Below are 144,179 nucleotides of genomic sequence, written 5' to 3'. Positions count from 1 at the left end.
GTCAAGGTCAGACTTCTGAATCAGATTAGTGTCAACTGAATGACATACATGACCATCACTTGTCATAAAATGAAACAACTGCAAAATTATTGCTTGTACCAAGTGAGTCACCTATCAGTGTATGCATGTTGCCCAAGGACAAGCGCAGTTGGGCTGGGAAGATTTATTGCCAGATTAGGTGCAGGGAGATGACTGTTTCAGCCACAGTCACTCTTAAAGACCATATCTTAAATTATAGATCCATAACAAATTGCACCAGAAATCACTCACACTAATGAAATCATAGTCCTCTGCAATAATGAAGTAAGAGGGAATCTGATCTAAATTTTGTATCTCCCTCAGTGTTTATCGTTGTGCTCTGCAAATAGTAGATAGATAACAAGAGTTTGGTGAGTGAATTCATGAAAGAAAGAAAGAATGAATTTCTGGGCTGGCCTTAAATTCTGCCTTTGGCAGTTATTAGAGCAGGACACCAGGGAAGGACTGAATGGGAACAACAAAAGATAGGAGACTGAAAACAAGTCATTTAAACTCTTTGAGACTTAATTTCCTCATTTGCAAAATGATGCTGATAATATCCACAGTACCTCACTCGTGATGTTTTGTTGGGAGGGGTGTAACAACCCGTTTCAAACTGTGACCCTATACGAATATCTGTTTTAATTTCTTTCCCAGTAGTGTTGTTATTTTTTCCTTTTTATCATTTAATGACTAGTCTATTCTTTCTTTATATTCATAAATTTTAAAAAATAAAAAGAAAGGAACTGTGAATGCAAAGGTCACAATACTTTACGTTAATGATAGTAATTATGATGTGACATTTTAAAAGTTCAAGAGATGTAGTTTCTGGGTAATTAATCATCTTATATATGCTAGCATGTTATTTATAAAAGGGTCAGTGACTCTTGAATGCCAAAGATTCGTCATGGAACCCACTTACTGCTTATATGCCTTTGGAAGTGTGGGTGTTCCTGAGGATGGCAATCAACTCTGACTGGTTAACAAGTAATAAGAGACAATGAATATCATAATGAGAGATGGGTTTATTCCAACGAGGGTCTTGGGGAACATGACACTGAGCACCCAATCTTGGTCAATGAGACTTATCAATATCCATATCAAAGAGGGAATCCACTTCTACCCCAGACCTGGAGTTGAAATCCACCAATTCACTTAACTTTATCTTTTGAACAGATCTGACTTTTTGCTGTCAGTATCAGCCCTGCACTTCAAAGCCTGCCTGAATAACCTAAAGGAGCTGATTTCTGAATGAGGAAATAGAAAAGGGAGAAAAACCTTGGTCTTAATTCGATGATTAGTTATTAATACAAGAGAGAAATAACTATTTCTCTCAATGAAAAAGCAATGAATAGGTGGGGAGTTGGTAAACAGTTTGTAGCCTTTTATTTGGAGTCATTAAACCTGGGCTCAAATCCTCTGTTACTTATATCACTTCATTTTTCTGGGCCTCAGTTTCCTCACCTGTAAAATGACCTAGTGTGAGACATGGGAGACAGGATTACCCAGCATGCTGTGGTTGAATCAAAGGTGGCTCTGTTCACTATAAGCAAAGCAGAATTTCAGTAGCTCAAAAGAAATGTGAAATGTGTGAATTTTAGAGATACCTCCACACCAAATGATCATATGGACTATATGTACTTGACCTATGGTAGAACCTTCTGTAGTCATATTATTGGTCTGATCAGCCATACTCGCACATACTGTACCTTGAAATCGGCATTGTGCCATTTTGGTCCTCTTTGAGCACCACGGACAACAACCAACCATCAATCAAAATGACATGATTGGACCAGTTGTTATTAAGATCCTTTAGGATTATAGGTCATAGATTTAAGGCTAGAAAGCACTCAAGAATTCATATAATCTAACCTTCTCATTTTACTGATGAAGGAATTTTGTCCCAAAGAAGTGAAGGGACTTGCTCAAGGTCACACAGGTAGTAAGTGGTAGAGTTGACATTTGAACTCAAGTTTCTCTATCTCTCACTCCAACACTTATTCCACATTACTACAGTGTTTCTAGTTTTCAAAAGTTGTCCTAGAATCCTTGGCATTTTGAGCCAACTGCACTGTAAGAGCAGCATAGAGAGGCAGCCTTTGGGGGTGGGGTGGGGAGGCATTTAAAGAGAAGGAGGGGCTGCTCCTGATCAATTGTAAAATACCAATAAGCAGTACTGGTTTATTCAAATTATTCATTGATTTCTTTCAAAAAGCACTGCTCATTGTTTTGGAAGATTGCCTTTCTGCTACCATCCTTCCCTGCCTTTTTTTTTCAGGTTCCACTATCCTGGATTTGGAGAGTTTAGCTAGGCTTCCTCTCCATCTTCCTTCTTCCTGTTTTGAATCCAGACTTTCATTGCTTCATTCAGTTCAAGAAATATAATTAAATAAGGACCAGTTAAAACATTATGAGCTATTAATCATTAAACCTTGTTATTAAACATTATTGAACTATTATAGGTATCCAAATTAACTATAAAGGACACATGAAGAAAGATGCTATCTGCATCCAGAGAAAGAACTGAAAAATAAAAGTATATATATATATAGAATAATTTTACACACACACACACACACACACACACACACACACACACACACACACACCCCTATTTGTGTCTAATGGTAGCCATCTCTAGGGCAAGAGGGAGGGGAAAGGAAAAAAAAAAGAAATTTACATGATAACTTTATTATATATTTAAATGGAATGGCAAGTTGTATAGGATAGATGTGCAGTTTCATGTGCAATTATCCTTTTTTAAATTATACTATGTTATGGAAATGCTTATTTTATTCCATAAATTGAAAATAAAATAAAATAAAATATTATGTGAAAGGCACTGAGGATTTTATTTAAAAAAAAAAAAGCCAAAACAAAAAACCACAAGCAACACAAATCCAAACCCTGTTCCCACTAGAATCACCACTTTTAGCAGCTGGGGGTATATACAATCGGCATTCAGGGAAAGCTGTGGGACACTGAGCCAGTGGGTGTAGAAGCATGGACACCCCTAGGCCACAGGAGTTGGAGGGTGGGGGGAAGAGGTTTACACAAAGGTTATAGCTGCAAAGGACAAGAGCAAAAAGGAGAAAGGGGAAAATAGAGGGGAGGAAGAGGAGGAGACGGGAAAGGAGGAAGAAGAATAGGTTTTCTTGAACTTTATTGGGCCTTGAAGGAGAAGAAGGATCTCAGTGGGAGAGGGGGCTGAAGGGAAGAAGAAAGGGGCATTCATTTCAGACATAGGAGATTTACTGTGCATTAAATTGTCTAATTTGGCTGGAAAATCAAATATATGAAGGAGAGAAATCTGAAATTTCCTCTTGCTAAGTGGATTAATTGTTATTCCTTTACCCGCAGGATTGGGAGTACTTGCAGCAACCTCTAAATTAGGTGCCCCAATTTAGGGACAGAGGTGTAGTCAACTTGAAATAGTTATAGTTCTGGTTTCTGGAGTCCTTTTTGCTCAAAGGAAGTAAATAAATGCTCTGAGCATTTCCTTTGACTGTCTCCCATGCCTGGCTGGAATGCATTCCATCCTCATCTCTGCCTCCTGGCTTCCTTCAAGCTGCCCCTAAAATCCCACCTTCTACAGGAAACCTTTGCCAACATGTTTTATCTGTAGCACTTTTGCTCCACTGATTATTTCATATTGAGCCTATATAGTTTGTCTATACAAAGTTGTCTGCATGTTGCCTTCTTAGATTGTGAGCACTTGTATCCTTGGCACTTAGCACCATGCCTGGCACAAAGTAGGTGCTTAGTAAATACTTTTCAATTAATTGGTTGAATGGGATAGGGGAAAGGGGAGTACTAGACAATATCTCTAAAAAAAAATTTAAAGAAAGTGAGATCAGTTTTTACTGGGGGATTAGGGGAAAAAAGATGATATCTGAGTTGGGTATTAAAGGATTAGGTGAATTCTTAATCATTTTTTTGTGTGTCATGGACTCGTTTTGCAATCTAAGACCTGTGGATCCTTTCTCATAATATTTCTGTAGATTTGTAGTTTTGTATACAATCATCTTTTTTTTAATGGAAATTCTTGTTTTATTCCATAAACTAAAAATGAAATTTAAAAAAGCAAGTTCTTAGATCTCAAGTTAAGAATTCCTGGATTAGAGAAATTTCAGTTACTTAATCAGGAATAACTTGCTTTTTTACCTCTTGGAACATTCTGACACACCTTTCTTTGATCCTTAGATAATATATTATTTGGGTGTGTGTTTGTAGATTTTAAAAAAAGTGATTCAAACTGTGATTGCCTTGTTTAAATATATGTAATTGACCTTTATTTGATAGGCTCTCCACTGGTGTTTTCCAGTTGGTAGTTAATGTATTATGTCTCCTGTTAAGAAGGACAGAATTAGACTTTGCATCTGAGGAGAAGCTGGTAACATGCTGGGCTAGGAATTCATGCAGAGTTGTGAGACATTTGAGTCAATAATTATAGATCTTGTCTGACTCTATCACTTTCCAATTTCACTGAGAAGCTAAGAGTTTCAATCACTTCCCTTGAAGTAGTTGTTTTGTCATTCATGATATGACAGGTTTCTGATTCTCATTTTAATTTTATTTTCATTATATTAGACTTTTGGGGACAGCATTCTGCCTCAGAAGGAAAATATAAGTTCCCAAGCATAGCTGGCACCCAATATGGGGATGAAATGGATCCAGAGATGAGATGGTATGGCCAATGGGAAGCAGAATTATCAAAGGAAATGCAGGAGGTAAGGGGAAAGAATTAGATTGCAAAAGGTATGAGACATCACAGGAGACACAGGCAAAATCTGTAAAAGCAACAGAATAGAAATTGATTAGAAAAAGGAGCTCAAACTTGGTACTTCAGATGTTTGAACTCTGGGAAGAACACAAAGAGATTAAAAAAGGAACAATAAAGATATAGACCACAAATCAGAGAAAACACAAAAGAAACATGAGTAGAAGGATAGGAAGAGAGTTTTTTTTTTTTCCAATTTGCCATTTAAGGTGAGGGGGGTGGGAAAGGGGAAGGAAGATAAATAACTAAAAGAAAGAAATCAAGAATATGAATAAAGTCTTCAGATTAAGGAAGGTGTTGTAAAATGAAGAAGGAGGTGCTTGTATGGAGAGAGTCTGTGGCAATAGTGTTACATCGAAAGAGTTTAAGCAAAAGTGACTATAGGAATTAACCTAAAAGAAAGAGAAAACATTTTTTAAAGCAATATTAGAGATGTAAATTGAAGAAAACATAAACTTCTCTCTTGTAACATTAAATGAATGGATTAAATAATCTAATAAAATGAGTTAGAAAATAGATAAGAAAACAAAAATTCCAGAATGTGTTGCTTACAGGAAGTATATCTAAAAAGCAAAGACATAATAGAATCAAACAGTAGGCTGGGATAGGTGAGAGCAATACCCCCCTCCCCCAGGAGTTGTAGTTATTGTATCAGAGCAAAAAGTAAAAGTTAACAATATCAATAGCTGCTGATCAATGAAACTGTTATGCTTAAACCAATATTAATATTAAACTCACGCACGAATGGATATAGTATCTAAATTTATAAAGGAAAAAATAGCCGAATCGCAAAAAGACATAGATGGTAACGCAGTAATAATAGGAATCTTTAATATTCCTTCCTTAAAACTTGAAAAATCTTACAAAAATATATGCAAAAAGAAGAAAGCATAGAACTGAACAAAGTATTGGAGAATTTAGCTAAGAATTTTATGTCAGCTTCTGAATAGGACCATTCAGTAATACATATATTTCTCTGCACCATATATGACAGTATCACAAAAATGAAAAATTCCATTAAGGCACAGTAAAATTTCAAATGTGTGAAAAAAGTAGAAATATGAAACATCTCATATATAGGACAATGCAATAAAATTGGTAATTAATTCAGGGATCATAGGCAAACACAGATCTAAATGATAATTTAAAAATAAAATCCCAAAAGATGAGTAAGTCAAAAAACAAATCACATAAACAACATGGGGAATACAGTGGCAATAACAAGACAGCCTACCAAAAATTCTGGGACACAACTAAATAAGTCCTACAAGGAAATTTTTTCCTTAAAAAACATGCATTAACAAAATAGAAAAAGAGAGAATTAGTGGGTAGAATACGTTTTTTAAATTAGAGGAGAATAAATAAAGCACAAAAGAGAAAGTTTTGAAAATTATAGAAAAAAATAGATGAATTGGAAACCACAAGACTATTGAATTGATAAATGAAACTAAAAACTGGGTTTTTGAAGACTAAAGAAATTGATAAAAAAAAAACTTTAGTCAAATTGATAAAAAGATAGTAAAATAAAATCAAAGTAGCAAAATTAAAAAAAATTAATAAGGTAAAATTATAAATCCAGAAAAAATAAAAAGAATGATCATATCCTATTAGATGTAGTATGCCAACAAACCCAAGTACTTAAATGAAATAGACTACCAACAAACATAAAAACACTTAAATAAAGAGAACACCAAATAGGAACCTTAAATAATATAATCAGAAAAAAAGTTGAACTATTTGTAAAGAAATTACCACAGAAAAAATGTCCTGATTTACGACTTTAAACTTTTAATAAATAATTAATTCCTCTGCAACAAAATAATGTACTCCAAAACTGAAAAAAAAAATGCACTCTACCAAGTTTTTTTTTATGGGACAAAAGTAATCCTAATGCCTAAACTAAGGAATATTAAGTCAAAGAAAAAGAATTACAGACCAGTATCATTAAAGAATATTGGTTAATTTTTTAAAATATGGGCAACAAGACTGCAGCAATTGCTACCAAAAAATTATTGACTTTGATCCAGTTGGATTTGTAGCAGATGATTTGACTATTAGGAGACAATTAACATAATTAATTTTAATATCACATTATGATAATTAGTTCTTTTTAAGCCTGAGAAGCTTATGCAACGGTCACTAAGATCCATATTGTTCTCTCCTTTATATTAGATAAAATTTTAGGACTAAATTCACGATAGCTGCCAGCTCTAAATAATGAAAATTACTCATGTTTAGCCTGAGGTTGGACTGTGTACCTAGATTTACATTTGTATTTGTCTCTAGCTAACTCCTGGCCTTCTTGTGGTTGAAGAAAAATTCATTTCACTGGGAATATTCAGGCAACGAAACAGCAGATTATATATTATAATGCCTATGGATAGATAGTCGCTGGAAAAGGGAAATTGGGGGAAAAGCAGACCTTTTCTTTGGACTTCCCTTAGCCCTTGTGTAGGCTGTCACACTGATGACATCAGCCTGGGTATTCTGCTCTAAGATGCTTGCAGAGTCAATGGACCTTTTCAATATCTCCCTTCTACAACATTGCTCAATATTTCCTTCTCTTCATCCTTCTGCTACTTTCCCCAAGGCTTTATGTTCCTAGGTTAGCATTATTTAGTCCCTTATCCTTTTTCTTTGCTTCTAAATGCTCAAAATCTCCAGTTGGCTCTAAGATCACTCCTTCCTTGTACGCAGACTCTTTTTGTCATTGTTAGGTCATTTCAGTCATGACCAACTCTTCATGACCGATTTGGGATTGTCTTGGCAAAGATACTAGAGTGGTTTGTCATTTCCTTCTCCAGCTCATTTTTATAGAGGAGGAATTGAGGTAAAATGTTTAAGTGACTTGCCCAGGGTCACACAGCTAGTAAGTATCTGAGGCCAGATTTGAATTCAGTAAGATGAGCATTCCTGATTCCAGGCCTGGCACTCTTACCCACTGTGCCATCTTGATGCCCTAATAGGGCATCACTAAATCTCTCACAGTACTTTTGATTGATTCAAAGATAGACACTTTTTCTCTCTCTTTCTCTCTCTCTCTCTTTCATATATGTGTTATATGAGATATACAATCTCTCGTGTGTGTGTGTGTGTGTGTGTGTGTGTGTGTGTGTGTGTGTAGTGAGGGAATGGCCCTATTCACACTCAGTTTTGATTTATTGACTCCATCAAGAAATACCATTACCTAACAATAGTAATTACTTTTAAATGGATGAAATAATCACTGGAGCTTCATCCTTACATAACTGCATTAAAAAAAAAAGAAACCTAAGACCATATGATTATATTAATTGATGTAGAAAAAGCCTTTGGAAAAATTTAACATGCATTTATGGTAAAACAAACAAACCACTCTACAAAGTAGAGGGCATAGAAGAAGTCTATTATTCTGATAAAAGGCACATATGTACTCTCTCACACACACAATAACATTATATGCAATAGGGAAATAATGCAGACTTTGCCAGTTAATACAAGGGTAGGACAAGGACGTCATCTTTCCTCACTATTAGTTAATGTAGTTCTAGGAATGCTAGCCATAGCAATATGACAAGAGAAACAACTTAAAGACATGAAGATAGGCAAAGAAGAGACATATCTATCCATTTGCTGATGATAAATTTACTTAGACATGATGAGTTTATTTAGAAAATGACAGGGAAATTAGCAAAGAACTATTTAAAAAGAAATTTATCTTCAGTGAAGTTTAGGACTACAAAATGAACCAACCAAAAAAAAAGACAACTGTATTTCTATATATTGAGAAAATACATGAGACAATAATAGATAGGAAAGTCCCCTCCAAATAATTACAAGATTCATAAAACATCTGGGAATCAATCTACTAAAGCACTCTCAATACCTGTATATACAGAATAATATATCAAGAGCAATTTAAATAGCTGGGAAAATACTCAGTGCTCATTGCACTGAATATGATAAAGTGACAATATTGCCAAAGTTCATTTACAGATTTAATGCCTCACTAATTTTCTAGCCAGTAGATATATTGTATATATACATATATATATTTTACAGAGATTGATAAAATAATAAAACTCATTTGGTAGAACAAGGAATCTCGAACAGTGCTGTCAAATAGCACTAAACAGTACATTAAGATCTCCATGGGCACTTATTGCCTAGACAACCACATAGTAACATTATCTATACTTCATTGTACGTTTATTTATTTTGTTAAATATTTCCCAGTCACATTTTAATTTAATGTGGCCTGGAGTGTTGTAGGCAACATACTCCCTGAGCGTTTGACACTTTTCATGTAGAATACCATGGGAAATAATGAAAAATGTTGGAATGAATGGGAAATAACACTTTCATATCTCAAATTATATCACAAAGGAACAATAATCAAAAACATTAGGTGCCAATTAAATAAAAGAAAATCAATGCAAATACTAGACTCAATGTTCGATAAACTCTGAAACATAAATTACAAAGAATAACACTTTCCATTTGATAAGAGATGCTGGGAAAACTGGAATTCATTTGGGCACAAATTAGGTTTAGATCATTATTTTATACCATGTCACACAGCAACAACAAAAAATGAAAATGTGACCTAAATATTAAAGATCATTGCAATAAAAATATTAAAAGAGAAACAGATTAGATATCTTTAAAAGATGTGGGCAGATGAATTCTTTTTCTTTTATTCCAAGCCAAACAATACTGAGCTTTATTAAAGATATTTTTCATAAACATTAATGGTAATTCAGGGAGCATGTGGTTGATCATTAGCAAAAGCATATAAGCAGCTTTCAGACTCTCCACTGTAGACTACCAAAAATGTAAAGTCACTATAAAATCTAATGAAGTATCTTCATTTTATGCTTTAAACAGAGAGTTTAGAGTGAAGGTAGCCACATATTGAATATATGCTTTTAACAATTTTTCATGAGTCTACTCTGACTTATAGAAACTGAAATAAAAACTGCAGAATTCTTAATGAGGAAAAAAATTCCTAATATAAAAGGAACTGCAGCTCTTCTGGGGAGACTATTTCAGAGCTATTATTGAAGTCCAGATTGCCTGAAAGACTGTTATCTAACACAATTGATTGGGGGTTAGGGAAAAGGAAATGAGGGCAGGTTCTGCTAGGCCATTGTGCTTTAGTAAAGTTAATGTTTTCCTTTTGGGAGACAAAGAAGTTCAATTTGAAGTTACCCACTCCTACTCCCACCAAGGTAAGTTAAGGGTATCAGTGTTCACACATCTGATGTGTGTATGAGAGTATTAGAGAACCTCCTTTTGTTATTCAAGAGGAGTCCTCTCAAAAACTAGGAGGGGAAGAAATCCTTACCCATTTCAACCCAGCTTCTGAGATATCTACTCTGTGACATATGTCCCATCTCCTCTCAAAACAAAAAAGCATTTTCTGTGCTAATAGTACAGTTTAAAAAAAACTATTTCCTTTTAAATTTATGGGATATAACAAACAATTCCATAGCATAGTATAATTTTTAAATAGATAATTCCACATGAAACCACAAATCTTTTATGTATAATACCCAAATTAACTAACAATATAATTTTTAAAAAGTAAAGCAAAATTATGAATTTTTACAAAACTTTATAAAAATAGTGTTTTAAATGGTAAAGTCACCACAAGTACATGCTTATCAGAAATTCACACAATTCACTTGGCAGCTTCAGCACTTTCATCTGGCCTATTTGACATCTCTATTTTTTGTAGGATTATTCTTATCCTTTCCAAAATAAGTCTTTCCCTTTTTCCTTGGTTGTAACCTTGCTTTCCTTTTCAGTTGCCTTTTTGAGTTTGATTTTTGGCTTCGGAGGAAAGGGTTTAGCAGGTCATTGTTTTACTCTTCTTTGCTCATTCTTAACCTGGGTCCTAACTCCTCTATCATCTCCTTCAGCCTTTCTCTTGGGCATGGTAGTGATGACCAGTGGCATCAGAATCTGGGGGCAGCGTATAGTGGCCTGTCCAGGAAAAACTCCCATGTCCTCTTCCCAGGAGATGAATTAAACTAAACTAGATGAACTAAGCAAGCAGTAGTTGTAGTTACAAAAGATAAAATAGATCATTTTGATTATTCAAGATTTTAGAAATGTATAAATACAATTAATGCAAGCTGTTGTGTTCATCCTTTGTTGCCGAAGAAGACCATGCCACCAGAGAAATGATGACATGACTTGCACTTGACTTTGTTTCGAGGGAGAGAAGGCTGTTCAGGTCACCAGCCTCACTTCTCCTCCAGAGCCATCTGAGTCCAGTGACCAGATATTCATCAGGATGACTGGAGATGACCCAGGATGCACTGGGAGACCTTGGCCCCTTTAGGGTTGAGGTAGCACCCATTCATTGAATAGGCCTGTTTAAGAAGTATCCAGGGCATGGCATTTCTCTGATGGCATGGTCTTCTTTGGCAATGAAGGACAAACACAACCCTGTGAGTGGACTCAGTTCCTCCTCTCCTGTCTGTCTCCCCCTCCCCTTCCTTCTCCTCTCCAAAGGAAGGTAAATTTGGATGGTTAAAAGATGCCCAGCTGACTTGGGTTTTAGTGGCTAGTTTCCCTTCCCTTCCCCGCCATCTCCTCCCCTTCCCTTAACCTTAAACCTACTGCACTGTGAAGCTCAGACACCATGGGGCCCCTGCCCCCTGCCTAAAGGTCTCTTCTGGACCCTTCTAGCCTAAGAGTAATTATCAATATTAACTGTCACTGTTTCCCTCCCAGCCTGAAGTCTTTCTTTTCATGTATGCAAGTATGATAGAAAGGAAGCATTTGCTGGGGAGGAAATCTTTATACGAATTATCTCAAATAAGAATTTGGTATCCAAGGATATAGATAACTAATAAAAATATTTAAGACCCAAAGCCATTCCTCCCAAAGATATGATCAAAGGATATAAGGAAACATTTCTCAAAAGAAGAAATGTAAATTTTTAACAATCATTTGAAAGAATGCACCAAATCACTAAGAATTAGAAAACTGCAAGTCAAATCAACCCTGAGGGTTTCATCTCAATCTCAACAAAATTGGCAAAGATGACAAAAGATAGAGAAAGCCAATGTTGGAGGGGTTATGGAAAGATGAAAATCCTAAAGTGTTGTTGACAGAGTTGTGAATTTATCTAACTATTCTCAAAAGCAATGTGGAATTAGGTAAAGAAAGTGACTAAAATGTCTTTGTCCTTTGATCCAAAGATTTCACTGTTAAGCATATACTCTAAGAATACCAATGACAAAAACAAAGGCTTTGATGTACACCAAAATATTTATAGCACCACTTTTTGTGGTAGCAAGGACGTGAAAAAAACCAAACAATTAGATGCCAATTGATTGGGCAATGACTAAACAAATGTTGGTACGTGAATACAATAATTCTTTTTGAAATCAGAACTATGAGCATGAAGAATACAAAAAAAGCACATGTTTATAAACTAATGCAAAATGAGAGAAGCAGAACTAAAAAAATGATAGACACAGTGACTACAACAATGTAAATGGAATGCTGGTGTTGAGTTGTGACTGACTTTTCATGACCCCATTTGGGATTTTCTTGGCAAAGATGCTGGAGTGATTTGTCATTTCCTTCTCCAGATCATTTTACAGATGAGGGAACTGAGGCAAACAGGGTCAAGTGACTTGCCCAGGGTCACACAGCTAGTAAGTGCTGAGACCAGATTTGAACTCAGGAATATGAGTGTTCTTGACTCTATACCTGGCAGTTTGTCCACTGTATCTAGCTGCTTTTTCTCCTAGAAGCCCCGTTTATTCTTTATCTCCTTGTTGCTTCATCAGACTGATTGAGAGGAAAGGACTCTCTATATATTTAAATATTTAAGTGCATTCAACAGTTTTTGAAGTGGAGCACTGATTTTTAGCAACCAAGGGTTTATTAGGCAAAGAGAAGAGGAATTATTTCAGTTTGGGGAAACTGTGAGCCAAAATCTGAAAGTAGAGAAGTAGAAGAATGTGCATCATTCAGTTGGTCTAAAGTTTTTGTATTGGCAAGGTTTAGAGTTTAGTGCTTTGATGAATTTATGTACATTCTGTAGTTTTACAGTCCAGAATTCCAACAACCTAAGGTAATTTTTGCCACTGACAGGGATGCTGGACTTTTCCAAGCATTCAGTTTGAATCTATAAAGCCCCTGGGCTGGTTCTAGGTGTTGAGCAGACTCTACCAAAATGGTAGCTCAGGGATCTCCTAGAGGTTCAAAGGTGGTCCATGAGAATCTTCCAGTTTGTCTAAGGGCTGAAGATAACGGTTTAGAAACATACACATACCTTAGGGGTCTTTTAGATAATCGTGATCAAGTAGCTGCCTCTTAGGACAGCAATTAGCCATGACAATTTCCTAGAGGCTCACTGGTCCTAACCTAAAATCATAATATACTTAAGGGAGTTGGCCCAATGCCTTTAGCAATCTAATAGCTCAGACTTGTTAGCTAGTCTATGACTGGGGAAATTTGTGCACTTGATATTTTATGACTAGCAAATATCTATCCTTTATGAATTTATTCTACAACTTCTTTGGTTGGGTACTCTGCAGGCACAGATTGGTGTATTTTATTACAATAAATTTGATGGTGAAGACATAGATCTTGAAGAAATAAGAAACCTTTGCTATTCCTAGGGGTAAATCAGCAACACTTTCCCCTTCATATCAATCTTAAAGGGAATGTAAGCATCTTCCAGATACTGCTTCACCTCTCCTTTGCTTGTGGAAACTTATGGCATCTAACAAGGATAATGTCTAGAGACCATTATTGCACATAGGTATGGTGGCCTTAGATGGTCTGATCTGGGTGGTAGTAATTTCCTTGTCTGGAGCTAAACAAAGCAGACACTGATCAGGGATGTGACTGAAGGACAAGATCATACTTTGGGCAAGGTGTGAGCTCTAAAATTTCTTCCTTTACTGAGATTTTATGATTTTGTGACAATGATGTGATACCACACACCTAAAATTTTGGGGAACTTGTTGATAGTCATGTGCTGAGTACACAAACCAGGGAAACCCACAAGAAATCTCCCCAAATCTGGACATAGCTTTTTGGATCTCACATTTTTAGTTAGAGCGAGCATGACTCTAAATCTCCAGACAAGGCAGCCCTACCCATCTCCAGTAATCCAATACAAACAGGAAGCACTTAAGAAGGAGAGAGCTGAGCTTTGTCCACTCCTACATTCTGTGCATGGAAGCATTGAGAGTATGGAGAAATAGGGAATAAATTAGAGATGAAAAATTTAATAAGAGCAGCTCACACATCTCTACAGAGGGCCTTTGCCTGTACAAAGGTAGAAGGAAGAAGCAATAATGACTCCATATCAGGAAGATAGATCATCCAGCTTCCCCTAATAGACCTGTGCTGCCCAGCACACAGCCATGGAGAAGGAGCATGAGCTTATTGATTGAATTAAATTAAATGTGATTTTTGTCAGTGTGAGACAGGAAGGAAAGAAGCATTTATTAAGAGCCTACTATGTGCCAAGCAGGCAGTTAGGTGGTGCAGTGGATAGAGTGCTGGACCTAGCCTCAGGAAGAGTCATCTTCCTAAATTCAAATCTGACCTCAGATCCTAACTTTGCTGTGTGACTTTGTGCAAGTCATTTAACTGTTTGCCTCAGTTTCCTCATCTGTAAAATGAGTTGGAGAAGGAAATGGCAAGCCACTCTAATATCTTTGCCAAGAATACTTCGAATGGGGTTAGACACAACTGAAACAACTGAATATCATCTTCCAGGCAGAGCTTTACAAATATTATCTCATTTGAGCCTTTTAACAACCCAAAGAAGTAGGTGCTATTATTTTTCCCATTTTGTGGTTGAGGAAACTGAGACCAACAAAGGTTGTGATTTCTGAGAACTTCTGATGTAAGAACTCTCTCTACCCAACTTGATTAAATTCACCTATGGTTTAAAGATGTCAAATATAGCCTTGCAGGTTGTGTGCAGCCCACAACACTCCGAAAACCATATTAAAAGGTAGTTCTTCTCTCATGTTAATGTTTTTGTTCCCCATTTATTTATTCCTCACTTCTCAAAGCTCCCATGACTTCCATGCAAAGAATGGAGGAGTGGACAAAGCTCAGCTCTCTCCTTCTTATGTGCTTCCTGTATTAATCATATTGGATTACTCGAGATGGGTAGGGCTGCCTTGCCTGGAGATCTAGAGCCATGCTTGCTCTAGCTAAAAAATCTGAGATTCAAAAAGATATGTCTAGACTTGGAGAAATTTCTTGTGGTCCAGAAATTTCTGGTTTGTGTCCTCAGCACAAGAGTGGTAACAAGTTCCTCCAAAATTTTAGGTATGTGGTACCACATCATCCTTATAACATCATAGAATCTCAGAAGAGGAAAGGATTTTAGAGTCCTAACCCTGCTTAAGTATTAATAAAAATTAATAATAAAGGTGGGGTTTTCATAAGCAATATATGGCCTGCAGAGATCCTTGTGTATGGTTTACTGGTCCCCATTTCTATTTGAGTTTGACACCACTGGTTTAGTAAATAAGTCCTAAGATGTTGTTTGAGGCACATGGAAGTTGATAGACATGTACCAGGATCACATATGCCACATCTATGGAAAACCCTATACTTGGGTTTAAAAATGCATAAGTAAAAGTTGGATGCTAGATCAACTAAAATGGTTAACCAGAAATAATGTTTAATTTTCCAATCATTCTGAGTAATATTCATTGTCTTGATTTACTATTTACTCATTTAATAGGCTTGATTTACTATTTACTCATTTAATAGCTTATAGAGCTGGAAAGAGACTTCAGGAATCACCTGTTACCAGCCCGTCTCGTCAAAGAAAAGGAAACTGAGGCTCAAAGAAACAATATGATTTGTCCAAAATCACAAGAGTAGTTGCTGGCAGGACTGGGATTAGAACTGAGGTCTCCTGATTCAATGGTCTCACAACCACACATTTCTTCTTTTTTTTAAAAAAAGTAATAGCATTTTATTTTTTTTCAGCATACATTTTTTGAAAGATTTTTGAGTTCCAAATTTTTCTCTCAGCAAGTAATCTGATATAGATTATACAGGACCACCACACATTTCTTAAGGAATATTTGAGTCTCCTGAAAGGAAAGATAGAGTCAAAGCCTGAAAGCTCAGTAGGTCTTACAACATCTCTTCTTTGGTTATGACTAGTATTCCTCCTATAACTACTCTAACCACTTAAACCAAGATGACCAACATTCTCACACAAGTACTAGTAGTTGTCATAGCTGTAGTAGTCATGGTAGTAACTAGTAGCTGTAATTAGTCATTTCTCCTCTACAAATTGAGGATGCTGGACTGGACTGCCTTCTCTCTTCATCATCTCCTTCTGGCTTTCTTGGCTTCCTTCAAGTCTTATCCCACCATTACAGAAAGTCTTTCCCAAACTCCCTTAATTCCAGTGCTTTCCCTTTATTAATTATATCCAATTTATCCTGCAGATAACTCATTCCCACATGGGTGATGGCATGTTGTCTCCCCATTAGACTGTGAGCTCCCCTTGTGAGCAGAGACTGCCATTTGCCTTTCTTTGGATCTCCAATGCTTAGGTTGGGAATAAGTTATTTGTGGAGCATCTACTCTATGCCAATCACTGTGCTCAGAGCTTACTTCCTCCTATTTTTTAAATAAATATTTTCTTTTTTGATTCTCACAACTACCCTTAGACACAGATGTCATTACCTTAAGCAGTGCCTGTAACAAATGTTTTATTGACTGACTTCTCTAGCACGGGCTTTAAGTAGGAAAAAAATGAAGCATGAAACCCACATGTGGGCATTTCTGACCAGAGAGCCCCTAAAGGTCAGTCCCAAAGGTCATCTCAAAGTTAGGGAAAAGGATGCTTGCGTTGGACTGCCCTGGGACACCAACAATGATGATGTCCCATCCAAGAACTTTTTAATGCATTTTGGAGGGGCTTAGTTTTCTTTTGTAGAGACCAGAGATTTCATGTATGAGGGAATTCTCAGTGAGGAAACTTCTGTCTTTTGTATTTAACCTTTCTTAATTCAGTCTTTATCTATGTATGTGGCATAGCCTCTCCACCCACCAAAAGATCTTAATCTGTTTGAGGATGTGGGCTATGTCATATTTATCTTTCAATCTTCCCTAGTCCTTAGTACACCATGAATAGTTTTGGAATAAGCAAGGAAATGAATAAATTCACCACTCACTCACTTTTAAAGACAAATACAAAGGCTATTTTTTCCTGCAGCTGTGAGACTTGTTAGCTTTCGGTGTTAGTTCATTTGGAAAGAGGTTTCAAAGAGGACAATTCGCTTGGAGGATACACCATTTAAGAAATACAGTTAGGGTTTACAACTAATGCCCCACATGGTGCTAAGCTCTGTCTGATAGGTGAGGACTAATCATTTACAGTGATAAGAGTGTTGTATTTACAAAGTATTCTTTAAAGAAGCAGATATGGAGCCCCAAGTATTAGAAGGGTCAATAAAAAGTAGTTTACTCTAGATAGGTATTGTTTGTGCATTCTGGGAAATCTTCTCTCTCTACAGCTATTTCTTATTTTTTTGTTTTCTATTTTGTTTATGTTATATATTCCATCATATTTTGTATATTTTGTTTTCTATTCTTTGGCCATGTCTCTCCACGCTAACAAACCAGCTATGTTATCGGCAGTCTTTATTTCAGCCATCTTGATCATCAACACAGATGGCTGTTACCTGATCAGTTGGGATGGATTAACTGGTACTGATCATGAAGATGTCTAGGATTGAGAGACTACTTCTGTTGCAGTCTTGCTGGCCTCATAGGCTCAGGCCAAACCATCAACCTACACACACACACACACACACACACACACACACACACACACACACACACACAATTCTTTCATAATTCCAACTTCTTGCTGTTTCAAGGAGTTTATTTTCTAGTCGCCTGGAAATGAACGTGCCAATTTCTAGCATTCTTGAAATGTCCAATAAATTATTTGGTGTTTCAGCAGTTTTTTATTTTTGCAGATGAAAGTCTATATCTAAAATAGCCAGCTAGGCAACAGAAGAGGGAGGCTCAAGGGATTTCAGAGGCATTTCTTTTCCTTTTATTGAAACTTGAAAAAAATGATATCTTTCTGAGTAATAAATGTTTTAAAGTAGAACACGAGTAATCTGGAGGACGTAAGTCATTTCTTCATGCAACATATATTTACCAAGTGCTTACTATGGGCATAGTACTAAGACAAAAAAACAATACAATTCCTGACTTCAATGAACTTTTACTATGAGGGGAGTGGGAACTCAAACATTGATACAAATCATTATGATTCAAGATAGATTGTTGATAATGGCAAAGGAGGTGGTCTAGAAAAAGTGCTATAAGAAACATCGTATGTGGAGAAAATGAGGAAAGATTTATGAAGGAGGTGACACCTAGACCTAAGCTTAAAGGAACATGGGAGTCAAAAGTCAATATTTATTAAGCACCTAGTATATGCCAGGCACTGTGCTAAGTGCTAGGGATACAAAAAGAGGCATAGGATAGTCCCTGCCCTCAAGGAGCTTATAGTCTAACGGGGGAGATAGCATGCAAATGACTATGTACAAGCAAGCTCTATAGAAGATAAACAGGAAATATTTAATCCAGGGAAGACATTAGAATTAAGGAGGGGGAGGTGGGAAGGGTGTTCTGTAGAAGATGTGATTTTTAATCGGGTCTTGAAGGCAGTCATGGAAGTCAGTAGGCAGAGATGAGGAGAGAGAGCATTCCAGGTATGGGGGAGTCAGAGAAAATGCTTGGGACTGAGAGATGGAGAGTGTGTGTGTGTGTGTGTGTGTGTGTGTATGTGTGTAACAGCTAGGAGGTCAATATCACTGGACTGAAGAGTACATGGCAAGAAGTAAGGTGTAAGAAGACTGGAAAGGTAGGAAGGTGCTAGGACATGAAGGGTGGTATCTATTTGATCCTGGAGGAGACAGGGAGCCAGTGGTGTTTATGAAGTTGGAGGGTAACAACAGGTAACAGAATAGTAACTAGCAATTTTGGTGCTCAAAACAATTTATTTGAGGGGGTGTGTGGAGTCATGCAAGACACTGTCTCATGTAGGAGGAGAAAAAGGTCAAGGGATACCAGGAGACCACAGCTGGTAAGCCCAGGGATGGTGCCTAGAGAAACTACCTAGGGTGTGGTGGTAGGGGGAGAAGGAAGGAGAACATTTGGTAGCTTCTTATTTTAACTATTTTTCATGCTAACTAGATGCTAAACTTAATTGTCACTGCAGGAAGACAAATGATGTCAGCACCCTCTAAATTTCAGAGCCCTGGGGAAAAGTTCCAATTGCCACACCCTAGTTACTGCTCTGACAGGAAAAGATGAAGGGAATACATTCCAGGCAAGAAAGATGGCTTTTTTGAATCCTCTGAAGTGGAGGAGAGAAGTGACAGATAGGGAAATAGCTAGTAGTCTAATTTGGCTAGAAAAACCATAGAATTTTGAAGGGGAGAAAAATGAAGTAAGGTTAGAAATATGGGCTGGAGACAGCTTGCAGAAAGCCTTAAATGCTAGGCAATAGGGAGTGACTGAAAGTTTTTGATTAGGAGAAATATATACTGGAGAAGAGAAAGAGAGAAGAAATGAAAGATGTGGAAAGAAATATATAGTAAACCAGAGCCTGGACTAGGAGAAGGTAATGTAGGTAACTGGGTTGGGTACAACATGCAGGAATGGTGGGAGAGGAAAGAAGAAACTTTTAAAACCATTGCTTTAATAAAGGCAGATTTAACAAAAACATTTTTATTAAATATAATATTTTAAAGTCTGTTCCCTGTGGACAATAAGTATTAATTTCGTGTTGTCAAGCTGCATGTGTTATTAGTGAAGATTTAAAACCTTCAGTAACTTACACCTGGATCCAGTCCCCACCCCAATCCCCACCACCCTAGTGTGTATCTCACAGGGCCCACTTTCTCTACCATTCTAGTGATAATTCACTTTACTCTCCGATCATCTCATTAGCCACTTTGCTGTTGCATAAGCACCCTTTGCCCCATTCCCATTTGAAATTCTGTAAATCAGTGCCAGAAAAGGTATATTAATATATTTCCTTATGGCTTCACTCACCATCTCTATAACTTTCCAACCCAAAATACTCCTCCCTGACCACAACTCTTTGATGTATTTTTGTATTTCATACTAGAATATAAGCTCCTTAAGAGCAGGAACCATAGTCGGCACATAGAAAGTACCCAATAAATGTTTTCTCATTCATTCATCCATCCAATGCACACTAACCAAGCACACTTCAAATCTTGTCTAAGGAGCTAAATGCCCTACCTTGTTTTATAGTAAACTGGTAATTATTTGCATTTATAGAGGAGATCAAAAGCATGGATGATCCAAAATTTATTTGAATTTTATAATTCATTCTGTGATTTTTTTTTTCTTTAGGTATTATAGTTCCTTTTCTAATTGTATCTTGCTAGAGTCATGGTAAGGACAGCGAGGTGTGCAATGGACAGAGTTTTGGACTTGGAATCAGAAAGACTCATCTTCTTGATGATCCTGCCTCAGATACTTCCTAGCTATGTGACCCTTGGCTAGTCAGTCACTTTACCCTGTTTGCCTATAAACAATCTGTAAAATGAGCTGGAGAAGGAAATGGCAAACCACTCTAGTATCTTTGCCAAGAAAACCCCAAATAGGTTCATGGAGAGTGTGACATGATTGAAATAACTGAACAACAAAAGGCTCATGGTGGACTGGATACTGAGCCTAGTCCTTATGTGCATGTGCAGAGTGTGGCTGATGTAATTGTGATGTGCAAGAGGCTGGAGCACCTACTTCTAGGAAAGTCAGGATGACTTATAATGGAAATGTCTTGGAGAGTTTTAGGTGGTTCCATTACACTAACCATTTGGTTAATAGAAACCTCTTTGATTGACTCTGGCTATAAAGAGCATTCAAAATCCATTAGTTAGCATCATTTCTTTCTTTGAATTGACTCCTGCTTGTTGAAAGAATTTTATTAAGAAGAGAGAGGTAATGCTGCAAAGGAAGAAACCTTACAACCTCTGGTACCTGAGTAAAGAATGCAGTAGCATTAGAGAAATAAACACTCACTCTGGGAGAATAGGAGCAAAGAGTGGTTGATACATATATATTACTAATAAAAATGATTGAGAATTCTCTGGACAGACACTAAGGTGGTAGAGAAAGGAGTGGAAGAGCAAATGGTCTATTAGGTAGAACTTGGCTTGTGGTTTTTAAATGGCTAGATATGTTTCACAGCATGGATAATCATGAGAAAACACCCTCAATTAGTGTTCATTGGTTTCCTTTTCAGTGAGTCTTGGTGACTGGCCTCACTTTGGGGATTTGTACAATGAAGCTTCTACTTTTAGCTCTCGTTAAAAACACACACACACACACAAACACAGTCCTGTTATCTTACATCAGGAACATGTAAAGTTCTCACACCAGTGTGAGTTTGCTAATCTGAGGGCAACACATAATCTTGCTAGCTGTCAATGCCCGTTGCCTAAGAAGAGAGTTTTGGTGGTATTTAAAGTGGTATTTAAAGGATTGTGCCACTGGGGAGGGGGAATTCCTTCCCAATAATATATTATTTTCAGATTTACAAAAATCAAAAGAAGCCTGGGTAGAAAATAGTAATGACTGATCCATTTTTTCAAATGGGGAAGTGGAGGTACAGACAAGGAAAATCAACTGCACAATGACCCTTGCAAAGCCCAAGCTAGGGTCTGAACTAACACTCAAACTTTCCACACCTTTATCTATTTTCAGACCTCTGCCCCTTTAGCTATCCTTGGTGTTAAAGATCTGCCAGGCTTAATGTCTGGGTAGGTTTGATGTTTAATGTTTTAATCACATCCAGAGTAATCACAAGGAGATGTTTTAACAATGTCTGATCTAGCTTCTTCCCTATTCTTAATAAGTTACTTGCTCCATGATATCCAGTTGCAGTGAAGTTCCAAGGGTTTATTAGAAGCTTTTATAAATCCTATACTGGATTCATCTTTTAAAAATAACACCCTCTACAATTTATATGGCACCTTTTTTTTTTTTTTTGAGATGTTCAAAGGCTTTTATGTTTTCTTGTTAAATCTCACAACATCTCTACAAGGCATATAGAAAGTTAGGCCTCAGGTTATTACATCTATTTGAAAACTGAAGTACGGAGAGGACATATCATGTACTCACCATCTCATAGTGAACCAGGGGAGGAAGGGTGAGCTGGAACTCAATTTTCTGATTAAGAAACTAGCTACTCAGTCCATTGAATCCACTGGTGAAACTGAGTGCAGTATGACATAGTAGACAGAGGGTTGGTCTTAGACCTGGGAACACGTGAGTCTTCCCTCTGACATACTCTGGTGGTGTGACTGGGCAAATCACTTAAATTCTCAGTCTACTAGGCAACTCCCTTGGAAGACAAGTTTCAGAGAAGGTCCTGAACTGCACTAGTGGAGGGAATTTCCTCATCTGGGTGTTCCCTCTATCAGTGAAATCACAGGTCTGGTTCCTGTGGCCATCCTTTTCCTTTCCAAGTACTCCCTCTCAAGTTTCCACATCCTTCTTCGAAAACCAGTGAGGGAAAGCCTTCAGAAAGATTCATTGGTTTTCCAGCTTTCTCTTAAAAACTGCAAGCAGATCACATTCTCCTCTGCATCACAAGCTCCTAGACATACTTTCCTCATCCCCCATTATTCTGCAAGATATTATTGGGTGAACAGAGATTTTACAGACTAGTAAAAGACCCTAGAGGTTCAAGAGTGGGGGGGGAGGGCGGTGAGGGTGGAAAATGCCAAGAAACAAAAGGAAAGAATAAATCTGTCATTTTCTGCAAAGGGATCACCAGGCAATACCATCAATCTGCCATCTCCTTTCCCCTGAAACCTCCTTTAGGGCTGAGAACAGTCTTAAACAATTGACAGGAGCATCCTTTCATCTGTGATGGAGGGGTTGTGAAATGGATTGCGTTGTGTAGGTGAAGACTTCATCTAATTTTTTATGAAAAAATATGGACCATCCAGATAATAACTCACCCACACATGATCACCCCCTCATCCTCATTGAGAGAAAAGCGTTCTTTGCAGTTACTTTCTGTGAACTCACTCAGGCATAGGACCAACAAGTTACCCCTCCCTCTGGTGCTCTTTAGGAAATGCGCCTTTCTCTTACAAACGGAGCAGGTCACTGAAAGAGGAGTGCAAGGAAATGGTTGTTATTTTTAGGTTGCAATCAGGGTAGAAGACTCTACTATAAAGCAAGGTGCAGCTGATTAAAGCATTCCAGGAAAGAGCAAAGTTCCTACCCCAGAGAACTCCCCTCCCAAGTATACGCAACCAGCGCTCAATAATTACCAGAACTTGTGCCCAGTTGCCTCAAGTAGGGAGGTTTCTGTGTTTATACAGCCTATTGTTTAAATCCTGGATAATCCTTTCTTTTTTCTTATGGAACCTTGGTATTTCTCTTGGGGTTCCCTTTTTTCCATTTCGTTTCTTATGAGTCCCTCCCCAGAAAATGAGGGGAAGGCGGTTAAAAAAATTGTTTTTTTAAACTAGTTATTAACAGCTCTGGTAATTGGTTTGGTGAGAAAGGATGAAAGCCTAATTTGAGGACTGTTTCAAGAATTTAGATGACCATGTCATCTTTCCATACTGCTCCACCCCGTCTCTTCATATCTTCCTACCTCAGAGAACTACAAATTGGCTAGATAACGTATGTTGCTGATGCCCCCTGGTTGCTATGCTTTGTGTGTGTGTGTGTGTGTGTGTGTCTGCTTTTCTTATTAGTAACAAGTGGGATTTTGTAAACACATGCTATTTGTGTGACTTGTATTACTCACTTGAAGCAATGTCAGTCTTTTTTCCACTGCGGTCTATGTGTCTGAGTCAGAGGGAGCCCTACAAGAGCTTTCTTTGAATTGATGGTTCCCTCCCAGTCACTCTTGACTTACTGCCAACTTTGCAGGGCGTAGTTACGAACAAATCTTTTTTTTTCCTCTTCTTCTTTAAAGCCAGACTGATTCATAGAAACTCCTTTAAAACTCAGTAAAAAGACACCGCCCCATCACACATCCCAACACACCAGCAGAGGAAACATAACCCTGCGGAGTCAGGTCTTTTCCCTCAGTGCTGTTACACACTCAAGGACAAAAGCCGGCTCTTGTCGCTCAAGGTGCTTGCGGCCGTCGTTCCCTTTCTCAAGGTAAGAAACATTCTGGGAGAGATTCAGAAAAAGTTTCTTTTCTTCCTTTTCCCTCTATTTCCCTTCTCTGGACCTCACCCAGCCTTGCTTTTCGCCTCTGCGTTTGTCTTCACTTTTCGATCTGGAGGCAACTTACGGGGTGATGAAAAAGGAAACTTCTTTTTGCTGTGTGGCTGAGAAATCCGCACACTCTCACACGGATCTACACTGCTTAGAGTAGGAAGGAGAAAAGCACGAGAATCAGGGGACAGTTTGCTTATTATAGTCACTGAGCCTGCACTCCAAGGTGTGAGGAGCTGGGACTCTGGGACAATCTGGGCACGTCTCCATAGAGGAAACGCTGCATACCTTTGAGATGACATATTTAAATTCAGTTTTCAAATGCTCCATTCTGATTTCAAAAACGCTTCAGTGCTGGGTTAGTTGGGTTTGTTGTTGTTGGGGTTTTTTTTTTTTTTTTTTTTGCGTATTTTCTTTTGTTTTAATTTTGTAAAAAATTAAATTAAATTTTAAAAATTTAAATTCTACTTACTTTTTTTTAATGGAGAGGTGGTTTTGTTTGTTACAAAGTCATTTTCTTTTATTTAATGTTATTTCTGTTGTTTGAAAACCTGATTTGAAAAAGGGAAAAAAGTGAAAAACTAAAATGCTGTTCAGGAAAATAAAAGTCTTTCAAATCAAATTCAGGGATGGTATAGGTGATGAAATCAGACTTCCATCTCATCTGAGCTCCAAAGAGTTCTCTATTGGGCAGATGTAGGGTGGAGGGTGGTGTACTCCACTAGTTGCTGAGAAATTTCGTGGATTTCTGTTTCCACTTGAGAAGTAGCTGCATTTCAGGAGTGAATAAGGATATTTTAAATCAGAAAACAAAATGAATTTGTAAAAAAAAAAAAAAAGACTAATTTTTCTGGATAGAGAGTAGTAGACTGCTTTTGTATGATTATTCTATTACTGTTTTAGAAGGCAGAGTGACATAAATAAGAACGCTCCAGCAGATAGTGATAGTAATTTTGAGAAAGAATCTTTTTATCTCTTGAGCTTTTCTATTCTCTGATTAGAGTGCCTTTGCCCAGGTGTGGCCCATTTCAACATCTCTACTATAATTATTTTTTCCCCCTCCATAAACAAAACAAGGGAGAAAAGACAAGATGCAACCTGTTTAGAGAGGTTAAGTTTTCCCTTAAGCAATTCAATGTATTTGGAGATTTTTTAATGTAACCAGTTGGTTTTCTTTTTCCAATCAAAGCTTGCTTTAAAAATGCCTGGGAGGTAGAAAAAAGAAGGGTGAGGCAACCTGTTGTACATACAGGCTATCCCAAAAATTTCAACTGCAGTTCTGAGCTAAATTTAAGGTCAGCTTAAGCTTTAAGCTAAACTCAAAACTGCAGCTAAGACTTTTGGGGCACTGTGTAGACAAGTTGCTAATTTTGCTCAAAGCTTTCACTATCTTGATGCCTCTGCCAGTACATAAAGAGAAACAATTACTTTAATCACTCATTTTCTAATAATGGTTTTGCACCTCCATAGTACTAATCCTTTCTGAGTTTTTTGAATTCTATAATCTAAGTACTATGAGAACAAACAAGTGGTAGGAGGTTGTTCATTTGCTACTGGTGGTGTTTTTTTTTTTTCTCCAAATTTTTCAATTAAAATGTGAGTTGTTTTTCTAGTAGTTGCTGCCTTCCATCTTTAGAAGCTGGTCAACCCCAGACTAACTTCTGAAAAATGGATTGATGAGTGAACTAACTAGAAGGACCCCTAAGAATTAAAATCGGTTTTAGGACTGTACAGTTCGCTTGGATCTATTGCAAAATTTTCTCTTCTGTCTCCTTATCATCTCCCCTGTGCCCTTGACCTACTGCCTATCTGTCCTAGGATGGGTCAGAATTCTGAAAAGAGCCTTGAAACCAAATAAAATTCTCAAAATATTTCTAAACTGGAGATCACCTAAAACTATTATAGTGGATCTGTCATCATGCTAAGAAATTCTGCAAGGTCTAATTCAATTGAACAAAAAAATCAAGTAAATTTAAAAAAAACATTTATTAAACATCTACTTTGTGCTGGGTTGTAGGGATACAAAGATAAGGGTAAAATAGCCCCTCAATGAGTTTATATTCAACTATGGTGGGTGGGGATGGGATGGAACAAACACAATGTACCATATAGTGCTAAGGAAATTGAGGAGGGAGTGATCACTAAAAGTTGGGGGAGGGAGTAGTGGATCAAGAAAGGTTTTCTTGGAAGATAGTGCCTAAGTTGAGCCCTAAAGGATTCTGAAAGTGGGAGAGGAGAGAGTTCATTTCAGATTTGTTTGAATGCGTGAAGTGGGGTAGTGGAGTTCAGAAGTGGGGGAAATGGTTGGTGACCTCTGGAGATTTCTTTCTTTTAAAAAAATAATTTGGGGAGGCAGTGACATTGTCAGACCTGTGCTTTAAGAAGATTACTTTGCTGCCTGTGTAGATGAGAAGTTAGAGTGCGGAGATAGATACTGGAAACAGGAGACAAATTCAGAGGCTAACACAATAGTCCATACACTAAGAGATGAGGACCTAAGCTAAATTCTGTTGCTGGGATGTGAGAGATATCCAGAAGTTAGAATAAACAAGATTTGGTAACTAACTGCACTTGGAAGTGAGGGAGAGTAAAGAGTCAGGGATGGATGCTTCTAAGGTTTTGAATCTAAATGAATGGGTGGATGATGATGCCTGCTGTAGAAATGGGCCAATTCCTTAATTCTTCAGGGTGTAGCCCAGATTGACAGGGCCCCAGAGCAGACATTCAGGCTTAAATGCTCTAACGCAGTCCATTGACCCCAACGGGTCTAGAGCAGTACTAGATGCATCTTGGTGGGAAGGACATTTGTGGAGACCATTTTGGTTCTTTGACCATAGTGAGGGGTTCATACCTCTTCTTGGCTAGGTTTAGTATGGCTCTGGGGGAGTTCAGTCAGTAGTGAGCCTAATAATCCTATTTAGTGGCAGACTAAATTCACAAGGGGAAGAAAAGGAACTTTTCAGACTGGAGACAATACAGAACTGGTATACTTGTTATATCCTTCCCTTCTCTGTCTGTCTCTGTCTCTCAATCTCTGTGTTTCTTTCCATCAGTTTAGGCCAAAGACAAGATTAAAATAATGATAGGCATTTTTTAGACCTTGTAACTGTTCATCCAGCCAAGAACATCTACAGTATTTGAATCAAAACTATTTCACACACTACAAATAATAGCATAATAAACATAAGAACATCGTTCTCTGATTCACCACACACTGATTCATAGTCATATACCTGACTCAATCAAAGGTCTAGATATAGGCACACATTGATGGACAAATATACACTCAGAGATACATGTTGACACACCCAGCTAATGGTCTCCCAGAGGTCACATTCAAGGCATTATGGTGTAACAGAAGGTTGACTTTGGAGTCAGGAAACTCAAAATTCAAGTCCCACCTTTGACATACTGAATGTGTCGCATTGAAGAAGTCGCTAATCCTCTCAGTATTTCAAAGAGAAGCTGCAGACCTTTGGTAGACAGACATTTTCTCAGCAAGTAGTCCTCTATCTCTGTGAAATCACAGGCTGAGTCCCTGTCCCTTGGAAAAACTTAGATTTATGTTGCACTTTAAAGTTTGTTTATAGCACATTTTTATCATGACAACTCTGTCAAGTAAATAATGCAAGGATTATTTTGATTTTACAGCTGAGGAAATTAAGGATCACATAGGTCAATGACTTTTCCAAGCTCCTATCTATACTTAGTAAGTGTCAAGAGCTAGGCCTTGAGTCTTTTTGAGTAAACCTAATACTCTTCTTACTAAAACATGCTAGAAACCCATCTAACTTAACTCTTTGGGTTGTCCCATGAGTTGGTCCACAGTTTGTCTAGTCATGCCTACTAGGTTCACCAAAAGACCACACTTAAGGATCTAGAAGTCCATATGTGGCCTCAAGGCTGCAGGTTCTCCACCCCTAGGAGGCTCTCATCAAAAAGTCTACCAATCACATCATTCCTATCTTTTTCCACACTGCTAGCAGGCGACCCTCTATTAGCAGGAGTCTTATTCTCTTTTCCTGGGGAAAACTGAATGATCCTTGATCCACAAGGAGAATATTGTCTTTCAGTCATCAACTTTCTAGTCTTTTCCCCATTCCTCACCAGTGTGGCAGAGTATCCCAAGTCTCTGGACTTGGACTATGTTGCAAAAGCAGGAGAATAAAAATAAAATCCAAATGGGTTGTTTTCTCCCAAACTGTGACTAATTCTGAACAGTGTTGTAGAGTGGAAAGAATACTGTAGTTCTGGTTCCCAGCTCTGGCACTGTCTTGCTGTGTGATTTTGGGTAAGTTATTTAACCTCTCTGGCAATTAATATGTTGATAAATAAAATGACAGGATTGGGCTTAATCTCTAAATCTTCTTTTAGTTCTAGCCATTTATCAATTTCTACTTTTATCATGTTGGAAGGAAACATGAACCCAGGAGACACACCAAGAGATATTATCCTCACCTTAGTAGATGGAACAGAAATAGGCAATGGTTACTCCCTGGTTCATGTCAACTGTTGGGTTAGCCCTTAGAGATGAGTGGGAAAAGAATAGAAAGAGGTAATAAGTTGCATTTGAAAGGGCGTTCTACAGAGTATCCACCCTTCCCCATAGTGCCCCCAGAGACCGCAATATCCATTCAGAAATTCCTCATGCATCCGGTCTGGTTGGCTTTTCTTAAAAGATTCTCATTTGCTCCATTAATTGAATGCAGATTGTATGCCCCCAAAGGAGGTGGGGAGGGGGCGTTGAAAGAATAATGGATAAGACACCTGGTAGACACTTTGAGTAGTTCGGCATCTGCCAGGAACCAAATGAGACATAGGGAAACTGAACAGGTCCTGGGAAAAAAACTCCACCCGTTTCTCAAGAACAGACCCTGCAGCATGAGGGTGTGGTTGTAAAGGGGTGTGTGTGTGTGTGTGTGTGTGTGTGTGTGTGTGTGTGTGTGTGTGTGTGTGTGTGTGTGTGTGTGTGTGTGTAGTTTCATGGCTTTATGAAAGAGAGACTCAGAGATACAGATAGAAGGATGGAGAGACAGAGACAGAGAGAGACAGAGACACACACACACACACACACAGAAAGACACCTAGTAGACACTTTGAGTAGTTAGGCATCTGCCAGGAACTCAATGAGACATGGGGAAGAGACAGACAGACAGACAGACACACAAAGGGGAGAGAAGAGGGACACAGAGACAGAAAGACAGTGATAGAGAGAAGCAGAGAGGCAGAAAGGAGGAAGGAAAGGCAGAAGAGAATAGAGAAATTTTAGGAGGTGATAGATATATATTGAAAGAAAGAGCCTAGAGGGGGAGGCAGATAATAAATAACACATCTATAGTACAAGACACTGTAAGATAGGTGTAAAATATTATTACCCCTATTCTACAGCTAAGAGAACAAAGGTCCTCAGTAATTAAATCACCCAGGAGGAAGTGACAGAGCTGGGATTCAAACCCGGATCCTTTGACTCCAAGTCTCAGCATTCTTTACCCTACACTTTGCTATTTTCCAAATAAGATTCAGGGATTCAGAAACATAGGAGAAGTGAGAAATAAGGGTCTGGGAAGAAGTAGAAAAGACACTTTTATTATAAAGTGTTACCTGCTGGTAAAAATGCAAGTTTTCATGAATGTTCATGCTTTCTTTTTCTTTTTCTTTTTCTTTTCCCCCTCCTGGCTTGGAGTTCATGTATCAACAAAACAGTTAATGGTTCTCAATATTGCCTATACTTTAAAAGGGTAAGTAGAGCTGAAAAGTGAAAAGTTGAAAGTGAAACATGTTCTTTCATCTTATAGCTTCAAAGTATGTATGTGTGGGGGGAGCAAAGCATCCTGGTATGTTCCTTCAACTCTGAGGAGTTATTCCTTGCCTTCTTACGATTTACTAACTAGGGCTTTACCCCTGGCCACTAACTCCTACAGGGTTCTAAGAAACAAATGACATATGAGGTGCATAACCATGACAGGGAGGGGCATGCTTTCTGCTCCCCAACCTGAGCCCTGGGGACCTTTGGGACTCTGCCTCCACACCTCTGTGACTCATTCACCATGGCCTCCTGTCTCTGTGTCATGACTACCCTTCACCCTCAGGTCCTAGACTGGTACCCTCCTGCAGCCTGACCATTCTCCTGTATCCTAATCACTCATTTGCCAGTTTCATTTTCTCAGTGAATCTCAGGGTCAAGAGAGATGACTTCTGCTGTGCCTCTCTCTACTGCTGTGCCTGCTATTTCCTCCCACAATCACATCCCAGGCAATAGAGGGTTGAGGATCATTGAACAAAGTGTAGAGGTACAGTTTAGTATCTCTAGGATTAGCTATCATTTTCCTGCCATTACTGCCTTCATCAGCGCCTAAGGTTAATTGAGAGTGTTGGCTACTCACCCAAACCACCTTGAAATACAACAAAAAAGTTTATTATGTGCTAGAGCAGAGACTTGTGCAAAAACCACTTGTGCAAAAGCAGAGTGAAGTCAGATTTGGGCCATGTTGGAATCCTGAGGTCTTTCCACTCCCCACGTAAGCTCCACCCTATAGCAGCCTTGACTCGTCCTATAATCTCTGTCTCATTTCCTTGTGGAATGTTGTTCTGGGTTCAGATGTCTCTTTCCAAAGTTATTCTTCCTCAAAAAATTTGTCTTTAAAAGGTGATTTGAGGAAGGCTTTCCTTCTTGCCCTGAGTGTCTTTTTATAGTATTTAACCTGGGGACTAGAGTCATTATGGATTTTTACAGGGTTCTTGAAATTCCTAGGCTCATAGAGTTTAAGGCTAGGAGGGATTTTAGGGACCATCTATTCTAATCCTCCACTGGAGAAAGAAGTGACAAATCAATCTAGTATACTTGGCAAGAAACCCTATGGATAATGTGACTCATGGGATCATGAGTTGGACATAATTGAGCAACAAATTCTAACCCTTCATTTTACTGATAAGAAACCGGAATCCCCAAGGTCTCATATCTAGTTAGTGACGTTCTCAGGATTCAAAGCCAGTTCCCCTGACTTCAAATCCAGGTACGTTCTGTTATATCATTCTGAAACCCTGATCTCCTTATTCTTGGAACATATTCACAAGGGTTATTCTGAAAGGAGGTTCAAGAACCCAGGGTTCTGAGTCAAGCCCATATTTTTCTATGAAGCTAAGTTCTTCTGTACGGATTTGGGAAACCTGAGGCTGGAATTTGAGTATTAAGCTTCAGAAGCAATTGCCTCTGGGGTTTGGAGGAGTGTTCCTTCTGAGAAGAAAGTACCTTGAACACAGACCAGAATGTTTCTTTATTCTGGTATCAGGAGGTTTTCATTAGTTTTAAGAGATTGTAATGACACATGCGTGGACCAGAAAGCAGTAACTGTAATAGGGTGGCATTAATAATAATAACTAATATTTAAAAAAATAACTAACATTTGTATGTGCTTTATGAAACACCTTTGTGTATGGTCCCCATAATAGGTCTATGCATTATGTAGTGCATGCTTACCCATTTAACAGATGTAGAAATGTGACTTGTTCAAGGTCACACAGGATGTTAGTGGTTCTTTCATTACTCCACATTGCCTCAAATGGCTCTATAGTTTTTTCCAAATCTAAAGAAAATACTGAAGATGTGCAAGAAAAAAAGCATAGCATAATGGAAAGATTTTTGGACCGAAAGTCTAACCATCTGGCTTCTAGACAGCTACAAATTTTCTGCATGACCACAGGCAAGTCACTTATATGTTGCCTTCCCATTCATTAGACTGTTAGCTGCTCCTTGAAGGCAATAACTGTCTTTCTTTTTGCTTGTATTTATGTCTCTAGCATGTAGCACAGAGGTTGTCACAGAGTAAGCACCTAATAAATGCTTATGACTTACACCTATTGGGGCTTTAATATCCTCATTTACAAAATGGGAGGATTGGGCTAACATGACCTATAAAATGTCTTCTGGCTCAAAAATTCCTGAACAATAACAAGAATTTTTTTTTTTTTTTGGCCTTAAATGCCTAGAATTAGGGGAGAGATTTAAAAAAAGGAGGGGCTGAATTCCAGGGCAGCCTGCATTAAACTATGGCATATAGTAGCCATCTCCTACCAACCTCACCAGAGTGAGCTAGATTTCTTGGGATCTCAGCTTAGCCACACCTTGATTTTTCTTCCCCCTTCTTTCCCTCTTGGCAGACACCTCCTTGTAAGATCTCTTGGCCGTCGGGATACTTCTGTTGCAGGAAGTACTCTGGAACTTCTCCTTACCTCTTTCAGTTACCTTCCTCTTACCTACTCCAACAGGAGAAATGTTTGCCTTCTATGTCCTGTTGTTCCTCTGGGGTTGATGATCTTGCTTTAGAATTTTATGTGTCCACTAAGATCTTGCTCATACTATTCCAGAGTTTCCACAACCTAATAATGAAATGGATGGGAATGGGAAAGAGATCCAGATGGACGGTGGTGGGTGGACAAACAAGGAAGACCTAAGATTTCCTAAAATGTGCTTCCTCTCTCTGGGAACATTTTCAAAAATAATACACTTGCTACCATTGTTCCTTTTTGTTCCTAGCTAGCATGTTATCCAGCATTATGGGTGTGGACCTCCAGTTTTCATTCACTGGCAACAAAATCATGCAGTATTAGAATATAGAGAAGAAACCCGAGAAATGAGTCTAATCCAGGCACTCTTAAACTAGGGTTCATGAACTTGTTTTGATAGCTGTATTTCAATGTAATTTTTTTCTCTTGTAATATGCATTGTCATTTATGTACTTAAAATCATTGAGAACAAGTCCATAGGATTCACCAAACTTCCTAAATTTAAGAATCTCTGATCCAACAGCCTCATTTTACAAATGATAAAACTAAGACATGGAGAGATGAAAGGGTTGACTTACAGAGCTCACTGACTACTGACCTCTTTGGTTTCCTTTAAGTTCCAATGTTTTAGTGGTTTTCAGTTGTGTCTGTTCATGACCCCATGTAGGATTTTTTTGGCTAAGATACTGGAGTGATTTGCCACTTCCTTCTCCAGTTCATTTTACAGTTGTGAAAGCCAAGGCAAACAAGGTCAAATGACTTGCCCAGGGTCACATCGCTAGTCAGTATCTGAGGCTGAATTTGAACTGAGAAAGAGGAGTCTTCCTAATTCTAGGCTTGGCATCTTATCCACTGCTGACCACCTTGATACCTAGTAGGCACTTTAATGTTATTGATTGATTCAGTTCAACTATCTGGTCATTACCATAGCTAGACCTGTGGCTTAACCTGTTATATGGTGCAAAACAGCCTTGATTTAGAGTCAGAAGCCTTGGCTTCCATCTTCAGTTCTGTGAGTTACTAATCATGTGATCTGGGGCGGGTGACTTCACATCTCTAGGTTTAGCTTCCTCAGCTGTAAAAAGAAGGACTTGGATTGAATTCTTCCAGGGCAAAACCTCATGACTTTCAATCCTATGCTTCTTCCCCATGCATCTTTTCTGTTTTCAATCCAGTCTCATGATAGTTGATGTTGATGCCAGATAAAAGCCACTCTTTCCACAACAATCCTAACATGTAGCCTCTTTTTTGGGGAAGCATTCCCAGAATGATGAAAGAACCAGTTGTTTTCCCAGAAGCCCATAGACCACTCTTTCTTTGGCTGCCTCAAATGCAGGTTTTTTTTTACAGTTCTGTTGTTTAAAAAGTTCAGTCCCAATTGGATAGTAATATCCATACCTTCCATGCCAAACACCAGGCTTTTAGAAGCAGATGGACATTAAGCTTTCTCCCATGGAGAAACAAATGGAGTTTTTTCTTTCTTTTTGGAAATAAGATTTGGAAGGGAAACTATCCTTGATGTGAAGCAATAACGCTTACATTGAAACTTCACTTGAGGACTCATCTAATACACACCCCTTTCCTTCCCCAGTTACCCACTCCCATTATTGAATTTAATTTTCATCTAGAACAGTGAACTATATAATATCTTTCCACTTTAGTGATGGAGCATTTCCTTTGTTGCTTCTGTGTTCAATTACCATCTGATTTTCTGCATGAAATAATTCTTTGATGGAAAAAGCTGACTTAAGACAGAGAAAGCATTGGCTTCTTTTTTCTCCTTGTCAAACAATAATTTTCTTAGAAGGTTAAGAGAGTCTTATAGTTAGATGGTGTCAATCACTAACTGGTTGGGCTGAAAAGGACTTCTGAGATCTATATTCAAGCCCCTCATTTGAGAGATGAGATTGTAGTCTCAGGGATATGTACAAAGTCAATTGGTTTTTGGATGGCAGAGCAAACTCAGCTCTTCTGCTTAAAATCCAGTTCGCTTTCCACTACATATAAGCCAGATAGTGTAGAGAAAACTGGTGGCAGTTGAGGGTAGTGATGAGGTAGCCGATGACATGAAGAAATTCCTCTGTTTTTCCTCTTTTCTTGTCCTTTGGAGAAAGTATCAAGTTTTTCATCAGGGCAGGGGAGGGTTGGAGTGATCTGTGAGAAGTAATGTCATTGCAGGGAGATGAAAGAAGGAAGAACAATGCTAATTAATCCTGAGATTATATAGGATTATAGTATCATTTAGTTGAGAATATGGAAGATGGTTGTGAGGGATCTGATAGAATAGTCTTTAATGGTGTTAAAAGTTTATATCTTCCATAGTTATACATATTGTAAAGTGGAATGTGTAGTAGGATGGATAGAATGATAAATCAATTGATACTTAGAATTCAATATTTTCCATATATCATTTATATGTATGTTTATTATATGTATACACTGACTCTGTACACACACACATTGCTTTGTAATGAAAACAAGTTAGCATATACCTACCAGAGTTAAGTTCCCCCAAACAAATGAATCCATATAGAGATTTACAGAGAGGAGTTACAAACAAGATGAATGATCAATGAAGGGCCCAAACAGAGTACTTGAATATGGTTTGTTTTTTAAAAAACAAATTAAAGAAAGGTGATGCCCCAAAGACCATCTATGGAAACTAAGGACAAACTCTACCTTTTGGATTTCTTTTAATATTTCCCATGAAGGCTTCAGGATCCTCTTAATGCATTTAAGTTATTTTAATTTATTCTAAATCCTGGTGATCAGGAGAGCTCCTGAGTAATTGGAGTCCATCTGCATTGACTCTCAGGTGTCAATCATGTTGGAACAGCATCATTTATGGGACAGTGAAATGCACAGTTTTTTCCACATGGAGCCAGGTAATAACAATAATTATTATTATAACTAACATTTATATAGTGCTTATTATGTGGCAGCTGCTGTGCTAAGCACTGTATGGTTTTTTCATTTGATCCTCTCAACAACCCTGAAAGGCAGATATAATTATTATTGTCCTCATTTTAAAGTTGAGACAACTGAGGCAAACAGAGGTTAAGTGACTTGTCCAGGGTCACACAGCTAGACTGTTTCTGAGATCAGATTTAGACCCCTGACTTTGGGCTCAGTGCTGTATCCATTGTGCTACTCGACTGCCCCCTACAAAGGTCTATGCTTTATAATCTCATCAGTTAGATTGGAGGGGTTACCAAATTGTTGAGGGATTTTTCAGATTTCCACCTTCTTATAAAACATTTGGGACAGAAATTATATTCAACATAAAATACTGCCTTTTCTCCTTTATTATACTACAAATCATTAGATATATATGATAGATACTATGATAACACAAAGCATTTTTGTCACAATAACCTTGTGAGGTAGATATTACATGGATTATCCCCATTTTACAAATGAGAAAACTGAAACTATCAGACCTTAAATGATATGCCGATGTTCACACAACTAATAAATGTTTCAGGAAACATTAGAACTAAGGCTGTGATTTGCTGGAGCCAATCTGTACTAGCTCTTGGGAGCTAATTGTTCAATTTCATTGTGAGCATCCGCACGCACCTTGTCAATTGCCAAAGCTTGCTTGGTTGTTTTGTTGATTGTCTAGACCTGAGAAAAAGATGGAAGAAAAGTTAATGGTGCTGATTAAACTTAAAAGTGTGCCTGGCACAATTTTTTTGGAGAGCCAGTTGTTACACATTTACCAACACGCCCCATAAGGCACTCTCTTGCCTCTTAAGTCTGGAGCACGATTCGTTAGGCTACTGTGATACAAAGAGGGACAGCTAACACTAGGCAAGATGCCTCCCCTTTTGAGGCCTGGGTTTTCTTATTTGGAAATCATCTTAGATGATTTCTAAGGTGAAGTCCTAATATTCTATTATTTTGCATACAGGGAAATTCACAGTCCCTGACCTCAGTGAGTCTGTAAAATCCAAAGAAAATTTGCTTGGGGTTTTGACCAAGCTCTTGATCATTCCTTTATCTTTCCTTTCCTAGTTCCCTTTTTGCTCTTTCTTCACTATGCAATTAAATTGTGCTTACAGCACTGTGAGAACGCAAAGGATTCACATCGGGACCCATTTAAGTGCTAACGTTTAAGTGTGTACAAAGATAAAACAAAACAATCTTTGCCCTCAAATAGATGATATTCCTCTAGGGTAAAACTATAAGTACCCGGGTAAGTAAACATAGATAAGTAAATATGGAGTTTTAGCAACTGGAGGAGGTGGGGCAGTGCAGGGCAGAGGAAGAGAGGCTCTTAGAAGAGATGACACCTGAGCCAAGTGTGGAGGAAGAAAAAGTTTCTGAAAGAGCAAGATGATGAGAGAGTGCATTCCAAGAATGGACAGTAGGTAGTTTGTGTGAATACTGTAGCAGGAATTGGAATGTTGGGTATGGTAATGACCATTAGTCTAATTTGGATGGAACACAGAGTAATGTGGAGTAGGTAGGAGTCAGTTTGTGCAGAGCCCCTGAAGGCTTAGTTAATGGACAATAGGGGACCACTAAAAGTTTTTGAGTAGGGGAGTGACGTGGGCAGACCTGTACCCAAGCAGATTATTTTGGCAACTGGACAGAGAATGGATTAGAGATAGAAGAAGTGGTTTTTAGAATAGTCCAAGTGGGAGAATACTTTGGTAAATGTCCATTTTTTTTTAACCCTGTTTTCTTTAGAGAATAGATTCTTGAGAGAATCCTCAGGTTAGTCTACCATGGTTCCTAATTAAATAGGCAAATTCTTGAAGTAACAAGCCCCAGGGAAAGGGTGGAGCTCTATGGGGGTGTGAGTTCTAGGGATTAATATCGTCCTGATAAATGCCTCTGGATTAGGAATAGATTTGAGGCAGATCTTGGTGGCCGAATAGTCTCCATTCCTGTCTTTCCTTTCCCTCAGAAAAGTCTGTATTTTCTGGGTCACTGGGAAAATGGCCTAATGTTTTATGGTGTAACCAGATCCAGGATGCTTGTCTGAAAGATGTTCTGTGAAAAAGGACTGTGAAGCAATCTTGTGCCATCTTGTACAGGGAAAATTCCAGTTTCTCCACCCTCGCCTTTCATCTTAGAGATTCTCACCCACTTTCACATGAATCATGGAAATTACAGCTAAATTGGAATATCCCTGTGATGTCACATAGTCATTCCATCTTCTCCCTTCTCCTCCCCTCTGCCAATTTCTGACCATTTCTCCCCTCAGGGCTTTGGCCACTCAGGCCACATTTTTTTTTTTAAATTTCTTTGACTTTGGAAGCCACTTTTCTCATTGCTCCACTCTATCCCAGGGCTCCTAATTATCTCTTAAACCACCTACAAATAATTCTTCTACCTGCTTTCCCTACTATTCCCACCATTATTCAATAAATTCAATTCAATTCACTAAGCATTTTAAAGCCCTGTTAGGTCCCCAGGCACTATTCTGGCTTCTGGAGGTGCAAAGACATGACAAAAGAATAAGAAATAATCCCAGATTTTAAGAAGTTTACATTCCACAGTGTTTTGGAAAGTGATCCTCAGATCCTCAATTTAGAAATCATATACAAGTTTTTTAAATGTAATGTGATTATTAATTTTCTATTAAAGATTTTAGGACATCTATGTCCAAAGAGATTTTCATAAGAAAAGAGGAAAGGAGGACCAGTCTTTACAGCAATGATGAATTTACCCCATCTCAAAACAGTTAACCCATTCAGTTCAGTAATAGTTTTTGACTGACTTGTGAACTGAGGACATCAAGGCAAAGAGACAGTCTGACAATGTTTCAATTCTTTTTTGGAGGGAAGTCTTTCCAAGTAAAAAGCAGTGCGGTGTAATAAAAAAAAAAGAGAGACTGAATTTGGGTTGAGAGGACCTGTTTTCAGATCCTGACTTTGCTATTTCTGTGCTACTGTAAGTAAATCACTTGATTTCATTTGGCTTTAGTTTCTTCAAATATAAAATATATATTTCTTTAACTATAAAATGAGGACATTAGATTAGATACACTCTAAAGTTCCTTCTAACTATAAACCATGGTCTATGAAGTTTACAGGCAGATGGAGGTGAAGGATTTTTCTTCTGTCCACACCCAGACTCTCACATAGAGCCAGAACTGAAAGTAACAACTGGTGATACCTGGAATGATTACTGAGTGTTCTAGTCAAATAAATATCCTGGATTAAGAATAAATCCATTAGAATAGAGCAACAAATTGTTTCCTCATTGAGATATAGAATGATAACACATGGTTGTTTGTCTTTCTATTTTTCTCTATGTCTGTTTTTTTCATCTGTCTCCTAGGTTCACAATACAAGTGGAAGGGGACTTGGAATTCACCTAGTCTGAACTCTCTATTTTTGTAGATAAAGTAATGGGGTTAGAGAAGGTAAATGATTTACCTTAGGCCATAAGTTTAGCAATAGAACCAGGAGAATCAAAACACACTGTTATCACTATTCTCCTCCACTTACTTGTTTTCAGTTATCATGCTTTGTCAAGAGTTGGTACATTTCAATAGCAACTGAAGAGACACTTGCAATTTCTAGAGTAAAGACAAAAAACGGTGGTGGTGGTGGTAGTAGGGGGAAGCAAACTCTTATGTGACAAGTCATAATATAAGCCTAATTTATAGTTATAATCATGTTTATCGCCAATAGCTACAACGATCACATTCTAATACACACACAAAAAAAGTTATTGTCTTCAAAATGTCATGATGATTAGCAGCAGTTGCCTGCGCTGGAAATGAGTCTGTCCCCAAAGCCGATGAGCAAATATTGGGCTTTAATTCCTGAGGCTGGAGTTGTCACCATCAATTTCTACTCTGTTTCAGTTATTAGCTCTGAATTGCTGTCTTCCTTTTCAGCTAGTGGTCCTCTAAATGCAGGTTTCTTTCCTCTTTCTGTCATACCACAACACACATGCTGTGGTCCTTGCCGTGCGTGTGTATGTGTGTCTGTGTGTGTTTTAGTAGACTAGGTGACTAGTAATGGGCTAGGGCAGAGACACAGATCATTAAAAATAATGACCACCTCCATATATACTCTAATAAAAGCAACAAACACAATAACAAAAAACAGCCGGGTACACTTTAATTTTACCCACAATTAGATGGAGGAGAAAAGATGGCAAAAAAAAAAAAAAAGTTGTAGGTAACTCAGGTCACTTCTCTAGCCAAGTGATCCCTACCCACTTCTGTCTGTATGTATCAGCCAAAAAACCAAAAACCAAACGCATCTGTTAAACTAAGAGTGGGCTATTCTAAGGAAAGACAGTGCACCATCACAGAAATCTGAGATGAAAGGAAGTTGCTTGTTTTTTCACTACTCCAACCAACTGGAATGAAAAAATGAAAGGGGGTGGGGAGGGTGGGGAGTGGATGTGCTTTTGATCAAAAATGATGTAGGAAGCTGAGAATTTTCATACCCTAAAGATACCATGGATTAGGATAGTCAGTGGGGAGGGAGAAGCTTTGGAAACTTTAGTTCTCAAAAACTGAGAGAAGGGGAAAAGTAAATCAGATATGACTTTAAAGTGTAGAAAAGGCAATTAAAGGAGAAAGAAAGGGATACTGTACTCTGAATAGCCTGTCTATAAGAAGAAATTTATACTTGGCTGTACTTGGAATAGTCTATTCACATTTGAATAGAATAAGCCTTTAGAAAGACTTTCCAACATTTAGAGGGAAAGTATTTTTAAATGAAGGAAGAGGAGGGAAAAAAAATCCTTAAAGGGATTTAGGAGGATTAAGTAAAAGAAGTAATTAAAAATCAATCATCCCTTGGATTGCATCTTCTGTGTAATCAACCATATCTTTGTATAATTTTGTAAATTTGGCCTGTGCTTGCAGGGCAGGACCCCAGATTGCGCTGAAGTCAGGATTTTCTTTCCCATCCCAGAGGTCATGTTGCTTTTTCCCTGCCTTCTGTCCCTGACATGAGGGGGAACACTGGGCAGAAAGCCAATTTCCAAGAGGACCAAAGTGCTTTACTACACACAGTTTCCTTTATACTCACCAAAGTTTTGGGAACTAAGATGTGCCTTGTTATTATTCTAATTTTACTCATGGAGGAAATTGGTAGTTGAATAACTGGTTCAAGGGCTAAATGAGAAGTCAGTGATAGGTATCAGTTACCTTATTTCAAATGGAAATTTAAATATAATTGTTTAAAGAACTTTACACCATAGAAGAAAACCTTAGAGTAATGGAAGGGAGCTGAGTAAAGGAAAAAATTAAGCTGAAAATAAGGAAAGATTTGCTAATGATGGGTCTGGGAGCCACCAAATTCTTTCTCCCTTGGAAGAAGCATTGTCAACTAGCTTGTATCATTCATAATCCAATTGGACAAAGTCCTAGGAAATAATTTGACATTGTGGAGAATGCTACCACTCTGGTCTGGTGATGGTGAGAGATGGTGAGAATGTGAAATCTAGTCACTGCATGCCATCCCTGAACAGTAATAGTATAGGTACCCCTTATCAGTTCTATTCTGAAGGTTTGGAGAATAAAGCAGTGTACCTTAAAAGGATTAGAATTTTATAGCCCTCTAATCCAATAAAACCTTGTACTAAGTGAAAATGTCTAAGGCACTCTCAGAGCTTCAGTCAAATGAGGCAGAATAGGAAAAAAGGGGAACAAGTGCATTCCGTGGTCTCTTACCTTTTTGATGGCATTTGCACATATACCCTATTCAGGCTATGAAGCCATATATCACTCCCTCTACATACAAATGTGTATGATACTTTAACCCCTTTGGGTAGGACAAAACATCTCATTGGCAGCAGGCAATTACCAGAACAGATTCCCTTGCCTACTTCCATTTTAAGTCAATGCAGAATTTACTTATTGCCTTTGCCTTTGATTTGTTCTCACTACCTATTCTCCCATTGACAGATAGACTTTCGTCTCTCTATGCAAGTTTGCTGGGCCAGTTTTTCCTTTCTTCTTTCTTCTTCTGTGACTTCTCCATCTTCCTGTTCTCTATATTGACTTTTGTTTTCTGGATTGGAGTTTATCCTTTTCAAAAGGCATTCACAGTTTCAAAGTTTGTATACTATTGTCACCTATGTCTATAAATACTAGCAAAAATCTCCAGTACAAGTCCTGATGAGCCAGGATTCTTTGCTCAAACATAGTCCTCTGTACCCAAATCAGCAACTGTCATTGAGCTGAGACCTTCACAACCTGAAAGCAGGAGCAAATGATGCTAGAAGAAAGCAGATTGATAAATATATGATCAAACCATTGAGTTGCCAATGTAGAGTTAGAATTATTAAAGACTGGAGTAGTAGAAAAATAGAAGAGGACATATCTTCTTGACTCTCGTATTTTGCTGAAGAATAATATTTACAGGCCACCTAAAGCACTTAGCACAGTGCCCAGCACATAGTAAGTCCTATATGTTTACATAACAACAATTACTAAAGCTACATTATTATTAATTATTATTACCTAGCCCTGAAGCCTGGCCTTGAGCATGCTATAGAAGAAGCAAATATCTTTGCTTCATTTATGTCCAACTAACATATGCAATGTTGGAAAGAAGGCACAGTCCTCATCTTGAATTCTTCCTTCCTACATGACCTGGGGCAAACCACTTAAGTTCCTAAGTCCTCATCTGCACAACCTTAACAGGTTGAACTGGGGCATTCTGTGAGGAGGCTCCTTACAGCTCTGACATTGGGACACCAGAAGAAACGAGACTGGATCTCCATGGAAAATGGAACTTATTGCATGTGGGCCTAGAGATATCCAAAGTACTTTTGAAAATTTTTTTTAAAATGTTTTTTCCATCTCTTCACATATAAACAAAGCATAAATAATCTTTATCAACATAAAATTTTCTGCCCTTTTTCTCCCTCCCCCTTTCAAAATATAGTAGATGCTTAATAAATTAAATATATGTATATATAACAGATACCTAAGAAAACAATTATTTATGTATGTCCATGTGTACATATGTGTATACACATACATGTAGGCATATACATACACATAAATGTCTATATGTGTGTGTGCACATATATATATGCACACACACATATATTTCCATAACTGTAATCTCATTGATGTAGGGAACTTGTAATGTAGAATTCCTTTTATTGATGCAGATTGTCAACTGTTCTAGAATTATTAGTCTAAATGCCTGGGATATTTAGGTTTCTGGGTTTCCAAGGGTTACCTTAGTTATGCCTTTAGCATATGTCAATGTCAGTCAAATCTTCCTGATTTGGAGGCTCACTTTTCTCTATCCATTACATTATGATCCAGATAGACATTCAATATACAACAAGTTAAATAATTAGGTTACTGGAGATGTAAAATAGTGGTTTTCTCAAGGTTTTATTAAAAAAATAATAAACACCACATATATACACACAAATGCATAGTGCTTTAAGGTTTGCAAAGTATATATCTATATTTATCTTGTCTGATTCTCAAAACAACCATGTTGGGTAAATGCCTTCTCACTCTCAGATAATAACTTAATGCCTTCTTATGTCAGATGAGAAAACTGAGGTTGTGAGGTGAAAGAAAGCAACTGATCTAGGGTCATATAATTACTAAGTATTTAAGATAGGATTTGAACTCAATTCTCCAAATTTATTGTTTAATCCACTTATGTCACCTACAAAGAAGAAATGTTTACCCTTTCTGTTTTGGAATTCCATGTGTATAACATATGTTGAAATCATATTCTTAGATCTTACAGTGACTTTTTTTGTGTATATGCTCCCATTTTAGCGTTCTCTTCGTTGACATCCACTCAGACAAGATGTTGGTACTACTGGCTGGGATCTTTGTGGTCCACATTGCCACAGTCATCATGTTGTTTGTCTCGACCATTGCCAATGTGAGTAATGCTCTCCTGCTTAGGCTTTTATTCTATAGCACTTTGTGGGTTCACTGGAAAATCATAATCTAAAGACCAGAAGCCTAAAACTGGGAAAGATGTCTTTCATTAAAGATTACTGAGCCAAGTTGGAAAACAGCAGAAATTCAGTTCATTTCACAACCTTTCAAACCCTTTCATACTCTTCAAATGCTATGGATTTTCTAGGTGAAATTTCTGGTAGTTGGCTACCTTGGTATTTATACCCTAAAACCTGAATTACATGGACATAAATATTCTTCTTAAAGACAATACAGTTTAAAAAATATATAAATTGTCACACTGAAATGGAGCAGTACTAAGCCATTGTTTTCCCTGACTTATAAATGCCCTCTTCACTGATTGTTCAAAATTTGTGGTATTTATTTAGGCTAAAAAAAGGACAAAGAAAACCATACAGTCACATAGCCCAAGGCCCAAACTGTTCACACAACATTAATAATCAAACAACTTTAAAACATTTGCATATCTTAGTCTTCTTAACTAGTTGATTAGTTTTACTGAATTTTCTTCCTCTTTTTAAATTATTTATTAGAAAGAATGTTTTTCTGGGAGAATTTGAGGGAGATACAGTGGGGAAGTGTATGCGATGCAGAGAAAACCCTCAAACTCTTAAACTCCAACATGTCAATAGTATACACATTTTATTGGCCATCATGGGGAAGCACTTTCAGGGACTCAAGAGCCTTTGAGAATGTGTAAATATTATGCTTTCTTGTGAATTTGTCACAGGTCATAAAAGGAGATAAGCTAATATGGAAGTATGAAACAAAGAAAAAATGGAAAATCAAATCCACGTGTGACTAGAATGATTTCTGAATTCATCAAGTGACAGATTTTACTTAATTCTTGCTAATTTTCCAAAAGTGTGTAAACCTGGACAAAGAGTTTCTGCCTTTAAGAAATGTTTTTGAGAATTTCATGGTTTTGTAAAAGTATGTGTTTTCTCTTTGTTAATTTGAATGCACCTAACATTTCTCTCTTTCATTAATTTGGAGACAGTTGCCAAATTCGTACAATATACCTTATGAAATGGACAGTCTGCTACTTTTCTACCCAATAAACACTTTACATTCCCTTCTATGTTGCTTAGTGGGGAAAAAGGAGAAAAGATCATACAACCATAGATTTAAAGCTGGATGTCTATGCAGAGCATCCTGGTAAAGGCAAGGAAATGGAACACTCTTCCTCTCCCCGCTGTTCCCTCCAATTTTACAAATAAAAAACTAAGGCCCATAGAGGTGAAATGATTTGCTTGAAGTCCCACACATGTTTTTATACTATATCAGGAATACTTTTCTGCTTCTGGTTAGAACTCAGATGAGCATTAATTAGGGAGGAGGAAAAACTAAAGAGGCATTATGTTGAATTAAGTAACTATTCTGCAGAACCAGCCCTAGTGGCATATAGTAGGTAACTTCCTCCATGGCTCTCTCCATCAAAAGTTGCCATAATATATGAAAACATTTCATAGAAGTGGGATTTCACAGTAAGAGAACTAGATCTTGAAGAATGTGTAGGATTTTGACAGGCAGAGAAGAGAGGGTGTGGCAAACAGAAGAGAAGGAATGCAAAGTTTAACATAAGCATACTGCATTCAGGTGAGGGTGAGTAGACCAGTTTGGGTGTGCTGAGTTGCTGCTATGATGAAGCAGGACTGGAAGGGATAAGATTTAAAAAAAATAGGTTGAGGCCAGATAATGAAGGAGCTTGAATATGACGCTAAGATGTTTGGTTCTGCAAATTATAGACCAACGAACTTGACTTTGATTCTTGGCAAAAATCAAGTGCACTATTAAAGGAATAGTTTATGAACATTTATAAAGGAAAACAAAAATTATCATCATCTCTAAAAGTTCAACAATAACAGTTCATGCCAGATTAATCTCGTTTCCTTTTCTGATAGGATGAGCGTTGTAGATTGGGAAATACTGTGTAGACAAGAGTAGAGATGTGGTCTATGTGAAGATATAAATACATGGATTCAAAGAGACTTGACTCATAAGACCCTTAAATTAGCCATTAATCAATAGGTGTTGATTTGGAGGATGCCCTCCAATGGAAGTGTTCCATGAATCTTCCCTTGGTCCTGTGTGGCATAGGAAGCATTTCATGCTTCTTAAATTTTCAGGCAGGACAGCTATAATATTTTGAGAGTCAATATTCAAAAAAAAATTTTTCTGGAAGCTAGAAACATGGCCTGAATTGAATAGGGTAAAGGGTAAAGTTTTATACTTGTGCTCACAAATTAATTTCATAAAAACCTGATGATGGATATAAGATTAGACAAGGTTTAGGTAAAAAAGATTGGAAATTTTAGTGGATTGTAAGTTTAGGATGCAGCAATAGTGTGATTATGCATGACAGCCCCCCAAAAAAGATAATGTTATCTTCTTCTATATTGAGAGTGTAGCGTACAGAATGAGAAAAGTGAGTAGTGTGTTGTGTTTAGTTCAGGGTAAAATAGTCTAGGAAGGACATTGGAGAAAAAAATGGAGAAAAGGAGAAAAGGATAACAACCTTACACACACACACACACACACACACACACACACACACACACACACACACACACATGAAAATGGAAAAGGAAGATTGAGGGGAGGGGGCACGATAATAGCATTCAAGCATTTGAAAAGCTGTTGTATTGAAGAAAGGTTAAACTTATCCTGTTGCGCCCCAGAGGGCAGGATTTAAAGCAAGTGGTACAAGTTGCAAAGACTCAGATTAAAATTCAAGTAAAAGAAGAACTTTCTAACATCAGAACTGATAAAATGGGCAACCTTGTGGGCTAGTGGGGGCAGCCCTCGATGAAGTACTTAAACTGGTTGTTGACGTATTGTCCTCATGGTCTCTGAAATACCTTTCAGTTTCGAGATTCTGCGATTTGATTTTGTGGACGATACACTCAAACTTGTCTACCCACTGTCACCTCAATACAGTCCACTCATTTTAAGATTTCATGCCACTGAAACTTTTTGAGCAGGATAGTGATGATGAAACTGGTGTTGGACAAGATTCAACTGGCAGTTGTTAACATATTCACCAATGTAAAGGAATATGAAAATATTTGTCTTAATATTTTCTGGGGAAAAAAGATATCTCCAGGACAGTATTTGCCTTTATCATGGAGTTAGAAAGATTGGGAAATAGTGAGTTCTGCATCTTGGAATATCCTGACCTCTGGTGGCCATTTTAAACATTCAGTTTGTTTAGCATGCATCTTTGTTGGGGCTACTGTTATTGGAGTCACAATGGTCATCATCATCATTATTGTTAAAACTTTGGACATGAGAACCAAATGACTTAAATGTTACACATACAATATCTTTGGAGACTACACCTACATGATGTGACTCAGACTTATGTTACACTATAAATGTAAATAGATCTTAATGAGAAAATAAGAAAGGTTTGTTGCTATCCATGAGTATACAGGGTAAAGAGTGCTGGATTTGAAGTCATTTGACAGCTCTGATCCAATTTCCTCAACTATAAAAGAGGAATAAATGATCTTTGAGATCTCTTCCAGTTCTAAACCTACAACTAAATGATCCTATGAAATACAAATGAATGAGGAAATAAGGAAGACTAGCTTCTAATTTCTCTTGTCCCCTACAGGATCAAAACTTATATTTCTATGTTTTCCAAGGTGAAAAATTGCTAGTATAATAAATGACCTCCAGCTATATGTACTTTGTGCTTTTTGTCCTAAACTGATTTGTCTTGTAATTTTATTTGTAAAGGGGACCTTAAAAAAAAAGATTTATGGGGAGCAGTTGTGTTAAGTATCATGTACCACATGTATCATGTACCTCTATCTTATTCTTCTTTGCATATCTTTCTTGACAATTTTTAAGTTCACAAGAAAAGATTTTGGTGGGGGAAGGTAATCAGGGTTAGGCTACTTGCCCAGGGTCACACAGCTAGTAAGTATCTGAGATCATATGAACTCAGGTCCATCCTAACTCCAGGGCCAGGGCTCTATCCACTGCTCCATCTAGCTATTCCTAAGAAAAAAATTTTTAAAAAAAATCTCATCTTTTTTTTTCCAGCAGAAGGGTATTAGGTAAGCAATAGGCAAAAACTTGCAGAGCTCTAAGCTTCAGCCCTATTCCTTTCATGTGTAATGAGAGCATATTGTTTAACCTTGAAGTGCCACAGGTACCACCTCAAAGTCAGAAAATGTTTATTTTTTAAAATTTGACTAAAGAACTAGCAACTCTTCCGAGAGGTCCACCGTTCTATTCAAATTAGCATATGCCTAGCTTTCTGTAATCCAGTTCAAAAGTTCAATCTTTTTTTTCTGAAATCCTTCTCTGCTGCTTTGTTTTGGCGTGGAATAGGTCCTGGGTTCTAGAAAGCTGTGCCAGTGGACTGCAACCTCTAACCACTTCTACCAAGCTGGAAACCCTTTGAGTATAAGCCAGGGATTGTCTGTTGCCGAATATACATAAAAGCCAGGTCACTTACATTCAGAGAGACTTCTCATTTGGTTGGCCACAAGGTAGTAGATTCAGAAGCATAGAAACTTGCAAAAACCATATACTAAGTTACAGCTGAGTTGAAATTTGTGTTGGTGGAGTGAGTACCCACACATCAACAAAATTACAGATTAGTGAAATATTGAAACATTTATTAAGTACCTCCTTTGTACAAGACATTGTGCTAGATACAATAACGGAAATGAAAAACGGTTCCTGCTGTCAAGGACATTACATTCTGCTTGAAATACAACATCTAAACAGATAATAAGATAATTAAGGAAGGGGAGAGTACTAGCAATTAGGTGACTAGAGGAAAGTTTCCTATATGAGTTGGCATCTAAACTGAGCTTTAAAGGAAGGTAAAGGTTCTGTGAGAGAGGGGTGAGTAGGACATTTTCAGACACGATAGACAGCCTATGAAAAGATTGACTGAGTAGATTTGTGAAGCATCTACATAAAGATTATAATTGCATCCATGAGAACTGATGACTCATGTGGAAGGATATAGAAAAAGAAGAGAAGTATTTCCAGCATGGAGTCTTGGGTAGGTGAGAGAGTCTATGGTTAGCAAACGATACTGAGAAGTCATAGGCAGATGGGAAAAGAGGAGACCTGGGAAATAGTTGAAGAAAGAGAGAGCATCCAAGAAAACAGATTGATCAACAGTGTCAAAAGCTGTAATGGGATATAGAAGGATGTGATCTGAGGAAAAGGCAATCAGATTTAGCAAGTAAGAAGTCAGTCATTGAAAGTTTCAGTTGACTGGTCCAGACAGAATCCATATTGCAAAGGATTCAGGAAAGGGGCCAAGAGTATAGAGGTTTTTTTTTCTCTTCTAAGAGTTTGGCTTTGAAAGGCAAAAGAAGTATAGAACAATGGTTTGAAGGAATGACAGGGACAAGCGAATTTTTTTTAAAGATTGGTGGATATGGGCATATTTGCAGGGAGCAGAAAAGGAGCTAGTAGATAGGGAGAGACTAGAGGTGAAATATAGAGAGATTACCAAGGAGACAATCTCCCAGAGAACAGGAGAAGAAATAAAGAATACAAGTACAGAGTTTGGTTTTGGCAAAAAGGGCTACGTCTTTATCAAAGACTAAGACAAATGAGGAAAGAGGAAGGTAGGGTAAAGCAATTTTGAATTGTAGACTAGAATTCACAGAAGGATAACCTTCATGTTCTCAATAAAGTAAGGGGATGAGGTCCTCTGCAACACCGTGAAAGCTGGAATTGACAGCATGTGGCAACTGAATAGAGGTAGAAAGTAAAGGGTGAAAGAGAAAAATGAAAGATGACATTGTGGTTTGGGTTGATATGATTTCAATTGAACATTCCCCTTCCCAAAACAAATCATTATGATTCAATAACTAATTACATTCAGGGTCCTTTCTGCTTGTTTCAGGAATATACAAGCTCAGTCTTTATGATCCTCCTTTGTAGTTCACTTTCTGGCCTCATAAGGTTCAAGTCCTTTAGGAATAAATATGCAGACTTAGGGAGACTCAAGTCATTTATTGAACTCAGTAAGCATTTATAAAGCTCCTACTGCATGCTAGTTATTGTCCTAGTTTCTGAGAACACAAAGATCAACCAACCAACCAACCAACAAAAAACTGGGTCTCTATCCTCAAGATGCATATTTTCTACCTGGAGGATACAATATTAACACAGATAAGTAAATTCAATTTAATTTAAGAAGAGAAAAATCACCAAAACCTGAGGTCAATGATAGGAAGAGCATTTTGTATGAGGTGATACCCAAAATGATGAGGCTTGCATGAAAATAAGAATTCCAAGGGCCAGAGGTAAAGAGTAAATTAATTTCAGGTTTATCCTTCATTTGCTATGACAGCAGGGAAGTGATGTCATGATATGCAAGTGAGTTGGATTTAAGTAGGGATGGCTGTGCAAAGTCACCAGGCTCACTCTTTCCTCTGGAGCCATCTGGGTTCAGTGGCAAGATACAGATCAGGAGGACTGGAGCTAGTCCCAGATACTGTGGAAGAACTTGGCCTTTTTAAGATAAGGTCTTTAATAGGTCTCAGTTTGACTGAGGCAATGCCATTTAGCGATTAAGGCTAGGTAAAAATGAGGCAAAAAAGGGCATGTTTAATTGCAGTAAAAAAAAAAAAAAATCAAGCTGGGAGGGCAAGACCCTCAGGGTTTCTAGCCAGAACAGAAACAATTCCTATTTACATTCATTCTGAGTCTAACCAGGCTGAAACTATATCCAATTAAGACTTGTCCTGGGACCTGTTGTTGCCCAATCAGTGAGAACCAGAGTGATTTGAGTGGTCCTTAAGAAAGAAATCTAGCCTCTATGCCCCAAGATATCTTTGAAGATTTGGGAAGGGAAAGGAAGGAAGGAAGGAAGAAAGGAAGGAAAGAAGGAAGGAAAGGAAGAAGGGAGGGAGGGAGGGACCTGTATTTCCTCAGTCTCAGAGATCTGTTAAAGACTTTAGCTTAAAAAGACCAAGGTCTTCTGGGACTGCACCTGGGATCATCTCTAGTCATCCTGATGTGTGTCCTGCCACTGGACTCAGATGTCCAAAGGAGAAGGTGAGGCTGGTGACTTTGCACAGCCCTCCCTCACTTTAATCCAATTCACTTTCATGCTATGGCACCACTTCCTTCATGTCATGATCCTCTTTGAAAATGAAGGACAAACAACAACCTCTATGAGTAATAGGAGCTGCCCCACTGGGAACCTAATTGGAGCTGGTTTATCCTAGAGATTCAATATAGAGTCACAGAGATCAGAATTGAAACACTGAGGACAAGGAGGCCAGCTTAAGTATGTCAACAGGCATTCATAACACTGACAGCATTTTGGTGTCAGAGATATATGCTTGAACACAGATTTTATTTATTTTTTTCTTTGGTTTTAGGTCTGGGTTGTTTCCAAGAATGGGACTATCTCAGCTGGTCTTTGGAGCCAATGTGTAAATGGGAACTGTGATGAAACGCTATCATATGCGGGAGAGGGTATGGTTGGTCATTTTTTTTTTTTTGGAGCTTGAGAAAGAATTCGACCGTTTTTGGGGGAGGGGTAGCTAAGTTTAATCTTTTCTCTCTGTTTACAAATATTTGGACAGATGCCTTCAAATCTGTGCAAGCCTTCATGATTCTGGCCATCATCTTCTCTGTCATTTCTCTTATCGTTTTCATAATCCAACTCTTCACCATGGAGAAGGGAAATCGATTCTTCCTCTCAGGTGCCATCATGCTGGTTTGCTGTAAGTATCCTAGAGCTAGCCTCTTTACCTTAAAATATAAATGTTTACAGTAAAGAAAGCATGAATAATCGAGTAGGAGAATTTGGCTACATGAAATGGTCCTTTCTGATTTTCTCTTTTTGAGAACCTTTCATTAAACTAAAGTCTAAGCACTAGCAGCTGCCTCAGTCCTTCATAAGAAGCTGCTACTAAGCAGTTGCTACATGTTGCAACTGAAATAACTGAAAAAGCAACCTATTACCATGCTTAATTAGTGAGTAGTACTCTCATGGGTTGCAAAAAGGGGAAAGTTGTAGCCACAGCGTAAAGCAGATATCATCACCATCGTCATTCTATTAATATTACCCAATTTATGCAGTTGGGGCTGAAGACTGAATAGCTGTTGCTGCACATTCCTGTGCAATGAGGTCCTGCCCTGACATGCTGTGGAGATGGGGAGCACTGGGAGCTAGGGTGGGAATGGTGTTCTTTGGGTTACTTTAGACTTTGGATTGTTTACTGTCCTACCTAGACAATTCCGTTTCTTTGCAGAACTCCATGGTAGTCCTACCTGGAGTCTGAGTTAGTGACCTAAATTTCACTTTTAAATATTTATTATGCAACAGTGAAGAAAGTGTGAACTTAAAATCACAAAAATTCCTTTGTTGACTTGCCTTGTATGATAAGACGAAAACTTCAAAGCAAGGCCTGTGTTTCTGACTTCAGTATTGGTCTCTCTCACTCTCTCTCTTCCCCTACTCCCTCTCCTTTCTCTCCCTCTTCCCTACAGGGCTATGCAATCTGATTGGAGTCTCCATCTACACTGATAAATATGATTCCAAGGACACTTTTGTACATTTTGATCACCATGGATATTCCTTTATTCTGGCCTGGATCTGCTTCTGCTTTAGCTTCGTTATTGGTGTCCTCTATCTTGTCCTTAGAAAGAAATAAGGCTGCTGGAATGTGTCTTTGGGGTTTGGGGGAGGGAACTGGAAGGGGAAAGCTGTTGAAACTGGGAGGGAAGTGGAAGCTGCTCTGCTAGAAGAATCATATTAAGGGTGGGGTGGGAGGATAGGGTGGGTATGGGAGGGGGAAGAACTAGACTCATTGCTGAGATAAATCACTAGCACCACACACCCTACCCTCAAGAGAAAGCAGGCTGTGAGGAGAAGCTGCTCTGATCTTCCCTGGATACCACAGGCCAGAGAGCTTCCCACAAGTCACCAGGGTTGTTCTGCTGTTCTAAAGTCTGTTGGACTTGCCAGACCTCATGCCATTGACTTCCTAGCATGATGGAGAAGCAGTGAAGTTCTCACTCCTGAGGAATCTAGAAAGCGCTCAGACCTTTTTCACCAAGTTAAAATAGCGGTACAAGTTCCTGGCAATCACCATGGTGTTATTTTTGTGCTGAATGTGCTAAATCTGGAAGCAACCTCTCCCTTCCTACTCAGAGCAAAACATTGAAACCTCTGTTACAAAGTGCCCCTAAAGCAAGCTGTTGGCAACCACCTGATAATCTCTGTTATGATTAGCCTGAGTAATCAGAAAAAGTAAGTTAGAGAAAGTGTGTTAGCACCTAGTTCAAAACCTGACACATTGGAAGTGTTAGCAAATGCTTGCTGATTGAGGCAGAGATTGAAGGGAGAGGACAAAGCAAGCAGTGTGACTGGTTAGGACTTTATAGAGAATAAAGGATTTCATACTCAAGAGGGACTTCAAAGATCCTCCAACGATCCATCCCCTTCCCCCAGAGCAGCTGATCAAAAACGCACATTCACCCCACATGGAAGCCTCTCACCACTCAAGTTTGCTGGGCCCCTTGCCTAGACTCTGAGGCTAGGAGCTTTTGTAAAGCCATTAATTAAAGACAAAGTCTACAGTGAATGTAACATGTGAGCTATGGGACCAAGGGATTGTCTTCCAAAGAGTGCCAAGTCTCCTGAACCGTGCTTCTAGGATCATTTTTTGATGCTGAACTCAATTTTTTAGTTGCTTACATATGAGCAGATATTTTTCCTACTCGCATGATGGAAAGGCAGTAAACACAACTGTTTATAATTCCCACATTAGGAGCAACAGAGGAAGTGTGGTCTAATTATCCAGACAAGGTTGGGGTTTTATTTCTCCTTTTTGGCCCAGATTCCTTATATGATATTGGAGTATGTCACTTCACTTCTCTGGGGCTTAGCTTCTCATATTTGGAGCCCAGGATCTTAGATCTCTTCCTGGATTTGTACATCATCTAATCTGGCCTTATTATATAGGAAACTGGGGCTCAAAGAATCTAGGTTTGTCAGATAGTCAATAACCAACCTGATTCACCTTAGAGTCGGGCTTTTTAATCCTATTTTGTGTCATGGATTCCTTTGACAGTGTGGTGAAGCTCTGGGACCCTATTCAGAATAATGCTTGTTTCATAATTGAAGGAAAAGCTAAATTTCATTAAGAGATTAGTGAAAATACTCCCATCCAAGTTCACAGATTCCCTAGAAACAATCCAAATACCTCTTGGGAGGTTAAGAAACTCTACCTTACCGGGTATTAAGGCTTAATTATTAAGACAATTAATTCAATTCGTCAGATTAATGCAACAGAAAGGACCTTGGGTGAAAGATATTACCTAATTGTAAAGTATTATTATGTAATAGCTCAGTTATGAGAACAGATTGCTTGCTTCCTACCAGAAAGCAGAACATTCCCCCAAGACAAGTAAAACTTTGGTTAATAGGTAGTTAAGTTCTTTTTATAAAGTGACTCTTATGGTACCTGATCAGATCATAACCGAACTGCTCTATTGCCATAAGGGCATTAATATACAGGATGGAGTTATTCTGTTCCTACTGGTCAACTAGCCACTGCTTTCCTCCCCTTAGTAGGCAGAGGGGAAAGTGGGGTTCTTAAAGGGACAGCCAGAGCAGCTATTTAAAGCCATCTCATACCCTTGGTTTCTTTTCCCCTCTCCATGTGAAGGGAACAGTCTTGGGAAGGAATTTCAGACATCTTTCTCTTCTAACTTAACTTCTTCTCTCCCAGTATCTCCTGTACTTTTTTTTCCCCCTGAATTGTGTGGGATTGTTCTGCCACGACTGCTGATATTTATGTAAAAGTAGTATTACTAAGCAGTACTGGTGTATATTCTAGTTTTATGTATATGCTGGGGGCAGGGCACCAGATTACCTTAGGGTGGTGGCCAGGTTGGCTTGGAAAATTATGGGCTGATAAATGTTTTAACAGACAAGAAAAGTTTAGGCAAGTAGTAAAGGCTTCTATAACTTCCAAAACACTTATGCCATGAGTTAACCAAGGAGATATTTGTGTCACTTAACAAAAGTCAAAATACGACTTGGAGTGAACATCGTATTCCCCTCTTCTCTTTTTGTGTGACATTTCCTTCTCATGTAATTTGTATTACATTGGTAGGCATGTCCTAGTACTGTACTTGGCTTTTTTTCATGGATTAAGATATTTCATATACAGTAATTGTAAATATTTTGATACAAATGTTTATAACTTTAAGGTTAAAAAATAGATTCTGATTCCCTTCACTGCATGAACTTTGTCTCTTCATTCTTTGAAAATGTTGGAAAATATGAACGATAGAAATATAGAACCCCAGCTATAGGATTGCAATTTACTTGGTGCTTGGTTGAGAAATGAAAGGTAGAGCCTTGGGCCTTAATGTCATCTTGTTGCTTCAAAAAATATCCTTCTGGAGGGTAAGCTTTTCTTTGGTTAACAATTAGGAAATTTTAGAAGGTGCAATAACTTTTAGATGATGGAATGGGATCAAGTTCAGGTGTCTCTTGCTATTAAAAAATCTCATATAAAAACAGAAACCTCCTAAACAGACACATTAGAATTGATTATCTACTTCACAAATAAAACAGCTCTTTACTTGCCCAAATGACTCACCATGAGCTTCCCTCGAAATAACTAGTTCCATTAGTGCATTCCAAGTATGAATTAATTTGCAAGTTTGATTTATACATAATTTTTCAGGAAAACATCTCATGTATAAAATGATGGGGTATTTTTCCCACTGAGGAAAGATGGCATTTATACCATAGACCAATAGTGAAGGGAAAGAATAAGCTGCTGTCATGTTTATGTCAACAAAACCAGCGTGATGAGACTGATTTCAATGCATATGAAACAGTCTTCTATCTCAATACTCTTTGGAGACCTTTCCCCATTGGTATGCTGATAAATATTTAACCAAGGGTTCTCTAAAAAATAGGACATGCTTTGTCCTGCTTTATCCACACTTTTAAGTTTAATCTAATTACTGACATGTGCTTTATAAATTTCTTAATTCTAGACAATAAGCAAAAGGATAAATCAAGTCCCTATGTAGATTTGTAGTGTTGCCAATTTCTGAGCTCACACAGATTTAACAATAGGCTCTCCTAGTTGATTAGAACTGACTTCAGCACACCTCTGCCCTATGTCATTCAGACATGCTCTCTGTCCCTCTCTGTCTCTGTCTCTCTGTCTCCCCTTTCCATCCTCTGCCCTCCCCTCCCTTTCTTGATCCTTCCATGACATTCAAGTCAAGAACTCTTCTCTTCATGATATCCTGGAATATTCCTATTGAGCACCCCCTCACCCATAGTCTATTTTCTTCAGTATTCTCCCCTATATAACATCCTATCTTCTCTCAGATACACAGGAAACAAAAGGTTGAAATAATCAGGCATTACTTAGAAAGGAGAAATCCCAAGAGTTTCTGAGAGATTACAGTTTTTCTTAATATTTTCACATTTGCTTTTTAAAAAAGGATAAATAGTAAAATCTTTAGGTTTATAGTTTCTCCAAGCAGTAAACTCCTCTCCCCCGCTCCACCAAGGATAAATTGCATAAAAGACCACAAAGTTATATAAATGGGTAGAAAGGGAGGCGATAAATGACAGTGTTAGGAAATGGATTTGGAGAAAAATAAACCAAATTATACAGGATGATTTAACAAACAGGATGATTTAACAAAGGTTAAATCAGTTACCACTTGGGAAGAGAATCATGGATGTTCCTTTGGATGACTGATTAAAGAATGTTCCCTGAAGATACTAGTCCAGTGGTTTTGGCAACCTTTAAGACTAAAAACATTCTAGATACCATCAGGAAATTACTAGGAAGTCAATAAAAAATTCTTTCATTCAGTCACTAAATTTATAAATTCTAGAACTTAGGGATATGCTAAGAAATAAGAAAAAAGTAAATCTAGGACAAAAAGAAGGCAATTCTACTTAACACAGCTGGTAGCAGGATCACTGAACTCAATATCACTGCAGGAAATACAGACTGAAGAAAGTAAATATTTCTAAAAAGGTTAAGTTAGAATCCTAATTGTCAGAGATTTAAGGAACAATAAAGATAACTCAGATATTGATAAGAAATTACTGAAGAAAGTAGGATATTTTATGACATTTGTCAGGTTGAATAACAACACTTTTCTGTTGGGGATGGAAGCTCAATTCCATGTGGACAGTCTCGGGCGGGTAAAGGTGGGAACTTCTAAATCTTAGAGTTCTCATGAGGCCCCCCAGAAAACAGCAGGGAATCGAGGAGTGAGACCGAGCTATCTCGTGTATTTCTGCCTCTTCCCGTGAGAAACGTGATGGGAGAGAGCTCTCCCCGCCCTCGAGATTGGCCCGGGTCTGGGCACACCTATTGTTATCTAACAGGCACGGTATTCAGGTGCAAACTACATGGCCTGAGAGCTTAATTAGGGTCAGGAAAGCCCGAAGGCTCTCTTAGCGCGGAGGGGTCCTGACAGGACAGAAGGCTCCGTTTTTCCTCTCTTCGCTGTCCCCTCCCCCTCTCTCCCCACTTACACTTCTACTTCCAATCTCTTACCGTAAGATCTTACCTCCTTGGGAGATTTCTCTCTCCCTCCTAAGGAAGAGCTCCCCCTGAACATGTAACCAGGACCCTGAATAAAGCCTAACCCTTGTTCGACTCCGGAAAGTCTCTTCTCTCATACATTTATCCGGTTTGGCCAACCGAAGACCTGGGACAGGTAAGGTAAGACTCAGGTAGCCCTCAGGCCTCTAGGCCTGGCACTTTTCTATAATAGAGCCCTTGATAATATGTCACAGACAGTTCTGGGCTGGATAGGTCAAAGGTTTGACATAGTATGGCACATTTAATATTCTTAGAATATGCCTACACCTAACTTCCTGGTATTCTAGAGATTTCAACAGATCATAAAAGTCAGATGATGCAAGAGGAACAAAAATCTCTGTATTATAAGCAATTTACACAGAAATTGATAAAGTAGAGGAAAAAAACTAACTCATAGGAATAAGTGGATCTCAATCTATAAACAAGTTGCGTTCCATAAATTCAATGATAAGTTATACATTTACATGAGAAAATTAATTCAAAATTCAAAATTATTTTCTCAATCTAGTACATAATTTTATTTTGTATATAATGTGACTGAAATAATGGTGCATTTCAGTCATTTACAATCATTCCTGCAAAGGATCCCTGGAAGGGAGGATCAACAAACGTCTTCTTCTACCTCTAGTATTCTCCTGGTTGCTGTATCTTTGGCATTCCTCAAATGGCCATCAGTGGAATCAATGGAAAGAGAGGATCTATGAAGGCATCATCTCAATTACACTTGAATTAGAATATTGGTACTGATTCCTGCCCTCCAGTCACTTACTTTTTCTGTGGAATACTCCAGAATATGTTTGTTGATGGGAACCATGGGATTGGTCAAAGAAGGGAGAGGTTGATAAGAGGATTAGGAGAGACTGATAACCATGAGTAGTCAACCATGAGGACAGAGGGCTGTAGGAACCACTTAGGAGGGGGTGAGACCTAGAAAACAAATGTGGGAAATAGGGGACCACAAAGAAGGTGGAATGAGAAAAAAGTTGAGGGTAATCAAGGGATAAAGAAATGAAGAAACATATACTTTAGTTTCCTCATGTGTAAAATAAGGGAATTGGAATAAATTATATCAATGGTCCCTTCTAGATCTTCCATTCAATGTTTTTTGTTCTATTTGACCTGCTTGGTATTCCTTCTTCCCTGTTCCTACAGGGAATAAATGAATGAATGAATGAATGAAAAAATGCAGTAACTATTTGCTGTTGCCTATCATTACGCTAGGTACGGAATACAAAAGTATAGACCATTTCTTCCCTCTTGGCACTTATATTTTAGTAGAGAGTGATAATACACATCTTTGTTTCTGTTTCCAAGTCACTAAGCACTGCTTGAGGAAGTCACATAATCAGAATGACAGAACCCATTGCAAATTCCACTTAAATGGGTCAAAGTTGCTAAATGGAAATTCTTTTACTCATTTTTAATTCTGATTGATTCAGTATGATATTATTCTAAACCTCTTTTGTCAGGCTTCCAATTCTACTATTTACCCACTGAACTTCAGTGGAACATATCAATTCATCAACAAGAATTTATTAAATGCTTTCCATGTGCCAGGCACCATGTAAAGTGCTAGGGACTTTTTTTAAGGAGAAAATAATTCATACTTTTGATGGGCTTACATTCTAACGGGGGAGACAACTTATACATATATATTTGCATATATACATACATACACATATATACACACATGCATGTATATGTAATATACATTTAACGATACATACACAAGATATGTACACAAAGTAGATATGAGATCACTGTAGAGGGGAAAGTACCTTCAGCCAAGGGGCTTGGGAAGACTTCCTTCCAAAAAGCTATTGAGTTGAGTTTTGAAGTAATTCAGGGATCCCAAAAGGGGGAAGTGTGCACCGGAGCATTCAAGGCAAGGGGAAAGAGCTTGAAGATGGGAGATGGCATGTCACATGTCATCCATGAAGAAAAGCAATTAGGTTAGTGTGGCTGGACCATAGCATTTGTAAAGGATAGTAATGTAGAAGAAGACTGGAAAAATAAGAAGGGGAAAGATTGGGAAAGAATTTAAATGTCAAATGAAGGACTTTCTTTTTGGTCTGAAAGAGTCAGTGGGGTTTATTAGGGAGATGACATTCAGAACTGTGCTTTGGAGAAGTCTTTTGACAATCTTTGGCATCCCTTAACTGCTTGGAGAACAGTGACCTTGAAATATTGTATCCCTGAGGTCCAGAAGCCTTGACTGGCAGTAAAACACATTACTGGGTCCCAGGAGAGGCATCAAGATACCCTATCTCAAATGCCCAAGTAAGACATAGGGGTTATGATTCAGGAGAATCCAGAAGCACAGTAGAAATTACTGATTATTGAGAGGATTAAAATCATCCACTGTGAGCTCCATTGTTTTCTATATCCCATCAAATACCTAAACATTTCTTGATGTTCTCACCTATCCTCTTTTGATTGTAGTCAACCTTTTCTCTAAGTCTAAGGTAACCACTCCACCTGTGCTCTCCACCCCACCTCATAACCTCTGGACCCTCAGAGAATAAGATTTAATGTTTTACTTACTGACCATTATTAGACTCTTTGTTATTATCTCTCGTTGCCCCTACCTGGAGTTGTTCAGGAATATCTAGTATTCTCAAAGTGTAACTTCTATCTAGGTTTCCCAAATATGGGCAAAAAGTTGTACCTGTTCAAGGTACAGTACGGGTATCAGATTTGGGATAGCCTTTATTTCATCCCAGTGAAAAGGAAAACATTACAAATGACCCATTGGAATCCATAAAAAAACACAGAAATTACATGTTCCCATCAGGAACTGAACTTGGAGATGTTGTTAGGACAACGCCTTGACATTTCAGTGAAATCATATTCTCTCACAGGGCCACAAATGGTGTCTTCCAGACTCATAGTGCCACCCTGTGGTTTCCTGAAACTTCCTTCATAAAGTAAACATTTCGGGGGTTGCTGAGCAAATGATCTCCTTCCCATAGGACTTGCATTGCTTGAAAACTCACTAGTTTTACTCTCGAAGAATAGGGCTGCACAGGAGCATTGCAAAGAAGCCTTTTTCTTTCTTACAAGTATTGTCAGAAAATCATCTCATCTTTTGAAAATCTGGGGACTCCAGAACTTGAGAACTAATGATTTCAGGACTGAGTGCAGACACATACATCCTATGTCTTCTGTGGTCATCTTCAGGAAGTCTCTTGATGCCCTATTTGCTATCATCTGTTAAGCTCAGAAAACGTCTCCTCAAGATTTCATCTTTCAGGCCATGTGCAAGCACATGACTACAACAAGTTGCCACACTCCCGGAGTCCTAGTGAGGGAAAGGAGAAATGCATTCCTCTCATCTGCAGAAGACTAAAAGGGGAAAGGGAAGAAGGAGTCCTAAAGAGAGTCAAGGATCCTGTTTTTCTAGGTCATGCAGATTTTTAGTCAGACAGTCATTGAGAGCTAGTGCCAGTCTCTGAAACTCAGTGAGGAACAGTAGCTATGCTTATATTCTTTTGGGAGGTGCCCCTCAATTGCCTTCAAACAATCTCCTGAGATTAATTGGAGATCTTCATAAAGTGATCATCAACTCTAATGTATCACTGTTATTTATTTACTTCAAAGACCTGACTAAACTGAATAGTTTGTAAGAGAGAATGTTCATTTGAAAACATTCCAATCAAACCTCAGTCACCTGTGACTCCTTTTTCTCCTGTACTCTCCCTACCAAACTCTAATTAGTTGCCATTAATTCTACCTCCATATTAAAAAAAATCATCTCCTTTCCAGTCTCCTGCAACACCCTTCTACAAGCTCTTATCATCTTTCATTTGGCTACTGACATAGCCTCTTTTTGCTAAGAGCAATAGCTTCATAGGGTTGGATAGATTTCCCCCCACTCAGTGTCAGGGAAGCTGTCCCCAAGACATGATTGATACAGGGAGTTGAGATTTGAGCCATCAGAATAGCTTCGAGCCATAAAAGTTCAGCCCATCAGGAGACAGTGCCCCTCAGACTTGGTAGGATGATCCACATCTGACACATCCTGTTGGTCAGAGGTGTTCCCATATGGAGACCAAAAAGGTCTTTGTTTTCTCAAACCAGAGCTATATCCTTGCTGAGTGTTCTTTTCATACTATAGTCAAGTAAGCCTCCCTTCGTTAACTGTTAAATGGTCTATGAGTGTCTCATTTTGTTTTAATTCAAATCCTAAGCACCAGATCAACCTGAATCAGGTTCAGCTTATGACATCTTCCTAACTAGTACCTCTGCTCCTAGTCCCCTCATGTCCTCCCTTTCTAATCTGTCTTTCACACAGGTGCCATCATCCTGATGATCCTTTCCTGAAGAAGCTTCAGTAGCTCCCTATTGCCTCTAGGATTGAAAAAAATGGCCCATAAGAAATTTAAGGTCTTCCAAAGTTTGGTTCCAACCTATCTTTCCAGTCTTATTTCACATAATTTTCCTTTACATATATTATGTAAAGTTCCAGTGAAACTTGTATTGTTCTTTCTTATTTCCATGCATGCATGCAAGTTATTTCTTATATCTAGCATACACCTCTTCCTTATCTCCATATACTGCAATTTTTCTTAGCTATTTGATATGCATCCTAATAAAAATTATATATGATATTTTATTTAAACAACTGAATCTAATATTACCAATTTTAGGTTTAGTGTTGATTACTTGATAGCAAATTTTTAAAGAAAACAAATTTTAAGTTAAGATTTACTAAACTACCCTCTTCACCGATCCTTAACTGTTCCTAAACTTTACTTACTCAAAATCTACTTTTATCTCCAGAATTCATTAAAGTATTTTTTTCAGATTTACTCTGGACTCTTGTCTTGGAGACACACTTCTGACAAAGATAATCTATTGTTCAATGATTTCAAACCAGTTTGATGTCAAAAGTTATTATTTAGATTCTTCTTTGGTTTAAGCCACTTGAAGTAATTAAGAGGACAAGCTTCTTTTGAACTCAACCACCAAGGTTTTTTCTGACTCCCTTGCATCTTTTCTCTGAATATGTATGAAGTAAGACTAAAGGGAAGGCTTGGACAGTCTCAGTGACACCATGCATACACACTATGCCATTTTATCTTTTAATCACAAACTGGTTTTACCCCCTCCCCCCACCAAATTCTCTGGTTCTTTCATCCCTGGAGCAACTGTTAAGACCCTAGAGTTCCACCACAAGAAATATAGACCTAAGAATTCTGGATCAGCCTGGAATATCCATTGCCTGCTTGATCAAGTACTCAGGATCTTCCAGCAGTGTTCACCATAGGTTAATTTCCTACCTTTCCACCAAAATCAAAGCTGCTCTAGGATAATCCTATGGAGTTCCCATCAAATCCTAAATTCATAGGGTAACCTGGGTTGGAAAAGTCTGAAACTGACAGGAGGTTTTATACTTATCTACTCTATTCAAATTATGTACCAAACCTAGCAAGATGATTTAGGAAAAATCTGAAGATTAAAACAGACATGCTAAGGTAACTCACTTAGGGTAAACCCATTTTACATTTGCTTGAATTTTACTTAAATATTGTTTCATCTTTTTTTCTCCCCAATTTAAGTTTATACTTTTTTCTCCCTTTAGTGAGTTCTAACAGTTACTCTGTAGCTCAACTAGTATTTTTCCTTTCAAAAAAAATGAAAGGTATGACATGTCAAGAAGAAAACAATGCTTTTCTCTAAATTTCCTTTTCAAATGAAGTGTCTTCCTTTACAACTGTGATTTTAAAAAATGCTTTTTGTCCAAATTTCCCCTATTCCACAAACATCCTTTTTTACATAATTTATTCTCTTTCTAATCCTTACATTTTTAATTTTGAATGGTTTTTGGGCAGATATTTTCACTATTAGCATCTGGACGCAGATAATACTGACTTCAAGCTAAATATTTAGCATTGTTATAAAAACAAAACACCCACATGATACTGAGATGCATCAAAGACTAAGATCTACTATATTATTATGTTAATTGTCAGTCACTGTCTTTTAAAAGTCACATGGAGAACTGGAGGTCCCCTAGAGATGGACAACAAGATGATTAAAGAGATGGAAAGGTTAATAGAATTGTGATTGTTAGTCAATGGAAGAAAAGATTGAGAAGTGACCTGATACTCCTTTTAAAGCATATCAAGGTATTTTATGAATGAAATGTTTTCCATGTCTTCAGAGGACTAATCAAGAAGAATGGTTTTGAGTTGCACTAGAAACAGATTATAAAGCTTAGCATCAGAAAGGACTTTAATAATCACTTAGTCTCATGACTTTTTACAAAGGATGATACCAAGGTTTGAGACCTTGACCACGTTCACTTAGGCAGTAAATGACAGAAACAGGATTTGAACTCAGGTCTTCCTCCAAATCTAACACTCTTTACACTATACTAAGAATCACATTCTGAAATGGGAACAATTGGCACTAGTTCAATCTTTCAATTAGTATTCCTGACTAACTGAAAGTGATTGACACCATTCTAAGTTCCAGAGATAATAGATGACTGAGCTCTCCTGTTTTTCATTTTCCACAATTGCTCTAGTTAACACCACAAGAGTTATACTGAGTCATAGTGTATTACAGCTGGAAGGAAATTTATTGTGTGTCTAGTCTACGTCCAAATTTTTATAAGAATTTCATTACTATTAATATACTTCATAAAATCCTAATCTGGTGCCTCATCATGACATGGAAGTTACTGTGGATTTTTTGAATGTGATATCTACTCTGGCAGGTTCCATTAATTCAAGAAAGGTTTGGACGATAGTCCTGGCAACAGTTCACATGTATTGTCAAAGGGCCAAATTAGCAATGGAAAGGCCAATAGATTGACTGCTCGGTGATAAATTTTCTTGTCATGGCAACCAGTGAAGCGAAGAAACCCAGAATAAGTACCTCAGTTATTTCTAGCTCCCTTTTGCTTCCATGTTATCATGGTGAAAAGGTATAGAAAATGCTAAGATCTGACTAGGTAGAAGGTGCATTTTAGAAATGTGGTACAAGGGAAAGGACCTTGGAGTTGGAACTTTGTTAACCACTATTTGTGTAACCTTGGGCCTCATAAAACCCAAGAGGACTCAACCTCTTTGGACCAGAGTTTCCTCATTATAAAAAGGGATTGTATTAGATGACCTTTTAGATTTCTTCCAGCTCTAAATCTCTACCCCTATGAGTATTATCTACCCATAGGTGTTCTATATGTGAGATTGTTGCCTAATGTTCAACTAATCACCACACTACTGGAAAAACTAAACTAAGTCAACATTGATAGTCTCTTTACAAATGAAACCAAAAGACCAAAGTAAATCATAGCTAAAAGAAAACATGCATGATTTGTGGATCCTCTTTGGAGAGAAAAACAAAACAATTAGTGGAGTCAGTTTCATTGTTACCTCCAAATCACAAGAAACATCACTTTATGGGATACTTGGTCATCTCATCTTATTGTGTTCATGATGAATATAAGCAAAAAGCCACTGAGAAGATATTTAAAGCTTATATATCAACATCTGTTTCAAAGGAGGAAGAAGGAGATTAAATTCCATGAAGTACTTGATGAAATCTTCCAAACCAAGTCAACATATTCTTTGATACTTGGTGTGTTTGATGTGGAAACAGTAAAGAACAGCCAAATGAAAACTAACAATAATGTTGGAAAATAAGACTCTGAGTTGAAAAGTCAAAAGTTTGTATACTTTGCAGAAGCTTAGAACTCTTATATTACTAACACTTTCAAATTCTCTCTCTTATACAGACACAGACACACACACAGAAGAAACTGACTTTATCTTAACGAATAAGAAACAACTGCCTGCTGGTATAGATTAAAATCAGCCATCCATGCACAGACTGTCAAACAGAGCCTCCAAAATCAAATTAGAAGAAAGGTTAAGCATGTGATTTTTATGACTATTATTAATAACTAATATCCATATAGCACTTTAAGGTTTGCAAAGAGCTTTCTATTTATATGATCTCATTCGATGCTAACAACAACCCTGCGAGCTAGGTGCTATTATTATTATTATCCCATATTACAGACAAGAAAACTGAGGCTAACAGTGTTTAAGTGGTTTGCCCAGGGTCATATAGCTAGGCAATGTCTTAGGGTTTTTTGAGTTGAAGTCCAGAACCCTATCCGCTAAAGCACCTGAAAAATGACAGCAACTTCAGACTAAGCCATTCAAACGAGCTGTCATTACCCCCAAATCAGAAAAGTAAAAAGGCAAAGACCTTTCCCTTGCTCATCACTACTTTCTTCTAATGTTCAAGCTTCCACAAAAAGGATGTTGAAAGAGCTCAGCATCTATCTTAACAAAAAAATCTCCTTGCAAGTAAGATAGCAGCCAAGGGAAATATTGATTAAGAATAGAAATAATATTAATTCTACTGCAAAATAGGATGGTAGAAGATTATAAGCCACATAAAATAACAAAAAGCAGTGGAATAAACAAGTCTACAGAAAGCTTGGTAGGAGATCCAATTTAGCAAACATCTCAAGAGCTGAAACTGTCAGAAAAATAAAAAATAGAGCAAATTTGTTAGTTTCCAATTACCTTCTTTTTAGACCATAAATGACATGGGAATCACCACATTCATTAAGTAACATTTTATTCCCTAATGTGCTACATATGAAATAGAAATGATATACATAAAAGACAAAGTTGGGAAGAGCCTCTGCATGAAACCAAATACACATGGGACAAATCTGTACTAAAGATAATAAAGTCTTGAAAGTGCTGTGGAAAATGGTGGGATCAAAATGGCAGAGGGAAAGGTAGCAATTTTGCTTACCTCCTTTGCAACTTTTTCTACAATCTGGAAAATATGCCACACTGAATTCTTATTGGGAAAGCCAAGAACAGTCAGAGTGGGTCATTTTTCCAGTCCCTAACATCTTAGGATGATACAGAGGTCAGTTAATGGCAAAGTGGGGGCTGACCTGGAGCATAGCGCAGCAGTGACAACAGAACAACTTCAAGAGTAAGCAACAGCAGCAGGGGGTAGCTGATTGTACAGGAATGGTAAGTGGACTGAACACCTGGGTAGAAAGAGACCTTTAGCACTAGGAACAGGAATGGGGTGTCATTTGGCAACTCTGTCACTCATTGCTCAGATCTGGATTTCAGTTCCAGGGAAGAGAAGTTTCAAAGGAAAAGGGGCCCTACCTGTGTAAGGAATGAGTTCTAGAAACATTGCTGTGTGTCTCTTGCCCAAAGGCAGATGGAAGACTCAAATCTAACTTTTAGTCCTGTACGTAAGCCTACAGTGGAATAATCAGGGCAGAAGCCAAGAGGGATCAACCAATTTAATTGCTCTGGACCTATAGAACTTCTAGAAGGTTAACTGTGACTGAGTCCTGCAGCAGTCTACAGAAATTCAACCATATACAAACCAACTGACCCAAACCGTATCAAAAACTTGCAGGCTGTAGACTAGGGGAGCACTGAACTAGTCTCTTTCTGGATCATGTCCCTTTGGAGGTACTGAAAACCTACAGTCCCCAAGCTGAACTGTGAAACCAGCAGAATGATATAAATGAAAAAAGCTCAAGCCAGTCATCCCCCATAGAGGTAAGCAAAGTTCAACGCTAACATAAAGTCCAAAACTGTGGAAAAATGAGGAAACAAAAAAAAACTGGACATTATAAAAAGTTATTATGGTGACAAGAAATACCCAGATGAAAACACAGAAGAAAATGACTTGAAAACATCGACAGAGCAAAGCCTCAATTCATATTGGGACAAACCCAATAACAAATCCTGGAAGAGTTAAAGAAAGAGATAAGAACAAACAAACATACAAAAAAGATTTTACAAATAAGATACTTACAGTAGAGGATAAATTGGGCAAAGAAATGAGAACTATGCAAGAAAATTATGAAATGAGAATTAATGGCTTGGTAAACGAGGGATAAAAATCCTAAAGGAAATAACGCCTTAAGAATTAGAATTGGCCAATGGAAACTAATGACGCTATAAGAAACAGTCAAAAGACTGAAAAATAGAAGAAAATATGAAACATCTCATAGGAAAAAAACAACTAATATGGAAAACAGAGTAAAGAGAGATAATTTATGAATTATTGGATTACTTGAAAGCCATGATAAAAAAATGATCCTAGATATTTCAAGAAATTATAAAAGAATTTCAAGAATTTATAAAAGAAAATTGTCTGAGTATCTTAGAATCAATTGGGCAAAATAAACAATTGAAACAATCTACCTGTTGAGGCAACTAGGTGGTGCAGAGGATAGAGTACCACACCTAGAGTCAGGAGGACCTGAGTTCAAATTCAGCCTCAGGCACTTGACACTTACTAGCTATGTGAGCCTGAGTTTAACTTAACTTAATTCTGCTTGCCTCACCAAGAAAAAAAATCTACCTGTTACCTCCTGAAAGAAATCCCAAAGTAAAAAGCCTCAGGAGTATTATAGTCAAATTCCAAAGCCCCCAGGTCAAAGAGAAAATACTTCAAGCATCCAGAAAGAAATATTTCAAATACCATGGACCCATAGTCAAGATTTACAACATTTAGTAGCTATTACTATGAAAAATACAGAGCTTAAAATATAATATTCTAGAAGGCAAAGGAGCTAAGATAACAGTCAATAACCTACCCAGAAAAATTGAGTATGATACTGCAGGGGGAAAATGGCTATTTGAAGAAATAGAAGGGGGGGAGGAGCCAAGATGGCGGAGTAGAAAGATTCATATACTCTAGCTCTGAACCCACAGCCCATAAATTACCTGTAAAAAAGAACTTCCAACAAATTCTGGAGCAGCAGAAGCCACAGAACAACAGAGCGAGGAGATCTCTGTTTCAGAGAGCCCTGAAAACAGACACCAAAGGTCCGTCGTGCCCCGGACCCAGAGCAGAGCCCAGCCCTGCCTTGGCCACAAGGCACTGAGAAGAGCAGATCCAAGCAGGCTTCAGGGACAGAATCTCCAGGGGCCGCGTGGGTCCCTCCACCCATGGGCACCAAAGGTCAGTGAGAGAGTCTCTTTGGCTCGCCAGGAGGGGATCGGGGTGTCTCCATGGCTCGGGCCCCTTCGGGAGGGAGCAGTGGAGGCGGCAACACACTGGGGCTCCCAAAGCAGGCAGGAGCTTGGATCCATTGTTGAAGGTCTCCACATAAACCCCCTGAGGGAACTGAGCTCCATGAGGCATTCCTGCCCCCACCCAAGCACCTGAACTTAATTTCACACTGAATAGCAGCCCCGCCCCCACCCAAAGCCCTGAGGCTGGGAAGCAGCATTTGAATCTCAGCCCCCGAGTGCTGGCTGGGTGGATCTGGAGGCGAGGTGGGGGTGGAAAGAAAACTCAGAAGTCAAGTCCCTGGCTAAGAAAATGCCCAGAAAAGGGAAAAAAATAAGACAATAGAAGGTTACTTTCTTGGTGAACAGGTATTTCCTCCCTTCCTTTCTGATGAGGAAGAACAAAGCTTACCATCAGGGAAAGACACAGAAGTCAAGGCTTCTGTATCCCAGCCCACCCAATGGGCTCAGGCCATGGAAGAGCTCAAAAAGGATTTTGAAAATCAAGTTAGAGAGGTGGAGGAAAAACTGGGAAGAGAAATGAGAGAGATGCAAGAAAAGCATGAAAAGCAGGTCAACACCTTGCTAAAGGAGACCCAAAAAAATGCTGAAGAAAATAACACCTTGAAAAATAGGCTAACTCAATTGGCAAAAGAGGGTCAAAAAGCCAATGAGGAGCAGAATGCTTTCAAAAGCAGAATTAGCCAAATGGAAAAGGACATTCAAAAGCTCACTGAAGAAAATAGTTCTTTTAAAATTGGAATGGAACAGATGGAGACTAATGACTTTATGAGAAACCAAGAAATCACAAAACAAAACCAAAAGAATGAAAAAATGGAAGATAATGTGAAATATCTCATTGGAAAAACAACTGACCTGGAAAATAGATCCAGGAGAGACAATTTAAAAATTATGGGACTGCCTGAAAGCCATGATCAAAAAAAGAGCCTAGACATCATCTTTCATGAAATTATCAAGGAAAACTGCCCTGAGATTCTAGAACCAGAGGGCAAAATAAGTATTCAAGGAATCCATAGATCACCGCCTGAAAGAGATCCAAAAAGAGAAATTGCTAGGAACATTGTGGCCAAATTCCAGAGTTCCCTGGTCAAGGAGAAAATATTGCAAGCAGCTAGAAAGAAACAATTCAAGTATTGTGGAAATACAAACAAAATAACACAAGATCTAGCAGCTTCTACACTAAAGGATCGAAGGGAGTGGAATATGATATTCCAGAAGTCAAAAGATCTAGGACTAAAACCAAGAATCACCTACCCAGCAAAACTGAGTATAATACTTCAGGGGAAAACACGGTCTTTCAATGAAATAGGGGACTTTCAAGCATTCTTGATGAAGAGAGCAGAGCTGAAAAGAAAATTTGACTTTCAAACACAAGAATGAAGAGAAGCATGAAAAGGTAAACAGCAAAGAGAAGTCATAAGGGACCTTACTAAAGTTGAACTGTTTACATTCCTACATGGAAAGAAAATATTTGTAACTCTTGAAACTTCAGTATCTGGGTAGTTGGTGGGATTACACACACACATACATGCACACACAGAGACAGAGAGCACAGGGTGAGTGGAATAGGATGGGATCATATCTTTAAAAAAAATGAAATCAAGCAGTGAGAGAGAAATATATTGGGAGGAGAAAGGGAGAAATGGAATGGGGCAAACTATCTCCCATAAAAGAGGCAGGCAAAAGACTTTTTAGTGGAGGGAAAAAGAGGGGAGGTGAGAGAAAAACATGAAGTTTACTCTCATCACACTTGACTCAAGGAAGGAACAAAATACACACTCATTTTGGTATGAAAACCTATCTTACAATACAGGAAAGTGGGGGAGAAGGGGATAAGCAGGATGGGGGGGATGGTGGAAGGGAGGACAATGGGAGGAGGGAGCAATCTGAAGTCAACACTCATGGGGAGGGACAGGATCAAAAGAGAGAACAGAAGTAATGGGGGACAGGATAGGGTGGAGGGACATATAGTTAGTCTTACACAACACGACTATTGTGGAAGTCATTTGCAAAACTACACAGATATGGCCTATATTGAATTGCTTGCCTTCCCAAAGAGAATGGGTGGGGAGGGAGGGATGAAGAGAAGTTGGAACTCAAAGTTTTAGGAACAACTGTTGAGTACTGTTCTTGCTACTAGGAAACAAGAAATACAGGTAAAGGGGTATAGAAATTTATTTGGCCCTACAAGACAAAAGAGAAGATGGGGACAAGGGCAGAATGGGATGATAGGAGAGAGGACAGATTGGTGATAGGGGCAATTAGAATGCTCGATGTTTTGGGGTGGGGGGAGGGGACAAATGGGGAGAAAATTTGGAACCTAAAATTTTTTGAAAAGGAATGTCAAAAGTTAAATAAATTAAAAAAAGAAAAAAGAAAAAGAAGACTTTCAAGTATTCCTGATAAAAAGGCTAGAGCTGAATAGAAAATTTGACATTCAAACAGAAGACTCATGAGAGGCGTAAAAAGGAAAAGGTGAGTGAGAAATCATAAGGGACTATATAAGGTTAAACTGTTTACATTCCTGCATATGAAGATGATATATTTAATCCCTGAGAACCTTATTCTCACAAGAATTATTAGAGGGAGTCTACTTAGAAGGAAGGCATGAATATGATTCTTTTACATGGGGTTGATTTCCAAAGAAGAATGGAAGACCAAAAAAAGAGAGATATCCTGGGTGGGAGGTGAAGGAGAGGAAGAATGGGGAAAATTGTCTCATAAAATAAGAAGTGAAAGGAAGAGTTTATACAATGGAAGAGAAAATGGGGAGGTGAAGTGGTTAATACTTGAATCTCACTTTAATTGGAACTGGCTCTAGGACAGAATATATACACACACACATGCACACACATACTCATACATGCACACACAGAGGTAGATAAAAAAATATAATCTTACGAAACAGGAAAGTGGAGGGAAAGAGGTTAAGAGAAAGAAGTAGGGATAAGACGGAGGGTGGATTAAGGAAAGCAATGGTCAGGAGCAAAACATACTTTTGAGGAGAGAGCAAGATAAAAAGGCAAATAATAAGTAAAAGCAATAGATCAGAGGGAAATATAGAATTAGCAATCACAGCTGTGATCATGAGTAGGATGAATTCATCCATAAAATGGAAGAGGATAGAAAAATGGAGTAGAAACCTCAATTCAACAATACATACACTAAAAAGAGAAAAATATTATAGAGTTAAAATAAAATACTGGAACAGAATCTATAATACTTCAACTGAAGTTAAAGAAGCAAAAAAAAAAAATAGACTTAATTAAAAGAGATCACTGGGAAAACTGTATTTTGCTAAAAGATTTTTATTGTTCATTCATTTCATTTCAGTTCTGTCCAACTCTTCAAGACTTCATTTGGGGTTATCTTGGAAAAGTTACCAGAGTGCTTTGCTATTTCCTTTTTTGATTCATCTTACAGATGAGGAACTGAAGCAAACAGGGTTAAATGATTTGCCCAGGGTCACTCAGCTGGTTAAGTGTCTGAGGATGGATTTGAACTGAGGAAGATGAGTCTTCTTAACTTTAGGCCTGGCATTCTATTCACTATGCCACTTTGGTACCTGAAAGTACCCATGGACCATGAATTAATATGAAAACTGAACCTAAGATGGCATAGTATCCAAATTTTTGAGAGAAATGTTAAATCAGTTACAGAACAAAATAGTAAAACTATACTAGGGGGGAACCTCAATTTGCCCCCTCAGATCTAAATAAATTTAACCATAAAATAAAGAAATTAAGAAGGTAAATAAAATTTTAGAAGAGTTAGACAAGATAGATTTTTGAAGAATATTGAGTGGGAATAGAAGGGAGTATGCCTTCACAAAAATTGATCATACATACAGCATGAAAATCTCACAAACAAATAAAGGCAAAAATGTTAAATGCATCCTTTACTGACCAAAATGCAATAAAAATTATGTTCAATAAAGGACCTTGGAAGCTTAGATTAAAAACAATTAGAAACTAAATAACTCAATCCTAATAAGTGAGCAGGGCAAAGAATAAATAATAGAAATGATAAATAGTATTATTAAAGATAATGACAACAATGAGAAGACACATCAAAGTTCATGGTGTGCATGTAGTTAAAGCAGTATTTAGGGAAAAGTTTATACTTCTAAACAGTTATATTAATAAAAGAGAATAAGATCACATCAAAAAATTATACTGGTACATAAAAAAATAGAAAAACAATAAATTAATCCCCCAAATCAAATATCAAACTAGAAATCCTGACAAAGGAGAGATTAGTAAAATTGATTTTTTTAAAAATGATCTAACAAATAAAAATAGGAGATAGATTTTTTTAAACATTTGAAAACAAACCAAATTTTCTTTGAATCAAGGACCAATAAAAAAATGGAAAATATTTTTATAAATGGTTCATATCCATGAGGACAAAAAATTTTTTCCCTTCATTTAAAAAGTGTTTTACATGTCTTGAAGCCTCACATCAAGTCCTGCTATTTTGTTACTACAATTAAAGATCTAGTGAGAATCACAAGACTTTCTCTTGGAAGGTGTCTGCAAATAAAATGCTTCTCCTTGTCAAAAAGAGAAATATTAACTCAACTCATAGATTTGTGTGAGTCTGTGAGAGGCTCAGGATAGAGGGAAAGAAAGGGATATTCAAACATCTCTATTGAACAACTCCTATCTTAAATGGTGGTGGCATAGCCTATATCAAGAGAATTTGCTTAAAAGCAGATCTTAGACTCTTGTCTCCTTAAGAATCTGCCTCACCAACAGGGTTGTTAAAAAATGAAACCCATATTCATTTAGGCAGACAGTTTCTGCCATAGAAGATGGCTTTTGCTTTTTTTAAACACTTGTAATATCAACTTTATATGTAACAGTTTGTTAATAGGATGTGATCTTGAACTGGAACAATCCTGGAAGGCATAGGGGAAATGTCACATTTTTATTTCTTTCATATATTAAGAAGGAACTAGTGTATAGCTATTGGACTTGAAGTCAGAAACCTAATAGATTAAAGGTTGGTCTGCCATTTTCTTCCTTGCACATAGAATGGTTCCAAAGGTCACATGAGATAGAAACAAGTTCCCTCACCACCAGAAAAGATCACTTCGGAGGAAACAGAGAATAACTCTTGAAACAGGATGAAAACTCATAAAATCAAACACAGTAAGTGAAGAAATGAACCTTTGAGAAACAGTTTTGTGGCTCTATTATAACAATGGGATTAATGCTGTATCTGAACAAGAAGTAATTTCTTGGATTTACTCTTATTAAGAGGGAGAATTACCTACAGAAAGTAGAAAAGTTATCTCACAGAGGCATTCATTAGAAGATTGCAAATTTGACTGTGGACATTCACATTTCTCTCATCATGGGTCACTTAAGTTATTAATATCTCCTTGAGAGACCTAATTATTCTTTGTCTTCCTCTCCTTAATAACTCCAGAATAATAATTCCAGAAATTTAGTTCATAGGAACACAGATCTAGAGTGAGTCTAATCTATCACTAGGATTATATAGTGAGCAGAGAATATGTATGATTATCACCAGATCTAAAGGCAGATTTCCTGAGAAGAATGCAAGGATTTTCAAAAGAAATATGAGCAGGTAGTAAGGTTATTGTTGATGTGATTAAAACTATAAAAGGTCAAAGTGTTAAAGAAACTGGACTTGAACTTGTGAGGACAAATAAGTTGTTTAAGGCAACACAGTGACCTAGCAGTCAAACCAACATGAAAATCCAGATTTTCTGACTCTCAGCTCAGGACTTGCACTATACCTTGCTGATTTTTAATTGCTACAATCAATCCAGTCTTAAGATATGATAAAAAACATGGAATTCATCAAACATGTTATATGCTTATCTATTCTTGAGACCAGAAAAAAAAAATATGTCTAAACTGGGTATCATTCAAAAGTATCATTCTTTATGTTAACATTGTAAATGCTCAGTTATTGACTATAGTTGTTATGTGTGGAGTCATCCATCAAGATCATAGTTGACTCTAAGGATGCCATTTTTAAGAGATTCTCTCACAATGGACTTTGGAGTATCCACTGGAGTTATTTGCATTCCATTTAAAACTCATTAAAGCTGCCCTACCTTGGAGATGACAGTAGGTCCCTTTCTATGCTATTGAATATGTTTTAGGGGAAAGAAGAGCGAGGGAGTGGAAGTTCATGGAAATGAGAAATATAAAGTCTCTTCCAGGTTAGCTAGTTCGTTCTATAGGATCAAGGAAGCATTTTTGAGTATGATAGGATTTCACAGTAATTAAAAGGCCTCTGGGAACATTCAGGTCATCTGCCACCAGGGCCCAATTCAGGACATCATCCTTCAGTAAAAATGGTTGATTTTTTCATGAGGTCTCATGTTTAAACATTTCAAGTAGCAGGGTTTCCATGGGGCTCATGGAGAATTGAATTGGCTCATTCTGTATTTTCATCCCTGCTTTCCCTCCACCCCCCATGGCTTATAAAAGTCTCCCTGAGTCATTTCCTCCTATGGGTAACAGACAAAATATTGAAAATTAAGGGACATGCTTTACTCTTTCTGGTAAAATTGTCACTTCCCCCTCCAAAATCCCAGGGGGAAAGGAGATTGTTCTTTCTGTGACCAAGACTTGGTGCTGTCCCCATAGAGAGACCAGTACCTCTTTGTTTTGTTGATCATTGTGGGAAATGTTAATCAAGTTTAGTGGTTTTAAGGTGCTCTTAAACCTGCTCACTCTCCCAGCAGGCAATAAATAGGGAAGGATTGTTGAGTCTGATTCCTGCCCCCATGTAGTGTTCCTCACAATGAATTCATTGGGAGACACAGCTGGTGATCAGTTCATTTTTTAAGCTACCTTTTGACAGAATACTTCCGTTACAAAGGAAAAGTGATGGAGACAAAATCAGCAGGTAAAATGTTAGTCAAGGCTATAACAAGGAATTTTTTGCAGGGGAAAATGGAGAGAGGGGCAGGGAGCAATAGGGGAAGTCAAAGAAAGGTGGAATAGCTAGCCTCAGGAGTGGTCACTGAGGGGAAGAAGCATATCCCACAACAAGGCCATTATCATTAAGTCAAGGCAGGTGAAGGAGCAGCCCATACAAGAGGAAAAGGAAGAGGAGCAGCTAGTACAAGAGGAAAAGGAAGGGCACTATGAAATGGCAGTTTTGGCACCCTCTAAAGTTTGGTGCCCATGGACCAAACTTTGGTCACCCTGCCTTAGTTATAGTAGTGATGTCTGCCTCCTGTTTGTAATTGGCAGAGAATATTTGAGATTGGAAATATGACCTGGATCACACATATTCCACCAAATGCAATAAAAAACATGTTGAACTCTTTAGTTCAAAATATATAGCTCCCTCAGTATGAAAAATCTCAAGGAATTTCTCCTTATGATGCTCAGTACTCAAGCCATAGACCAAAGGTAATTCTCATGCAGTAGAGACTGCTACTAATATAAATGAACCATCCAGAAGCAACTGGATGAACTCATCTGAGACAGTCAGTAGACAAGGAAAACCAGGAGGATGAAGAGAAATCTTTTGACCATTTCTTAGTTCTTTGGGTGGAAGGTTGGTAGTGATGAGCTATACATCATCCCAAGATCTAGAGAAAAAGGGATGAGACCTACCTGACAAATTTCAGCACTCAAGCCCTGTAGAGAACTAATTTTTCTCCCCTCCTCATGGATTAGCACATGAAAATTGATGAATATGCCCAACCCAGAGGTAAGCAAATATCAGGGCTCAAGTATTCCCTACTGGCTTGCAGAACCAGTGGGCCTTTTGGCATTAACATTGTTGTGTCCCTTTATCCTTTTCTCCCTCTGGGTCACCTACTTTTCCCTTGGCTTGCAGGTACGCTGGTTGAAAATTGTATGTTCACTCTCTGTTCCACCATAGTTTAAGACAGGTGAAAGTTTAGATTAATTACTGTTGGGCAGCATTATAACAACATTACCAGTGCCAAAAGTAGCAGCTGAGCTAGCTGTACCAGTGACTAAGTAGTATTCAATTTTCTCTTTATCTAGGACTCACTGGCAAAGGGGTGGCTAAAAGGTCCTGACTGAAAGTGTATCTGCCAGAATCCAACAATTACCACCCACCCTTCTCCTTGTCACATACTCTCCTCTCAGGTTGAGGCAAAAGTATTGCTCCTGACAAGAACTACTTAAAAGTGGCTCATATTCTTAGTCACTGGGATCAACAAAAAAGGGGAGAAGAGGATCCAGTGTTGATTACATGTGCCTAATCCATTCAAGAATATGGTTTGAGATGTTGGCAGAATAGCCAGCTAAGTCATTCCAAGTGTGAGAGGGCTTCAAGCACTAAGACTAAACTAAGATCAGATCAGTGCCTGAAGAGATTAACCATTAGGATTTTGTACCTCTGCCTTTCAATTTCCCCAGTTTATAATACCAGATAAGTACTAGCTCTTTCTGAAAGACAGTATGATGGTGTTATGGTGACATAAGCATGACTTGGTAATGAAAAAAAATAATAAAATTTCCCAGGGCAATAGAGAAGAAGAGTCTTTGAAGCAAGAGTTTTTGTGGAGAATAAGTTCTTTTGAAGCAGAGATAAGATGGGGTTGAAGGAGTGTTCAAGATTTGCTGAGTTGCTTGGCTACATGAGCATAGCCTTCTCAATTTCACTGTAAGGTGCACAGATGTTGGTGAATTAATCTTATGCATAGGCATTCTTGAGGTATTTCTATACACCTATCATCTCCACAGGGATCTCATAGTTGCAGTATTTCTTGGCTACAATCTTGGCCAAATGGAGTTCGGGAAGCAGATTGCAATCAACAAGGGTCAGCTCCTCTGCATCCAGAAACTTTCACCTGGAGATCTCATCATCTTAACAAAGAGATAGATATCTCCTCAGGCAGGGGTGTATTCAGGTAATCATCCAGTTTTTTCAAAGCCTTGGTCAAGCCCCTTTCAAGAGAGGCATTAGGTACCCCAGTGCATCCTGGGTCATCTCCAGTCATCCTGATGAATATCTGGTCACTGGATTCAGATGGTTCTGGAGAAGTGAGGCTGGTGACCTTGGACAGCCCTCCCTCACTCAAAACAAAGTCAAGTACAAGTCATGTCATCATTTCTCTGATGGCATGGTCTTCTTTGGCAATGAAGGGCAAGCACTATTCTGTGAGTAGATGCATCTGACTGAATAGGGACCCAGCTAACTGGCTAACTCAGCTCCTCCTTTCCTGTCTGCCTTCCTCTCCCTTTCCTTCTCCTCTCCAAAGGTAGGTAAATTTGAATGGCCAAAAGATGCCCAATTGATTTGGGTTTTACTGGCTAGTTTCCTCTCCTCTCCTCTCCTTTCTTCTCTTCTCCTCTCTTCTCATCTCCTCTCATCTCCCCTCCCTTCTTTTCCTTTCCTTTCCTTTCCTGCCCTGTCCCATCTTTTCCTTTCCCAAAACCTTAAACCTACTGTACTCTGAAGCTGGGATTCCAATGGGCCCCTGCCTAAGGGCTCTTCTGAACCCTCCTGGCTTTAGAGTGATTATCAATAGCAACTGTTGCTGTTTACCTCCTAGCCTGATGTCTTTCTTTTTCTTGGCCTCATTAAGGAGGTCATGCCCTGGTTACTTCTTAAACAGACCTATTCAATGAATGGACATTATCTTACCCTAAGTGAGTACCTGCAAAGGCCTTGGCCTAAAGGGCCCAAGGTCTCCTAGAGCATTCTGGATCATATCCAGTCATCCTGATGAATAACTGGTCACTGGATTCAGATGGTTCTGGAGGAGAAGTGAGGCTGGTGACCTTGCACAGCCCTCCCTTACTCAAAACAAAGTCAAGTACAAGTCATGTCATCATTTCCCCAATGGCATGTCTTCTTCAGCAACGAAGGACGAACACAACAATATCTTGTTGCTTAATGTATTCAGAGAACTTGAAGAAGATGTCAGTCCCAGCTATGTTGGATTCCCTATGTTTAGCAGACAGTTTGGAGTACTTTTTCAGTGTCAAATCTCTTCCAAGAACTTATCGGTCCAGATTTTTAAAGAAAAAAATACACCAAAAAAACCCTATAAATCACTGACTGATTTGATTTTTTAAAAAAGAAAAAAAGACCCAAATTATCCATATCAATAATGAAAAGGATGAATTCACACCCAATGAAAAAGAAATAAGAGCAATCCTTAGGAATTATTTTGCCCAACTCAATGACAAAAAAGCTGGCAATTTTAATGAAATGGATGAATATTTACAAAAACATAAATTGCCTTGATTGACAGAAGAGAAAATAGATTATTCAAATAACTTCACCTTAGAAAAAGCAATTGAACAAATCATAAATGGGCTCCCTGAAGGGGAAAAAAACAACAACCCAGGAATAGATGTATTTTCAAGCAAATTTTACCAAACATTTAAAGAACAATTAATTCCAATGCTATATAAACTGAAAAAAGAAATGTAAAGAAGGAATCCTATCAAATTACTTTCATGACACAAATACATGTCTAAATACCTAAACCAGGTAGACCCAAGACAGAGAAAGGAAACTCTAGACCAGTTTCCCTAATTTCAAATAAAACGGTATCATTAAAATTATAACAACATATCACAAAGCTGAAACTAGGACCACACTGTATTTATAACAGGAATGTAGTGCTGGTTCAGTATAAGGAAAATTATAAACCTAGTTGATCACATGAATAACAAAAATATCAGAAATCATCTAATTATTTTAATCTTTTGATTAAATATTTGAAAATCTTTTGACAAAATATAATACTCATTCCCATTTTTAAAAAAAATAGAAAGTTTAGGAATAAACAAGGATGTTGTTAAAATGATAAATAGAATCTTTCTAAAACCAAGAATTGTGGCTAGGTGGGGCAGTGGATAAAGTGCCAGACTTGGAGTCAGGAAGACCTGAGTTCAAATACGACCTCAGACATTTACCAGCAGCTATGTGACACTGAGCAAGTCATTCAGCCTTGCTTTAGTTTGCTTTAGTTCCTCATCTGTAAAAAGAGTTGGAGAAGGAAATGGCAAACCACTCCAGTGTCTTTGCCAAGAAACCCCAAATGGGGTCACAAAGAAATGGACATGGCTGAAATGACTCAAGAATAACAACAACACCAAGGACAAGTACTACATGTAATGGATTAAATTAGAAGTCTTTTCAACAAGATCAAAATTTTACTAGAAATACTAGCCATAGAAAAAAAACAAGAAAAAGAAAACAGAAATAAGCACTGGCAATAAGCATCCAAATGATCATTTTTTTACAGATGGCTTACTTTAGAAAACCCTAAAGAATCAACTAAAAAACTAATCCCTATTCATTAGCATTTTTCTGTATTATGTATAAAACCTAGCAAAAAGAGCTAGAAAGAAAAATTCCATTTAAAATAACTACAGATAGTATTAAATTCTTGGGAGTCAACCTGCCAAGACAAAACCTAGGAACTGTATGAAGACAATTACAAAACATTTTCACACAAATAAAGATAGATCTAAGCAACTGGAGAAATATCAATTACTCATGGGTAGGTTAAAACAATATAAAAAAATGATAATACACTCTCAATTAATTTACTTAGTCAATGTTATACCAATCAACTACTAAAGAATTACTGTACAGAACACAAAAAAATAAAAAATTCATCTGGAGGAACAAAACATATCAAGGTAACTTAGTTTTTTAAAAGTCAATGAAAGAAGACTAGGTCTCAAACTATACTATACACTGTAGTCATCAAAACAATTTGGTCCTAGATAAGAAATGGAATGGTTGATCAATGGAAGAGATTATGTACACAATATACAGGAACAAATGAGTACAGTAAGGAATTTATTGTTTGATAAACACAAAGATCATAGCTATTGGGGTAAGAACTTGCAATTTGACAAAAATTATGGGGAACACTAGAAGTTAGTCTGGCAGAGACTGGTCATCTCTTACTTTGTATGCCAAGATAAACTCAAAATGTGATTTATATATTTAAGTCAAAAAAATCAAATCTGCAAGAAAAACCACTGAAGAAGAGCTCCAAGGCAATGATCATTTATTAAACAGACCTGGTCCCATCTAATGAATAGGACTTTAGATCTTATGATCTGAGACGCCCCCTTCTCTAGGGCCTTAATTTTGTAGAGCTTGATGTCCAATAATACAGGTGAAGCAGAAAAAATTAGTCTTATTGGTGGATAGACATTGCCCTTGTCCCTCTAGGAGGGTGTACACAAAAGGCAGAATCCATTGGTTGATAAATGTGCTAATGAGTAGACCTTGACAAACCTATCTCGACCTTTCATGAAACTGTACCAAAATCAACGAGAAGGCTAATGAGATGGATTGATAGACAGATGTCAAAATATCTATGTGGGCTGTTGGGCTGGTAGAATGGTAGGCCGCAGTCTGGCAACCAGGGTCATTCACTGACCAAATACTCATAGCCTTCTCCCCATGTTGGGAAATAAGGGGGTAATGAAGGGTGGTGGGGCAATGAAATAACTGTGGGACTTTCCATGTCACTGAGTCACCTCTCTCATGTTGGACTCAGCCCCCTGCTCACCAAGAAGAAAGAGTGGAGGTCTTGTGTTAGCTTCCTATGATTAGGCAAATGAACTTCTTAGTGAGTGACCTGATTATGCAATATACAATTTGAGGCCTTTCATGAAATGTTTGAGGTCTTTTATAAAAGGTTGGGGTCTTTTATAACAAAGAACCTTCCTATTTAGTTATTTCTGATGAGTTGATTAGATAAATGTATATTGACAAACTTGTTTATTAATTGACTGACTAAATGAATAAAGAAGAATAATAAGTTAATTGGTCAACTAAATGTATGTTGACAAACAAGTATAATGTATTAATTACTAACAATCATTAACCCTATGAAATCATTAGCTGATTAATACTGATTAGGGTAAAATAGGGGTCCAATTATCTATTTCATTCATAAGGGGTGATATAGTAAGCATTTTGATTAATGGAGCATGGAAGAAATTACTCTTTAGCTCTATGAATAAGGGAAGAGTTAATGATCAAATAAGAATTAGGTCCACAAAATGTGAAACAGATCATTTTGATTCCATAAAGTTAAAGTTTTTGCACAACAAAACCGATGCAGCTAAAATTAGAAGAAAATCAGGAAACTGGAGGAAAATCTTTGCCATAAGTTTGTATGATAAAAACTTCATTTCTTAAATATATGGATAATGGAGGCAAATTTGTAACAATAAGAGCCACTACCAATGAACAAATGGCCAAAGGATTTGATCAACCAGTTTTCAAAGGAAGAAGTCAAAACTATGAAAAGTCATGTGAAAAAAATGCTCTAAATCACTAATAATTAAAGAAATACAAATTTAAGAAATTCTGAGTCACTCCCTCATACCCCTAATATTGGTTAAGATGATATAAAAATAAAATGACAAATATTAGAATGGACTTGGGAAAATAGGTACATAAGTCTTATGATTCTCATTGTCAACTGTTTAGAAAAGGCATTTAATTAAAGAGAATATTAATACATCTCTTACAGCAAGAAGTCTTTTGTGCATATATTAAGATCATATGGGGCAGCTAGGTAATTTAGTGGATAGAGTGCTGGGTCTGGAATCAAGGATACCTGAATTCAAATCCAGTCCCAGACTCTTAGTATCTGTGTGACCCTGGGCAAGTAACTTAATTCTGTTTGCTTCATTTTCCCCGTCTGTAAAATGAACTGGAGAAGGAAATGGAAAACCACTGTAGTATCTTTGCCAAGAAAACCCCAAATGGGATCATAAATAATTGGACAAAAATGAAATGACTGAACAGTAAGATCATAAAATATTCCCTTTTAAATCATTTATTCCTTTATTTTTAGTTTTCAACTAAAGATTTTGAGTTCCAAATTTTCTTCCCAGTGCTCCCCTCCTTCTATGCCAAGATGGCATGTGATGTGGTATAGACTCTACATGTACATTTATATTTAATGTGTTTTCACATTTGTTGTGTTGTAAAGAAGAATTAAAACCAATGGGAGAAACCATAAGAAAGAAGAAACAAAAAAGAAAAAGAAAAAAAAAAAGAGCAAATAATATGCTTCAATCTTTACTCAGACTCTACAGTTCTTTTTCTGGATGAGGAGAGCATTTCCCATCATGAGTCCTTTGGAGTTGCCTTAGATCCTTCCATTACTAAGAATCTATCAAAGTTAGTCAACACACGTAGTAACTGTTACTGTGTACAATAATCTCCTGGTTTTGCTCTCTTCACTTAGCATCAGTTCATTCAAGTCTTTCCAAGTTTTTCTGAAGTCTGCCTTCTCATCATTTCTTATAGCACAATAATATTCCATTGCATTGACCTACTACAACTTGGTCAGTCATTTCCCAACTGATGGGTATCCTCTCAATTTCCAATTCTTGGACACCACAAAAAGAGCTGTTAAAAATATTTTTGTATATGTGGATTTTTCCCCCATTTATATGATTTCTTTGGGATACAGACCTAGAAGTGATGTTGCCAGGTCAAAGGATATGCACATTTTTATAGCCTTTTGGGCATAGTTCCAACTTGCTCTGCAAAATGGTTGGATCAGTTCATAGTAAGTTACATTTCTATGTACAACTGAGTGTATATATTTATAATCTTTCCTCTTTGAATCAACTCCAATAAGAGTGAGATTCAAGCATTTCCCACCATCCTTCCAATTTCCCCTTCCATTGTAAAAGCTTTTCTTTTCACACTTCCTTTATGTGAGAAATTTCTCCCCATTTTATCTTTCCCTTCTTCCTTCTTCCAGTGTATCTCTTTTCCTCATCCCATCATTTTTTAAGATCATTCCAATATAATCAATTCACACTGATGCTATCTATCTATGTAAATTTCTTTTCATTGTACTAATAATGAAAAAGTTTTCAGTCATTTTATACATATATCATCTTCCAATATAGGAATGTAAATAGTTTAACTTTATTGAATCCCTTGTGATTACACTTTCCTGTTAACTTTTTTGTGCTTTTCTTGTGTCTCTACTTTGAATGTAAAATTTTCTATTCCTCTTTGGTCTTTTCATTAAGAATACTTGAAAGTCCTCTATTGCATTGCATATCTATTTTTCCCCTTAAGGAATTATACTCAGTTTTGCTGGGTAGGTGATTATTGATTTTAATCCTAGTTCTTTTGCCTTCCAGAATTTCATATTCCAAGCCCTCTGCTCCTTTGACATGGATGCCACTAAATCTTGTGTGATTCTGCCTGTGATTTCACGATATTTGAATTGCTTCATTCTGGTTTCTTGAAGTATTTTCTCTTTGACCTTGGAGCTCTGAAATTTGGCTATCATATTTCTGGGAATTTTCTTTTTGGGCCCTCCTTCTTGAGGTGATTGGTAGATCCTTTCTATTTTATATTCTGGCTCTAAGATATTGGGGTAATTTTCCTTGACCATTTCTTGAAATATGTTGTCTGGGTTTTTTTTTTTTTTCATCATGGCTTTCAAGTAATCCAATGATTCTTAACTTATCTGTCCTTGACATATTTTCTTTTTTTTATTTTTTCATTATTATTATTGTTATTATTTTATTTGTTTTCAGTGTCCTGCAATCACTTCCATATAATTTAGGTTTTTTTCCCTCCCTTCCTCCTCTCCTCCCTCTCCCCTCGCTCCCCAAGTCAGCATGCAATTTTATATAGGTTCTATACATACATTCCTACTAAATACATTTTCACCTTAGTCATGTTGCAGAGAAGAATTAAAATGAGTGGGAGAAATCATAAAACAAACCAAAACATAATACAAAAGAAAATAATCTGCTACATTCTGTGATCTAATTCCATAGTTTTTTCTCTAGCTGTGGAAGGCATTTTGCCTTAAGGGACCATTGGAAATATTTTAAGTCCTTGCATTGCAATGAAGTTCTAAGTCTACCAGAAAATATCCTTGCACACTGTGGTTGTTGTTGTGTATAAAGTTCTCCTCGTTCTGCTCTTTTCACTCAGCATCAGTTCATATAAGTCTTTCCAGGCCTCTCTGAAGTCTTCCTGTTCATCATTTCTTACAGCACAATAGTATTCAATTACATTCATATACCACAATTTATTCAGCCATTCCCCAATTGATGGGCATCCCCTTGATCTCCAATTTTTGGCCATCATAAAGAGTGTTGCTATAAATATTTTTGTACATATGGGACCCTTTCCCATTTTTATGATCTCTTGGGGAAACAGTCCCAGGAGCTATATTCCTGGGTCAAAGGGTATGGACATTTTTGTAGCCCTTTGTGCATAGTTCCAAATTGCTCTCCAGAATTGTTGGATCAGCTCACAGCTCCACCAACAATGAATTAGTGTTCCAACTCTCCCACATCTTCTCCAACATATATTGTCATCCTGTTTTGTCATGTTAGCCAATCTGATAGGTGTGATGTGATACCTCAGAGTTGTTTTGATTTGCATCTCTCTAATCAACAGTGATTTAGAACATTTTTTCATATGACTATAGATATCTTTAATTTCTTCCTCTGAAAATTGTCTGTTCATATCCTTTGACCATTTATTGATTGAGGAATGACTTGCATTCTTGTACATTTGACTCAGTTCTCTATATATTTTAGAAATGAGGCCTTTATCTCAGACATTAGTTGCAAAAATTCTTTCTCAGTTTTCTGCTTCCCTCCTGATCTTGGTTGCATTGGGTTTGTTTGTGCAAAAACTTTTCAGTTCAATATAATCAAAATTATCCATTTTGCGCTTCATAATGTTTTCTATCTCTTGTTTAGTCAAAAATTCTTCTTTTCTCCATAAATCTGATAAATACACTATTCCTTGCTCTACTAGTTTGTTTATAGTATCAGTCTTTATACCTAGACCATGTACCCATTTGGACTTTATTCTTGTGTACAGTGTGAGGCATTGGTCTCTGCCCAGTCTCTGCCATACTGTTATCCAGTTTTCCCAGCAATTTTTGTCAAACAGTAAATTCTTATCCCAGAAGCTGGGGTCCATGGGTTTATCAAACAGTAGATTGCTATATTCATTGACTACTCTGTCTTGAGTACCTAACTTATTCCAGTGGTCTACCCTTCTGTTTCTTAGCCAGTACCAAGTGGTTTTGATAACTGCTGCTTTATAATACAATTTAAGATGTGGTAGAGCTAGTTCACCTTCCCTAGCATTTCTTTACTTTAGTTCCCTTGATATTCTGGACCTTTTGTTCTTCCAGATGAATTTTGATATTATTTTTTCTAGCTCTACAAAATAATTATTTGATAGTTTCACTGGTATGGCACTGAATAAGCAAATTAACTTAAGTACCTTGACATATTTTCCAGGTGAGTTACTATTTTTTTTTTGGTGAGATATTTCACATTTTCTTTTTTCTTTTCTTCTTTTGATTTTGTTTTAATACTTCTTAATGTCTCATAGAATCATTAGCTTCTACTTGCCCAAGTCCAATTTTTAAGGTATTATTTCCTTCAGTGAAATTTTGTACCTCTTTTTCCATTTGACTTGTGCTTTTTAAGGAGTTCTTTTCTTCAGTGGATTTTTGTTCCTCTTTTACTGTTAGGCCAATTTTTAAAAGTGATTATTCTCTTCAGTACCTTTTGGTGCCTTTTTAAAATCAAGTTGTTAATTTTCTTTTCATATTTTCTTGCATCACTCCTTTTTTTCCCTAATATTTTCTATCACTCATTTCTTTTTTTAACTCTTCTAGGAATTTTTGTAGAATTTGGATCCAATCGACATTTTTCTTTAATGTCCTTTTGTAGCTGTTTTCACATTGTTCTTTTTTTGAGTTTTTGTCTTGGGCTTGCCTGCTACTGTAGTAGTTTTTTTAGGTCAAATTCTGTTTTTGTTGTTATTTGGTCATTTTTCCAGCCTATTTATGGATTTCTAATTTTGTGTGAAGGTTAGGCTCTGCTCACCTTAAAATGAGGAGGCACTTTCTCAAGCTTCAGGCTTTTTCATGCTACTGTTTTTAGAGCTAATTCTGGGAGGACTAAAAGTTTTTGGTGCTTCTAAAATTGTGTCATACTGGGGGAGGTAAGGACATTACTTTCCTAATCTGTACTTTGGTCTTTACCCAGGAAAGGTCTCTGCTCCCTTGCAGCTACAAGCACTCCTCTTTGTTTTGGAGATATGATCAGGGTCCCAGCTCCCTTATGAGGTTAATATTAATAGTATGCATCAGCACTTGAAAGAGTCCATGATCTCATTCAGGTAAATATTCATTCCTTTGGTAGAGATCACAATCTATTTATGCACATCACCAGCCATTCTTGACCATATTCTTCCATGGATCTTCTAGGATCCACTCCTGGATGGAGTCATTCAATTTGCCTTTCATGAGATCTTTTTCCTAATTCCTTGAAATATTTTTGCAATCTTGGGTACTAGTAGGGCAATTACCTAGCTGTTTACCCCATCACTATTACCATAAGAATAGTAGGTTTCTTTTTGTGATCATTTCCTTAATGTTATCCCTTGCACCACTTCTCAATCTGTCATTAATTACTCTTTCCACCTCAAATTTCTCCTCTTTCCAATCCACCCTGCATACAATTGCCAAAATGATTTTCCTGAAACGTATGATTGACCATATCGAACTCATAATCAGTTATTAAAAAGATGAAATGAAATTTCAAATGGTTCCCTATTGTCTCTAAGATCAAGTCCTCTGACATTTAAAACTCTTCATAATCTGGTCCCTACTTACCTTTCCAGACTTACAATATTCTCCTTTCCATCATGTACTCTGTAGTTCAGTCGAACTGGCCCTCTCACAGTTCCTTATACATAGGATCCACTTTTCATCTCTTTGCCTTTATATTTACTATACTGCACCCCTGGAATATATTTTCTTCTTACCTGTGCCTTTTAGAATTCTTAGTTTTGTAGCAGTTAAATAATTAAGGTAGACTGAGGCACAGAGTTCTGACCATGATCAATTTATTAGCAAAGTATGAATTTGTTAATAACTAGAATCTCAGCTTCCCCAGCAAAGCTAAGATTCCAAAGCAAAGGATGGCTGACCTTTTTTTTACAGTTTTTAGGGAAGTGCAAACAAAGAATATTTTGGTGTACAGCTTTAAGCGCTTAAAACTACACTAATACTTTTTGAACATCTTATACTTTTAAAAAGTTTGTTAGATTCCTAAGTGTGGTTTTATTGTGTCCTCAAACTGAAAATATTTTTCATCAAAAAGTATCTCTAGCTTTATAATGAAAGGCAATCAGGAAATATGACTCATTGCTTAACAGCCAGTTCTACTAAAAATACATATTAACAGTAGGAGATAGCTCTCTTGACCTTTCCTTATAAGGATGAATATCAGCATCAGAAAAAGTATCCAGAGCTGTATCTGCAGATAAAACTGTCCAAGATACCAAAGAGGATGAGTGAAATAGATGTCTTCCCTTCCTGTCTGAAACTTATCAACAAGATACTAATGCAGTCAGATGAAGAGTTCAGAACTATGAACTTCAACCGATATTTATTAATCTTTTGCTAGGCACATGCTGTAGTCACTGGAGAACACATGATTACATAAGATTTTTCAGTTGCATATAAAAAATATTGACGTAAAAAGCAATAAAACATTGAATTAAGAAATGAAAAGCTATTATACACCTTCCATCTTTGGATACTTTGAAGCCAACTATCTTGGATAATTCCAGGGGTAGGGAAGCTGTGACCTTGAGGCCACATGTGACTGCCTAGGTCCTGAAGGGTAGCCCTTTCACTAAGTCCAAATTTCATAGAACTAATTCCCTTAATAAAAGGATTTGTTCAGTAAAACCAAAGTCAAAAGACTGCACCCAACGACCTAGAAGGCCACATGTGGCCTCTAGGCCTACACCTGGTTAAACAACCATTTGCTGGGACAGTGGGGTGAACTTATAATTTCTCAAGGTATTTTCAAGTTCTACAATTCTGTTATTCTACTAAATGTTTTGGATAAATTATGGGACTCTTTAAAACTAATTCATTAAAGAAATCATAACAAGTTCCTTTGAGTAAAACATGCAAACCTTAGAAAGTGTTAATAAACTTCTTCCCATAACTATGTTTTATTAACATGTGTTGCAAGAGTCTTATGTGTATAGGGATCGTTTAATTTCATTCACATTGATAAGGTGTTTTAAAGTTTCAAAAATATTTTCTTCATGAAAAATTTGCTCCAACCAGTTTGTAGTCTGTTAGGTAGGTAGTATAAGTATAATTATCCTCCTTTTGCAGATGAGGAAACTGAGGAACTGAAAATACATAGCCTTTTCTTGCTATTACGTAACTGGTAGATATTTGGGATGTGATTCAAGCCCTAGTAACTATAGTAATTCAAGTCCTAAGACTGTAAGTTCAGAAACCTACCCATTATGTCATGTTGCTTCTAGTGTATTGGGAGATTTTGCCCAGCATCTCTTAGGCAGACATTCCTTTATTTGAAAACCAATGTACATACATGTGTATATTGCTTTTATATGTATACAAGCACATAGGTGTATACATATTATGTATGTTATATGTACTATATATACATATACAAGTTTTATTAAGTGCATAGAATTAAAATAAATACTTGGGGGAACATTTTAATTTGAAGAGAAAATATATATGTATACACACATTTGTTTACCCAAAACATGGAAATTTGATTAGCTAAATAAATTCTTTAAAAATGAAGCAAAGCACTTAGTCCCTGCTGCACCTACCTGGACCTCCTGAACAATGCCCCAATTTCAAGGAATGCAATGAGTGTGGTTCAGCATACATTAAAAAGCAAAGCTCATAAGTCCTTCAAATTATGTGTTTATTTTTACTGGACCAACTGTAAAGTAAGGAAAAAAATGAAACGTATTCATAAGCACTACACTAGGCACTTTGAAAATATGATCTCATTTGATCCTCATAATAACCCTAGGAGGTAGGTACTACTATTATCCTCATTTTACAGTTAAGAAAACCAAAACAAATAGAGGTTAAATGACTAAGGACACATTATATTAGAGTAAAAGATACTTAATCAGACCGCACAATAAAATTAAGTGACAGGATAAGAACTCATCCAAACCCCACAGCATGCTATCTTACACAGGTTATCAAAACACCAGTATGGAGTGACTAAATGCAGGAAACATGTGTGTCCAGGGACCCCATGTGAGGGAATACAGACAGGTAATCAACATAGTAAAAGCTCACACGTGACTGGGGCAACTCATTCCTCTGATGTTTCAGAGCACTCAAACCTTCTGTTGTTGCTTCTGGTGATGCATGCTTTCTTCTCTCTGCTACTGTTTGCAGAAAATAATACAAGAAAATTGTCCAGAACTTCTGAATACAAAATGTGATCAAGAGAATTCACAGATTACTGTAGGAAAAAAAAGCAAAAACCTTCACTTTCTGCCCCCTCTTTCTAGTTTTCTTATATTACATGATTCTTTTCTCCCATCATGTACTCTGCCTTCCAGTGACACGACTCTCCTTGCTCTTTCATTTCTCAACTCTGGACATTTTCATTGGTGGTCTTCCATGCCTGGAATGTTCTCTCCCTATTCTCTGCCTCCTGGTTTCTTTTAAGTCTCAGCTAAAATATCACCTTCTACAGAAAGTCTTTCCTGATCTCCATCCTCTAAACTCTAGTACCTTCCTTCTGTTAATTATTTCAAATTTCCTGTATATAATTTGTTTATTCATAGATGTTTACATTTTTCTCCATTATTAGACTGTGAGTTGCCTGAGAGAAGGGACTTTCTTTATATAAGTAGTGCTTAGCACAGTGCTCAACAAACAGTAAGTGTTTAATAAATGTTTATTGGCCATCTGATTGACTTCTAATTCTAAGCATGTGTGGGTTAAATTGAACAACTGTAATAACTACAACAAAATTGCAGACGACCAGGGAAGTCTTTCAAATATGAAGGAAAACTAATTAGCATAAGAAAGGATTATTTTTCATTGGTGAGATATCAAAAGAGAGAATAGAAATTTCCAAAAACCAAAGCAGCTTAAGACACTGCTCCTAATGATACATCCTGTAAATACAAGCACAGTTATTCATACATGAAAAAGATGGTTATTTCAACAAAATAAAAATTTAATCATTCTTGCAAAAAACAAACCCAAAGGTAAAAATATTTGACAGAGCACAAGAAAGGTAAATAAGTATAATTATCAAGAAAAGACTAAGTATTGGAATCAAGTTGCTCATGTTTATAGGTTATTGTTTGAAAATAATGGAATGATCTGTGGAGTAAAATAAGGTAGAAAGAGGTACAAAAGGGGTAAAAAGACCAAAAAGCAAAAGTTTGAGGAAACCTTAATGAATTAGGAAATGTAAAGGTAGGAGAGTTAAGTTAATGCTTAGGAGACTAAATATTTTCTCCCTCTATATGTGAATCTATATCTCATTTTTGGGGCAGGGAAGAAATACAGAGATAAGGAATAAGATATCAGGACAGGAGTGGGAAATTGTACAAATGAGGAGATGACAGGTAAGGAGCATCTAGGATTGAGTTAGTGATGCACCACTACCAAAGACATAGGTGATAAGCAAAGGAATACTCATCATCCCTTTAGTCTCTCAATCACAGGTGAGATTGTGAAAGAATAGCAAAAAAATTTGAGAAGAGAGTCTAGGATGTGGAAGTAAAAAAATGGGTTTCAAAAGAGGAAAGAAAAAGATACTATCAAAGAACATTCCTTTGGGAGAATACACACACACACACACACACACACACACACACACACACACACACGTACACATATTTATATGAACTAGGATCCAGAAACTTAGTAAAACTCTGGATTTCATCTAGGTGGAATTTTCACATTATTACTTTCTCTGAGAAAGGTATGTACCTCCCTAGAGAAATATCATATGAGGAGAGATGACATGTGAATTCCTAAGGCAGGCAGAGCTTAGAGGGTGGGGATTGGGAGAGGGGGACTATAGATAGGTTAACAAATTGTTAGGAATGGAGAATGATAATGGTAAAGACAGAGTAGGACTAATCTTCACAATCTTAGACAAAGCAGGAGTCTTACTATTCGGCTTCCATCTGACATTACTTGCTTTGTGAATTGTTATTTCTAAAACAGAAGAAAGTGTATGGTGATATAAAAAGAGACAATAATATAACTTACATAGAACAAAGAATTCAAATGCCATTTTTAAAAAAATTTATTTATTTATTTTTAGTTTTCAACATTAATTTCCACAAGATTTTGAGTTTCAATTTATCTCCCCATCTCTCCCCTCATGCTATCCCATAATATCTTGCATCCTGACCTCTTCCCTCAATGTATCCTCCCTTCTATCACACCCTGCCCTTCCCTTATCCCCATCTTCTCTCTTTTCTTGTAGGGTAAGATAAATTCCTATACCTGTAATTCTTATTTTCCAGTTTTATACAATAATAATTCTTAACATTCATTTCTAATACTTTGAATTCCAACTTCTATCTCTCCCTCCCTCCCTCCCCATCCCCACTGAGAAGGCAAGCAATTCAATACAGGCTATATATGTGTCATTTTGCAAGAAACTGCCATAATAGTCATGTTGTGTAAGACTAACTATATCGCCCTCCATCCTACCCTGTCCCCCCTTTTTTATTCTCTCATTTGATCTTGCCCCTTCCCCAAAAGGTTTACTTCTAGTTACTCCTTTCTCCCATTTGCCCTCCCTTCTATCATCCCCCTCACCCCACTTGTCCCCTTCTCCCCTACTTTGCTGTAGTGCAAGATAGATTTTCATACCAAATTTGGTGAGCATGTTATTTCCTTCTTAAGCCATATGTGAAGAGAGTAAGCTTCACTTTTCCCTTCTCATCTTCTCCCTTTTCTCCCCCACTGAACAAGATTTTTCTTATGTCTTTTATGAGTGATAGCTCGCCCCATTCCATTTCTCCCTTTCTCCTTCCAATATTTTCCTCTCTCACTTCTTAAGTTTATTTATTTATTTCTTATGGATATCTCTTCTGATTCAACTCAACCTGTACTCTGCGTGTGTGTGTGTGTGTGTCTATGTGTTTGTGTGCGTGCATGATCCCTCCACCTACCCAAATACTGAGAAAAGTCTCAAGAGTTACAAATATGATCTTTCCATGTAGGAAAGTAAACAGTTCAGCTTTAGAAAGTCCTTTATGATTTCTCTTTCTGTTTACCTTTTCATGTTTCTCTTGATTCTTATATTTGAAAGTCAGATTTTCTTTTCAGTTCTGATCTTTTCATCATGCATGCTTGAAAGTCCTCTATTTCACTGAATGACCATTTATTCTGAAGTATTATACTCAGTTTTGCTGGGTAGGTGAATCTTTGTTTTAATCCCAGTTCCTTTGACTTCTGGAATATCCTATTCCAGGATCTTTGATCCCTTAACATAGAAGCTGCCAGATCCTGTGTTATCCTGATTGTATTTCCACAATATTTGAATTGTTTCTTTCTAGCTGCTTGCAATATTTTCTCCTTGACCTGGGAACTCTGAAATTTGGCTACAATGTTCCTAGGAGTTTCTCTTTTCTGGTCTCTTTGAGGAGGTGATTGGTGGATTCTTTCAATATTTATTTTTCCCTCTGGTTCTAGAATGTCAAGGCAGTTTTCCTTGATAATTTCATGAAAGATAATGTCTAGGCTCTTTTTTTGATCATGGCTTTCAGGTAGTCCCATAATTTTTAAATTGTCTCTCCTGGATTTATTTTCCAGGTCAGTTGTTTTTACAGTGAGATGTTTCACATTGTCTTCTATTTTTTCCATCTTTTGATTTTGTTTTTTAACTTCTTGGTTTATCTCACAGTCATTAGCTTCCCTGAACTCCAGTCTGTCTTTTGAAGAACTGTTTTGTTCAGTGAGCTTTTGAAGCTTCTTTTCCATTTGGCTAATTCTGCTTCTTAAAGCCTCCTTCTCCTCATTGGCTTTTTGGACCTCTTTTTCCAATTGAATTAGCCTGTTTTTAAAGGTGTTATTTTCCTCAGCATTTTTTTTGGTTCTGCTTTAGCAAGCTGCTGAATCACTTTTCAAGCTCTTCTGTAGCTTGAACCCATTTCATATTCATTTTGGAGGTACTGGAGTCAGAAGCCTTGACTTCCTCTGGCAGTATGCCTTGTTTTCCTCATCTGAAAGGATGGAAGAAGACACCCATTCACCAAGAAAGTAACCTTCTATTGTCTTATTTTTTCCCCTTTTTTGGGGCATTTCCCCAGCCAGTTCCTTGACTTCTGAATCCTTTGTCAAGAGGAGGGTTCTAGTGCTCCTCCTCTCCTCAGTACCTTGCTCAAGGCTGAGATTCAGATCAGCTGCTCAATTCCCCCAGGGGTCTTGGGTAGGGGCAGGGCTGCCACTGAGTGCTGAGGTTCAGATCAGCTGCTTAATTCCCCCTGAGGCTTTAAGCCAAGCTGCCTGGACAATGGACCCCGGCTGCTTCCTCAGTCACCATAGCCCACCTTCTACCCACTACTGCTGCTGCTGCTGCTGCCTCTCCTGGAAGGACCCTGCTCCCCTCTCATCCAGCTGGGAAAGTCCTCCCACACTGACCTTTGGAGCTTTCCTTGTCCCTTGTGGGTTGAGGGATCTAGGACCCTCCCTGCTGGGAATTCTGCCCTGGACGTCTGTTCAGGTCCTGTTCCTCCCAGTGCAGGGTGGCCAGGGTTGGGCTCTGCTCCACTCAGCATCCCATGAGATGGGCTGTTGGCCTTCCAGGTTACCTTTGACTAGAAATCTTTTTTCACTCGGTTGTTCTGTGGCTTCTGTTGTTCTAGAATTTGTTAAGAGTCATTTTTTACAGGTATTTTATGGGCTGTGGGGCAAGCCCTAAAATATATGCATCTTTCTACTCTGCCATCTTGGCTCCATCCCCCCAAACTTCATTCTTTAGAAGCTTTTCCAATAAGAGGAACACAGAAAATAAAGAAGTAACAAATAAAGGCATAAAGCATTTCTCAAAAAATAAAATTCTTAATAGGATGGAAGGAAAGAGAAATAATGAGGAAAACAATCAAAGGAAGGCTTCTTGTAAATGGTACAATAAAAAGATGTTACTAAATTAAGAGGTTGGAAGAAAAGAGAAGAAACATATTGAAGCTTTTGCTTAATAAGGTTTATAAAAAAAGAAGATAAAGGGAGAGAATTATGTAGGTAAATGGAGAGGTGATAGATTAATAGATTACATACATATATCAAGATAGAAAATTTCAATTTAAGTAAATTCAAAGAATTTTAAAGTAGTACAGACAAATGGCATGGGAGAATGAAGAGCCAATGAAGAGTGACATAAGAGAAGTATAAGCAAAATTAATCACAGTGACAAATATTTACTTAGAAGATTACTTAGAAGATAAAAAAAAGAATGCAAAGAAATAAATGAGCATAAGCCTGACAATCATCAATTTAAATGTTAATGGACCCAATAAGTAGGAGAGTGAAAAGTTAGATAATTAAATAAACTCCAATAATTTAGTGTATAAAATAACCACATCTAAAATTAAAGACATAAGCAGGATGAAATTGAAAGCCTGGAACTTCTGGCTCATGTGAACAACAAGAGGACCAGACCTATTTTCTGATCCCCACAGCTTCCAAAACCTCTCCAAAATAGAAGTTCTACACCAAAGAAAAAGAATTTCAGCTGTCTTCATGATCTAGGACACCCAGAATCCCAAAGAAGGTTAAAAAAAGAAAGCAACATGAACTGATGATTGCTGACCCTGAGCTCACTCAGCAACTTTCTTTTACCTTCTATGCTATGGGCAGAGAGACTGAACTTGTAGACCCAAGAATATGACACAGGCTTTTAATACAACCCACTCCCACACTCCAGTCTCCCCTCTCTCTTTCCAGTGGAGAACTCCACCCCTAGGCTTCAGAAACTTGCCGTGGCTATGACAGTCAGTTAGCTAGCCACAGCCCCATAGCAGCAAAAGCAGGCTGAGTATCACACCATTGTAGTACCACTTCCAATGCCAGGTTACAGAGGTCAGGAATAGAGAAAAAGAAACAGTATATCAGGACAGGAAACTTGGGGGTGGGCATTGCTGTGTAACACTCCACCAACCTTCAAGGAAAGAGCATAGCATCTAGCTGGGGCCAGTTCTGACCCTTTGAAAGTCAGATAGGACAAAGACCTTGCCTGATGAACTGTGTGCCCAGTGAAGGAAGAGGCTGAGATGCTTTGAGATCCAGCTCTCAAGAAAAACACAACCAGAGAGGAGTGAGTCAGAAAGTGATGGAGAAAATAAAGGGGAAGAAGAAGTTGAAATTACTAAAGATTTCAAGGAGAAGAGAACCCAAAGAGCCTGAACTTAAACAAATCAACAGTAACAACAAAAGGAACTTTGCCCTCTAGATCTAGTAAATGAGTCTAGGCAACTCTAAATAAATACTGCAAAACAAAGGAAAATGACCCAATATTTGATAAGATAGAAAACCCTATGGAATTTGAAGAGAGAATGTAATTACAACACATTGTTCCAAAGTGGTTCAAAAGAGAAATGTGAATTATGAGAGCAGAATTTATGTCCTACATAGCAAAAATAATGGGCAGAATAGGAAAACTGAAATCCGCTATGTCAAGCCTCATCAAAGAAGTAAAAAAAGAGAACAGTAGCTTGGGAATGCAAATGCACAGAAGTGAAGGACAGTCTAGAAGAAGAGAAACAAAAGCCAAGAACATTAAAAAGAAAATATATTTATTATGCAAGCAAAACATATTGATCTGGAAGATGGGATGCATAGAGAAAAACTCAAGAATCATAGGTTTCCCAGAAAAATATGACAGGATAAAAGTCTTTAACATAAAAAAAACCCCAAAAAAACCAATAGTAGAGAACTACCTAGGGCAGAAGAATTCATGGATTGCCTCCAAGAGAAAAAAAATATACAAGGCTGCAAATTTTAAGATGTATAGTGGTCAAATTTAATAAGTCAATTCAGAAACAAGTTCTGCAAGCCATTGGGAGAAGGACCTTAAAATATAAAGGAAAGGGCACTGAAATAATGCAAGACTTTTCTGCACCCATTAGAAGATATATCAGGGAAGGGAATAATATGTTCCAAAAAGCAATGAAACTCAGATTGAAGCCCAAGGTGACCTATTCTTCAAATCTGAGCTTAACCATATGTGAAAAAAGGTGGATATTCAATAATAAAGAAGAGTTTGAAACATTTAAAAAAAAAGAATGAATTGCTTCTTGAACATCCCATAAAACAGAAATGTGGAAGGAATGAATAAACGTAGTAGGCAAGAACAGCAGTAATAGCAGGATGATAACAGAAAGACAAATAAGAGATTTCTTTCTAAACGTGCAACAGGAGTCAAGGATGGAGGAGGAAAGCTGATAGTGGGAGCAATGAAGAGGTGTATGGGACTGGGGTATTATGGACAGAACCTGGTGATATTCTGCCTGCAGGTAAACCAATGCTCTTCTTATTTTGTGGGAACACATTCAAACATAGGAGAGTACATGAAAGGGAGGGAAGAGAGCAGAAGAATAGAAAGGAGTGAGTGATTTTAGAGGTAAAATCAAGGGCTACCAATGAAGGGTACCAATGTGGTTTCAGAAAGAGGTGAGTCCATAAGAGAGTGGGTAAAGAGGAGGGAGGAAAGATCAAAGGGGGAAAATGAAGGAAGTCTTACTTTGGAGGTGGGAGGACGTTCTATTGATTAATGATTCTATGGATGGAGGGTCATGATCTGTGAAAGGAAATGAGGACAACACACTGGATGAGAGATGAGGGATTTGGTACTTGAAAAATCTATTTGTCCTAAATTGGAAGGGTGGGTACTTGGAACTCCAGGAGCAACTGGAACCTTAGAGAATGAAAAAGTTTGGACACAGAGGGGATATTTTGAGGCAAATGTGGAAAAAAAGATGCCCAGGAAATGGCATATATCAGTGGTGGGCTGCATAATCAGGAAAAATATGAGGAAAAGGCCCTACCATGCAGCAGCATCTTCTTTGATACTTTCAATAATTGACATTGTTCTGGTGGTAAGGCACAATGGAAAAGGGGGATCCATGGACCAAGTCCTACAGGACAGTTGCAGAAACTGTCTAGAGGTGAGAACCTAGAAAGGATACCTTGGAAGTTTTTATCACATGAGGAAACTAGGGCAAAAGAGACATAGAAGATAATTATAAAGGTCATGAATCAGAGAATGCAGTATGAATAGACAGAGAGGGTAGATAATGAAGGAATGAGAAAAAAATCCTCTTTGGAAAGGGGTACAAAAATGAGATTTTTAAAAAGAAACTAATAAGGAGAACTAGAGAAAGAGAAATCTATTTGATGGAAAGGGAAAAAGAGAGAAGGAATTTATACAGTCAGATAATAATAGCTAAGAAACAAAATCCCAAAGGAGAAACAAATGAGAAGAGTGGATCAGAGCTGAGGGGAAGTAAGCCAGTGTGAATGTGGCCATCTTAAAAAAAAAGCTTAAAGTAACTGAAGGAACATAATACTACGTTTACAGCAGAAGAGGGAAAAATCATAACTTAAAAAACTCAATATTAAAGAAAGAGGAAAATATAAACCTAACTCATACTGATTGTTGTACTTGGTTACCAAAGAAAACCAAAACAACATCACTGTGCTAGAGTCAAGTTTCAGTGTGTCCCACTGCAGCTGATCAGACCAATACGAGCTCAGAAAGTTCTACCACAGGTCAGGTACAAACAGTTCATGTGACAATTTGGGGTGGATTCTCTAAATTTGCACATCTTGCATTCCTTTTGAACTACGATTTTGCTTTGCTCATAGAACACAGCACCTTCTCTCATGTGGGCATACCTTGCTAAGCAGTCCTGTGCAAGTATCTCCCATGTCACACAATCAATTCCAAAGTTCCTAAGACAGACCTTGAGATTGTCTTTGTATCTCATCTTCTGACCACCATGTGGCTCACAACTTCAAGTGTGAATGGATTAAACAATTCAATAAATCAAAAATATTGACAAATTAGATCAAAAAACAAAACCTTAAAATCTTTGGCTTATAAGAAGCAAATTTAAAAACAAAGGCATGCAAAAAACTGAGGGGATGGAAAAATATTTACTATGCATCAAGTTAATTTAAAAAACCAGGAATTGCAGTCATGCTATCCGACAAAAAACACTTAAAATGAAAGGCTGGAACAAAATTTACTATGCGTAAGGTGAATTCTGAAGTAGGAATAACAATCTATTAGACAAAATAAAAATAAAACTTACAAAGTTAAGATATATAAATAGTAAACAACAACGATCACTACTGCATTATGGTTAAAGGATGTACAGGCAATGAGCTTCTACAATAAGTACCTTGTTTCGCAGGAATAATATTTAACCTCATCGGATAGAAATAGGTCAACCTAGGATTTAAAGCAACGACAACAAAAAGCATTTAAGTTAATCTTTTGAAAATGTATTTTAAGTGGTGAACATAATTTCTACTTTGTTATTCAGTTTCCAAATACTAAAAGTGTGTTTTTTGGACTATGTTTCCACTATTACAGCTACGTGAATCAAAGATTCTGACTCTGGTTCTGGATGTTGTCCTTCGTTCTCCAAGAGGACCAAAATGACATCACCATGATAAAGTGAAGTTTCAGTGTGTCTGTCAGTGGCCTGGTTTCACTTAGGGCTGCTATTTGGAAGTGATACCTGCTGAGTTCTCTTGCAACAAGAGCAGTTTGTCTTTCAGGTCTACTGGATTCTGTGTTGTCTATAAGCGTGTGCGTGTTCCATGTGCCGATGGTGAGTGGAATCATCTTTGTAGATGCTTTTGTACATTCTGTACATTTTTTTGTGTGTTTTGACCTCAGAATGGGATCCCCCCGCCTGCCGTGAATCAAAGAAATGTTACAAGGAAGGCACTACTAGACTATGAGGGCATAGATTGTCTTTTGAATCTTTTTTGGATCCTTAGTACTTAGCACCCAATGCCTAACATATTGTTGTTCAGTTGTTTCAGTTGTGTCCAATTCTTCGTGACCTCATTTGGGATTTTTTTTAGCAAAAATACTGAAGTGGTTTGCCATTTCCTTCTCCAGCTCATTTTACAGATGAGAAAACTAAGGTAAGCAGGATTGTGACTTTTCCAGAGTCACACAGCAAACGTCAGAGGCTGGATGTGCACTCAGATCTTCCTGACTCCAGGCCCAGCATTCTACACACTGTGCTACCCATACTAGGTGATTAATAAATTTTTTTTAAATTTATTTTTAACAAAGTTTATAACAGATAAAGCAATTCAGACTTTTGGTCAGGTGATACATCTTTTTAAAGCATTTACAATAGGGACCACAAAAAATTTTTTTTTCTTTAATATAAGCCAACTGAGACACAGATAATACTTACGTTGCTAACTTCACAATCTCTTGATCTAATTGTCTCCACAGTATTACTAAGAATAAAAGGACCCTAACTTAATGTTGTTGGTCTAAAGTCTTATGCCTAATAGCTTAATTTTATCCAGCCTCGGATGTTCCTCTACCCATAATCTATAATTGAATAGATCTGGTATTAAGCTTACCAACCTTTTGACTTTAGGAAATTGCCACCAAGAGTAGGGACATTGCAGGGAAACAATATCTCCCCAACTTCATGTCTATTCCAGGCAGGATTAGATTGTCCACTTGCATTCAGTCAGGCTTAAAGTCTGCCAGGTGTCAGTGGGGAAATTGAGTTTGGAGAAACCCACTCAGCCTATGCTGAACAGCTGCTCTCCCACTCTTCCCTTGAGATCACCTATTCAGTTCATACCAGCATCTCATGAGCATACTGGCATCATGTAATGGAGACTCGAATCACCTTCTTGCTTCCCATACCTGGAGTTAGACTCAGAAGAACAGTCACTTAGTAGTCCCATAGCATATGAAAGTGGCAAGTTCCTATAACCAGGTTTAAAATATGATTATAGTTTCACTTTGGCTAAGGAACATCGTTTAGGCAAGTCTTAAGTGGCTTACATGTCTTTCTATACATGTTCTAGTTCCTGATTAAATGGCAATCATAAAATCAAATTTGCCATTGAAACCTTGACTTTTCCATCAATGCCAAATTTTATCAGAGGTTACCTTCCTCTTGGAAAGTTAGACTGAAATTCTTTTCTTCAAACTAAAGATGTCATTGATGTATTCTCAGTAATCAATTCAGTCTATTGGTTTTTTAAAATTTATTTATTCAACTTTTTAACATTCATTTTCACAAAATTTTGGGTTCTAAATTTTCTCCCCATTTGTCCCCTCCCCCCACCCCAAACCACCAAGCATTCTGATTGCCCCTATCACCAATCTGCCCTCTCTTCTATCACCCCTCTCTGCCCTTGTCCCCATCTTCTCTTTTGTCCTGTAGGGCAAAATAACTTTCTATACCCCTTTACCTGTATTTCTTGTTTCCTAGTAGCAAGAACAGTACTCGACAGTTGTTCCTAAAACTTTGAGTTCCAATTTCTCTTCATCCCTCGCTCCCCATCCATTCCCTTTGGGAAGGCAAGCAATTCAATATAGGTCATATCTGTGTAATTTTGCAAATGACTTCCATGATAGTTGTGTTGTGTAAGACTGACTATATTACCCTCCATCCTATCCTGCCCCACATTGCTTCTATTCTCTCTTTTGATCCTGTCCCTCCCCAAGAGTGTTGACTTCAGATTGCTCCCTCCTCTCATTGCCCTCCCTTGCATCATCCCTCCCACCCCATGCTTATCCCCTTCTCTGCCACTTTCTTGTATTGTAAGATAGGTTTTCATACCAAAATGATTGTGCATTTTATTCCTTCCTTCAATCGAATGTAATGAGATTAAACTTCATGTTTTTCTCTCACCTCCCCTCTTTTTCCCTCCACTTAAAAGTCTTTTGCCTGCCTCTTTTATGAGAGATAGTTTGCCCCATTCCATTTCTCCCTTTCTCCTCCCAATATATTTTTTTCTCACAACTTAATTTCATTTTTTTTAAAGATATGATCCCATCCTATTCCACTCACCCTGTGCTCTCTGTCTCTGTGTGTGCATGTATGTGTGTGTGTAATCCCACCAACTACCCAGATACTGAAGTTTCAAGAGTTACAAATATTTTCTTTCCATGTAGGAATGTAAACAGTTCAACTTTAGTAAAGTCCCTTATGACTTCTCTTTGCTGTTTACCTTTTCATGCTTCTCTTCATTCTTGTATTTGAAAGTCAAATTTTCTTTTCAGCTCTGCTCTTTTCATCAAGAATGCTTGAAAGTCCTCTATTTCACTGAAAGACCATTTTTTCCCCTGAAGTATTATACTCAGTTTTGCTGGGTAGGTGATTCTTGGTTTTAGTCCTAGTTCCTTTGACTTCTGGAATATGATGTTCCATGCCCTTTGATCCCTTGATGTAGAAGCTGCTGGATCTTGTGTTATCCTGTTTGTATTTCCACAATACTTGATTTGTTTCTTTCTAGCTGCTTGCAATATTTTCTCCTTGACCAAGGAACTCTGGAATTTGGCCACAATGTTCCTAGGAGTTTCTCTTTTTGGATCTCTTTCAGGCGGTGATCTGTGGATTACTTGGATACTTATTTTGCCCTCTGGTTCTAGAATCTCAGGGCAGTTTTCCTTGATAATTTCATGAAAGATGATGTCTAGGCTCTTTTTTTGATCATGGCTTTCAGGCAGTCCCATAATTTTTAAATTGTCTCTCCTGGATCTATTTTCCAGGTCAGTTGTTTTTCCAATGAAATATTTCACATTATCTTCCATTTTTTCATTCTTTTGGTTTTGTTTTGTGATTTCTTGGTTTCTCATAAAGTCATTAGCCTCCCTCTGTTCCATTCTAATTTTGAAACAACCATTTTCTTCAGTGAGCTTTTGAACCTCCTTTTCCATTTGGCTAATTCTGCTTTTGAAAGCATTCTGCTCCTCATTGGCTTTTTGACCCTCTTTTGCCAATTGAGTTAGCCTATTTTTCAAGGTGTTATTTTCTTCAGCATTTTTTTTGGGTCTTCTTTAGCAGGGAGCTGACCTGCTTTTCATGCTTTTCTTGCATCTCTCTCATTTCTCTTCCCAGTTTTTCCTCCACCTCTCTAACTTGATTTTCAAAATCCTTTTTGAGCTCTTCCATGGCCTGAGCCCATGGAATATTTCTTTTGGATCTTTGGGATACAGAAGCCTTGATTTCTACAACTTTCCCTGATGGTAAGCATTGTTCTTCCTCATCAGAAAGGAAGGGAGGAGATATCTGTTCATCAAGAAAGTAACTTTCTACGGTCTTATTTTTCTTCCCCCTTTTTCTGGGCATTTTCCCAGCCAGTGACTTGACTTCTGAATTTTCTTTCCACCCCCACCTCACCTCCAGATCCGCCCAGCTAGCACTTGGGGGCTGACATTCAAATGCTGCTTCCCAGCCTTAGGGCTTTGGCAGGGCAGGGCTCCTATTCAGTGTGAGATTAAGTTCAGGTGCTCAGGTGGGGGCAGGGCTACCACACGGGGCTCAGTTCCCTCAGCGGGTTTACGAGGAGACCTTCAACAATGGATCTGAGCTCCTGTCTGCTTTGGGAACCCCTGTCTGCTGTTGCCTCTGCTGCTGCCTCCTGAGAGGGGCCCGAATCATGGAGACACCCTGCTCCCCTCTTGGCGAGCCAAAAAGACCCTCTCACTGACCTTTGGTGTCTGTGGGTGGAGGGACCTGAGCTGCTGCTGGAGATTCTGCCCCTGAAGCCTGCTTGGATCTGCTCCTCTTGGTGCCACGACGACAAGGCAGGGCTGGGCTCCACTCCAGGTCCAGTGTGCGGCAGACCTTTAGTGTTGGTTTTTCAGGTCTCTCTGGAACAGAAATCTCCTCCACTCCGTTGTTGTGTGGCCTCTGCTGCTCCAGAATTTGTTGGGAGTTCTTCTTTACAGGTATTTTATCGGCTGTGGGTTAGGAGCTAGCATATGTGTATCTTTCTACTCCACCATATTGGCTCCTCCCCCGTGATTAATAAATTTTTACAGATTATGATAAACTGTGAATGACTGAGCTATTCTCAGCAATACAATGATCCAAGACAATTTTGAAGGACTTATGATGAAAAATGCTATCCATCTCCAGAGAAAGAACTGATGGAATCTGAATGCAGATTGAAGCATACTTTCTTCTAACTTCATTTTTTCTTGTTTTTTTTGTCTGTATTTTCTTTTACAATGTGAGTAATATGAAAATATATTTTGCATGACTGCACATGTATAGCCTACATATTAAATTACTTGTCTTCTCAAGGAGGGGAGAGAGATGGGAGGGAAATAATCTAGAACTCACAATTTTTAAAAATGAATTTGAAAAATTATTTGTACATATAATTGAAAAAATAAAATATTTTAAAAATGTCCCAGAAAAATAAATCCAAGCTCAATAGGAAGTTTTTAGTGGGATTTGGTGCAGTGTCCTTTTACAAGTGTAGCCTATATAAGTATGTCATTTCTTACTAACAACCTTTTAATACATAAGCTAGGAATAATTTAGTCTATTTAAAGTAATATTAAATAAATTGAGGCAAATTGTAAATTTTGGTAACATGTACTATTGAAGTTATGCATGTACTTTTTATTTAGTAATCTAACATCTTAATACTAATCTTCAGTCTCTTCTTCATCAACCCAACACTGATAGTATTCTTCCGTAAACACACACAATATCCATAAAGAGAGTAGGCAGAAACTTGGAGTTCAATAGTAGTGAGGCATATATTTAGGGAGTATATGTAGTTAAACCAACTCATAGCCATGGATCTTTGATGTTGTTTCCACCTCTTACAGAGTCCTTTTTGCAGCTTGATTCTTGTCTATGAGGGCTAGGTGTCCTTTAAATCTATGGTTGGATTTTTTTCTAATGCCAAGGGTCATGCTACTTGAAGCTTCTATCTTTTAGTGAATACTACTCTGTGTATCTCTGTCTGGAGAGAGTGTACCTTTGTGCTCTCAGTGGTCTTTGAAATCACTCTTACTTGCTAACTCTCAGACTACCAGATAAGGTGTCTCCTAATGGCTAAGTAGCTCTATTGCTGGACAGATCATGACTGATAAGAAAGGCAAGAGAGACAATCCTTTTCTCTTTCTGCTGACCTTTGATACAGGTACAGGGATTTCATTCCACAAAGCTACTCCAGACCTGATCTTACTGTAGATCTGTTGAGTTCCAACTTTAAAGGTCCCTTCAAAAGTATAGCCAATTATTTCTTAGCTAATGGTATTTTGCTTTTCATTTCAATCAAGGAGAAATCCATTCACACTTTTAAAGGGAATATAGGATATAGAGCCCTTACTATCTTTTTCTTGTTTTCTAGTTTACAACTAGTCAAGAAAGGAGGAATAAAGTGGTCAGAGACCAACTATTCCTTCAAAGTAGGAAATCACAGAGCTCCTTTAATGACTCCTCCCTTTACCCAGAAATAAAAGCCCTTAGGTTTTTGAAGGGTTACAAGTTAGGGGAGACAATAATTTCTTAGAAATTATAAATAAATATGACATAAAGGGCAATACACATCTTAGGTAGATGTGTACAAGCTGCAGCATATATCAAAGAGGGAACCATGAAGAATAATAAGAGTAAAAAACTATCGGTTTTTCTGGAGAGCAATTTGGTGCCTTAAATTGTTGGATACTAAGTCTGTATCCCAAAGAGATCATTGAAAAGGGAAAAAAGGAGCCACATGTACAAAAGTATTTATAGCAGCTCTTTTTATGATGGCAAAGAATTGGAAACTGAAGGGAATTCCCATAAATTGGGGAATGATTGAGCAAATTGTGGCATATGAATATAATGGAATCCTACTGTGCTGCAAGAAGTATAAGCAGGCAGATTTCAGAAAAACCTGGAAAGACTTACATGAACAGATCCTGAGTGAAGTGAGCAGGACCAGTAAAACATTGTACACAGTGACAGCAACATTAGGTGATGATCAACTATGAATGACTTAGATCTTCTCAGCAATACCATGATCCAGGACAATTCCAAAAGACTCCTAATGAAAGATGCTATCCACATCCAGAGAAAGAACTATGTTACCTGAACGCGGACCAAAGAATATGATTTTAACTTTTGGGTTTTATTTTTCTTCATTTTAATGATAATGTTGTGTAAATTGTTCTGATGCTATTCACTTCACTCTGCATCACTTCACAGAAGTCTTCCCAGGTTTCTCTGAAATTATTCCTTTCATAATTTCTAATTACATTCATATACTATGACTTAGTTTGCTTTTCCTGAATTGATGTTCACTCTTTAGTTTCCAATTCTTTGCCATCACACAAAGAACTGCTACAGATATTTTTGAATATGTGGATTCTTTCCCTCTTTCTTTTTTCTTTTTGAAGTATAGGCCTATTAGTGACATTGCTGGGTCAAAGAGTATGCATAGCTCAAAGGAGTCAAGGCATGACTCCTATCTGCTTTTCAGAATGGTTGCTTGGGTCAATTCACAGTTTAACCAGCAATGTATTAATGTTCTCTGTTTTCTCTACACTTCTAAATATTTATAATTTTCTTTTTTTTTTGACAATTTTGCCAGTCTGAAGAATGAGAAGTAAAAGTTCATATTTGCTTTAATTAGTATTTTTCTAATAGTGTTATGGAATTTTTTTTTGATATAGTTGTTGATAGCTTGGATTTCTTCCCTTGATAACTGCCTGTTTATATCTTTTGAACATTTATCAATTAAAGGAATGATTCTTATTCATATACTTTTAAATCATTTCCTTTTATAAATCATAGGCAAGATGACAGAGTAGCAGCAAAGACTGAGGGCAAAGCCAAGATGGCAGAGTAACAGCACAGACTTTCTAGAGTACTCCCCACAAGTCCAGCCAAATACTTGTAAAAAAAATGGCTCCAAATAAATTCTGGAGATGCAGAACCCACAAAATAATGGAGTGAAGCAAATCCTCAGCCCAAGACAACCTGAAAGGCTGCTGTGTCACTCTGGGAGCAGAACACATAGACAGGACCTGAGCAGGCCTTGGGGGACTGAATGTCTCATACCTGTAGCAGTTTCCAGACTTCACAACCTCAAAACACTGAGGAAAGATTGGAATGTCAGTGGAAAAAAATTTGTAGGACCAGTGTAAGAGAGTAGAATGGTCTGGCCCCAGCCCCAGGACGGCAGAGAGGGGAGAGGGTGGAGGAACCCCTAGCAACCATACCAGGTCAGGGTCTGCTGCATTCACTGATTCTGGAACTCTAGGCCCACAGATTGTGGGGGGATTGAGTGGCTGACAGTATACCCCTCACCCCCACTGGAAGCAGAGAACTACCTTGACAAAGAGCTCAAAAGTCAAGTAAATGTCTGGGGAAATGAGCAAATTCTGGAAAAAGAATCAGACTATAGAATCTTACTTTGGTGACAAGGAAGACCAAAACATGCAAACAGAAGAAAACAAAGTCAAAGCTCCTCCATCCAAAAATCTTCAAGAAAAATTGTGAATTGATCTCAGAACATGGAAGAACTCAAAAAGAATTTTGAAAACCAAGTAAGAGAAGTAGAACAAAAATAGGCAAGAAAAATGAGAGTGGTGCAAGAAATTCATGAAAAATGAGTCAACTGCTTGCTAAAGGAGACCCAAAAAAGTGCTGAAGAAAATAACACTTTAAAAAATAGTCTAACCCAAATGACAAAAGAGATCCAAAAAGCCAGTGAAGAGAAGAATGCCCTAAAATGCATAATTGGGCAGATGGAAAAGGAAGTCCAAAATCTCACTGAAGAAAATGATTCCTTAAAGATTAGAATGGAGCAGATGGAAGCTAATGACTTTATGAAAAAACAAGAAATTATAAAACAAAACCAAAGGAATGAAAAAATAGCAGACAATATGAAATATCTCATTGGAAAAGAAACTCACTTAAAAAAAGATCAAAGAGAGACAATTTAAAAATTATCTATCTGAAAGCCATGGTCAAAAAAGAGCCTAGAAATCATCTTTTGAGAAATTATTAAGGAAAACTGCCCTGATATTCCAGATCCAGAAGGTAAAATAAATATTGAAAGAATTTACTGATTGCCTCCTGAAAGAGATTCCCAAAGGAAAACTCCTAGGAATATTGTAGTCAAATTCCAGAGCTCCCAGGTTAAGGAGAAATATTGCAAGCAGCCAGAAAGAAACAATTCAAATATTGTGGAAATACAATCAGGATAATACAACCCATCTTTCAAATGCCAATATTCTACTGATGGTGTTGTAAGTTTACAAGATAAGGATCCCAAATTTCCAAAGAAGTGAAATCTAATACCACCCAGAAGATAGAGAGGACATAGGGTAGGTTATTGCAATTGAGACTGAGGAATTTTAAAAACATTAGTAAAAGATGTCATGACACAAAGGACTGAAGGGCTTGGAATAGGATATTCCAGAGGTCAAAGGAGTTAGGATTAAAGGCAAGAATCACTACCCAGTAAAAATGAGTATAATACTTCAGGGGAAAAATGTTCATTCAATGAAATAGAGAACTTTCAAGCATTCTTGATGCAAAGACCAGAGCTGAATAGAAAATTTGTCTTTCAAACACAAGAATGAAGAGAAGCATGAAAAAGTGAACAGGAAAGAGTAATCATAAGGGACTTACTAAAGTTGAACTGTTTACATTCCTACATGGAAAGATAATACTTGTAACTCTTGAGACTTTTCTCAGTATTTTGACAGTTGGGATTATATACATATAGACAGAGGGCACAGGGTGAGTTGAATAGAAAGGGATGATATCTAAAGAAATAAAATCAAGGGGTGAGAGAGGAATATATTGGGAGGAGAAAGGGAGAAATGGAATGGGGCAAATTATCTCTTATATAAAAGTGGCAAGAAAAAGCTTTCTCAATGGAGGGGAGGTGAGAGGGATAAAGTGAAGCTTACTCTCTCACCATATTTGGCTTAAGGAAGGAATAACATACACACTCAATTTGCTTGGAAAATCTATCTTACCCTACAGGAAAGTAGGGGAGAAGGGGATAAGTGGGTTATGAGGGGATGATAGAAGGGGAGAGCAAATGGGAGGGGGCATAATTAGAAGTAAACACTTTTGAGGAGGGACAGAAAAGAGAGAATAGAATAAATGGGGGACAGAATAGGATGAAGGGAAATACAGTTAGTCTTTCACAATATAACTTTTATGGTATAACATATAAAATTGCTTGCCTTCTCAATGAGGATGAGTGGGGAGGGAGGAAGAGAGAGAAGTTAGAACTCAAAGTTTTAAGAACAAATGTTAAAAATTGTTTTTACTTGCAACAGAGAAATAAGATACACAGGTAATGGGGTATAGAAACCTATCTTGCCCTACAAGAAAATAGAGGAGATGGGGATAAGGGAAGGGAGGGGTGTGATAGAAAAAAGGGCAGATTGGGGGAAGGAGGAATCAGAATCCATGGTGTCTTGGGGTCAGAGTAGGGGAGAGATGGGGAGAAAATTTGGAATTCAAAATCTTAAGGAAATGAATGTTGAAAACTAAAAATAAATAAATAAATTTTAAAAAATAAAATAAAATTATTAAAGCTTAAAAGTTAAAAAGAAATAAATAAATCATAGGAATGAGAGCTTTCCCAGAGAAACTTGATGCAAAGACTTTCCCCCTGTTACTTTCCCTGTTTTAATCACAAATACATTGGTTTTGCTTGTTCAGAACCTTCTTAATTTCACATGATCAAAATTGTTCATTTTATCTTCCATGATACTCTTCATCCCTTGTTTGCTCATGAACTCTTCTCTTACCCAGAAATCTAAAAGGTACTTTATTCCTTACTCCTTCAGTTTATTTTTATTTTTATTTTTATGATTTCACCCTTTATGTCAAAGTGATTTATCCATTTGGAGCTGTTAACACGGGCTCTGTAATGACTACACTAACCTGTAAGAGTTAAACAATAACTAGTCAATCAGAAAGACTTCTAAGCCCTCAAACTGCTTGATATACCAGTGATCCTTTGTGAAGAGAACTCTAGATGAACTTGAAGATGTCTGCAGAGTCTGGACCAGCCTCGAACAACTCAAGGGTGCCCTTGAACAGCAGCTGCAGACTCAAGACTTCCCAAACACCTTCCTCCCTGCCTTATAATATCTACAGATATTATAAGTCTCCCCACTTTTCCCCCATGCCTGCCCCGAAGTCTCTAGAAATTACATTATCTCATCTTTTTCTCACTCTTTGGATGAATTTAAAGTTCTCAGCAGCTGAGAACTCTCTCCCCGTCTCTGCTCCCTTGAAAGATCTTCTCTCTCCTGTGAGTCTTTTCTCAGACAATAAATGCTTTGTAATTTGTGATAAGATTTTCATTTAGGCTTTCTCTTTTTGGGCCATGGGGTCTTCCTTTAACAGAACTTATCATATAGTGTGAGATGCTACTCTATACCTAATTCCTGCCAGACTACTTTTCAGTTTTTTTTCAGGAATTTTTGTTAAATAATGAATACTCCTTCCCCTCCTTTCCTCACTTGTCCTCCCCTTCCTCTCCCAAGTAGCTGAACTCTGAGATTATTAAACACAAGATGTTAGGTTCATTTATCTCTTTATATTGTTTACCATTTGATCATCCACTGGTCAATCCCTTTTTTAAAAACTGGTACCAAATTTTTTTGGTGAGCGCTGTTTTGTAGAGTAGTTGAAATCTAATACCATTAGGTCTCTTTCCTTACCACTTTACCCCCCATTCTTTTCCTTGAGATTCTTGATCTTTTGTCCTTCTAGGAAAATTACATTTTTTTCTTATTCTTTAAAGTAATCTTTTGGTAGTTTGATTGGTAAGAGTTAAATAAATTAATTTAGGTAATACTATCATTTTAATTATGTTAGTTTGTCTTGTCTATATGCAAATATTGTTACTCCTATTTAAATTTGCATTTATTTCTCTAAAGAATATTTTATAGTTGTATTCGTATGTTTCCTGTATTTGCCTTAGCAAATAAACTACAAATATTTATATATTCTGTCATTATTTAAAATGCAAATTTTCTTTCTATCCTTTCCTGCTGGGTTTTGTCGGCAATAAACAAAAAAAAATATGATTTATGTGGGTTTTATTTTATTATGTAGCTACTTTAATTGAGCTTAGTAATTTTTAAAATTATGTTTTTGGTGACTTGAGTTCTCAGAGAGAGTAAACCATCAAATGATCATCAAAGTGTTAATTTAATTCATTTGCTCTTAGTCTATTCTTTTCCTTTCTTAATTTATTTTTTCTTATTTTATTGCTAAGTCAAGGGTTTCTAACACAATATCAAATAGTAATGGTGATAATGGACATCCTTGCTTTGCCTTAATCATCCTTAAAAGGTCTTTGTCCCTACTAAATATAATTCTGACTCTTGGTTTCAAGTAGATATCATTTATCAAAATAAGAAAAGGTAAATTATTCCTATATTTTCTAGTGTTTTAAAAAAGGAATTGATATTGTTTTGTCAAAAGCTTTTCCTCTACCTCTTGATGTGACCATATGTCTTTTGTTGTCTTGTTATTAATATGATTCATTATGTTTAAGTTTTCTTAACATTGAACTGATTAAACATTACTAGAATAAATCCAACCTGGTCATATAATCTTTTTTGTTATGTTGCTCTCTAATCTTTTATTGATTTTTGTATGTGTAAATCTTCATTAGTGATATTGTTCTACAGTATTCTTTCTATTTTTACTTCCTTTGGTTTAAGTATAATTGCTGTATTGCATGATAGAAGGAATTTAGTAGAACCCTTGCTTTTACTATTATTGCACACATTGTGTGGAATATTGAAGTATTTTTTGAATGTTTAATAGAATTTGATCCATCTAATCCTGGATTTTTTTTATTTGGGAGTTGATTTATAGCTTTTTTCTTTTCATATTTTTGCAAATCTTCACCCACTTATTTTATCTGTTTTATTGGAACATAAATGGGAAAAATAATTTCTGATTTGTTTTATTTCTTTTTAATTTGTTGTAAATTCTTTTTAACTTTTGATGCTGGAAATTTTGCTTTTTCTATCTTTTAAAATATAAATTAGATAATCGTTCATCTATTTTATTTTTCCCCCCAACTGAACTAGTTTTATTTATTAAGTCTTTTTTCTCCATTTTAAAATATATTATTTGATCTTCAAAATTCCCATTTTAATGTTTAATGGTCTTTTTAAAATATTGTTTTCTAATTTTTAGTTGCATGTCCAGTTCATTGATTTGAGCTCTCACTTTTGTTGATGAATATGTTCCAAGATATACAGTTTCCTTTAAGGACTGCTTTGGCTATATCCAACAAATTTTGCTAATATTTCTTATTGTTTCATGGAACCATTTACTTTTGTTCTAAGAATGAAGGAATCTATTGCTTGATTAAGAATTTGTGACTCTTATATGAAATTGTTAGTCCTCCTTCCAATTCTTTTCTCCCCCATAACTCTCATTTCTTTTCCAATTCTTTCCTCTTGTTTTCTCCTATAATGTATAAAATCATTTTTCAAACTTAAAAAAATATTGCTTTGTTTCTTCCAGGAATTCTAACTGAATTTGCGTCTAAGCTGTATTTTGATTTGAGACAAGAAAAATCTATAAGAAAGATAGATTCTCTTCTGCTCAGACATTCCATAATAGCACTTTTGGTGGGAGTCTTTTTGCTTGTTTGTATACTCATTCTTCTAGCCTTACTTAATATACTGGGACTTTATGTTCAGGCCACATTCTGTGTACTTCTGTAGTGAATTTTGTGGACTTGTATGGTCCTAATCTGTATTAACTGGTGTCTCATTTCTATATTATTCAGGTACCAAGTAATGTGTTTTTCAAGGATTGTGGTGATTACTCAAGTCAGGCAGCTACAAACTCTTAGCAGTCTCTACATTGTTTCATTTAAGGCATGGTCTGAACACTATTTTTCTCCTTCTGTAAGTTCTCCAGACTTGGTTTAGGTTTGGGTAACACACCTGAAGACTTGCCACCATGTAGAACTCTGACACACTGTTGTTGGCTCCAGCACCCATTAGTTAGCTGCAAGGTTCTGTCCAATCAGAATCATAGAGCTATTGGTTTATTTCTGGTGTAAACCTGGAATTTCATCCATAATCCAGCTCTAGGATCAGTATAACAGAGGCTCAGATTCCTGCCCTGGTCCCTTGTCTGTGGGCCAAAGTTTTGATCTGTGCTGGAAAAAAATGATCTTGCTTCCTTTTATTTTCTGATTACTACCCAGTCTGTTTTTCTTCTTAGATCTCTACTGGAGCAGTTGTGTAAAGAAGAGGGCTGTGCTACTTCTTCCTACTGTATCATATTTGCTAGTCCCCTCAATTACTACTTCATAAAACAGTTTATCTACTAATTCTAGCCCTCATAAATTTTTCATTTTTCCCATTATTTCCCTTGAGATCTTTAACCTTTTTGTAGGAAAAATTTTTTTAAAAATATGTTAATTAGTTTTATAAAATGACTCTTTAATAGTTTGATTGATATGGCTCTAAATCTATGCATTAGTTTAGGTCATCATTTTAATTATATTGGTGTGAACTAACCATGAATAATGATTATCTCTAATTATTTCAGTTTTCATTTCTATAAAAAGTATTTTGCAGTTATATTCATATAATTACTGGGTGTACCTTGGAGGGTTAATTACAAATTCATATTTATTTTGAATAGAATTCCCTTTTCTATTTTCCCTTATTTTTCATCAATAATCTGCAGATTTTGTGGTCCTATTTTATAACCTGTTACTTTACTGAAGTTCTTAATTATTTTGATGAAATTTAAAATTAAACTCTGAGATTCTCTAAGCAAACATTATATCACCTGTAATTAGAGAGAACTTGCCCAAGTTTATGTTCTCAATTTATTTTTTCTTATCTTGCTGCTGTAGCTAGGCTTTCTAGAACGATCTCACAGTATTATTATCATCACTTTATGGATAAGCTTTACGGATAAAGTCTTAGACAATTATTGTGGCTCATGCTTCATTCTCAAAGAGGACCAATGGCATCAAAGGGGTGTTGTCTTGGCTTGCACATGAATTGGATTTAAGTGAGGTATATCTGCCCAAGCTCTCTCCTCCAGAGTTGAAGTCTAATGGCAAGACAAAAGAACTAGGAGGTTGCAAAGCTGTTTGACTCTAATTCAAACACTCTTTCTATTATGATATACTGGCTAAGTGACCTATCCAGCCCTGCCCCAGCCCCCAACCTTCAGTCCCATAAGTTGTCATTTTTAGACCCTGTTTTATTGTATTTATTGTTCATGATATACAGGCTACTTTCATTTTCTTGAATGTTACCATTTTTGAGAAAGTATTCTCCTACTTGAGTAGTTATCTCTTGTGCTACACTGGTTTAAGGTCAGTAAGTTGTATTCTGCAAGAAAACGATAGAAATATTCTCCTCTCAGACCTCCACTCCTCTTGTTACCTATCTCTCTCTCTCACTCTGAGTGTATGTGTGTGTGTGTGTGTGTGTATGTGTGTGGGGGTGGGGGGGTGGGTGTGGGTACGTATGCATCTATGTAAAATTGGTGTAATTTCATTAGCACCGCCTTCCTCACAAGGTTGTTATAAAGGCAGCGTCATGTAAACCATGGGAGAGCTTTAAAAATGTAAGCTATTTTCTTGTTGCTGTTCAACTTTCAAGATGGATGGCATCTCACTTCTTTGCGAATTGTGGTTTTCATCATGCTATTTTACATTTTGACACTAGATGTCAGGGAAAGCCCAAGTACTATGGACTGTTATCTTTAAACCACTTACAGCATAAGGCTGAACAACTGCTGAGAGGAAGCTACTATTATGTATTAGAAGGTTGCCATTATGAGCTATTGTGTAACATCTGACATGTCAGCTTAATTCAATTCAATCCCACAAGCATTTATAAGTGACTCCTATGAGCTAGGTGCTTAGGATTCAATGACAAAAATGAAAATAGTTACACATCTCAAGCAGTTTATATTCTCCAGGGGGCAAATGGGTAAATCACACACACTCACACACACACACACACACACACACACACTATATATATATATATGAAGTAATTAAGGGGATATTAAAATAAGGGAGAGGAGTGGTAGCAGGACAGGTCATATGTAAATGATATCCCTTAAATGCAGTTGGAGATTACAAGAGGCAGAGGTCAGAAGGAAGACATGCTAGGTATGGGTGCTGACCTGGTGAGGAGGGGGGGCAACTAACTGAATATTGAGAATGGGGTAAAAAGAAGAGTCATGGATTATTCTAATATTGTGATCCTAGGTGATTAGTAGGATGGTTGTACCCTCAATAGAGATGAGAAGTTTTGGAGGAGGGAGAGTTATAGATTCGAGTTCCATTTTGAATGGATTGATTTTGAAATTGTTACCAGACTTTCAGGAGGAGAGGACCAGCAAGCTGTTGATAATAAGGGAGAGATTCATTTTCTTCTTTGTATTCCCATTGGCTAGCACAATGCCTGACACATTGGTGCTTAATTAATGCCTTTTGATTCACTGATGTGATCTACAGGGGAGAGGGTACATAGAAAGAATAGCAGAAGTCCCAAGAGAATTAAGGGACCGTGGACAATTTTCCAAAAAAGGAGATTAAAAAGGAATGCTCACAAAGGTACATAGTGAACCAAGGGAAAATACCATTACAGAAAACATATGTGGAGAGTTTCAAAGGAGGAAAAGGTGGTCAACTCTGTCAAAACCTGAAAAGAAGTCAAGAGGAATGAAAACTGAGAAAAACCATTTAATTTGGCCATTAACAGATTATTGGCAACTTTAGAGAAAGCAGTTTCAATTGAGTGGTGGTAGGGTTGGATATCACATTGTAAGAAGTGAGTAGGAGATGAAGAAATGAGACCATGAATACAGATAGATGGCTCTTCCTAGGAATTTTGTTGTGAAATAGAGGAAAGATAAAGAATCATAGCCTGAGGGAATGGCCAAGTGAAGGGTCTTTTTTAAGAATGGGGAAATAATTTTAGGTGGTGGGGAAGGAACAAGTAGATACTATAAGATTGAAGATAAGAGGAAGAGGGAATTGTGGAAGAGACAAACTTCTGTAGCAGATAAAAGAGAATGATATTGAAAGCTTAAGTACAGCCATTTGCCTTGGTCAGAAGGACTTGTGTTATCCAGTCATGTCCAACTCTTTGTTTTTTTTTTTTTTTGCAAAGGTAATAGAATGGTTTGTCATTTCTTTCCCACTTTACAATGAAGAAATGAGACAAACAGGGTCAAGTAACTTACCCAGAGTCACACAGCTAGTAAGTATCTGAGGCCAGATTTCAACTCAGGAAAATGAGTGTTCCAGGACTGCAGATCTGGCACTCTACCCACTGTTCCACCTAGCTGTCCTAGAAGAAGAACTACTTTTTCATTAATTAACAAATCAACCAAACATTTTTAAATTGCTTACTATTTGCCAGGCACTGTGGTAAGTGCTGGGGATAAAAAAAAAAAAAAGGGCAAAAGATAGTTCTTGTCCTCAAGGAGCTTACAATTTTATTGGAGAGACAATATGCAAAGAAATAGATACACAACAAGCTGGTTGGTTGTTGTCATTTGTTCTCAAAGGGGATCAAAATGACATTACTATGTTAGAATCAAGTTACAGTGTGTCCAACCGTGGCTAATCAGACCAACGTGAGCTTAGAATGCTTATATTATATATTATGCCTATATATGTTATATATAATGCTTATATTATATATTATATGCCAGCATCTATGTCACCCAATCAATTCCAAAGTTCTTCAAAAAGACCTTGAGAGTGTCCTTGTATCATTTCTTCTGACCGCCATGTGAGGGTGAGTACATTTGGCATTTGAACACAGCAAATTATAAATGAGCAACTAGGAAATAATTGAAGTCCTGGAATTTGGAGGGGTTGGGCATGGTTTCTTGTAGAAATGGGATTTTGGCTGGGAATTAAAAGAAGCTAGAGAGGTCACTTCAGAAAAGGGGAAGAGGGAGAGTATTCCAGGCATGGAGAACAGATGGAGAAAACACCTGAAGCTAAGATGGAGTGTCTTGTTTATGGAACAGCTAGGAGTCCAGTGTGTAAGAAGACAGGAAAGCTAGCAGGGAGCTAGGTTAGGAAGGGCTTTAAATGTCAAGCAGAGCATCTTGTATTTGTTTCTGGAGGGAACAGGAAGCCAATGGAATTTATTGAGTAGAAAGGTGACATGATCAGAACTGTGTTTTAGGAAAATCACTTTAATGGCTGAATGTAAAATAGATTGGAGTAAAATATAGTAAATGGTAAAATGAAAAAATGGAGTAAAATAATAAAATGGAATAGAAGCAGGCCAACACACCAGCAGGTGATTACAATAATCAAGGAGTGAGGTGATTGAGTACTAGAGTGGGTGCAGTATCAGAGGGGAGAAGGGGGGCATATTCAAGATATGCTGCAAAGGTGGAATTGAAAGGTCTGGGCAGCAGCTTGGATATGGGGGTAAATGAGAGATAGTGACTCCTAGGTTGCAAAATTGAGGGATGAGGAGGATAGTGTTGCCTTCTACAGAAATAGGGAAGGTAAGAAGGAATGAGGGTTTAGGAGGAAAGACAATGAGATCTGTTTGGAATATAATGAGTTTAAGATGTCTACTGGACATCCAGTCCAAGATGTCTGAAAGACATTTGGAGATGTGAGAATGGAAGTCAGCAGAGAAACTGGGGCAGGAAAGATTAAGAGTTAAATATCATTAACATAGAGATTGGGACAATTAGGTTACCTAAGAGACAGAAGGCTGAGGCCTGGAGTCAGGAAGACATCTTTCTGAGTTCAAATCTGTCCTCAGATAATTACTGGCTGTGTGACCCCAGGAAACTCACTTAGCCTTGTTTGCCTCATTCTCCCCATTTGTAAAATAACCTGGAAAAGGAAATGGCAAGCCACTCCAGTATCTTTGCCAAGAATACCCCAAATGAAGAGTCAGATGTGACTGAACACAATAACAAAAAACATAGAGATGATAATTAAATTCATGACAGCTGATCAGATCACCAAGTGAAGTAGTATAGAAGGAGAAGACAAAGGGACTCAGGACAGAACCCTGAGAAACATTGTTGGGGGAATGATCTGGAGAAGGAACTCAGCCAAGGAGACAGAGAAGGGGAGAGAAAGAGAAAAATAGGAGAAAAAACCAGGAGAGAGGGATATCCCAAAAACCTAGAGAAGAGAGCATCAAGGAGAGAGAGTAAGCAACAGTGAGTATCAAAGGCTACAAAGAAGTCAAGGAGAATGAAGACTGAGAAAACCACTGCATCTGGCAACTAAGAGATCACTAGTAACTTTGGAGAGAATGTTTTTGGTAGAATGAAAAGGTTGGTTGTGAAAGGTTAAGAAGAAAGTGAGAAGAGATGAAGTGGAAGCACCTATTGTAGATGACCTTTTCAAGGAGTTTACCTACAAAGGGCAGGAGAGATATAGGATATTAGCAGGAATGGAAGGACTAAGTTAAAATTTTTTTCAGAGACATAGGTACATTCATAGGCAGTAAGACATGAGCCGGTAGAGAGGGTAAGATTGAACATAAGTGAAAGAGTGGGGATTGCAGAGGTGGCAAACTGTTGAGGGAGTCAGGATGGAATGGAATTACTTGAATAAGTAGAGGCCTTGGTATGGAGTAAGTTTACTTCATCATGTGAGACAGGTGATAGAGGACAGACTGGCAGATGTGAGTGAATGATAGGAGATGAGGAAGGAGGAGAAGAGGGAGTTCATGGAAAACGGCTTCAATTTTTTTCCTGTAAAATATGAAGCAACGTTCTCAAATGAGACAGTAGGGGAAGGGGAAGCCATAGGAACTTTGAGGATGGATGATAAGGTTTAGAATGAAGAATAAAGAATATGTCTGTTCCTCTTGGTCTTGTGCTTCTCAGAGTGTGAAAGAAAGAGCACCTGGTACTCTTAAGGTTGGTCAGAGAGTGATTTCTGGAGATAGCCAGGTTTCTATTAATACAAGATTAAAATGGTGTGAAGTGAGGAGATAAAGGGAATTTTTGTTAAAAATAGAGTAGGAATTCCAGAGAGTGTAATGGAATGGGAGGTCGGGAGACAGAGTGAACTGTGAAGGTATAGGGTTGAAGTAGATAAGGCTGAGAGAATTGAGAGAGAGAAGATGGAGAGAGGATTTTCATTTCACTGAATATTGGCTGAAGTCATTGTGATGAAAGGAGAGGAGACTAGGAATTTATCTGCCTTAATATGGAGAATAAATACTGTTATCCCTTCCACTTTGCAGGGGTTAGGGACTTGGCGCCCCTGTGATCTGGAAAATCTACATAAGAATTTTTGACCCTACTTTTGTACCAGAGAAGAAGTCTGAATTTTTTCTTTGTCTTTTATGGGGTGTTTACAGTACCTTATTGTAAAATTTGGATAAGTGTTTGGTCATAGGCTCTATGTGGGTCAATTTTAAGTCAAAATATTTTTTTCTGGGTCATCTGCTGACCTTTGCATGTCATCTGCAGATTCTGCAAAACTCCCCCCTCCCGGCAAAAAAGATTCCCATTTAATTTCTTATGCCAACCTACGATATCTCAAAACCACAATGGCAAAAGATGCAATGTGGAAGGGATAACTGAAGTTCATAGGGTTCATCCATCCCTTGAGGTTCAATGACAGCCAAACAAGGAATCAGCATAGGCTCCCTCTACTTGTGACCCCCAGGCATGGGCACGCTGTTGCATGCTTAACAAACCAGCTTTCCCAAATGAAAAGCAAACAAACTTACCAGTATGACACACTTTATACTTCATTATAAACATTTTCTTCATTACTTTTTTCAGTCTAGACAATCAATAAAATAAAAAACAAGGCCTTAATTTGTAGCATTTGCCAATTTCCAAGGTATGAATACTTACATGGAAAACTGATCAATTTGCAGGAGAGCTGGTTAGAGCTGGCTCTAGCACCTTACTGCTCCAAGGGGTTCAAGAATTCTTCTAGTTCTTAGAATTCAGGATCCTGTTTCCTGAGGAGGGAAGAGTAAGGCCTAGGTGTTGGGGGATAGGGCAGAACTCATACTTTAGGTCTCCAGACTATTAGACATTCTTGCTTATATAATAAAACCCATTTTTACATAATTTTAAGAATAAAATAAAAATGGATTTCCTGAAAAAAAGATGCCTTTTAATTTTATTGAATAACATACTATATTGTATTTATAAAAAGGCAAGGAATATAATATACTAATGTTCTTCTCTTATCTCCTTTGTTAGCAAATTACTACACTCATTAAATATATATTAAAAAAAAAAGCTGATGAGATCATTCCAATCCTCTGTGTTGTTCTTGTTCAGTTATGTCTGACTGTGACCCTTGGGGTTTTCTTTGCAAAGATACTGGGAGTGATTTGCCATTTCCTTCTTCATTTTATAGTTGAGTCAGAACCTGAGATAAATAGGATTTAAGTATTTTCCCCAAGGTTGGACCGCTAAGGCAGAATTGGAACTCAGATCTTTCTGACTCCAGGGTCAGTGCTTTATCCACTGCACCATCTATGCTGCTCTCCACCCTTATCCTCTCTTCCAGTCTCTTTTATTTAGTAACAATTCCACCTCTATCTGAGTACCATTAAAAAAAAAACCCTGGCTTTACTGTAGAATATCTCAATCATGATTTGCCTTAGTTATGTTGTCAGATTTCTGAGAATCCCAGATCTTTATCAAATTTTATGACACAAGAAAATAAAAGAATTGCAGAAGCATAGAATCTCAGAGTTCAAACATAGTATGTGTTTCTTCATTTTCATAGATGGCATATTAAGAAATGACCTTTGGTAAGAAGGTAATATGAACTACTCTGGTATCATATACAACTATGATAGAGAATGAAGTAAAAAAAAAATGCATGATTTCTTCAAGATTTATGTTTTCCTTTCCTCTAAGGGTCATCATAAATATGTTTTTAACCATCCTTGGAAATAACCTGCCAGTGCCAGCTTTAAAATATCGCCTCTGTTGCTGGAAGAAGCAAATAGCAGGAGCAAAGTGTTGCAAGGCTACAGTGAACAGCCTCTTCTCTCCAGAGAAAGAGATCGTTTCTCTGTCTTTGTCTGCATCTCTCTCTCTGTCTCTCCGCCACTGTTTCTCTGTCTGTCTCTTTGCCTCTGTCTCTTAGTCTGCCTCTGTCTCTCTCTGTCTCTTTCAGATTTCATGGGTGTAGGGAGCTCTCAGTGAGTAACTTATTCCAGCACTAAAAACTACCTTCACAGTAGTTTACAGTCTTAAAGAGTTGCCTAAGACATTGACAGGTTATAGGACTCTCCCAGGGTGACCATATTACATTAAGTGCAGGACCTACACTGACCTCCCTGACTCCAAATCCAGCCCCCTACTCATTCTCCCACATTGTGTCTCATTGTCTCCCAGTGGTCTGAAAATCCACAGCCAGTGTTCTTAGGGTTGTGCTATCTAACAAGATTCCCCTAGAAGACGATGATTTCCTTCTTCCCTGACCTCAAAACATTTCAATTACTCTTATGCACTTCTCATTATTTATTTTAATATGGAAAACATGTATACAATTCAAATAGATTTGCACATGTAAATATAACAGGAAACATTCCTGGGTCGTGCTCAGCTCTGGGTTCACATCTCCGTTAGATGGTGGTTGTGATTTTGTCTTTCTGGCAGCCAGTCCGGTACTAGCGGGCCCATGGAGAAATTACCCAGTCCTGGAGCAGACACAATTGCAGGTCTTTCACGTTCCTAGACCAGGTTGCCCCTGGTCATTTGAAAAAGTCTCTTATTCACACACACACACACACACACACACACACACACACACACACACACACACACACACACACACACACACACACACTGTCACATCTCCTCAGATTTCCTGTGGAAATGACGTGGATGAGTTTGCTTCCTCCCCTGAAGTTCTTGATACATCAGCCCTGTTTGGCTCTTTTTGCACCCCCACACCCTTGTCTGAGGGCTATGCCTTCCAATTGAGTCAATGTCTCCTGCTAAGTCTTGGGGTTTGGAAGGGGGCTCTCTCTGTTTGGCTTCCAGGAGTTTCCATAAGGACAGCTGGGACATGTGCTGCAAATTTCTCCAGTCTGCTTCTTGAAAGATGAGAGAGAGAGAGAGAGAGAGAGAGAGAGAGAGAGAGAGAGAGAGAGAGAGAGAGAGAGAGAGAGAGAGAGAGAGAGCAGAGCCTGGAGTTCTTGGCAGGTGCTCTCTGTATGGGCACCTGGGACTTAAAGGGAAAAGGCAATTCTGACTTCAGAGCAAAGATTGTGTACCTTGGGAGGATGCCATGAGTTAGGTCCTTACTTACCTGGGGTGTTTGGGTTTTAAGTCCAAGAGCTGCATGTTGGGAAAATAGTTCATTCCTCCCTCCCAACCCCAGAATTTCTGGATGCCTAGAAATTTGGGTTGGCATAGAGTGGGATGAGGAATGGGCTGGAAAAGCCTGGACCTAAAGCTTTCCAATTTACCTGTATGTTCTTTTCTGCTCCTTTCAGCAGTTCTTCCTCTCCCTTTCTTCCCCTCCCCCATTAAGCCTCTGATATCATTGGCTTTCTTTCAGTCCCATAACTGGTCTCTATTCCAGGCTCCATCCTTAGTTTTCCAACTTTGCTCCCTGTCCTAGTCATATTTTCCTCCCCCTTTGTCAGTTCTTTGCTGCTTTCAAACCAAATTGTTTGCTGCTGCCTGCTGCTTTTTTTTTTTCTTACCCTAAGTCTGTTTACTTTTAAGGGCACAGTCTCTAATAGATGCAGATTTGGGAGAGAAGTGCTCCCAAGGTGAATAATTTCCATCTCACAGTTGAGATACCAGCAAGATACCTGGTTCAGGGAATAAGTCAGGTCAAGAAATTGTGGTCCTCATACATCATTAAGCTTTTTGTCTATGGAGTTCATCTTCCACTGGATCCTGTAAGAAAACAGAAACATTTAGTGATTGGGAAACCTAGGTACTATCGTTCTGTACTGACCTTCTGAAATTGTTAAGGTCTTCCTAGCTGGAAAATGGGCACAACGGTCCCTACTCTCTTCCTTCTTTATGTTATATGGAGCAACGTGAATGAGTAGTCCATCAGTGTGATGGTTGGTGCATTTATTAAGCACCACCTATGTGCCAGGCATTGTGCAGTGTTCTTAGGGCTGTGTTATCTAACAAGATGGAGCAGACAGAATTGCAGGTCTTTCACCCTTTAGGTGTCCACAGTCTGGAGGAGGGGGGATAATATGCAAATAATTCTATATAAACCAGGTAAATACAGGATAGATAAAAAAATAATCAAAAGAGGAAAGGCACTTAAATTAAGAGTGACCTGTAAAGGTCAAATTTTAGCTGGGACTTGAAGGAAGCCAAAGAGTTTATACCAGGAAGCAGGGACAAGGAGAGAGAGTATTCCAGGCATGGTGGACAGCCAATGAAACACCTAGAGCAGAGAGAAGGAGTATCTTGTTTGAAGATATTTATAGACCAAGAGCTTTGTGGTCCTTTGATGAATGGAAGAATGAAGTCTTGGATCAAATGTTTGTTGGATAATTATCTTGCAATGCAATTTTTCCTAGTGTTTTTAATCACTCTTTGGCATTTTAAGAAATTTATTCTTCATTTTACAAGTGGGTGAAAAATATACAACTTTTGCTTTGATATATTTTCTTAACTGGTTATGGACAATGGGGTTTGTTGAAAAGGAAAATAATCTGGGAAAGGAAATAATAGGGAAAGAGACAGAGATTGGATATGTGATTCAATTGCTAGGGTAACTCCCTCTATTGATGCAGGTTGGCACCATCTCTGCAAGTTATAGCCTTAGAGAGTAGCCATACCCTTGACAGGTTCAATGACTTGCCCAAGGTCACACAGTCAGTATGTATTAAAGGTAGGAACCCAAGTCTCTGGGGTTTCAGATACTGCTTTCTATTCATTATACTGTCTCATTCTGAATTAAATCAGGTATGTTTTTAGGAGAAATGGGGCTTCAGTTTCCTCAGATATAATCTGGAACCAGTTACAACAATTAAAAAAAAATTAACATTCATTTTAAAATTTTGATTTCCAAATTTTCTCCTTTCCTACTGCCCCTTCCCCCACTCACTGAGAAGTAGAACAATGTGATACTCATTATACATGTGAAATCACGCAAAACATATTTCCGTATTACCCATGTGGCAAAGCAGCCGCAGCAACCACAAACCTTTAAAAAACCTAATTGAGGAGCTGTGAGAAGAAAAACAAGACACAAGGCTCAATTTATTCATTTTATCACAGTCATTGATTGATAGATTTACTTAGCCTTTCTTATCATGTAATAATATGTAATTTATAAATATCTACAAATCCACAAACATTTATTAAACACTTGTCATAAGCTAGGTATAGTGCTAAGAGCTAGATATACAAAGAGATACAAAATGAAAAATAGCCCCTGCTCTCAAATGACTTCTATTCTAATGGGGGGAGTCATCATGCACATACATGTGCACACACAATACCACATAATGAACATATAAAATGTACCCATGTCCATGTGTGCATGCAAGGATGTATCCATTCTGTATGCATGTGAACATAAGCATCTTATGCAAAATAAGTGTTTTTATTTCTCTATTGCCCACATGCATTCTTTTGATTTCTTTTAATCCCTTTTCACTCTTGCTAAGATTTCTAAAACTCTGTTTAATAGGAGCAGTGAGACTGAAATCCAATACCAATCTTAATACCAGCTTTTAACAGGAATGCTCCCAGTGTTTCCCTCTTGCACATAGAGTGATACTAACTTGCAGTTTCAAATATATACTTTTTATAATGTCATAAAAATATTATTAAATTTCTATATTTTAAATGTTTTCAACATAAATTAATGTGATATTTTCTTAAAGTTTTTCTTTGAATCTAAAAATATAATCATGATTATATGCTTATTTTTGTTCAGATATATTATACTGATGTTTTTCTTGGTACTTAACTGCATTCCATTTGCAAATTTGACTTAGTCATTCAGGGTTTTTAAGGCACTGCTATATTCTGTTTGCAAATACTTTATTATCTTGTGTAAATTTGCTAACAATGGTTTTATAGTTTTCTGCTTTAGCCTTATTATTGTTTGGTTTAGAAAGTGATATATTTTCCTTATAGAAAGATCTTGGTAGCTTACCCTATTACTTTATTTTTAGAAATAGTTGGTATGATATAAGTGCTTATGTTCTCAGGGCCAAAGCAAGAATTTTTTTTAATCTGGGGCAAATATAGGATTTTTTTTTTTTTTTGGTGGGGAGGGAGCAGTAGCATACCCATTATTTCAATTGCGTGTGCATTCATGCTATCAGAGGGGGAGGCCCATATTCCAGAGAATGTCTATTGCTCTTGTAGGGTAGGAGGTACCATGACAACAGGAGGGTGGGGCAGTTATGCTCTATGGCAATGTGTGCATGAATACAGCCTTGATCAAATGTATATTCAGGAGTAAGTTTCATCTGTTCCTGCTCAAAGAAGATAACACATAACGCTATATTCTATTAAATAAATGGAAAGAAAGAGGATCAGAAAATATTTTAAAATTACAACGTCATTTGATGTTAAGTGCCAAAGCACAGACTAAGTGATGAGGAGTTGGAAATCAGCAAAGAAGACCTCTATTAGGAGTTTATTTTCAAGTCAAGATGTGCTTGTGGGAATGTGGAGAAGAGGCAAGAGCAGAATGGAGAGAAAAGTGAATGTCTTGCACATAGTAGGGGCTTAATGCATTTTAATCAGGTCTACAAGTATTGTGTGCCAGGTACTGTGTTAAATACTGGAAATACAAAGAAAGGTTAAAGACAGCCCTTGCTCTCAAGGACCTTATAGTCCTTATAAGAAAGATAACTCTGTTAGAACGAAGTAAGAGAAAAAAAACCCAATGTGAACTGACAAGAACCCAAGTAGGATAGTAGATACAAGTAGAAGGTGGGGAGCAGGGGAAGAATAAAGTGTGAGGAAAGCTGAGGAAAACCAGTGAGTGATCTAAGCGACCCCTGGATGCTGAAGGAGTGATCAGTGAAGCAATCCGCATTGAAGTAACTATGGAATTGAAAGGTAGGGTTTTCAGACAGAAGAGAGAAGGCATAGGTTCCAAGGGAGACATAACATGAAGAAAATATAAATGTCCAGTATTAGTTAGGTAAGTGTGTCCAGAATTTCAATGAGTTATCTTCTCCCAAATTTCCTAACTCATAATGTGTTCTGGAATTAATACTCAAGATATGCAAAGGAGGCTAACCATATATCATAGACTCACCAAGACTGATAAGGAGCTTATTTTCTTGGGTTTTATCTTGTCTTTCCATTCCTAGGTTTCTCATTGGCATTCCTTTGCCAAAGACACAACATAGGGGCATACTGTTCTGAGTAAAATTTAATTATCAACAGGGAACTGCTGATTTTGTTTTGTAATGGTCTCTCTAAATACTATTTTGTTCCTCTCAATGCTTTCACATTTCTTTTTTTCACATTTCTTTTTGAAAAATATTCATATGCATCTTTTGATACATACTTTTTGAAACAGAAGGAATACATTCCATTCTAGTCTCTAAATGCATATTTATAGATGAGTATCATTATTATGTAAAATATCATGGTATGAGAAGGCATTTTCACAAGTAAAAAAATGTGGTTTAAATTAATTAATTCATGAGTACCTACTATTTTTTAAAGTAAAACACACTATGATAGGAGCAAAGGATGAAAAGATAAAATTTGACACTATCCTCAAGAAGTTTATAGTTTCCTGGGCTGACACAATATGTATTCAGATGTGTGTGATATAAGGTAGGTGGGTAGACAGACATAATGTTCCAGGAAAATTTGGGAAGGAGAGAATATTCAGAAAAAAAATAAACAGATATGAGGAGGGGGTTCATGTCAGGCATTAGGAAACTGCCTACTCAGTCATCCTTCAGAATATTTTAAGTTATCATCTGTTTGGAATATTGACAGAATAACTTCTCCCCCCCCCCCCCCCCCCCATTTGGTTCCAGACAGCACAGTAGGTCTCAGGAAAGCAGACCCCATCATGAGGCAGGTGACTGTATTGAGTGAGCAGCTTTCGGTTTGTTAGAAGCTCCTTAGCATGGTCTGTTAGAGTAGCTTTCTGGCACGCAGTAAGTACTTAATAAACGCTGTCTTAGACGATTGATAAATCAAGATTCTCGTGATTCAGAAGAAAACTTTTCCTTTGAAAAAGACATACATTGGCATCGTTCATTGTCTCTCTCTTCTCCTTCAGGTAAAAAACCATGCTCTGAGTTCCATTTTCTTTTCTCAATATCTACCTGGAAGAAGCTTCTTGCTTCTCTCTTTCTTTTTCCTTCCTGTGGATGACATCCCTTGCTCAAACTCCCTTTCTCCTCATTTCCTCCCTGACAGGCAAGCGACAATATGCTTTTTTGCACTGCTCTCCTTTTTCTCTTTCCACTTGGTCATTATGGGAGCAGCAGTTATTGCTCTTTTTATTTGATTTCTTTAAAAAGAAAATAGAGCTGGAGATTCTTGGCCCCATCATCCCTTTCCCGCAACTTCTTTTGACTGGCAAAAATTTCTCTGTTTCTCTCCATTTCCCTCTAATTTTCTGTGTTTGGTTTTGAGAAGTCTGAAAGGTGTCACATCAAAATAGACACAAGTGGGCCCATGAGACATGATCGAGCACAATCTTCCTTTCAGAAATAATTATGTGTTCACCTTTTCAGAATTATTGCTGAAGGTTTTGCTTTTATTGTATAGGATTTATCTTTGATCAATTTTTATGTTTTTACTAGACCAGGCATTTTCCTGATTTCCCATCCTTAATAATTCCTACAAAATCTCTCCGAAAATTCTGTTTGAGATTCAGCCTTTCATGTGTCCTATTGGACATTACTTAAGAGTTCCCAAGACCACTGGCCCTCAACGGCTTTGTGGTTTTATTCTCATATCCTCAAAGGGGATAACCAGTGCGAATATGTGGAGAAGAGAGAGAAAATTTAAAGATTAAGGAACAGCTGGGAGTTCAGCTTAGCTAGAATGAAAAGGAGATGATGGAGAAGAAAGCAAGGCTGGAAAGATAGATTGGAGTCAAAGTGTAGAAGACCTTAGAGACAAATTTAAGGATTTTGTATTTTATCCTTAGAGGGGTTTGTAGCATTATAGCATTACAGATCTAAAGTTGGAAGGAATCTGAGGGACCATCCAACCCAATTCTTTCATTTTACAAATGAGAAAACTGAAGCCTGAGGAGGTTGTATGACTTCCCAAAGGTCATCCAAGTAGTCAGTAACAGAGACATGATTTGAACGTAGTGGAAATGGGGAAGAGAATAAGCATTTATAGTACCTACTAAGTGCTAGGCAGTCTGCTAAGTGCTTTTTACCAATATTATTTCTTTTGATCTTCACACAAATCTTTCAAGATGTGTATTATTATCATCCCCATTTTACAGCTGAGGAAAATGAGGCAAATGAAAGATAAGTAACTTGCACGAGGATACATAGCTATTAAGTATCTGAGATCACATTTGAACTCAGGTCTTCCTGAATCCAGGTCCAGTGCTCTTTCCACTGTACTTTCCACAAAGAACTTTAGAACAGGACATTGATATAATAAGATCTATTCCTTGGAAAGATTATTTTATTTTTTTAAACATTACAAACTTAGCTAATGTCAACATGGACTTTTCTCTATACAAAGGAAAGCACAAAAAAATTGCATATGACACTAAAAACTGCTATTACACAATTTGTTTTTTAAGTATATGGTAAATTGAACATGATGGTACAGAAAAAAACTGCCCTGTCCATTTGTGTCCTTTTCTGACCTTCCATCTGAGTATTTTTAATATTTTATAATTGTTCTCTTTTTTGCTTACTTTTCTTCACATTACTATCATTCTTTACAAACTCTCCATCTGTGATGCTCCCACCCTTAGTCATCCTTTGTAACAAATAAGTGTAGTTAAGTAAGACAGTTTAACACATTGGTTATATCTGGAAGTATATTTCTCATTCTGTACCTTTAACACATTTCCTCTCTAGGAATAGTTGGGAAATATGCTTGTTTTCTGGAGTCATGATTGATCATTGCAGTAATTTGAAGTTTTAAGTCTTTCAAAATTATTTTTCCTATGCATTGTTGTAGACATCACATAATTGTTCTCCTTGTTTTGCTCACTTCCCCCTACATTTGGTTTCTGAATTTGTCCTTTCCACAATAATATTTCATTACCTTCATATATATCATAATTTGCTTAGCCATTCCCCAACTGATGGCCTTCCACTTTGTTAACAATTCTTTTTTTTTTAACAAAAGAATGGCTATAATCAATATTTTCTTTTACATATAGACGCTTCCCTTTGTCTCAGATATCTTTGAGGTGTATGACTAGCAGAGGGGTCAAGAGATAAAAGGACATGCAAAGTTTCAGGATTTTAAAGGCAGAGTTCCAAATTGCTTTTAAGAATAGTTGGACTAATTCACAGGGCAGCGAATAATATAGGGCACCATCAATATGGCCTTAGACACTTATTAGTTGTGTGATCTTGGGCAACTTACTTAACCCTCTTTGCCTCAGTTTCCTCATCTGTAAAACGAGACAGAGAAAGAAATAGCAAACTATTCTATTATCTTTGCCAAGAAAAGCCCAAATAAGGTCACGAAGAGTTGGACATGACTGAAACAATTGAACAAGAAAACCGGTAATACATTGATGTTCCTGTCCCATGGTTTGTCCAACAATATCCATGTTCTTTTTCTTCATCTTTGTCAGTCTGATAGTTGTAAGGTGGGTCCTCAGAGTTCTTTTGTTTTTTGTTCATCATATCACTAGTGATTTGGAATACTTTTTCAAATGGTTATTTTCTCATCAGTTAAATGAAGAAATTAGATTAGATGAACCCTAAAATCTCTTCCAGCTTTAAATGCTTACTCACATCTATCCCTTCCTCTGATACAATCAAGGGAGCATTTTGGTACCAATCTATCTAATCTGTCTACAGCAGAATGTTTAATTTTGGGGCCATAAAGTTGATTTTTTTTAAAATCAGGGAACCTTTTTTTTTTTAAAATTAATTTTTACATTCATTCCCCCAGAATGAATGGGTAGGTCCTAGAGGAGTGCTACAATTATTCAGACCAATGCAAGCCCCTTTATACTGTTCCAAATTGTAATCTCCCACCTCTCCATCTATTGGCTCAATGAGACCTCCTAAACACTCTGCTCTCTGAGAGGCTTCCCCTCAAACAGATCATCAAGCCTGCACACAAGTTTCTGACCTTTTACCTGATCATGCTAGGTCACAACTCTGATTAGCTGCTATCACTCAAAGCTAGGAGTTTTAACCCTGTGGAAAAAGAATTCTTCTTTTGTTTCTCACAAACTTCCCCCCTGCTCTTTTATCAAAATTTTTGTTTCCACACCTAAATCCAATTAATACCTCTTCGCTTTCTTTCCCATATGAATTCTTCCCCTCATCTATCTTCCCTTTAAGTTAGTATGGGAAGGGAGCAAAGTTGATCAATACATTGACAAATTACAAGGGGGCAGTCCCCTTTCATAAGTACAGATACAGAGAATCAGACAAAAAGGGTACATCAATGCATTGTCCTTTTAGAAGTTTCATCTCATACAGCAGTCTGGAGAGGAACATCATTTGGTTTTCTGGTCTGGATGCTTGTTCAAGCCATCTTCAACACAGTATCTCAGCATTCCCTTGTCTTCCTGTAGAAATCCTTTTTCTTAGTATCTATTCACCTACAGAAGTGACCTTGGTACAATTTTAGATTACCATTCCTAAGCCTTATACTCTTATCCTTAGAAAATCAAAATTGAAACCTTGGCCAATTGTCATGTTTAAGAAATTCACATTAATACCCATTTTTTACATTTTACATTAATCCACTATTCATTCCCCCATCAGGAGGATGAGATTTCACTAAGGAGTTAATAAAAGGCTCCATTACACGCATAAATACAATAAGTAATTAACACAGTACATATCAAGGCATAAAACAATTCCAATTTCTGATCATGTTATGGTTCTTTTTAAGTATTTACAAGATAGACCACAAACCATTCTTCTTTTAACATTAACCTACTGAGACAAGAATAATATTAACTAAGTATGTTAACTTCACAAATCCTCAACCTAATTATCTCCATACTATTATTAAAGAGCAAAGGACCCTAATTTATACAGAAAAATATATACCAGTGACAGATATCAAGGCTAAATAGTTATAGTTGTGCTACAATCCTGAGCCTAATAGCTTAATCTTAGATTTACATCTTAAACTCAGATGTTCCCGTACCACCCTATTATTTAATAGATCTGGTTTTATGCTTATAACCTTATTGACTATGGGAATTTGTCATTAAGAGTAGGGACATAGCAAGGAAACATTTCCCTAACTCATAAAGTTGATTTTTAAAAGATATTCTGATAAATTTATTTCAATATTCCATTGCATCCCATCTCTTCCAATGGATTGTCCTCTCTGTCATTCCTACTCTTTCACTTATTTTCGCCCTCTCCTGGTCTATTCATTTCCTACTGCCTACACACATGCTTATGTTTTTATCATCCTGAAAAAATATCCCCCCAAACCATAATTCCTTACAATCCAGCTTCAGAATCTTATCATTCCATCAAAAGTGTTCTCTCCATACTTACCTGTTATCTCTCCCATTAGGCTGTGATCTCCTTTAGGTCAGAGACTGTCTTTTTGTATCACCAGTGATTTGTACAGTGCCTGGCACATAGTATGCACTTAAGAAATGTCAATTGATTGATACACTTAGTTTCCTTTTTAACCCAAGTATTTTATTTTATTAATTTAAAAACATTTTGAGAAAGGGATCATAGGCTTCACTGGACTGCTTAAGATGTCAAATGATACAATATTAAAGAACTTTTCGTCTAAAGACAAGGGGTACAGGAAAAGCAAAGCAGATTAAGAATGTCTATTGTCCAGACCATGATATGGAAACTAAATGGACTTCTAGAGCTCACCCTTCAGTGTATGTATATAAAATATTCTATATGTAATATATCACGTAATAGTTGATATAATGTATTTGTCATGTCACAATATCATGTATGTATATATGTATACACATGAATATGTATAATATTATAAATTGTTGAGTTCAAGATTGAACAGGAGAAGAAAAGTTGACTTGATTTTGGAAAATTGCAAAGTTCTTTGATTACTCCAAATTTCTCCCTGAAACCTACATCAATATTTTAATACCACCATTTTTTTTGTGATGATATTGCATAATTATGAATACTGAAACAGTAATATAGCCAAAGGACGAAAATTTAAAAACACCCAAAGGGCTGAAGAGAGGTACAAGGTGGGCATGATTGAGCTGCAAACATTTTGTAGGTCCCAAAGAATGTCTTAAAAAAAGAGATATAAGTGAAAAAGGAAATGGACTGGCTACCTAGTTAGGTGAGGAATTTTTTTTCAATATCAGAATTCAATAAAAATCAAATTCAAGGGATGGGAAACCTGAGGCCTCAAGGCCCTCAAGTGTGGCTCTTTGACTGAATCCAAATTTCACAGATCAGATCCCCTTAATAAAAGGATTTGTTCTGTGAAGTTTGGAATTATTCAAAAGACCACAGCCAATGATCTAGAAGGCCACATGTGGCCTTGAGATTGCAGGTTCCTCACCCCTGCATCTAGCACATAGGGAAGACCCTCTGTGATGAACTTCTGGAAGGACATGGACAAAAAAGGATGGGTAGGTATAGATGGGCTACTCTCTACATCACTGGGGGGAATTGAAAAAACCTCAGATCCATTTGGATATTTGAGACAGCTTCACCAGTGTTCTATGACCAAGACCTAAAGATTTTAGGACTCGTGGCCACTACTAGGCGTTTTACAGCAGACGCAATGACTGAGGGTCATTGAGGATTCCCCCTTCATTTAGGAGGCACAGGTTTGCAGCACACTCAGCTTTTGTTTAAAAATAGATTTGTGTTATATTGCGGTTGCCCCATTTATAACATTTCCTTACCTTCTTTACCCTCTTTAGTCTACTCTTAACCTTTTATTGACAACCCCTCCCCTACTCTTCTCCTTCAAGTCGGCTCTTGATATTCCTTAGATACCACCTTTCTAAAAAGTGGAGTGACCAGAGAGATTTACTCCCTCATATATCGCTTCAACCAGCCCATCTACATTCTGAAATTCTCAAAGTGATCCACTTTGGTTTCAGCTCATATTAAAATGCACATTACTTTGGAATAGTAATCCATTAGACAATTATTATCTATTATTAGTCAATAAAGATTTATTTTATTAGATCGATCCACCTAATCTAATTGGATCACATAGAATTAGAGCTAGACTCTTTCAGATTAAAGATCATCTAGCCCAGCTTCCTCATTTGACAGTTGAGGAAACTAAGGATCAGAACAGTTAAATGATTTGCTCAAGCTCACACAGCTAGCACATGGAACATGGCAGGGTGTAGATACCAACTTAGATGTTCTGAATTCAAATCCTGTGCTCTTTTTACAACCCAATGATGCCTCTCAAGAGCAAGTCTCTGAGAGGATGGGGCATACATAAATCATTAGAATGGGATGGGGTAGGAAGGTGGAAGGGAATGAGAAATGATGCAAACCACATTCATTGAAGACTGGGTTGAGAATCAGCAGGGCTGATTGAAGTATAAGTCCTAGCTTTACTACCAAGTATTTCCATGGTGACCTTGAGGAAATAATTTCAGATCCCTGGACTTAAATGTTTGCATCAGTAAAAGGAATAGACCTGACTAAATGATTCCCTAAGGTCTCTTTTAGCTCTAAAAATCCCTGAATTTATACATTGAAATGGTAGAGTCCTATGCAATCCAGGGGGCTAGGAAGGCTATGGAAATTGGGTAACTTGGGACTAGAGACCAAAAGACATATTTCACCTAAAGGAAATCTCATCTGTTCCCAGAGATTTGGGGACTCAGTTTCCCCTACTATACTGGATCTCTTTACAGAGAGTTGTCCTTTTGTCCTGCTTCTGGCTAGCCTCTGGAGAAAAGATGATTATGTTTATTATATTTCAAAATGTTTATTTTTTTAAGAAGTTTGGAAACGTTTATTTTACATGCCAGATGTCATTCTAAGTGATTTAAAATACAATTTCACTTGATCCTCACAGCAACCTTGTCAGAAAGATGCTATTATTATGCCCATTTTATAGCCAAAGAAACTGAAGGAGACAGAAGTTAAGAGAACTGCCTAGTGTCATGAAGTTAGTAAGAATTTGAGATCACATCTGAACTGAGGTCTTCTTGACTTCAGGCTCAGTGCTCTATCCACTGGGCCACTTAGCTGTCTTTAGGGGGCAGTTTTCTTATATTTAACACAGAATGTTAGGAGTCTCTTGAGATCATTTCATCCCATCCCAGTCCACCCCAGGTCCATTTAGAAGTAACCAGGGCACATATTTTGAATAAAGATTCCCAACTCCCTCATTTTATGGATGAAGAAACTGAAACTGGGGAACATGAAATGACTTGGTTACACACTGGCAGTCTAGATCAAGCCTTCTTAAACTTTTCCCATTCTTGACCCCTTTTCATCCAAGAAATTTGTATGCACCTCCATGTATATAGGTATATAAAATAGGCATATAAATCAATCATTTGCTGATAATAAATCACAAAGAAATTAATTTTAAAACAATTCTTTGGTATACATATAATTTTACCATTTAGTAATTAAAAACCTTAGCCTGAAAGGGTCTGGTTCTCACATTGCATCCTGGGTCATCTCCAGTCATTCTGATGAATATTGGACCACTGGACACAGTAGGCTCAGGAGAAGAAAGTGAGGTTCGTGACCTTGCAGAGCCCTCCCTCACTCAAATCAAAGTCAACTGCAAGTCATGTCATCATCTTGATGTCATGGTCCTCTTCGAGAATGAAGAACAAACACAACAACAACAACAACAACAACAACAATTTTACCATTTATTAAAGATGAAAACAAATTTTCATACTAATGAGATGGATATACTTGTGTATTTTTATATAAAGAATTAAATCTTGGGGGAATATTTATGCTGCAAAAAGTAGAGCATCTTCAATGTTTTTCAGGGTTGATTAATAGCTTGATTTTACAATTGTCAATGCTGAGAAGGCCACTTCCTATAAATACATAGTACAAAATGGCAGAAGTATGTTTAGGGACATTTCAGAGATTGTTGGAAATTTTGTCCTAATCTCAAGCCAAAATTTTTTAATGGTTCTTTTTCTTAGAAAACTCAATCTTTAAACCTCTGTTGTTTGATAACTCAGTAAATTCTTCTTGAACTTTTAATGGCAGATGACCGACATTTTTTATTTCAATTGAGTATGGCTTATGAACCCAACTTAGTATTTTAGAATCAAATTTGAAGGGAAGTATTTCTGAAACTGCATTTCCATGCACTTCAGATGATCAATTGTAACTCTTACAATTAAATCTTTGGGCAGGTTATTTTCAATTATAAAATCATCTATAGGTGGAGCCAAGATGGTAGAATCGAAGAAGGGACCTGCTGGAGTTCCCCTTCCAAACTCCTGAAAAGAAAAAAGCCTATAAAAATGACTCTAAACAAATTCTAGAGCAGCAAAAGTCACAAAATGACAGACTGATGCAAATTTCCAACCCAAGATAATCTGGAAGGTGGACAAAAAGGGTCTATTGCACCAGACTGGGAGAGAGTGTAGTTTGGGGTGCACTGAACTGGCACAGATAGAGCTGGTGTAAGCCTTAGGGGACTGAATCTCTGGCCACTGTGGAGGTTTCCAGACTTTTCAACCCACTTTAGCACCAAAGTGATATTCATAGCACCTATGGTGACCATGAATATCCCAGAACAATTCTAAATTGCAAAATACCAGACTCTCCATATGGAAAATAGAACCAAAACATTTATTCAGACACCAGAAAGCCAAATCCATCATAATAACAAAAGTCTATGCATAATAACAATACAGAGAACCACACCACCCCAAGCCTCCCCCCTGCTAGACTTCCCACAAACCAGCTCCATTTAACAAATCACAAGCAGACTACCTTAACCAAAATCACAAACAAGCTCTTTCACTCATACCAGCCAGCTCCCTTCTTGCTTGCATCCTTTCTAGCTCTGACCAATTTCCTCTCAGCTCTGCTCTATCTCCATCTACATTTCTTCCTGTTCTGTCCATTCAGCAAACTCCTCCCACCACAGGCTCCATGTGATTCAGACTCATGTGACTCAGGCTTACATGTAACCCAGGCAGATCACATGGGCCTATTAATGAATGGGAAAAACCTTCCTGTTTAAATTACCATTGCACCCACAAATGCCAGTCATCTTCAAAGGTCTCTCACCTGGCTGAGAGGGGAGCATGGTCCCCCAGCCCCAGCTCCAGGCTGGTAACAGCCACTGCCAAAGCTGACATTGCTTCTAGAGCCCTCCACTTAAGAAAGAGCTCAAAAGTCAAATTAATTGATTGGAGAAATAAGCAAATGGGGAAGAAAAAACAGACTATAGAGTCTTACTTCCTCAGTGAAAAGGTATTTTCTTAGGTCCTTGGTGACAAGAAAGATCAAAACATACCACCAGAAGAAGACAACAAAGTCAAATCTCCTGCATCCAAAGCCTCCAAGAAAAATATGAATTGGTCTCAGGTCATGGAAAAGTTCAAAAGGGATTTTAAAAATTAAGTAAGAGAAGTAGAGAAAAAATTGGGAAGAGAAATAAGAGCGATAAAAAAAATTCATGAAAAATGAGTCAACCTCAAAAATGGTGAAGAAAATAAAACCTTTAAAATAAGACTAGCCCAAATGGCAAAAGAGGTGCCAAAAGTCAATGAGAAGAAGAACGCCTTAAAAGGTGGAATGGGTCAAATGGAAAAAGAAGTCTAAAAGCTCACTGAAGAAAATAATTCCTTAAAATTAACTGCTGAAATTGGTCATTATTAATTTCAGAAATTCTTTTGGAAACAGTATCATTTGGTAAAGGAAATTTATTTTTCCCATGAATTATTTCTGACATTTTTATAACAACAGGTAGCATAAAATCCTTGTCCAACTGCTTAGGGCTTTTTAGTTTTTGCAATTAGATAAAATGTTCCATAAGATACAAGTAAATATTTTTTGTTGACAGCAATAAATTTTTCAAAACATTGTTTTCCTTTGAAAATTTTAGAAGTCATTCAAAATATTCATTTGGTTTATTGCTTGGTATTAGATGTTGTTTTAGTTTGGCTGGTTGCATGCTCTCCAAAGCCAAAACTCCATTACAAATTAAGCAAAGAGGTTTTTCCATACCATCATGATTATTAGAAGTAAATCCATATTGCACAAATGATTCAACATGTTTTCTTTTACTTGTCAATTTAGGTCTATGACAGCTTGGTAGTGAAGACTCTGTCACATTGTCATCAGTATTTTTACTTCTTCCTCCTAAATTTAGCCACTTATCTATAAGCCAAAAACCTTTTTGCCCAAAAATATAAATAAATGTTGCTAATAATTTCTCAAATAATCACTAGTTTTAGTTTATGACATTACATTTGTTTGTGCATAATTATTAAAAAATTGATATTCACACTTACATGTACATGCAGTGTTGCTGAGGGGAAAATATTATTAAGGGGGTCTGTCTTTACTTGCTACAATTAAACACTTAGTTATGTTTCTGTAAAAGAAGGGAATAATGGCAATTTTAAAAATCAAGTATTCTAACACAATCCAATTCAAAAATATGCTAGTTTCATACTTACATGTTAAGGAATGATTAGTAGAAAAATAATAAAAGTCTTTATTTTCCATAATTAAACTATTTTGTTCCTGTAAGAGCAGAAAACTTCATAGGTACAGTAAAAAGATTGCAATTCATAATATACAATAGTCTTGAATCTAAGCCAATGTATTTCTGGCAGCGTTCCTTGGCATTGTATGGCATGAGGGCATGAGCGGGGCAAGGTGTGCAAGTTGTATGTCCAGAACCAAGGCTAAAGTGAAGTTGTGTGATGCAACATAGGCATATGCTTCCAGAAACATCTTGGATTCATTACACATTTGATTTTGAATTAAATTTTTGGTTGTTGTGTGTTCAAAATCCTTTTACTATTGCCAAAATTTTCACGACCTCTACATTCAGGTTCACAACACTATATGGGGTCATGACCTACAGTTTAAGAAGCACTGGTCTAGATCAAGAAATAAATTTTCTGACTCAGTGCAGTGTTCATTCCAAAAGATAAAAAATTGTCCCTCTCCATTAGCAAAAGTTTTCTTAGGTGTATGAAGTAGATCTAAGAGTACTAACTAGTCATCAAAGGATTAGGACCAAAGTACAAAAGAAAACTGTCACTGGTGAAGTTGTTGACTCTTGGGTCATGCCCACATCCTCAGAAGACTGATTTACTTAGATCTAAGTTTGCAATTAGAAAGACAAACAACAGATTGGAGCCAAGATGGTAAAGTACAAGCAGTCATCTAGCTGAACTTTCCTAACATTTCCCACCAAACATTTTAAAAATAATGTCTCAGATTGAATTCTGGAGTGGCAGAGCCAATAAAAAGTCAAGGTGAGACATTTTTCCAACCCATGGCAACTTAAGCAGGCTGGCAGAAGGAATCTATAACATCAGAGTGGGAACAGGTGGGGAGCATTCTTGGGGAAGCACTAGCAATGGCACTTGGAGGCAGCTTTGGGAGCCCTCAGCCCAGGTATGGTAAAGGAGTTGGATAAGTGGTCAGAAAATGGTTACAGGGGCCCCTTTGCTTGCTGGCACTTGGTGTAGCTAATTGACAGAGTTATTGCATATAAGCAATTCTGGGTTGCAGTTCCAAGGCAGAAAAGAGCTCTTGTAATTAGTCACAAGGGAGAAGGTTTCAGTTCTAAGGCAGAGAGGAATAATAGTGCCCACGGCTGTAGAAGAAGGGGCCCTTCCTAGATAAACACCAGAACACAGACCAGAAGAGCAGTGACCACATCTTTCTCCAAATTATACCACCTTGGAAGCACTGAAAACTTGCAGAGCTCCATAACTAGCTCTGAAAACAGATTGAAGCTTGGGAAAACACCTCCCAGTTCCCAGTTGAGCAAAGCAAAACTGTAACATAAAGTTCAAAGTAAAAATAAATAGGCTGGAAAAATGAGCAAAAAGCAAAAAGACAAACAAGCAAACAAACAAAAAAACTTGACCATATAAAGCTACTATGATGGCAGGAAAGACAAAGATACAAACTCAGAAGGTATGATTAAAAACAGCTGCAAGCAAAGCCTTAAAGAAAAATGCAAATTGTAACCAATTTCAAGGAGAATTCTTAGAAGAGTTAAAGAAAGAAATGAGTGGTAGAGGGAAAAATGGGAAAAGAATGAGTGATGCAAGAAAATTATGAAAAAAGAATTAATAGCTTGACAAAAGAGGCAAAAAATACTGAAGAAAATGATAGCTTAAAAATAGAATTAGTCTAATGGTAAAAGAGGCACAAAAAATCACTGAAGTCCCTTCTGTGAGGCTAGCTGACTAGCTGCTGGCTGCTGCTGCTACTCTTAGACCTTGCTCCCCCCCACTCCAGTGAGGCAGATCTTTTCTACAGTGTTGGTAAGCTGCTTCCCTGCTCCTAGGTCAGTTCTTAGATGGCTTTCTAGTTGTTTGAAGGGAATTTGGGAGGGCTTCAGAGGGTTCATTCCTCACTCTTCCATCTTGGCCCCAGAAATCCTGGGCATACCTTTTGACCCAGCACTACCACTACTAGATCTGTACTCCAAAGAAAGAAAGAAAAAGACCTATATGTACAAAAATATTTATATCAGCTCTTTTTGTTGTGTTAAAGAGTTGCAAATCTAGAAATGCTCATCAATTGGGGAATGGCTGAACTAGTTGTAGCATGTGATTTTGATAGGATACTATTGTATTATGAGAAATGACAAGGGGGTGGTTTCAGAAGAAACATGGCAAGACCTCCATGAACTGATGCAAAATGTAGTGAGAAGAACTGCAAGATCATTGGCACAATTGCCACATTGTAATGATGATCAACTCTGAAAACTCTGTCTATTCTGATTAATACAATGATCTAAGACAATTCTGAAGGACTCATGATGAAAAAAATGTTATCTACCTCCAGAGAGAAAACGGATGAACTCTGAGTGCACATTGAAATTTAATTTTCTTACTTTATTTTTTCCCTTTTTTTGGAACTCAAAATTTGAAAAGAAAAGAATGTTAGAAATGAAACAATTCTTTTTTAAAAATGACAAACAAAATAAATCTCCATCATCATAATTCTCCCATGCCCCTACTTGATCTCATACAGATACATATCCAAATCTGGGCATGCCATCAGAGGTCCATTTCATTTTTTAATCTGTGTGCACAACTTTATCTGGCTCTTTCCCAACTTTTTAACGGTACATGAGTGCTGGATCTGACAGCTGTTGACCGCAGCCTCCTGAAGAAATATGATTAGTATTAATGCTGTGGTTCATAATTTTAATCTTTATTAAACATTTTTTTCTCTTGAAGATCCTTATTAGTTTTGTCGTCTGACTAATTTGTATAGCCTTTGCTCATCTGCATGGCTGCCTAGCTACATTAAAAGAGTGGACTGAGGAGAGCATTTGCTGGAATTGGGAAAAGGAGACTGCAGCATTTTTGATAGAACAGATAGAACATAAGGATAAGCCAGTATGGATGGGCTACCATCTTCATTCTGCATCTAATTCGTTGATCTTCCTCCAAACACACTCTTCCTAACCTACATATTTTCACTATCCTTCTAGTCTCCTAGGTTTTCAGCTTTCCCATTAGGATAATGTGATTCCTCACTCATCTACAACCGTTCACTTCTGAGTTACCAGCGCTTGCCAAATATGATGACCTTTTCCCAGTCCTGATCTTTCTTGACCTCTTTGCAATATTTAATGCTATTGGCTTCCTCTGCCTTGCCCTCTTTTGAATACTTAATTTTTCCTCTCCAGGTTACTGAAAATTATCTAAACTTGTGGTTTATTAAAAAAGCTCTAATACCTGCACAAGTTATTAAGTTAGAAACAGAATTTAATTTGCTTAAACATTTCCCAAATAAAGAGCTTCAGTGGATTTTGAACCCATTTTTTGAACACACACACACACACACACACAAATGCAACATCTTCTGATTATCTTGCAAAAATTACTGATTGAAATCAGGCAAAGGAGATGTTTATTAACTGAATTTCAACAAAAACCATTACATAATTGGTAGTTAGACTGAAAAAACTAGTGTCAGGATTTCATAACAGCCAACGATGAACACGCCTCTTGCTCATGTTTCTTTGGAAGGTGTCTTTTTCAACTATGACAGCCATTGAAATCAAACAGCAAAATAGACTGAAACTGGAATCAGGTCTTCAAGTGGCTATGTTACACAAAATTAAATCCAGATTGTCAATGATAAGGAATCATTGTTAATAATATTTTAGTGAGAGCAAAAAAGTTTTAGTACTCATTAAAATATAATTATTTAAAATTTCTTTTTTTCTTTTTCTTTCCTATACTTCCCCCTACCCTAGAGATGAATTTTATATGCACACACATACATTTACATACACACATGTACACACATATATGTATATATAATATACACATATATGTATATATAATTATTCTATACATCTGTTTTTCAGTTCTTTCTCTGAATACATATAGCATCTTTCTTCATATGTCCTTTATTGTTAATCTGGCTATTTGTAATAGTCAAAAGAACTTATTCACTCAAGATATTATTTTCAAAATGTTATTTTATCTTCATCTTATCTTTTAAAATTTTCTATTGTAAAGCCTGGGAGTCAGAAAATCCTGCAGCAGGAATGAAAAATGACTTTGGAGGAAACCAAGTCTCTGCTATTCATTTTGTTTGGGTAACATTCATCAGTCACCTATAGCAGAAGAAGTTTTTAGGAAACTTGTAACTGATCAAAATATTTCAGACAAATAGGGGATAGACAGTGCAACAACATCTACATATAAAATAGAAAAATCTGATTATCAAGGAGAGATTTTCATGAAGAAACACGGCATTACCATGAATCATATTGCCAGGCACCAAAGATTTCCTCACCTTGGATTATGTGCTATGTATGGATGAAAGCAATCTGACAGATATGAATAGAATAAAAACTATGAGGCTAAAATGGAACCCCTTGGAAGCTCTGATCCCCAGAAACAAGTCATTATTGAAGATCAATATTATGGAAATGACTCTGACTTTGCATCTGTGCATGAGCAATGTTTTAGGTGCTACAAATTACTTTTTGAAAAATTTCAAAGTTTATTCTCATTTATTGTCAAAGGCCAACAGTGATCGACGTCAACCTATGTTATTAAAGTGTAAAAATGTACTGAAAAAATTTACTGTAGTGCACGAATGCCTTGGGTATGAAACCTATTTCTCTATCTCTTCTTGGATTGGGTTGCTCACCTCAGGTTGTACTGATACAGACAAATCAGGATTTCTCACAAAGCCAGTCATACTACTATAACTTATTTGCAGGCTCCTGGGGTAACCTGCCTAGGAGGAATAAACTCTGACTACTCACAACTGGAGTTCATGTGTCCCCACTGGTGTATTTACCATTGAAACAATAAGTCAAAATGACACCATTAACTCTTAATCAGAAACATTTACTAAACAGAAGGTAAAGCAAGAATAATTGAAGAATATTATTCTACCTATAAACTTGTCACACATTTTCCCACCAATGCACATGGTGCCTTAGGAGTATGAGGGACATGAACTTACAAAACCACTGGACAACACACCTATCCAGGGTAATTCACAACTCTTGACTTTGGGCTTGATATGTCTGCTGTCCCTTTTGGAAACAATCTGACCAAGAGTTCGCTGATGAACAGGGCCACACTTCTGAGTTTCTCTGCTTTCCTGACATCTGGAGCTACTTCTGTACTGGTTACTATACCCAGGAATCACTTCTTCTGGGCAATCAAGACAACATAGAGCTTTTTCAGAAAAACATAATCCTCTTCTTTGGGACTACAAAGCTTTCAAGACCCCCTACCTTGGCTAGGCTCTGAAGCAGTTATGCTGATACAGTTGTGTGATCAAAAAGTTTAAAGACCATAAACTGTCATTAAATAGAACAAAGAGACACTTTGGTGTGATTCAAAATTATTAGTGGTAACTCAAGTTCCCAGGTTTCCTAATTCTTTTCTTATAATTTTTGACCAAGGGATGAAAGGTAGAGGAGGTAGTCATTTGTAGCAGAGTGGAAAATCGTCTGTATAAGTTTCTTTTTATTTGTCTGCTTCTGCCTCTCTGCCCCTGTCTCACTTTCTCTTTCTATTTCTCTTGATTTCTCTGTTTCTCTGTCTCTGTAACTCTGTCTCTGTCTCTCTGTCTCTCTCTCTCTCCATCTTTGTCTCTCTCTTTTTTGCTCTCTCTGTCTCTGTGTCTGTCTGTCAGTCTATCTGTCTCTCTCTCACATACACATGTGCTCACACACGTACACATTATCTATCTATCTGTAGGGTGGATCAAAAACTGGAAGACTTCTTGACAGTCACATTTGCACATGTAAAGAGCGCTTACTTGTGATAGAGTTCATGGATAAAAATAAGGATTCTGGGATTATATTAATACAAAAATCTTCACTTGTGAAATCTGATAGACAGCTGTTTGGTTCCTGGAGAACTCTCATCATGCCACAGTAAAATAAAACCAACTTGTCTCAATGTATTTAGTAGTTGAGGAGTCACTCTACCATTCTTTTCTTACTCCTGTCTGAACTCCCTCCCACCTTTTTCTCCATAGTTTTCCTTCCCTAATCTGGAATGGTGGTTCCAAAGTGGCAGGGAGTGGAACTATACCTCCAGTGAGTCAACGCAGGAATGCAAGGAGTAACCAATCATAGGTTGGAAAATGGGTTCCATCATACCCTGTCCATAATCACCAGTCTCTGTTTCCAGAACTCCTTCACTTAGGATTGCCCAATGTACCCCATTCTTTTGTGTGACTCTTGGCTATGCAAGTTTCCAACTTTCCAAACATAGGTCCCTTCAAGAGAGTTACATCCTAACGAGGACCCATATGTTCACACCAATGGTTGCATAGGCAAGATTCCCCCTGCTCGTAGGGTTATATATACTCTGTTCCCCAAATTACCACCTGGCTGTGTCTCTGTAGGTTCTGCCCTCTCAGACTGAGCTGCAAATAAGAATCCCGACATTTTATTTTTGGTGAAACAGGGTGCACTGAATAGAGTGAGTATAGATAAATTGAAATCTGCATTATTTATCTCATTGTATTATCTTTCCCCTCAAATTCACCTTTCTGCTGAACTTTCCTATTTCTATAAGGGAACCATTATTCTTCTAACCAACCAAGTCTACAACTATGGCACCATATTCGACTTATCTCTCTCTCACTCACCTCACATATCGATAAGATGTCAAAGTTTGTTGATTCTTCATCAACAACATCTTTTGCATCCTTCACCTTTTCTCCAGTCACATAGATATCAATCTTCTTCAGGTCCTTATCATTTCCTGCCTCATTATTATAACCTTTTAACTAGTCTCCCCAGGGTAAAAAATTCTTCCCACTCTAATTCATCCTTCATATGGTTTTTTCTGCTGTGTAAGGCTCAAGACCATATTTGTTTCATATGAGGAATTTTTAACATCTAATCTTTTTCCATTTTTATAACATTGGAATTAATTATTCTTTGAATATTTAACAGATTTTTTTGGCAAATACATCTGTTTTCCATATAAGATTTCATTTATGACTTGTTCAATTTCTTTTCTGAGAATTTGTTTTTCTATTAATATGATTAATATATGTATTTTTTTTTGTAAATATTCATCCGTTTCTTTTAAGTTGTCATTTTTACTGGCACATTTTGGCAAAATAGCTTCCAATAATTTTCTTTATTTCTTCTTTGTTGATTATGAATTCTCTTAAAAGCTTTGTTGCTGGTACCTGGGTTTTCCTTTTTCAAATCAAAATTTTAATTTTCTTAATTTCTTCTTTGGCCTTCTGAATTTCTAGGTTGGTATTGTAAATGGCCATTAGTTCACCTTAGTGTCAGACTACATTAGGGGAAGGGTAAAACCTTTATAGACAGTGATTTTATCACAGAGCAGGACCAGGAGAACAATTTATACCATAATAACAGTATTGTGAGAACAAAGAAGGGTATAAAAGACTTTAGACTCTGACTAGTGTAATGACCAGCCATGATTACAGAGGATATGTTAACTATGTCCCGACAGTAAGGTGACAAATTCAAGACACAGAATGAGATATAAATATATATTTTTGGACATGACCAATGTGGGGATTTGTTTTGTTCTTCTTTTTTGCAATGGGGGTGAGAAGGTAGGAAGGACAGAGAAAAATTCTTGTTCATTGAAAAAAGCAAAATAAAATAAAATTTGCCTAAAATTCACATCATTATTCAAAAAATTTTAGTGATTCCCTATTGACTCTGAGAATAAA

At 37.4% G+C, this 144,179-nt stretch overlaps 1 protein-coding gene and 2 pseudogenes across 2 annotated transcripts; 2 read left to right on the top strand and 1 right to left on the bottom strand.

Annotated features, from left to right (window-relative positions):
• Positions 1–23,826: 23,826 nt before the first annotated feature.
• Positions 23,827–54,473, top strand: EMP1 (epithelial membrane protein 1). Of its 2 annotated transcripts, none has more exons than XM_072653892.1 (5): positions 23,827–23,989; positions 43,071–43,179; positions 50,594–50,690; positions 50,801–50,941; positions 51,711–54,473. In XM_072653892.1, the coding sequence occupies exons 2-5, from the start codon at positions 43,102–43,104 to the stop codon at positions 51,872–51,874; spliced, it is 480 nt and encodes a 159-aa protein (XP_072509993.1). In that variant the 5' UTR covers positions 23,827–23,989; positions 43,071–43,101; the 3' UTR covers positions 51,875–54,473. The 2 variants fall into 2 exon arrangements, with proteins under 2 accessions (XP_072509993.1, XP_072509992.1); XM_072653891.1 differs by lacking the exon at positions 23,827–23,989 and adding an exon at positions 29,733–29,787.
• A 21,980-nt stretch (positions 54,474–76,453) lies between these two features.
• LOC140531944 (chloride intracellular channel protein 5 pseudogene) lies at positions 76,454–127,610 on the bottom strand (annotated as a pseudogene).
• A 12,926-nt stretch (positions 127,611–140,536) lies between these two features.
• LOC140531943 (low molecular weight phosphotyrosine protein phosphatase pseudogene) lies at positions 140,537–141,023 on the top strand (annotated as a pseudogene).
• The last annotated feature ends 3,156 nt before the right edge of the window (positions 141,024–144,179 follow it).

Source organism: Notamacropus eugenii, chromosome 3 (genome assembly GCF_028372415.1).
Source record: "Notamacropus eugenii isolate mMacEug1 chromosome 3, mMacEug1.pri_v2, whole genome shotgun sequence".
NCBI classification, from domain to species: Eukaryota; Metazoa; Chordata; class Mammalia; order Diprotodontia; family Macropodidae; genus Notamacropus; species Notamacropus eugenii.
This window is presented reverse-complemented; position numbering and strand designations above follow the sequence as displayed.

Excerpts from the sequence above, each read along its gene's own strand:
- EMP1 (XM_072653891.1), top strand. The coding sequence starts at position 29,756 with ATGGTTCTCAATATTGCCTATACTTTAAAAGG. Across the intron at positions 50,691-50,800 it reads GCTATCATATGCGGGAGAGG|ATGCCTTCAAATCTGTGCAA; the intron begins GTATGGTTGGTC and ends ATATTTGGACAG. Across the intron at positions 50,942-51,710 it reads TGCCATCATGCTGGTTTGCT|GGCTATGCAATCTGATTGGA; the intron begins GTAAGTATCCTA and ends TCTTCCCTACAG.